This window comes from Erithacus rubecula (assembly GCF_903797595.1).
Source record: "Erithacus rubecula genome assembly, chromosome: 3".
NCBI classification, from domain to species: domain Eukaryota; kingdom Metazoa; phylum Chordata; class Aves; order Passeriformes; family Muscicapidae; genus Erithacus; species Erithacus rubecula.
In genome coordinates, this window is record NC_136689.1 from 30274782 (window position 1) to 30418960 (window position 144179).

General features: G+C 36.8%; 1 protein-coding gene across 1 annotated transcript; it reads right to left on the bottom strand.

The window, feature by feature from the left end:
* Positions 1–5625: 5625 nt before the first annotated feature.
* AHR (aryl hydrocarbon receptor) lies at positions 5626–67649 on the bottom strand. Its single transcript, XM_079302119.1, has 11 exons — positions 67135–67649; positions 59347–59534; positions 28700–28815; positions 25426–25515; positions 23526–23649; positions 19269–19399; positions 18293–18495; positions 16534–16643; positions 13844–13985; positions 11790–13056; positions 5626–8727 (listed from the first exon to the last, which is right to left on the bottom strand). Exons 1-11 carry the CDS (start codon positions 67188–67190, stop codon positions 8572–8574), a joined length of 2583 nt encoding a protein of 860 aa, XP_079158245.1. The 5' UTR covers positions 67191–67649; the 3' UTR covers positions 5626–8571.
* Positions 67650–144179: the final 76530 nt, after the last annotated feature.

Below are 144179 nucleotides of genomic sequence, written 5' to 3' on the forward strand. Positions count from 1 at the left end.
TCTCACTGCTGGCAGTGGCTTGATTTCTCCTGGGCAGGAGAACTGACTTGGAACTGCATGAAGATTGACAGACCAAAGTGTTGAGAAAGATTGCTTTGAGGGAAGACGTGACTCAGAGGCAACTGAAAAAGAGAGAGCAGAACTATTGCCATGTTCTCAACATGCAGGGAGCAGAGGAGGAAGAATGATGACAAGGGACAGTCCAAAAGACAGGTATTCTACTTGCCAAGTCTGCTGTAAGACTGATGGTCAAGACCTAAAAAAAAAAAAACAAAAAACCCAAAAAAAAACCCAAACCGAAAAAACTCAACAAAACTCAATCTCTCTGCTAAAGCAGAATAGAGGATAGATATGCAACAATCCCCTTTATGCTGAAGAGCAGGAAAAGCTGTTTAAGCTAACACATAAAAATATATATGTTAGTTATCTGTGTTATTTTCAGTGCTCTGAGCTGCTGTAGCAAGAACCATTCACCAACGTGCCACAAGTAAAGATAGCAGCTGCTAAAACAAGGAAGAGAGGGCAATGTTGCAAAGAATGGTAACAAAGTTTGAAAAAGCTACAAAAAGCAGATAAGCCACTTAGCAGCTGTTCAAACTGGGTCATGTTACCCAGTAGATTTTATCGATTGAGGGCTGCTGTTTAAGTGGTATCTCAAAGTGGACGAGAATTGACCTAACAGTTGCCACATAAGAGGAAAACAGATTCTAAAATAGTGTGGTATTTGCTTTAGGCATTAGGTGTTATAAATCATACTGTTTAACCGTCTTGCTGGAATTTTCTTTGTCATCCCCCCCTCCCCCTTAAATAACAATTGCTAGGTGATCTGTGTCTGATAGCATGGGAGTCAGTCATTTGGAATATGGAATAATTCAGATCAGTTATTCCAAGTTCTTGGGTGGAAGTTCAGCTGCTGCATTTGTTGCAAGGATCCACATTTGAATGCAGTCCTTCCTGCTGCCAGTTGAGCCCTGGCAGAAGGCTGATCCTAGAACCACAAGGCTGTTGCATAAGAGGGAGTCACCAGTCAGACAAGTTTGGTCTAGGAGCTTACAGTTGGCTCTGGGCCCTGAGGTGTGAGGAGCACTTAGCACTGTGGATCTCCCTGCAGCTCCTGTACAGAAGTTAAAAGTCATGGCAGCAGTTCTGAGCCATATTTGTCCTTTGTATATCCTATTAGGGACTTCAGCTACTGTGCAGTGCTGCTGCAGGAGTCTGGGTACCTTGTTCCCTGACGAAACAGGAGACTGCTCCAGCCATGAAGCAACTGTTCTTGCTCTACACACTCCCACAGGCTAAATTCTTCACCCTCCTTTGCTGTGTGTCCAAGTGATTTCAAGACACTCTTATGGGATACTTCAGCCCTTACTGCAGAAGCTACACAGTTGTCATTCAGAAGAAGCAGAGAAAAAAAACTACACCAACAATACCTAAACAATAAGCTCAAACTGGTCTCATTCCACTGATATCTATTGGAGCAGGTTCTGTAAGATTTATATGACCCCTGGAAGTGAGTAGGTAAGTGTGTTCATGAATGCAAAAATAACCTAGTTCTAAATATAAATAAAAGTAATGAAAAATGTTACAGTGGTAGATCAACTCAGATCTGGATCTTTTGCCACGTATTTCACTTTTGTCCAGATTCTAGCAATGGGCATGCTGACTTCAAAGCACTTTGAACTTCCACAAGTTTTGAAGTCACAGCTGAGTGAGAAAATCTTTCTCATCTGCAGCAAGAAACAGTTTAAATGCTGGGATTAGATATCTGCAAAAAAAAAAAAAAAAAAAAAAAAAAAAAAGGAAGGAATGGAACAAACTTGACAAAGTCACTTCACACAGTAATATTTAAGGGGGAAAGTCGGAGCTTAGAAGCATTTGATGAGGTTTATCTACATTCTTTAAACTGATCATGTCCACATTTTTTGCTGCTTAATAATAATATTCTTGGTCTAAAGGTCCTATGATTGCTATTTTACTTTGCAATATTAAAATTGAAATACAAAGTTAACAAAACTTTTCTTTGCCTGAGAACTTCCTTTTATTTATTTTAGTAAGAACTATTGAGGGACTGAAAAGCAGATTTGAGCCATAAAGCTAAGTACATAAAAGTTTATGTACTGACTATAAGTCTAGGTCTGAAGTTTAACTCAGATCCTTCTATATACTGAACGAGGTGTCACAGGCACTTATTAGCCTTTCAAGTTTTGATTAGATGCCAGTATAATTAAAACATTCTTTGGCACACGATCATGTGCCTTCATGATCACAGGCTGCTCTGTGTGCATGCATGTGCACGTTGCACAGCACTGCTACCACCACCCACCAGGGACTCACAAATGCTACACCATTTCATACAGTAATTTAGGTACTCCTGCAAATAAAGGACTGTTCTATTTTTTACAGCAATTGGCAGTACTGGGAATTCCTGACCAGCTCTTGGCATTGTATTTGGAGCTCCACCGGCAAAAAGTCATCCTACACTTACTCTACAGTTCTGTTTATAACTTGGAAGAGCAACTTGCACCTTCTGTAGAAAAATGTTTGACAGTTATGATCATGATGTTGATGAGAACTTTCAGTATTTGTGCTTGAAAAAACAACACAGCTAAAATCAAAGAGATAAACTCTCCAATGAGGCCATTTGTAACATTTCAGCTCAGAGATCCTTCATCTACTGCAGATGTAAAACCAAATACGAAGGTTACGCTGTTTTTTATTTTGTTTGCAGGCTTTTATGTCTAAACCTCCATCCAAAATTGATTACATTTCTCCCCTCAAGAGAAGGAAAAAGATGGTGATGAAGAGCTGAATGAATGTCCTAGTTGCTGAGCTATAGACCATCTTGGGAATCTCCTGAAGAATCCAATTGTCTTAATTGCATGTCCTAGGTCCTAGACCAAAGGATACATCCCTCTCTGTGTTATTAATGAACTACTTGTTCCAAATGGAATGACTTAAAAGCAGAGACTTTTTCATTTCAGAATATCTTATAAACCATTCTGGAGATGATTTCTTTAACATCCAAACTCCAAACAAAGTAGAGGATGGAGCTAACTTTCTTTGCTTGCACATTAGCTCCCTTTGACAGACTTTCTGGCTGCTTTCTCTTGGACAAAAGTTCACAGTGTGTTCTGAAAACACTTACTGGTTTGGGCCCCACAGAGATGCAGGCAACACCTGACATCTAACTTTGAGGTCTTGGTATCCAAGTAGCTTGGTATTGCGAGGATCTGAGCAGTTATGGAATAATTAAGGCAGTAAGGACTCTGAAGATTTAAATTTTGCCCTTTAAAAAAGCATGGACTATGATTTAGAAACTAGAAAATAATACAAAGACCTTCAAACATCTTTCAAGTCCACTGGGACTGAAACCATCCTTTACTGACAAGTATCACAAATTTATTTCATAGTTTCTTCTAACTTAGCTCTTAGTTTTACTAACAAGGATTCAAGTTCTTCTGGTTCAGACTATGTACCAACAGATGCCCACTACTCTGTGTTGTGGGAAGTCTGACTATCCATAACAAGCAAAAAGGAAAAAATTTGATCAAAATTTTTCCTTCTGTAAGAACAGGATGAACTTCTACATTTATTATTATTCCAGCAACATTCCAATTCCAAGGATTCCAATTAGTCCGAACATCCCTCGGGCATCCTCTACTGTTTTTATAATTTATTTTTTCACTAATGAAACTTCTCAAACTTATTTTCATAGATATCAGACATCCAGATGATTATGATCATATGCAGCCTTCAAAATGTGTTAAACTATCTGTTGAAGTTATTCATTTTGAAGTCAATTTAGTAATTAATGAAAGTTATAAGCAGTGTTGTTTATACTTTTATTTCCATCCAGGCCAGATTTGAGAAAAGAGCCAGTCAGCTTCAGCAAAATAATAAAAAAGTTTAAGGTTTAGGGACCTCTCCTTTTCTCAAAGATTGCCTACTTTGGAAACTAAGTGTATATAACTTTATTTAATACTAATAACATTGTGTGTTGGACATTGAATAAAAGGTGAGGTTATTAAGAAAAAACTTCATAATCTCATAAGACTGATCACATCTTTGATTTCACAGATTTGGGTGAATCTTTGAAAGTTTTTCACATAGTTATTGATGCCTTAATACTATAGTTCTTCACTTGTCAGGAAGACAAACTTCTAGAGATAAGAGGATTTGCAGAATGTGGGTTTACCAGAAAAATCAATGCATCAGAACTTGCTAGAGTGAAAGAATGGATGTCTCTCTGTAGACCTCAGATTCACTGATAAGCAATCAAAGTGAGCATTGCTTCCTGGAAGGAACAGGAATGAAATGGGTGAAACTGAACAGTGCCCCATGCTGGAGATTACTTGTTTAGATTGTGCAAATTATACAATGAGGGGAATTTAATTTTTAGTTTTAGATGTCAATTTATATTTTGGGTGTCTGAAGATGTTTTGGCCTTGTACTACTTAGTTAGAACTGCAAGATTCAGCTAGTAGGGAAGAATGACTGGGCAGAGAGGAAGGAAAGCAGGAAGATAATTTGCTAAATGAATCAATGACAGAATAAAAGTATTAGAAGTAGAATCAGGCCCTTACTCTGGATAGTAGAATTAACTCTACTTAAAAAGCCAGTTCTCAGATAAACAAAATCACCCAAGAATAAAACAGCTCTCAGTAAAAGCGTGTGAGTGGAAGAGACGGTTCCTCACCAGGAAAATCTCCAAAAGAACTATTTGGAAAAGCTTCCCTCTGACAAAGCCTTGAGTAAGATGATGACTTCTACCAGCAGATTGTCTGAGCTTTTGATGCAGTGCCCTACTGCTGGTTTGTTATCACCATAGTTGTTAACTTTCACACTGAATTAGAACAAAGAAAAAATTTCATAAATCATTAAGAAAATGGCTTTCTCCAGAACAAAGTATCTCCTTCCTTCAAATAAAACTGGACACTAAGCTCCTATACTTGTGGGAACAGGTCGATAGGTGGCTAGAAGGTGTACTTTTAACAAAAGCAACCGACTACAAACAAAAGGATAACCAGTGTTGCTTATATTATTGCTTGATTATTTCCAGATGTTACTTTATAGATTTTCAGTCTTGTTAAATTATACTTGTACCTTAGCATATCTTTTTGTGCAGTGCAAGAAGAGTAAACAATAGGACTGACATACAGGGTTCACAGCCTAGTATTGATTCCGGATAAGACATTTGTCTTAATACATTTTACAAGACAATGGTGTAGTTCCAGCCAATTAAATTATTGTCCATCATGTCACTAAACTGAAGAACTATTGTAAATTCAGTAACTGCATAGGGAATTACAGTGAAACATTTGATTTAGCGTTACAAACAATTTAAAGGATTATCATGCAAAGCCAACAGAGCACACAGGAACCAGTAATATTAGCAAATATTATTAGAAATAATCTAATTGTTTTCTTAACTTAATGTTGCTATGAACTAGCAATAAACAGTAAATACCAGTGTACTGTAAGTACCAGTGGCCAGCTCCAGATCACAAAAAAAGAACATGCTTCTTTTCAGCAGTATCAATGCAGAAGTCTCTTTCTGCCTCATTACTGTTCAACTGTGAATTTACTGTGACTAAGCAATGAATATAAGAGCCTTCCAACTACTAATTGTGGCTTGCTATTTACAAACTTTATTTATAAACTCATTTTCATGCAAGTATAAAATACTAATTCCATGGACAAATACACATTTGTTCACTACTCTAAATTATATACATTGTATTTGCATCTAATATTCAGAGAAGTGCAAAGTCCACAGTGACGTAAATAACAAGTTTTGTAAACTATTTTAGATGACAAGCTCTCAAAAGATATTAGTAACCATATGGTAACATATTTTTTGTATACTGCTGAAATCAAACATTTTTGTAGTAAAAGAACATACATTTCAGCTACATTCAAGTGAATATTTTATTACCATGTATTATGTCTTACAAACTTTAGTGGAGATGAGCAAGAGCGCTACAGAACCATACCTTAACACAAGAGGTGTACTGCATGGTATGTGCAGGCATAGCGAAGGAGAAGAACTGGAAAGGAAAACAAGGTAAGAAAACTTGTACAAAAATGGACAGTAATACTGACTAACACTGGGTTATAATCTTACTTATAACAGACCTGAAGGGCTAATAGAGATCCAATCCAGAAACACCTGTGCACTGTAGGTACAGTTTGGTGCAGATCAAGAGTGCACGAATACAGTCACCGTTGTACGCATAAGATAATGCACAAAATACGCTGATATGCATATAAACAGCTAACTTGTTTACATTAAGTAGGGCAGCACAGTTGTGGTACTGCATCCTTGGCACTTAGTGATAGGACAACATGTATTTGGTTTAACTAAATTAATAAACAGGATAGATAATGGTTTGTAAGATGGAACACATACATTATCCCTTTCAACCTTCTGGTTTTACAGCATTTTTCTAGTTTTCCAGTTCAAATGCAAACATGACAGACTAGCTAGATATGGAAGACATTTCAGATATTGGCTTCAATTAAAAAAAACAAACAGAATCAAGGATTAATTCTAATGACAGTAAGTGAATTCATTGCTATCGTCTGATGCTGAAAACAAAATCTGAAACATGGGGAGGGGAAAAGCGCGACCTTGTAATAAAACCCACAATGTCTTTATGGGCTTTTCCTGAATAGTAACCATTTCCTTAATGTCCCTTTCATATATGCTATTTTCACCTAGAAGAACTGCTGAACTATTAATCTGAAAAGTTGTGACTGAGTTAGAAGTTTGGCTTAATGTATCACATCACATAGAATGGAAGAAAATATGCTCTTCAAAGAAAGCATGTTTCAGCTATGAAAAGATTCCAATTTTAAGTGATTGTCCTTTATTAAACAATATTAACATCTGTCTGGAGGGAGCCAATTTACTTTTGCCTGTTCCAAACAAACTCGCTAAATTGCCATTTTACATTATATATAACAAATGTAATAAAATTGTTCTTAACACATAACGATGTAATACTTTAAAATTAACTGTTTAAAATATTTTACAAAGACATTTTATTATATATGAACTATACAACACACAAGAATATGAAATATCTTGAACATATACACATTTCTGTATTTTCACGTAGATTATTATTTTGCACCAAACATTGGTGTCTGCATTTTTACAGTCCTCAGATAAAAGTAAAACAAAACCCCAGAATGTTTAGTGGATATGTTTAGTTTGGGTTTTTTTCTGAAAATAAAACCAATTGCAAGGAGAACTTCTCTAATGATTTTTTTTTCTTTCCATGATTTTGTATTTTGCACATAGCTTTTCAAATGGATCAACATACACAAGAAGAATAGCCTCTGTTCTTTGCAGTGCAATTTGCCAGGGATAAAACTGAAACCAAACTGACCCTTTCCCCACTATTAACATTGAAAATTGCAGTAAAAATAATGTCAATGCCAATCACTATTGAGACTCCTTTACCCCTTTTATTGAAAATGCAATCCTTTTCAATATCCATTTAAATGAAAATATTTGCATAGAGCAGCCTTGTATTATTTCTAAAGAACATTATGAGCGTTTTAACACAAGATAAGGCACATGTTTTTCAGTATTAATAATCTAAAACTAATCCTGAGGATCTGCTCCTCCCACTCAGCAAAATCTGCTTTTTTAATATACCCTGTATTACCTGAAGAAAGCAGAAAAGCAGTATAGAATAAACTCAAATTCTTTAGCTGAACTAAATTCAGAATATTAACAACTCCTGATAATAGTGTAACAAATCCACAGATGAATTGTCACTCTCTAAACAAATAATTAGTAGAGGGAAAGAAAAGAAAAGACACAGCCAGTAGCACTGTTATATTAGCTAAAAGTTCATATACTATAGATGACATTTATAGTGAATTTTGCTAAAATAAGCTTCCATCAGAAACAAGGTAGTAAAATTGTGAGGCACTTAAGGTTGACATGAAAAGGAGGAATGCAAGGGGTCTGTTTCATAGAAAACCTGAAGTTGCATATCATATCCTTGTATTAAGCCTTCTATTAAAGTGCTAGAAATGGAGACTTAAAACAAAAGGATTCAAATACAAAATAAGTGATTACAGAGCTCAGTATGCATTAAAATTAAGTGCTTTTGATTCTCATGAATTTAGAGCTTTTTATTAGTTTTTAAAAAATAAAGTCTGGAAATTATCCACGTGTGAAATCACCTTTCTTGTGCCATCAATGCTATTTGTAAAGTGCCCAATTATTTTCTAAACAACAAAACCATTTGCCTTATCTTATGTTGTATAGCATGCCATAGTCTATAGTATGTGTGTAATCCATACTGCAAGGACTCAGGCAGCCTGATGGAAAACAGCACATGCATACTTTAGATTGGAAGATTTCATTCCACCTGCCATTCTAAATAGCCAGGTCTTGAATTACATATCCACCCGTATATAGTGCAACCAACCTCATATTCCCAAAATGTCATTAAGCTGTTACAGTCTGATGCTCAGAGAGAGACTTATCAAGCTTTTCCTCAGAGCAACCTGATGCCCAGACAAAATCACAGATGGAGCTCTAGATCTGAATCACATAAATCCACTAGATGCCAAATCTGAGAAGGATCTGGGCTCTTTTGGATGATGAAGAGGCTGAAGATGTGTGGCAGTCTGTGCATTACTGATCACATCTAACTGAGAGGGATATGATTCGTTTACATTTCCTCCATTGAAACCGTTTTGGAACTGGCAGGAAAAAAAGAGAATAATAAATAGTTAGTATAGGAAACCAATTTGTTTATAAGTATTTAAAAATCCTCCTAAAGACACATTGGATGAAATAATCTTAAAATACATTGATTAGCTTTCATTGTGTTTTTTTAATGATGAATAATGAGAATTTAATTTGCATTAAAAAGGGACTGAATCGTCAGTGAATCTTACCCATGTTGAAGTCAATATGAGCTCTGCTTCTGGCTAAGTGAAGAAATAACTCTATTATCTAAAATGCAATAGAGTTTCTATTTCTAGAAAGTACTGTCTGAGAGCTCCTAATTGTTACATCCAGCTGTTACATTTTAAAAGCAACCTATTTACATCTTTCCACGCCTGCAGTGGGATCCAGACATAACAGCTCCTCCAGGAATGCACACACAGTCCTATTCATAAGCTGAAGCACACTGTGTGCAATCCACTAGCTGAAATACTGCAGGGTGGGCTTTCTGACACTCTGCACATTGACAAGGCCAAGTAAGAGCAATGAATGGCTTTCATCAGCCTTAACATAATTGTTCATAGGATTATTTTAATCACATAATGTAATGCTTCCTGTCATGCTATGGACTTTATCTCCAAAATACTCCATTCGGTCATGCAAAGAAAATACAACAAAGTATTTCAAACATTTCCATCATCTCTTTGGGAGTAGCTTATATTGTAAGCATTCATTCTTTCAAGGTTTGTCTTTAAGAACGTGTTTCATACATTCATTCATCATTCATTTATCAAATTATGCTGGATATTAGTTCTTTTTCCCTTCTATGCAAACACTGAAATTTGACTAAGTGTGCACAATCCTTCTTTTTAACAAGACTATAGACATGTGAATTATGTTTTTAATCAAAGCTGACACACTAAGAGTATACACAAGGATTATTTCAGACAGAAACAGGTTATTTCAATATTCTTCATTAATAAGATGCTCACACTCATTAAATTTTTTAAAGAATGCTCCCAACATAGAATCAAGTACTTAGGAAGGTTTCTCCTGCTTAATAAGGGAATACTGATCCTAAGCAAGCAGCCAAACAATCACAGGCCTTTCTGCCCTTCTCCATCACTGAAAGTGATTTTAGAGTACACTGGCTATGCTCCTTCCACTGTTACAAGACAGGCAGAAAGTCAAGGCACGTGACCACAACAGACCCTTCTGACTTTCCAATTCCACAGGCTTTTCATGTAGAAATCCATGGGAGTTAGAAGTCTGGAAACATACCAATCATGGCTTGTATAGCAACATCTGCCCTCTCTTTGGGCTCTAAACACTGACAGGGATGTCAGTGTGCTAAAGCAGCCACCAAGACTGCCCTGCTTTGGTTTGGCTGTGTGACTGTGGCTCAGACAGCAGCATCCTACATGCTCAGTGACATGAGGCTTCTGCTTATGCAGTGCTACTCAGCCCCACACAGCACAGGAATACCCTAACAAGAGGGGCTGAATTTTCCTCTGAACAACTGCAGTAAAGATAACTTTTCACACAGTGCCTTTTGTTCATTTTTTAACAACATGCTAAATGTCCTATTATTATTGCAGCACAGCATTCTAGTATATATGAAGAAACAGACATAATTTCTTCACAGGTGCTGTCTAGTCAATAACTTTTTATAGATAGATGTGAAGAAAACACAAGGAAGAAAACTTAAAAAAAAGGAGTCATAACAAAAAATATTAAGGAAGTGTAACAACAAAATAATCTGCAAAATAAAATTAAACTAGCCATTAAAAATAAAGAAATGGAATTGCAAATACAATGGCTGTTTAAAACTGATGCATCACATTAGTACAGCTTTTTTGAGAAGAGTAATTCTTGTTATTATAAAGACAAAATTGGATGGCCCTGGAGCTGCTCTGGAACTCTATTAAGAAGCACACTGAAAGACTAAACACTGAGCACAGCCAGGCAATGCACAGCCAAGCTGAGTTCAAGCTTGCACAGTGCAGTTTCTCAAAGTTACTTCATGCAATTTCAACCCCATGCACTCAGGGAGAAGACATTCATCTTGCTGGACTGTACTATATTTTAGGTAAATTTCTGCAATTCTGCAATTACATTCTTTTCAGCAGTGAAGTAGTTTTAAAAAGGGAATGCTTTGTGCTTGCATTAAGCATGTAAAAAAATGGGTACGTTCTAATTGCATTCCTCACCTTTGTCTTGCATAGGTTAAATGCCAATTAATACTTTAATTCTGTAAATGCTTATGCATGTGCATAAGCATTTTCAGGATCAGTACTTGAGAACATTAACTCATTGAGATAAAAGAAAAAAAAATTGTGGCTCTGTACTTTCACAGCATTAACAGAAATAAACGGTACAACAGAAAGTACTTCAAACAGGTTATTCAAAATCAGGAACTAGTATTTGAATTTTATTTCTAAGTTAATTTTACCAGTGTTTACAACTGTAGTCTGTGCTAGAGCCAGGATCCTCTCTTCTATGGCTTTTATTGTGCCCTTGGTGAAAAAGGACCATTTTACTGTGAATATAACCTTTTTCCAACTCTTTTTGCTTCAGCAGTTAATTTAGACAGCAGCTTGAGGAACAAGCTCACTTTCACTTATAGCAATATACAAAAATTAGTGCGATAACATTGTGTATAGGAGTTAAATACTTCATATTTCAGGCCATTTTTATGATACTTTAATACTTTCACTAATCCTAAAATCATTGAGGACTCTAAATAGCTAGACAATGCTAACACTTCAAAAACATTTATTTTTTATCCTTACAACATATTTAATGGAAAGGAAACTCTACTCCTCTCAAAAAGGTATATTAGCAAATTCCAACAATTTAGTTCTTTCACACTTGATTAATACTGCCAAAGACAGTTATCAGACTGCAGGTGCACATATATATAAACTTGACCAAATACAACTCTCTCCACTCTAATGAACAAATAAAGCAAAGACATCCACACACTGCTAACCCATCCATTTCAAACTAAGCAATTCAGTCACCAGCAGCCACAGCAGTCACAATACAAACTCAATCCAAAATGCAAGCAGTGCAGCAATGCTGTTTACCATACCTTGTTCCCCAATGTTTGTTGTTGCTGATTTGTCATCACAGACTCATATTGCATTTGATCCACACAGCTGGGCTGTGCCTCCTGCGTGCACGGGTACATAGAAACAGCGCCTGCATAGCATGTTTGAGGAGTGAGCATAACTGACTCAGGGTTTATCCCACACTCCAGGTTTTCAGGGACTTGCTGCAAACAACTGAGAAAATCCTCAAAGTTGGAAGAAGCAGAGTAGGTCGATCCATCAAACCCTGCTGCAGGAAAATCCATTTGAGCAAAGTTAGAGAGCTGCGGCATCATCGCTGTGGGTTGCTTGTAAGGAACAAAGTCTTGCCTGCACTCATAAGGGGAAGAGTTAACTTCTGATTTGTAAGAGAACTCAGATGTGTTGGCATGCATGCCAGGGAACATGTATTGCTGGGGCTGCTGCTGCGAGCAGCTAAGAGGCATGCCAGAGCTCCAATTTGTGAACATCCCATTGACTTGCATATGTTTCATTTTTTGACAGAGCTGCTGTTGCTGCTGCTGTTGTTGCTGTTCCACAAGTTGTTTCTGGTGCTGATGAAGTTGATGTGGATCTAAGTCTTGCTGTATCATGCACCCTTCATTCTGGACCAAGGGCTGCTGCTGGTTACAGTCTGAATATAAGAAGTCAGATTTATTTAAGGAATCCTGAACGTAAGTCAGGATTTCGTCAGTTATGTTGATGTCCCCAATATCATCCACATCAGATAATTCAGTTTTAAAAAACTCCTCATCCTGCTGAATACACTTTAAATCTTCAAAGTCAATACCCAGATTTTTCATGATGCTGTACAAATCACTGGTTTTGTTATCCTGAAAGAGCGCTGCACTGTCTTCAGGAAGTGGAACAGTACTGTCCTGGGAACACTCCAGCAGCTCCCGTTTGAGAATGCTGTGATTTCCAGCAGGTAGGAGATTGTCTGTCCAGCCACTGCTAACACCACCCAGTTCATCCCTACTGTCTGCAAAGAAGTTCCGCTCAAAAGAAAGTTTATGTGATGCTGGAGGGCAGAGATAAACAGACTCGTCCTGCCTCAACATGACACCTAGGAGGGAGTTTGGATCCACAGAATCATCGTGCAGCGTTGCTTTGGCTCCTTTTCCCACTGTGCTTTTACTCTTCGGTTGAGAGGGGTCCATAAGGCTCGACATAGGGAAAGACACCTCATACAACACAGCCTCACCAGTGGCAAACATGAAGGGCAACTTCATGTTACGCTTCCGTAGATGTTCTGCCCCTTCTTCATCTCTGAAAATAAATCAGATATATAGCATGGTACTGCAGGACTAAACAGTTACTCTAATCTTTTTGTCCCCTGGAATTAACATAAAAAATGAACTATTTTATTTGTAGGCATTTTTCGAATTCCTACCTATTCCAGCTCAACTTGGCTGAGTTAAACCAAGAGGCAGATTATGAAATAAGGAGCTTATGACTGTAATGCCACATTTACATATTACATTTGTAATTAAATCTAGATAGCATACACCATTTTCTGTGCATTAGGGACTGAAATGAAAAGAAGTGGGCTTTGTTCCATGCATTAAGCTTTTCTTGGTATAGCAAGTAAATCAATACTCGAAGTATCTCTTTTTCTCCATTTTACAGACTATTATTTTACAAATTATTTAATCTATTTAACAAGGCTGAATTCCATATTACACAGAACTTAGTTCAGCACTAAAATTCAGGACTCAATTTCTTTGTTATTTGTTGTTCCTTCTATACAACTGCAGTTGGATTTCTCAGTTTCTGCTCAAGGGGATTGAATACGGTGGATGGAATAACTTCATGCTTCTGTTGCTGATCTTGTTCTTTATAAGAAATCAATGTCTAAAGTTTTATGCAAAAGGACTATGCCACAAGTTCTGAAATATCAGAATTATTTACATGTTTGTTAGCAAACTGAAAGAATTTTAGGAATTTGGAATGTAAAGGGTAATAATTTAAAAACAAAACTTCCTTTGTGAATATAAACAGCCTCAAACTAGTTTTCAGTTTTCGAAGCACACTACTGTATGAAATGATGACTTACGTAAGAGGTCTTTGCGTGGCAATGATGTAATCTGGTCTTCCATTTTTGTAGACAAGACGTGCATTTGCCTGTACCCAGGCCCATCGATTTTCTTTGGTTAGAAGCCTAAATACAGTCATTCCACTCTCACCTGTCTTCATCACTAAAAAGTAAGCATACTGTTTATTGTCCAGCAAACAAAATCATGAAAATCTGTATGCCATGAAAAGAATCCCATCTGCAGAGAAATTTTACAAATGTCTTGTCCTCAATCACCCCATTCAGTGTCTGCACTAATGTATTCCCAGTGAATCTGGATGACTGATCACTTCAAGATGTCTAATTCACTCATAAAATAGAAGTCAAAACTGCAAGCTATCTGCTACAGATTGGCAGCGTGCTAAATAGGACTTTGTCCATTATTTCTTCAATAACAGAAATTAATAAATACTAAAACACGTAAATGACAAAAGCCTATTTTCTCTTACCTTCAAAAACCAACTATAACAAATTAGAAAGCACATTAGTTCTGAATCCAAATCTTTCACATTTGGACTGGTTTATGCAGAGATACTTAAAAATCTTATGCTTCATTCCCACTACCAGTAACAATGTTTGATAAACGCATTCAATTTTCACAGTATATTTCTGTATTGGGTTTGTGTGGCCAGGTTTTGGTAGTGACAGAGAGGGCTACAGGAGTGGCTCCTGTGAGAAGCTGCTAGAAGCTCCCTCCACTTTCAGCAGAGAAAATCCCTGGAAGCTCCAAGGTAGACATGCTGCTGGACAAGACTGGAACAATTAGAAGTTGTGATAATGCCTCTGTTATAACATTTAAGAAAAAAAATAAAAATTGTGCAGATGTAATTGTGGCCAGAGTGGAGTGGGTTTAGAATAGGTGAGAGGAACAACTCTGCAGATAGATAGCAAGGTCAGTGAGGAAGTGGGGGCAGGAGGTGCCAGGGCCGAGATTCCCCTGTAACCCTTGGTGCAGACCATGGTGAAGCAGCAGAGCCCATGCAGAGCCATGGGGATGCAGAGATCCACCTGCAGTCCATGGAGGAGACTCATGCTGGAGCAGGTGGATGCCTTAGAGGAGGCTGTGAACCCAGTTCCAGTGCTGGAACAGGCTCTTGCAGAGACTTGCAGACCCATGGAGAGAGGAGCCCATGCTGGAGCAAGTTTCCTGGTGGAAAGTGCTTTTAAGGCCTTATTTTACTTCTCATTATCCTGCTCTGGTTTTGTTCATAATCAATTCATTTAATATGCCCAGATTAAGTCTGTTTTGCCCATGACAGTATTTGGTGAGTGATCTCTCCTGGTCCTTAACTCATGAACCATTAATTATATTTTCTCTATAGAGAGGCTTTGGTGGGTACCTAGCATGCAGCCATGGTCAAACCACTACACTCGTTTTGGTGCTAAAATCCAGGACCATGAGAATTTTGAGAAAAGGATAGTAGCTAGGAGAAGTGACAGGCAAAGCAAGTACTGAACAATGTTAGAGAGCAGAATTATCATGGGGAAGTTTTGTTGTCATTGTGGTGAAGGGACAGAGGTGAATTTTGTGCAAATTGTCCAATTTTGTTCTGTGTTGGGATGAAGTTATCTTGGTTTTTGTGTGGGGAGCTTTATTTTGACTGGTTTTGCTGTTCTAAGTGAGGCTTGTGTGATGAATGTGGATTTTAAAGATAACTGATAAATATGTGATTCACAGAGGCAAGGGGTGGAAGTAATACAATTGCTGAAAACCCTTGCATTTTTAGACATAAAAATTAAATAAAATGTATTAGAAATGGCTAAGAATCTAACCAAAAATTCTTGTTAAAAAACTTATTTTCTTCCTTTTAATCTTAGCAGCAAAATGCAGCAAAATTAGTTTTAAGACAAAGTTTCAAACCATTCCAGTTTCATCCCCTTCTACTCTGAAACCATCTCTTTGTTTTTTCTTTATGAAAAAACAAAACCACTGATAAGCAATAGCGAGTGAGCTACATGTGAAACAGAAAATGTGCTTAAATAGGTTGAGAAAAACCTGCTGAGGGGCATTATCTAATTATCCATGAGAGGATAAAAGAAAAAAAAAAAAGAACTTTTCAAGAAAAGTCAGTTGAAACGAAGTATCATAACATTCTGAAGATGATTCTGTAGGTTCTGAAGATAATTATGTTATAACTAACAACAAAAGTAAAAAGCAGAGTCCCCTAAATAGTTATACATCAGATAGATTAGACTTATTTCCTTATCACTATACTTCTCTTCATAACTGGTACTTAAACCAACTCAAGCTGCCAAGAATCAAACCCAGAACTGTTTGGACACTAGCATGTTAAATCAGAGATTAATTTCTGGTAAAAATCTTACACCAATAACAAAAGAAAATGCTTTATTTAACTTGCTAACAGGAAAGCTATATTTGGCCAAAGAAAGTTGTTGAAATAGCAGAAGCTGGGTTGAGCAGAGAAGGAAGTAAGAAGAGCAAGATGTGACAGAGACTGGAATATTTATCCTAAAAGGGTCTAAATAGGAATATTACACATTTCTTCAACCAATATAAGTTTTTAGAAGGACAGATAGAACATACTAAATGAACAGTGTTCATTTTATTAACAACTTCTGGTTTTGTTTTTTTCTGTAATTCATATTGCATTCATACTGAAAAAATACTCCATGCTTTGATTTTTCAGCCTTTCCTAGAGAAAGAAACTTACTTCGGATGTGATTTTCAGCACAGTAAAGCATATCAGCTGCATGAATAAACTGGTATCCTGTTCCTCTCATACACAGCTCTGCTTCAGTGTATCCCAGGACAATCTTTCCTCTGCAAGGTAAAACCAAAAAATTGCAACCCTGCTGATGAATCAGTTCACAGAATGAATGTCAAGGAAGTTAATTATGTCTAGAACATTTCAGATGCAAGTGCTAACCACAGTTTGTTGCTATATCAATTGTATGCGGAAGCAGAACAGCTCTAATAAAAATAGTCAACAAATCATAAAACTTTAACTAGTCTGCCAGGTTGCCTTCAGTGACTAGGACTGGGTTCACACAACCATTGGACCATAAAAAAAGTGGATGCCTACAGCCACTCTCAATTCCATACTCTGAACATATTCACTCCTAGCAGGCAGCTCCCATTAATTCCAAAAACAGACACTGTTTTCTTAGCCCTGTTTCTTATCACTTACCTGTAAGTGCTTGTGTGTAGAATTAAGTAGGGATTTACCTTCAGTTATCTAAAACTACTTTCCTAAATTACAATTTTTAATAGCTGAAAGTTGGAACCCAGATATATCTCAGAACTACATCCCTTTTGCTGTTGAGTGGTTTGAGACCCCTGTGTTTGCATTTAAACAAGATATGACTCAGAGGACCACTAGCAAGAGTCATGTTTGACCCTGGCAGCTAAAATTAGAGTACTTTACTAGAAGTTGGGGAGATGAAATACTTAACAGAATTCACGTGATCTCTATGTGATACATGATAAAAAGACATAGTCAAAAAGAGGCTTAAACAGGACCTGAAACAAAGAAATGGAGATTCAAAGACAAATGGTAAAATAAGGGGGAAATAGGGATGGGGGACAATATATATAAAACTAAGATATGACAAAAACTGAACATTTCAAGTGAATAAAAATATCAAACAGAGGAAAGAAACACTTGTGCTAATATTTTGTTAACTTTTACTTGTATCAGCTTAGAGAAATAAAGTATTTTGGTCTCTCAGTAGACAAAATACCAAGTAATTCAATTCTATCTTGCAAGAAGCATGGAAACCCATATGAGAGACTCCAATGAAAATGAAAGAATTGTCAGTCAACAATAGGAGGGAGAGGAGAAGGAAAGAAGCAAAATGCTTTTATTTTGGTAAAAAACCATCCTAATGGGCTTCTTGCTATGTTGATGCATAGTAATGTTATTTTGATCTAGTATTGCAGTAGTGTTTCCAAATTTTACATAGGGAAAAGAATGCTTTGGAAATGGGTAAAAGTCATAGTATAAAAAAGTATTTAATTTGTTTACTTTGAAGGAAAAAAAATTATATTGCATTTTACACCTATTTGAACTGATGAAGAAATGCAGAATGAAATTCAACACTTGTTCTAGCGTTTTTAAATCAAATTTCAAACCAGTTTAACATGAAGCTTTTCTTCTTCCCTACTTCATTAGTATGCTGTCTTTAGGTTTTTCTATTTTGCATTGGTTTTGTGGGTTTTTTCTTTGTTTTTCTAACAATTGAGAGTCAGAGAACTGTTGTAATTTCAAGGAAATAGACTATGGCAAACCCATTTCCCTTTACTTGATAGCAGGGCTGGAGAGAAAAACCTTAACAGCTTCTAAATAACTATCACTGAAGCAGTTTATAAGCCAAAAGAGAAATATGAAATGCTTAATATTTCAAACACATACTTGAAACCTATTTCATTGTCAAATTATTCAATAATTACACAGAATAATTTACACCTACTTTGCATCACAGCCTGTAGGTGTGAAGTCCAGTTTGTGTTTAGTTCTGAAGATGAAGTTTTTGGTTCGTATCTCAAGGATAGATGGTGGCTGCAGGGGAGTAGCTACTGCAAACAGTGCAAGCTGAGGAGACAAAGTGGCACCATCCTTCCCTTTCTTGTTTTGTCCATGGAGAAATTTCAATCTTCCTTGAAAATTCATAGCCTTAGGATGAGGAGAAAAAGTAATTTTTATATGCTGGAGATATTTAAAAGCAAGATATTTCTGGTATGATGCAAAACATGTACTTTTCATTTTTTCTTAAGATCCACCACATTCAAGCTTTATAGGTTGGCACACATGAAAGTTAGCTAACAAGTACAAAACACTGTTGTTATACCCCTGAGTGTGTCACTTCAATATCTACTAATAAACTTACTGAAAAGTTAATTAATGGGAAGATTATTCCACCAAAAAAAAAAAAAAAAACCCAAAACTGAGGCTCCTAATATTCTAATGAACATATATGCATATAATTATTTGCCTTGCAGATTTGTATGTTCAATTTTGCAATTGTGAAGAATTCTATTTTGTAAGGTATCACAAAGAGGGTTAACAAAAAATGCATTAAAAAGAGCAAGCAAAAACTTTTCCAAATAAGGAAAAACTATGGTCCTCTTAATTACCATAACACTGCATATCAAGATACTCAACTTGATACAAGAAAATACTCTTGTAATGCTTTTTGATCTACAAATCACACGACATTTTACAAAAGCAATTAGTTATTTGCATTTCATTGACCATGAGAAATGAGAGAACTTGCACCTGATAACATTTTAAATGGGGAGAAATTCAGTGTCCCTAACTGAAACACTATGGTTCAAACAGCTCAGATATCTTTGGAGACAACAAATAAAGTAAGTTGCTGCACCTCTTGTTAGGATAATACAGACTTTTAAGTCTATGTGGAAGTTTTTATGTAACTCCATACTCACCAGGAATCCAGATGAATTATCCAGGAGACATCGTAACCTGCAGATGAAATTCCTTTCCATAAAGGAAGAATTCTCTGGAGGAAGTTGGTCTGGGTTATAATAGGTTGCTGGCTGTGAAAAGCCATTATCTCCTGCAGGAAAGGATTATTTATAAGGATTATTTTTAGAAGAACACCTAGTGAAGGCTATCTATAACAAACAATCTTCCATTTCATAAACAAAGCGTTAGGTCACAACCTGAGCAAGAACAATGTAAACTGGAAACATCCTCAGAACCTATAATGATTGTAACACTGAGGTTAAGCATCAATTTTTCTGATGGGATTATGTTTTACAGGCTATGGTATTTGAAAACTGAATGTAATTTATTTTTAAGCGTTTTTTCCCTTTGGGGCTTTTGTTTGTTTGGGTTTTTAATTTATTCATTAGGTTTATCAACAGCCTAGATTCTGGACCAGTTGCAAAGAGCAGGAATCCATGTTCCTACAACATCAGGATCTGCAAAAAGGCACAGGAACTACAGGAACTGAATATTCAAAAACTCAGTAATGGTATCAAACTGTGAAACTTTCTTTCCAGACAGCCAGGTGAACGCAGTAGCAACAAATAAAAATCAGCAACTTTAGGAAACCACCACAAAAAAATCAGCATTTTTCTCCAACGAAGGTAAAATCACCCAACTAAATAGTGAAAATATTTCTGGGCTCTGCTGATCAAAACATCATAATTACATCTCCAGATATACCTGGAGTACTTGTGTTTTGGGGGTTTTTTGTTTTAAAAAATACTCAAACCCTGATTGTTAACTAGGATAACAACATGGTAACCTTCCACCTCATCAGGACAAGCATTTGCTGCTAAGTGGTATTTACAAAACATACTTAAACATTTGGAATATAAAGTAAAACTAGAAGGTAAATCAATTAACTTCTGATAGAACATGTATGCTTTACATGAGACTATATACACAAAGATACCAGAGCATGACTACTCACTGCACATTTAGCAAAGCAATCTTGTTTACAATATAAATTAAACAGTAATTCCCTGGAATTCATACATGCAGAAAATTGAAAAAAAAAATCCAGCTTAAAAAGACATTTTATAATAAAATAATCTTTAATTTTGAAAAACAATCAATGTACTCTTAGAGAACCGATCATCAAGTATGGACAAAATAATAATACACATTTTAAGAACCCATATTGACCTTTCAGACATGGAGACGAGGTCAGGGAGAGCATGTCACTTAATAACACACCACATTAGATTTTCTGGAATATAATTTTGACTCATGAACAGCTGGAAAAACTTACTGATAGGCTCAGAGGTTAGAACACTGGCAAAACAAACCCAGAGGTAAACAAATCATTACCAAAAGCCAGTTCAATTTCATCTCCTATGAATTCAAGGGACTTAATTGGAGCCAAATAAGATTGTTGATGTCTCACCCATAGGCCTTGCAAACTAAGGCCATCTAAATCCTGCAAGTATGCTGAGTTATCCAGCTTTTCAGATGAAATCAGGAGATACCTTTTCTCCCCTAAAAGAACTGCTATGCAAGGTAAATTTTCGCTGAATAAACTTTGAGGTATGGAGAAAAAGAAACCTTTTCCTGTCCTAGATGGTAGTGTGACAAAAAGGGATAATCTGAAATTACAGCCATCTAATGAACTGTATTGGCCAGCCACCATCAAGAGGAGATTCCACAGGCAGACAAACTCAGGTATGTGTAGAACAAGACAGTTACCATACAACTTTGAAATTAGAAAATAAGAAACTCCTACACTCATCATATGGATGGTTCTCAACGGACAAAGCAAACTTCCTTACTCTCTACTGCTTCAGAATTTTTTGCTATAAATTGCTTAATTGATGGTGAGAATTTTCAACACTTCTGAGAGGGGGCTTCTCTGAGAAGCTCTCTGAAGAAAGAGCATCAAAGAAACAGCTTGAAAATGCTAAATAATATTTCAAAAATGCCAGCTCTGACCAGGTGCAGATCTAGTAGCCAATAAGCACTGCTAGGGTTTCTGCTGGCATCCTTGGCACTGGTAGGTGTGCTCTGCAGCATTTCTGCCACAGGAGAAACTCTGTGTTATTCTTTTGGTAAATACAGAGCTGAAATTTGAAAGTTCAACAAGTCCAGCTGGATGCTGTGGAGCTTGTCAAGTTCCATAGTAAAATGCACAGCTCCCAAGAGTGAGCAAAGCCGTGGTGGAAGAAGTGGCTACTGCCAGGGGATGAACAGAACTCAAAACAGGAGGCAATGGGCTTCAAAACTGAACCTCCTACACTTGTGAAAACAACACTGCTGCACTTTTCCAGGCAGACAGAAGGCAGGAAGGTTTTACTGCCAGGATCTTGAAATGACTCACTGTAAGAAGGCAAAAAAATCTTACAGAGCATCTACAATCCCTAGAGCAAAACTACCAGTTAACACTGCAGGGGTTAGACCCCAAACCCTTCATGAAGCTCACACTGCATCTCATCAAAGCCATGGAGCAATGTCCAGAACATGCAGTGCATTAAGTGCTTGTATTTAAACTCAAGACCATATGGTTGAGCAACATGCAAGGTTCAAAAGATAATCTGGACTTAATGCCCCAAAGCAGATATTTGGGACTGAGAAATCAGAATTTTGCAAACTTCTCTGGGAACAAGAAAAGGACTGGGAGGCATGTCTGGGAAGCACAGTAATAGCTGAGGAAACCAGTGGTCTAGCAGCATACCAGAGTACTGAGTGAAAAATTACCAGTCCAGGCTAACTGAAGCAGAATCAGTTCCCAGACTCGGGATGGAATCTGTGCCTGAGCACAGTTGTATCTATAAATATCTACGTAATGCTAGCTGAATGTATTAAAACAGAAATGGATTAAATTAGCAAAAATGGAGGGATCCCTATGGTCATAGCATTATCCTTTGCTATAAATATGAATTCAGTTTAAAAATCCTCAACATCCAAACATTTTATCCTACATGAGGCTCAAAAGTCATCACTAAATCATAGAATGTGTTGGGATAGAAAGGACCTTGGAGATCACCTAATTCCAATCCCCCTGCCATGGACAGGGACGCCTTTCACTAGACCAGGTTGCTCAAAGCCCATTCACCTACGTCCTGAATATTTTCAGGAATGTAGCACAACTAGCAGCTTTTAGCAAGCTAGAAATACAAGATACAAAACAAAGAATTGTTTGTAATCCTGTTCAGCATTTCCTGTGGGTCAGTCAAATCTGAGACCAATCCAACCTGGTGTCATACTTTTCAAACAACCTTTTCTAAATTCATATGCACTTGCTTAAGGTCCATAGAGCACAATTTCATTCTAAAGCAAACAGGATGAAAATCTGGTTTCTGAGAACTGTACTCTTCACTGTACTGAACTCTATATCTAGAGATGATATAACAACGTTGACTGCTAAATGAAAAACTGAAATATACAGAGGTGCATTACAAACCAGTAACGTTTCTCTATCAAATCATGGCATTTCCATACTCTACTTTTCAAAAAATTAGGTTACTTTAAGGTTTATTTTAAAAATGGACTTTTTATGGATTAATAAACCCCCTATAATCAAGATATAGTAACAGAAGATTTTACCTACATGTTTAAACAACTGTTGTGCAAAGGGAGCATTAAAATGGAGCAGTTGTCCCAGTGGCTTTGTTGTCATTATGATATAGGCACAGGCTTCCTGTATTACACAAAACTACCTGCACTACATATCTTTGCTGTGATACACAGGCAATGTGTATCTAAGGCAATCCTTAGCTGTTTCTCAATATAGCAGCCCACTTAAATCTGCCAGTAATATGTGACAACTCTGCTCTAACTACTTGATCTTAAAGGCTCATTTATTTAATCTTTTATTTCTCTTCCCCTTTTATCTCCAAGAGAAGTAGTGGTCTATGTGGCAATGAAGGCATTATTCCTATAGTAACAGTAACTAATACATTCTTAGACTGATCACTGTAAGAAACATTGTCACTTATATTCCAAGTTAAAGTCTTCCATTTTAAAGTATAATTAGTATTTTAATGGTGCTGTGCTATGAATAATAGTGCTTATTTAAAGTGCAAAAAGTAGTAATTCTCACTATTGGCTAATATGTCCATAGAATTCAGATAAATTTGAACTATGCTATTTCTTCCTTTATTCGTCTAAAATTATCTAAACTTTTTTAGAGAGATAAATTTTAAAACCAAAAAACCAAAGAACTAATCCATCAAGCAAATAATAAATTCTGTTCTCACCTTGTACACTTGGTCCAGAATCTCCTGTCTGGGCAGGATTTAATGCCCAATGTAGCTGTCGTTGAAACTCAGGTCTGTCTTCTGTGTGAATCAACTCAAACACACTCTGGTGTATAATATCTGACTATGAACAAAAGGAGAAGGGTGTGAAAGAATGACAATAAAAAAATTATATGACAATATGATACAAGTTGTCTGATTGACAAGGTTGTTATGGATATAGCAAAATCCATTTTGCTCAGGGATAAATACACAATCACATGCAGGTGGCAAAGCTTCATGAAACAATTTTTAGCAGCACAAAGAGCAGTTCAGTTACACCCATGACTGTAAACATGGGAAACAATAAAAAATATTGCCATAGGAAAAAAAATTACATTATGTCAACTATTTCTTTACCTGCTTTTACCTAAGAAGACCTGGAAATGCTATGCTTAGGTTTTGTTTAAATTATTTCATTTTACATATTGGTAAATAAAGCATTTGACCCACTCTAGGTGGTACAGGAATACAAAAGAAGCTAAAGACCCTAAACCAAACCACTGCCAAAACTAAGGCAAGCAGATTATAAACAGTGGATTTCTTTGCCTGAAAGCTTTGTCACTTCCTAAGGATGCATTAAAACATGTAATTATTAAGCTCTTATTCCACTACCAGTTGTATGGTTAGGAATGTGATCTATATGGCAAAGGCTCAGGAGAAAGGATCAGTGCTTAAATGAATTTAAGGGGTGAAAAAAACACACAGATTATTGAAGAAAAGACTCAGTTGATTGAGAAGAGTTAAGATCTCTGGTTTTGGCATGCTTCAAAAACCCAGCCATTATATTAAGAGAAAATATCTAAATAAAACATAGATCTAACATAATTGAACTGGCAAAAGCAGAAGCCTAGGTCAAATTTTGCTACGAATAATTTCATAAAACAATGAGTATTTTCCAGCATAAATTGCTGAAATTATAATTTTTGCAACTTTAAGACTTTATTTCTATATCATGCACTTGATTTACTGACATTACTTTACGAATGTTATGCCAATTTGTTTTCCAAGCTTTTGTCTTTTTTCATTCTCCAACACTGAAGGAATGTGTAACCCCAGGAATAACAGTGGGGGCTTTTTGAAATATTTCCTTTTACACAAACTCTTCCCAATCTCTTGTCAGTTACCTGAAATTGAGGGCTGAGCAAGGTTTCTTGCTATTTTTAGACAGCAACTCAGTCTACAAATATGCAGTACCCATGGATATACATCAAGAACTATAACTATCATCATTCTATCATCTCCACATAAAGTAATCCCAGGAGTTTTCTGAAAAAGGCAGAATTTGCCTGCTATGCCTCAATCCTTAGTACTTTGGTACCTGGCTTTCAAGCCGAATGAAGTCAGCCATATGTGACCTGCACCATAAATAGTTAAAAAAACAAATGCTTGTCTTGAAATTAATAATTAAATAAATAAACATGAGCAAGAGAAAAAATTCTAAAAATACCAAAATTACTCACTTGTTATTTATAAATCTCAAGGCATATGGAAATAATTTTTCATGAAAGGTTCCTATTAAAATAATTACCTTCCCATTGAATTATGTCTCACTCAGCATCATAAACTGGGTAACACCACAGTATAAATTTCAAACAGTTGTTCCAGTAAAGAATAATTAAGTGTGAAAATTTCCTATCTTGCCTAATTCAACTTTGGAAATTATATTCCTGTTGTGCTTGGCCTGACATCCTGGCTATGTAAGCTGATAGCAAAGTTATATGGTTTCAAAGTAATTCAACTTAAAGTACCTAACTAAGATTTTTATTACTAAAAAGTTTTAAGACCCTAAATATGAACACTGATGTTCTCTGGAATTAAGCAAAACCTCTAAAAAATAGAAAAATAAATAAAAACTTACTTGTTGGAATCCCAAGTAGTCTTGGATAGTAGAAGAGACATAAAAAACCAGAGCATCTGCCGTAACAACTAACACAAATCCATTTAATGCCTGGGGAAGAAACACAGCAATTTGTCAGCTTCAGACAAAAAATTCCAGATAATTACTGTGGCTCTAGGTCTACCTATCCTGTACTCCCCCAATAAAATGTGAAGCATGCAAAAGCACATCATTATCTAACAGACAAATAGAGAGATTCCTCACTGCATCTCTCTACAGTATACGTGTTAAAATGAAGAAAACTGGACCTAACAAATAAAACAACAAAAAAAACAACTTCTTAAAAAAATTCAGTGGAGAAGTCAAACTGTTTTGATGACTTTTAAACACTCTTGATTGCAGGGATGAGGGACAGTAGTATGAAGAACTACATGTTCATTTAAAATCAACCACTGTTCACAATGCTTGTGTGTCTCAAACCTTGGACATCCCCAGCTGCCCACAGCACAAATGAGAGCCATGTCACAAATCCAGTCCCAAAACCCATTCTATTCATAGTGCAGACAGGCCACTGTGGACAGGAAATCAAGCTATCAAGATCCCCTATATAGTCCAAGAAAACATTTTATAGTTCACTTAAAATAGAAAACCTCTGCAGCAAGTAAACAGTGTTTTTGAAGAGATTTCCCCCTCTGTGGAGCAGCAGACCAGGCGGCTCCACACTCAAAGTCACGCAAAGGGCATTTATCTGAGCTCCCAATCAATACAGTCCATGGCAATTGTTGTGATAGCAAACAGCACATTTGTGACTTGGCAGCTCATCTGAAAGGTGCCGATTTACTTCGATGGATTTCAGTCAAGATTTAACAAAAGGCAGTCTCCAGGGGCTGGATTGAGTATATTGTGCCACTTAATTTCCTCAGCTGCATTCAAAGGCAAATTTGGCCAGCATACTCAAAACACTTTTTTAAAAAAACCTCTTCATTTATGCAGAATTATCGTACATAGGAAATTGATGTAAGTGCAAGGATATCCTATATCTTACCGCAACAAAGTAATAATATATAAATGAAATATCTGATTAAATGACTGCTCTTCAAATGCTGTGAACCACTCCAGTTTAATGTGTAGATATTATTTAATCTACTCTCATAAACAATTGTTAGCTCTACAAAACTCCTTAAAAGTTTAGTAAATTTTATGTTAACAAAAATGAGCTCAAAAAACCCCAATAATAATCTGAAATTAAATAGCATAGCCAATCCAAGAAAGCTCTTGTGGTTACACAGAATCCTTGGTTTTGATGAAGTTTGCAGTAATTTCACTGGAGCAGAATGCCGCAGTGGCAGGTGCTCGTGTCCTCTGCTGACCTGTTCTGCAGGGCATTTCACCTCAGCTGGTTGGTATGAAAAAAATCTGCAAGCTGCACAGCATCTAGCTTTGTCTCAAATGATAAAATTTGTTATTCTGGTCCATTTCATACAGGGCTACAAACATCTTCTGTACATGGATTCAATCACAGTTTGCCGTGGTCCTGGTACATGGCTCATCTCGAACCCAGATTGTTTCTGAGATAGCCATAGGCACTCTTTAAGCCAAAAATTCTGTAAAATGCATATATCTGGGTATACCAATAAGTGGGAAATGGGTTCTGATGGAGGTTTTTGCAAAATGAAATCCAAAAATAATTATGTCTTAAAAGACATACAGAAATTTCTCAGTGTGTTCATTATTCTGGAGAACTGAAGATGATATTTGTGCATCTAAAGATGCTCCTAATAAAAAGGTAATTCTAAAATTGTTCATTCATGGTGAGAATTCAATTTAAAAAATTTCTTACAGGTCATAATTTGTCTTCTTATCATAAACACAGATTATGTATTTAAAATAAGAATTTGAATTAAGCTAAATAATTTTAAAGAAAATGTAGCTTGATTTTAAGGAACGCACATTTGATCTCTACTTCCAAAAAAATATTGAATTTATAAGACAGTTTCTATGTTGGAAATAAAAGACAATTTCTGATGGTTAGGAAGCAAGCAAAAATCTGATAAACATATAAAAGACAAACAACAGGGTCTTTATATCACATTGAAAAAACCAAAATAGTAGGGAGATAATAAAAGGAAAATGTTCATCATCCGTTGTAATTTATTGACACCTGTGAAAGACTTCTAAGCATGAGTGGAAGACAAGGACTTTGTCAATATTTATAACTTACTGATTCCCACTATCTTCTAGAGAATTCCCAATTTCATCACACTCATGACCTGTTACATAACCTAAGAAAAACTCTATCTGCATATTCATTCTTATAAATTTTTTTATATATATAAAACATTTACAAAGCAAATTCTTTTAAGACATTCAGTTCATTTACTTCCCAAAAGAGGCAGAATTTTCAGTAAGAACTGCATCACCTATTTAATTTTCATACTGGAAAAGAGTTCCCTCATATAGCTTACCCTCAGAAGTCATAAAAACCCCTGTATTGCAGATTAAATAGATGCCTCCAATATAAATTATACATTTTAGCTTTTCAGGTTTTTTTTCTGTTTAAAAGAAAGCTGGCAGTAACTCCACAACAGTTCTTTGTCATATACTTTATTAAGGTTAGAATATGAAATGCATGCCCTAGTTTACATATCTGTAATTTCTTGAGTTTAATCTGAACTTGGTAGTATATAATTATCCATCTGCTTTGGCCCTCTAGGACATTAAAACAGGCTAAATAATATAAAAAAACCCCAAAAACAAAAACAAAAAAAAAACTACTACTCTAAAATTAATATTTTCCACTAGTTAATATAAAAGTTTTCAAAGTATTTTAAAATTTGTCCTGGATCTACACTATGTATGCTGAGTTCTTCCAAACCACTGAGAAAGCAAGATATTTCAGCAAGCCCTAAGTTTTTTAAGGAGAAATTGGTTTTTTTTCAGACAATTATCACCAAATTTACATTAAATTGATAACTTACCTTGCCCTTATAAAAGCTGTTCCTTTATATTAACATCTTTATTGACAACAGATGCAAAGAGATGGGAATAAATTACTTTAATAAATTACTTAGAAACAATGAAGAGAAGCCCATATTCTAACATCCACTCTAAGGTCCCTACTACCAAAGAAAATCCAAGAGCTGTTTAGTATTACCCTCAAGAAAATGAAAAAAGTTTGACAATAAGAAAACTTACTTTTTGTATCTCATCAGTGAGCATCTAGTATGCTAAACACAGATGGGTTTTTTTTTTTTTAATTTAAATCTTTGTACAATATGTCTATTGCAAAGAATACCTGCAATAGGAGTTCTCCTTCCAGAATCTGCATCCCTTCTCCAGACTTTCCTGTTCTAGAAGTTTCCTGAATGCCATTTCTTTCTGGTCTGGTAGAGTTAGAAGATTTTAATGCAACTAGAACAAAGAAAAGAAAAAGAAAATTGAGCAATCTTTGAAAGGTTCACTAGAAATTCAGGCAATTATCTACTACTTTGTGTAAGAAAATATTGTATTTAAATATACATATAAATATGCTTATATATACAATAAATTCAGTCCAATGTAAGATTTTTGTTTCTATGTTGAACTTTTTTCCTTACCTTTACAGTGAATCCCCCAATTTTGCCATCCTTCTCTTTTCTACATATAATACCTTCACAGCAAAATCAGTATTATTGCAATCAACCCAAGTCTCATTATTTTACATATTTTTTCCTTCTTTTCCTTCTCTTTACTACAAGATTCACTTCTAGTTTTTCACAGTTGTGACAAATAAAAGGCACTTATGTTTTCATAGGCCATTCTCCTATGATGATAGCAATTCTGTGTTAAAGTAGGTAAACACTTGCACTTTTTCTTATCCCACCTAATTTCAGACATCAGACTATGGTTCATCAGACATAAAGCTCCCTTTGGGAAAAGGAAAAAAAAAGAAACATGAACTCTAAATGCATGCTACATAGTAAAAAAGCCCAACAAAACAAAGAAAGGTATTTCAAACAAAAAGGTGTGGGCATTTTGTGTCATAGTTAAAATTTAACCTTTTAAACAACTAGGCACTCTTTCCAACTTCTGATAAAATACTGTAACAATGAGTCATCATTATTCAGATCACAAATGTATCTAATTGAAAGAAAAAAAATTACCCAATGACTAAGAAATGAAGAATCAGACCACATTGCTATGAAGTTCCTAAAAGCCATTCCCATCTCTACATCTTTTTAATATACAAGATACTGTCAAATAAAACTACATACTAAAAGATCATCCATAACTCAGAATACACCTACTTTTCACTGCTCCAAAAAAGAGGCGGGGGGGAAAAAAGGCTTCAAATCTGAAATTAGTCTGAGTAGGTCTGGAGTATCTAAACTGCATAAAATTACTTGAGCAATGCACCTTAAACCTTTACCATGAAACTAAAAGCCACCACCTCCCAATTCCAAAATTTCTATGCTGCAAAGCAATGGAAATTTATAATAGAATAAAATCTATAAAAACAACTGCTCTTCTGAAAAATTCAAATTTCTCAAAATGATGGGATATTCAGCCTAAATTTCAAATGATTTTTATACCTGCTGAAAACCTTTATTTTTCCACTGTTCAGAACTTTAGTAAGAATCCTGAAGAACTTCTGTTCACTCACTTTTAAATATATTAGATAATATTTTACACTACATATATTAACTGAAAGATAAATTATGCCTTTCACTTTTTTTTAAGCTATCATGGCAGCTAAGAACTTTCAAACGAGACAGTTTTCAATAAAATATACCTTAAAGGCACCACAGAGGAAAAACATGTTCTAAAGAATTCATCTAAAGGTTTGCTTTGAAATTAAAACCCTAATGCTGTTCTTCCTACAAGCTAGTCAAAATGTCCTGCAACAGGCCACACAGAGGTTCAGTTGCAAATTCATGTTAATAGGTTACATAGCAAATATTTTTTCTAGCATTGTTTCAAAAGGATATTTAGATTATTCACCAAACACCCCTGAAGCCAATAGGCAGTAAAAGAAAATGTTTTAAAATTTATATTGTATGATTATTGAAAAAGTCCACACTCAGCTGTGAAAGCTGCAAGAAAAGATGCCTAATCACCCTTGCCATTCTGCAAAATACTGTATGTCATTAAATACAAGTGGGATTTTCCTTTCATAATGTCTGATAGGATAAAGCACTGTCAGAGAGAAAATCTATCAGAGCTCCTGAGCTCAAAGGTAGCTGATGCATTGGTGGCTATATTCCTCCTAAACTTCAAGGTCTACAAGAGGTACATGTGAAGTTAAACATTTTCCTGAATTGGAATTTACACCTTTTACAGAAATCAGAATGTGAATGGAATCAAGCTGTTTACAACTAAGGCACATGGAAAATTGTCAACAACCTGGATTAGTAAAAATGGGAGATAATGTAGAAATTAGAGCTGTATATCCATAATTTTGTACACAACTCCTGGAAAAAAAAAAATAAAAGAAACTCAAATTTACCATGTTCTGACAGATAAATCACAGGCCTGTCAGTGCTTGCTACAAGTCACCCAAGTCCCTGGCACTGAGCAACCCCAGATAGCAGGATGCACATTTGTAATGTGTGCTTCTATGCTGTCAAATTGAAGCTAACCAGAAACAAGGACCCTTACAGACCACCTTGCTAAGAAGCAATTCTAAGCAGACTTAGCCACACAATGACATGGCCTCAGAAATACCAGCTAGAGATATAATAATAGCTAATGGAAAGGAGAACTAAATCTTAAAAAGCATAACTCATCCAAAAATAACATTACAGTCAACATCACCTAGCTTAAAATCAGCCATGTGTGTTCTGCTAGTTCTCATAGTCTATCTTACTTATCATCAGACAAAATAATTTCAAAATAAGTTCATTATTTATAGTCGTTGAATCTCTGAATTAAATACAATTCATTGTGGGCTATCCTCTTAATTTTCCTACACAGGGAATTAAAACATGAATACTCCCACAGATTAAAGAGGAAAAATCTGTACACATACTCTAGAATATATTCACTATTAAATTACTTCTCAATTTCCCATTAATAATTCTAAAGCATCAAAAATAAAGTAAATTTTCTTACACTTGTAAAAAATCCCCAAAACCAAATGAGGAAACAAAAAACTCCAAACCAAAAAACATCTGTTACACAATTTTAGCAGGAGGGTTGGATTGTAAGCACCTGCTTTCCAAGTAGGTTAATGATTGTCATTTAATCCTATGTCCAGCCATAAGCATCAATTCCATTGCCTAGACTTCCCTGATTTGAACTACAAGCTGAATCTCAAAGACAACTAGATAGTGACATTTAGACATAAAAAAGTAAAAATTATATATTCTGATACATTTGTTTTATGATTTTGAAATGCTTTAGCACCCAAGCCAGCAAATGTAAAAGACAGTTGTTTTTACATTACATCTACAAAGATAAATTAAATAACTATGGTTACATCAGTATTTACCAGCTTCTTATCTCTGCCTTGAACTGTTACATCCAGGTGATAGGAGACTTTTATGGAGATGTATTGTACTTTATTAGACTAACAGTATAGAGTGGGGGAAAAAATATTTGACATACATCTACTACTTCAGGTCTGAAACAGAATTCTAGCAATTGAGTTCTAAATACTGCCAAAAGTCATATTTCATTTTAAAACCATGTAAGTCTTCGTTAAAAAATTATTTTTAATATGTAAGGACAACAGATATTAGGCAATCTTCCTTCTTTCCAGGCACCAACAGTCAATAAAAGAAACTGCATGAGTTATAAGCAGCTTGCTGAATCAACTAATAATTCATGATAGATTAATTTCATTAATTATCTTCTGAGATGTTCAGATGGTAATCTGAGAAAAAATATTAAAAAAATAAGTCTATCCACCATTTCATTTAATCTCTATGCTATCTCATTTAATCTCTATCCTTCAAGAGAGACTCCAGTCCAAGATGAAAAAGGTCTTTTCACCTTCCAACACCTGATTTCTAGGGTTTACACTTGGTAGGTATGCTCCCCTGGAGCTTCAACCCACAACCAGCATCCTCTTCCTTCCAGGCTATCACTCCTGTTCTCACTAAGAATCTTTGCCATGACTTCCTCATTTGGCAGGCTGCTGTCTCAAGTCCCAGCTCCACTGTTTTATCCAATTCAGCTTGCAAAATCAGTGACCAGGCAGCCATCTGTAGCTGCCAGAGCACCCTCAACAGGAATCCTGTAAATGATGATTCCTTATTCTCTTTACCAGAAGTTACAACAGTAGAGCATCACAAAATTGTCACAAAGCAAGTTCAAACACACTCTAACTGATGCACTTGAGAGAGCCCTACCTGTACTAATTGTTGCAAAGTTCATAAAGTGGAGATACAGAGGTAATGTGCATATATATATATATGTATATATCTATGTATGTATATATATGTATATACATATACCTTCATCATAAGGTATGTATGTTAGCAACTATCTAGAAACGTTTCTGATGAGCATTCATGCAGAAGCCTGATTTAACACATACATACTTCAATTTGATGTTACTTTAAGGATGAAAAATAGATTGTTAAATTAAATACAAAGGGGTTCAAAAACTGTTCCACTTCCCCTATTCACGAAAGCAGTGACACACCTACAACACTTATACAAATATTCAAAAGAAATATCATAACAAGGGAATCTAATACAAAATGCCTTTAACCTCAATGTGACATATTTTATGCAATAATCAGTTTCCTGACCATAGAACAGAGAATCATCCATCAATGGGTATCACTGTCAATACTCAACTCAGCCAAACCAAGTTTATTATACTGCTTTCCTCAAATTTAGTAGTTTAGAAACCACTAAATTTGGAAAAAAATTAAATTTTATTTTCCAAGTCATGAGAAAGAGCAAAGTAAATGAGAAAAATAAATAAAAGGGGTTTTTTTCTGTGTTGAGTGCAAAAAGAAGTTTTTCTGACATAAATACACATTTGCTGGTGCTCAGCTGTCAAGTCTGGAGAGATGTTTTACCACTGAAACCTTAGCATTCACACACCAAATGTCTCTTATTATCAAAGGAGTGAAAAAAAATGTATGATTAAACTTTCCATCTCAAAATTCATCTAATCCAGCCACGTGTTATTGGAGTGCTGAATAAAACCATTTCAGCAACTGCTGGCTTAAAAGCTTCATGGAAACCATACCAAAGTATGATGTGTTTAGAACCTTTTCCTTTTCCTACCTTTTCTTCCCTAAAGAAAAAGCATAGCAAATTATTTTAAAGGTGTCAGAGTAGCTCACTATTGAGACGTGTAGAAAACAGAACATCAAGATGCCAAATTTTAAATCAGACCTTTTACATATTGAGATGCAACAAATTTCTTTGAATCAGATTTTAACTAATTTTTACTTTTAAGTGAATGATCTGTTCAAGCCTAAAACTGTATTGAAGTAACACTTGTCTAATACCACAAATATATCACTAGCACATCAGTCATGCAGCCCTGGAATTTAATCTTAAAGGGTTTCCCAGAACTGCTTTAAATCAAATCTTGGCACGGTTTCCAAAATCCGGCCAAACAGGTCAAAGTTTGCAGTCAAAGCCAATTGAGACCGTTTCATAACCTTTTCAGTAGATTTATAAATTCTACTTGTCTGTTCTAGATTACTGTACAAAAACAACAGATCTCTTGAGGGGGGGGTGGTCTTGCTCCAGCAACAAATGCTAAGCCTCAACACGAAGGTCACCAGTTAAAACAAGAAGGCACTACTGAGAAAACAGTAGTTTAATATTAAACTCTTGCCTAAATCATTAACATAAGCTAAACTGTTTACACTGGAGAAAGATCCATTTTAAGTGGGAGAAAGTATTATATATACACACACCCATGTATCTTCATGCAACTTTATCTATTTCCATTACTTAAGATTATATAAAAGATTTTGAAATCTCTGACACTGTCAAGGCAGAAATGTTTATGAAAGTTAAGTAACAAAAGGAAAAAATGCAATTATTTTTCTAGGAAGATAAAAGATGCATCGACTTCATATTTTGGAAATATACTTCTAGATAGCAAAAATGAAACATTTTAGTAATAAAACTTGTGAAGGATTGCTCTGTATTAGAGATACAAGAGAAAATAAATAAAATTCAGAATTATCATAACTAGTTCTAAAGCTGTAGTTATGTTACATGAGGCAAGACTGACTCCTGTGTAGGCTGCACTTAGAAAAAAAACACATTACATATTGGGGAGAAAAGGTTTTCACAGTGTTCTGCATCCTTAAATTTTCCATTTCCTACCTTTTCATTTATGATTCTGAATAATTGTCAAAATAGATTTACAATGGGTCCTCTTCCTTACATGTCTGAAGATGAAATAATTTAAGAGTAGTCTTCCTGGTAAACTGTATTATAAAGTACAGTACAGCTTCTAAATTGCAGTAAACTGTAGATGGATGGAGCAATGTATAACAATGTGTGTTCTCCATTAGTACTGAAACAGTAAATGTAATGCAATGTAAATAAATGTAAATACATTAATAAAAATGAAAAAAAATACATCACTTTCCTGATGTGCAGAGCAACATCAGAAGATTTCAGAGCAATATCAGAAGAAAACACCTTACAAAAGTAGCCATGGAAGTCAAATAACCAGATTTTGTAAATATAAGCAAAATTAGGATGAAATTTTGCATTTGTGACAAGTAACAAAGGATACATTTTTCCACTTTAAGCATCAAGGAATACATCTAATTATGAAAATACTGGAACTGCTTTTGAATAATATTTTTTAAAGCAGAAAAATTACCATTAAAACATACCAGGAGCTGCCTTTACTTTCCATAAGAAAACCAAATATACTTTAAGAACCACTAACAACCAACCTTCAGCCTCAGAAGATGTGGTACATTGATTCATAAGCATATCTTCAGCTTATCACAAGAGGATAAATCATACCACAATTAATATTTTTTAAAGCAATGTTAGTAGGTTATGGTTGGTGAAAGAAGAAAAAAATGAGACTGAGAAGGAATAAAATATTTACCAGAGTAAGTTCTAAGAAGAGAGAGAAAAGAGAAAAAAAAAAAAAAAAAAAAACAAAAGAAAAAAAAAACCAACCCTGAAAAATTATTTCCACTATTTAAAAAAGGAGAACAGAATGAGGGTAAGTGGTCAGGTTCTGGCCATTTCCTGGGCTTTTTTGAGTCAATAACATAACTGCTGTACAGATATAGATTGCTCACTGATGTTACAAATCTCTAGAAATCAAATATTTCCAGGTGTACAACCAGAGCCCAGCAGTACCACAGACCTGCACAGGATGCACAAGTTCTGTGCATGTGCACCCCTCCATTTCCAGTCTTTCAGTATTTTTTTTTTTAGCTCAAATTCAAACCAAATAAAATACTCATCAGCTATACAAACACAGCAGAGAGAGTACAAGTCTACCCATCTGCAAGGATGTTCAAGTATAAAAAATTTTATTTAAGGGAGGAAGAAATGTAGGACTTGCCCAAAAATGCTTAGGCTAAGAACAGGAAAAGGAAACTTTCATCTCCAAAGCAGATGATTCCAAAGATTAAAAGTGCCTTAATACCAAATGTTTCAAGAGAAACATTAGGGTTTCTATTGAAACATTAGTGAAAATGTTTTAATAGAACCTGTAGTGGCTGCCACCAAAGCACTTACTACAGCCATACATTTGCTAGACTATGAGGAAATATTCATATTTTTGGCACAATCAAGATAAAAAAAATTCACCATTAAGGGTCTACTAAGAATTCTACTAGAACATTTCAGAGACCATGGATAAAAACAGACCTACAAACCAAAAATAAACCAGTAAATATTCTGTCTGGACTGAAATTACTCAAGGCACAGCTTCAGAACTTCCCAAGGGCCCCGCTGTACTTACACTTCAGACATGTCTTCATACATATTTTACACTCAACAAGAGAAAAGCACAGAAGTGGTACACATTACTTGAACTGCTGCAGGAGTCCAAAATAGTCTCTTCATTGCAATCAATATATAACAAATATACGTGAGGATAAAAGCAGCACACAACATTTTCCTCAATACCAAGTACCATGATTTTTGAACGTGTGATATTTCACATTCACCTAACAAAACCCATCTAAGTTTAAAATGACCTTGTGTTTCCCCTACTATAAAAAAAATGTCCAAAGTGAAAAATACTATTTTTCATTTGTGTGTGATCAAATAATATGCTTAAATAATTTAGCATGAAAGCTATTTTTGGCATAAGGAAGTCTGTTGCTTGCCCTTTCAAACTTGACATGTCTGGAGTTCAGATCAGTTCTACTTGGTTTCCAGGTCTACAGCAAGGATACATTTCCAATGTTCAGAGCTATAAATCATAAAACTGACAAAAACTTGGCGGGAGTATCACCTTTTATTCTACCTAAACTTCAATCAAATTTCATTGGCCAAGACTCAAAGGGAGCCACAAATTTGCCAGAAATTACATTTCTGAATCACAAGATTACTTATAAGATAGTAAATGCGTACACTCATTTGCTCTACTGGGGAGGAAAAAAGAAATAATCTTTTCTCTAAATCTAATTTTGCTGCTTGGTAAAATTTACCAGCACTAACAACAAACAAAAGCAGGAACAAACAACAGCTTTTGTTGATAAACCACCATATCTTAGAAATACTGCAGCATAGTACTTTAATTCCCCTTACTTTATGATATTCTATATTTGAACATATTATTTGAGCATCTTCTAAACAACAAGATTTTCATTTAAATTTGTGATTTTTTTTTCATTTAAATAGTGATTAAACTACATATATATAAAAAAAAAAATATACAAGTCCATATCAGCTACTTCTCAAAATAACTTGAAGATACAGTGAACTAGAAAGTTGGAAACTTATTTGCTCTTTTACAAGTTGCATGTTTAGTGGACCACAGCTTAAATCCTAAAACTCATTTATAATAAACCAAGCAGATGCATTTTAATAGTTGATTGTTCTGAAAAGTTACCGTTCTGCTAAATTAATGAGTACATGTGAAAATACTTAGTAGGAGGAAGAAAATCATATATTCTTTCTTTTGAGCACCTGAAACATAGGAAAGTCTGTATGAAACATCTTTAACTCATCCTGGCAGTATTTTTATACTGGCTAAAAGCCTCTTAGAAGAAATGAACCCTAACCTTAGTCTCCTATGGAAACTGAATAGGTAACAGCAGGTAACCAGGACAGGAATTAGATCTTACCTAATGAGTTTATGATGGGCTAAATGTATAGCAACTTCCTGAGCCAGAATTTGGACAAGATACTGGGTCTCCACTGTTATTTTGGTGAAATATCCAAAACTGCATGGTTAAATATGCTAAAAGAACAATGCTCTAACTGCAATAGCCTGCAAAAGTGGCAGATGTCTCTTCCCCGTGGCTTCAGTCATGGCAGCAATTTAAAACAGCAGAACTCTGCATCCAAAAATGAGGAAGGCAATAAAGAGTGCACAACCTATGGCTTAGGTATATTTTTTATTTTTCACACAGCAACAGGCACTATTATACCTTTCAAGTAACTACAGGATTATAAGATACACTACAGTGTATATGTGGGGCAGGCTTGTTGGTCACCAGGCAAGAAAGAGAAAGACTGAGAGGCTGGATACAATGAGGAAGTTATCAAAAATATGCCTAAAAGTTGAGAGGAGGAATGGTTTTGTGGTTCTGACATCATCTTCCTGTGCATTATGGTGGAAATCATACAGGCACTGTACACTTCATTTCCTTAACCATGAAACCAGAACAGGAGCACTTCAGCTCCACCAGCAGTGCAAGGATAAATGCAGTAAAGATTTGGAAGTTCAGATTCTCTAATTGAGAGAGATTTCAGTGCTCCATATGAAAATCACATTAGATTACACAAAGCTTAAAGCTTATAAATGCACAGTATTTCAATATCATCTTTTCTGACAATTTTGGTGTGCTATGTTTAAAAAGTTTATGAATTATAGACCCATGAACGATTATAGTCTCCATATAACAAACAAAAATTTCAATGGCTTCCTATATAGAAAGGAGAAAAAGAGAAAAAAGTCAGACTGGATTTTATCCCAGAGACTTTTATTGAAAACTGTGCCTAGGAGGTTGCACAGGACAGAGATCTGTATTTCTGATCTAGCATCAGAAAACAGAAATAGCAACAGCAAGCGTTATGTAACTTATGTTGCTAAGGGTTAGGCTGTGACGCAAAGGAAAACTATATTTTATTCATTACAACCCCAAGGAGGAGGGAAAGAGAAAGCCAAGGAATGCTGCAAAGAAGGGGAACTGGAGCACACAGACAAACTCTGGCAGAAGAGGACTTGGGGTAACAGGAACCTCTACCTCTGTCATCTGCTCTCCCCCACAGGGGCTCCTTGCTAGTCCGTCCATAAGTAAACCTGATAGAAGTGGTCTGATAAAAGCACAGACAAAGCATGGGTGTAAGTTTGCAAAGCTTATTCCAGTAATTCTAGCATGACAGGATTTTATATAATAAGTTTTTAAAATATTTAAAACTTTAAATATTAAAAAACACCCTAGACACAACAAGTATTAACAAAAACTTACAGAACAACTCATTTACTCATCTTTCAGAAACAACTGCTTAGTTGAGTCAGACATGAAGTTTCAACATGAACATTAAACTTAAAGCAAAATGGTATTTTCATTAATATGCTACCTACCAGTTCTCATAGACAGATCCTTTTCTTCAATACCATAAAATATTTTAAAATATTTTATGTTTTTAAGATTCTAAAATTAATATATAAAGTTTTACTTATTATTTTAAAAAATCACTCCAGTTAAGGTTCTATTCCCAATAGTTCTAAATACAGAAATAATAGGCTCCTTTCATAGAAAAAGCTTTTCAGTAAACCAAAAGGTACACAAAATTTTCCTAATATATTTTAATGCTTCCATTCTACTTTTAGTAAACTTCTTCAGAAATCAAGACAGATACTTAAATGCTATTCATTAAACATCACCACTTAATTGACTCAGAGATTCACATAAGCACAGAAAGCTCCTGCCTTGATGAGTTTGCCCTGGAGGGCAACCACACACACAAAGAAAGATGAGTGATAGAATAGTACCAAGATTTAAATTTCTCACTGCAGTTTTATGCTCTAGAAGAGCTATGTGGCAGAATGTTTTTTGGCTGGGGAGAGGAGAGATTGGGGGTGTTGAGAGTTTAGGGATTTTGTTTGTTTTCTGTTTGTGTTGTGGGGAAGGTTTTTGTGTTTTGAAACTGTCCAGAAACACAAAGATTGCTCTGGGAATCTAGCAGCAAAAGGGACTTCTCTGGAGCTGTGACAGCACCTGGCCAAGGAGCTCATAGTGTGTTGCTGCAGTGTCTGCTATCTCTGAAGTTGACAATACTGCAGAACAATTTAAAAGGGATTTCCATCTGCTTCCACATAACTTGGTTCCACAGCTTTACAGTAAACATGAGATTTTGCTAGATGCTCAGAAAGAACAGCCCCTTTCACTGACTCTTCATTTAACATGCATTCCTTTCTTGTTTGGGAATTCCATAAATTCTTATTTCTAAAGAAATTACAACATTGGAAAGGCTGTATGTAAGTAATTACTATTTCCTCACAAAATGCTTTTTGAAGCATGTTCACCTTTCACTGCACCTGAAATGTCATTAAAAAGCTAAGCTGGAAGATGCAGTGCCTTAAAGGGGACAAAACAACATTTTCAGACAATAACTGCTGTTACATCACCTCACCACAGTAAATATTTAGTTAAATCTCAACAATATTTAGTTCTTCCTGTTTTTTAAAATTTTTTCTTCCCCTCACTGACATTCTAGTAAGGCTTATTTTGCTTATTTTATTAGAAATCCTCAAATTACCAGTGACCATTTGATCATGTCCAGCTTGATAACATTGCCCATTAACCTCTCCCTTTTTGGCATTACCCTACTTGGTATATTCACAGACAGCAATAATAACCCCTAACCTGCATTCTGCCATGCTAAACATGACAAATGCAGTCATCTCCTGTAATATGCACTCTCTAGGGCTTCTTTGTTCTTGTTCCTGGGATATTTGTAAGTGCCTAACTTGATTTGACAAACTGAGTGACATCTCTCATATCTTCTGGAGAATCTCAGCTGTTTTAAACTGCTTGATAAATGGAGTAATCCTGCTCTACAGGAATGCACTCCTCAATACTACCTCAAAAGAGAATCTATCAAAATCTTTGGAAGGGAGGAAAAAAAGACAGCTAAGTCAAACTTAATAAAAAGCCTTCCACATCACTTGTTTTAGTCCCACCAGAAAAAGCTGAATTGAGAACGACTACAAGTTTACAAAAAATACTTATGAGTATTTATTAATTGTAGCTACTGAAGTGAAAAACATTCTTAACATTTTAGTTTAGCCAGTTACTGTCTGGCTCCCAGCCTTCTGAAAGCAGTTATGTAACAGGAAACATTGTTTTAAAGTGGACAATTGCGAGAGAGATGGATGTGGCTGTAGGCCAGAGTACTGCAGAAGGCCAGATCCATACAAAGGACCTGATACATGAAATTTGGGGTTCTATATCCAACACACTATGGAGAAAACTCTTAATTTAAATACCACATGTACTTCAGTTTCCCCAGTTCCACTGTAAGCCCCACCATTCACAGATGCTGTACCTCCCTCTGCATGGGTAAGAACAGCTTGGTACTTACTTCACCCTGACCCTAAGCATGGGCAGAAACTGGATTTCTCCTGACTCTTCCCCCATATGGCATAAATTCAGGTTCCTCTGACAGCTGGGAGCCACTGAAGAAAATTACATATCTCTTTTTTTCAGTAGCAGGATATAAAGCAGGTTTTATTCACTCCTCTGCCACAAGTAGTTCCCACTCCTTCCTTTTCCAGTGCAGAAAAGTCTGGAAGCTGGGGGTACAGATAATATCTACTCTTCCTGTTGAAAAATATCTCCAATATAGAAAAGAATAATTAAAATAAAATTTTATCAAGTCTGAAAGATCCAATCAGAAACGTGTTCCATATGGGACACTGACCTAAAAAAGACAAGGTCAGGCCCTGACCTAGTCCCCATTGAAAAGGGACCACTTTGTTATGGGATGAGTGTTTCATGAGAAATGCATAATCTAGTCCAGAAAATTCAGTTTTCAAAAGACTTTAGATTTTGCAAAGTAATAAACAAAAATCAGAAGTTACGTAAAGGGAGCATACTGAATTAATCCTGACAGAACATTTTTTATGTTGTAAAAAGTGTTTTTTATAGGTAAGACTACATCATCAGTAAGGCTATCTGCCCACAGAGTGGACACTGCAATACAGAATTGGCAATCACTGATATTGGCCTCCACAAAAAAACAGAAACAAGATTAGAGCCAAAATTTGATTGCAGTTTTATTTATAATAGAAGGAATAATGTGCACATATTTTCTTGTGAACACCTGCATGATATTAAATCTGTTTTTACAGTTACACAGACTATTCATGTTCTTACCAAGATAAATGTACTTTGCTTCAAAATTTCAGTTAGAAGTTTGTGCCATGCCTTTATCAAGCATATTCAGATTCATATTAGAGTAAGCACAAATCAAGTCATATTTTAATGGTGCCATCTGTCATATTTTTTGTATTCTGCTGCCAAAGCAGTGAAAGATCAAATGAAATAAAATCTAAACATGAGGTTTCATTTACCCTGCCACAAGAAATAATTTTCAAGGTGGCAAAGACAGATCTGTTTGATAATTATGTATTTTCTGCTAAACTGTTCCATATGCTTAGAATATTTGGAATTTTGCCAAGAAGAAAAATCACTTCTCATAGTTGAGCAGTTCCTCCCCAAAATACACATCAAGTTATCCTTATGCAGTCGATTCGTAGAAAAAAAAAAAACCAAACTTTTTCTTTCACTATGTTCATCAGAGAAAAAAATCCAACAGTTACAGAAATATGTGCATTTAGCTTAACAATTTGAAATGTAAACTAAAATAGAGCAAAAGTACTTTGAATAAGCTAGTGACAATTTCACTCAATTGACTCCATCTGCACTACTAAACCATTGGAATTATTAGGAATGACACTTACAAATATGTTCCTTTGACAACTGTCACTAATGGCAAGATATATTAGTATATAAAATAATCCAGTTGCAACTATTCACCATATTTGTTTAATCTTTTAATAGAATTTAAGTTTTGCTTCCATATTTAAGACATTTACTTTAGTCCCTAAAATGAATCCATCAAATTACAGATTAGCTTTGATAAACCAGAAAGAGAATCTATTATTAGTTTTAATATGTTCGTGAGGGAGTTGCATATAGGACAGATGAAAAGATGACACAGAGCTCTCTGCAGGATTCAGATGGTGACTGTTAGTGAGATGAACCTCACTTCCTTCCTGCAGCCCACTCTTTGTGCTGAACTCACCAGAAGTGTTTTAATTTAAGCTTATAAATTATGGCATATTCTGATAATAACTTTTTATTTCAAATATACTGCTGTTATGAATTGTTTTGTAGAAATAAGTCCAGATTGATTCCAGGCACAACTTCATACTAATTTCCCTGACCTTATAGTGCAAAAGAAGGAAGAGCAACATGAGAATTTTTGGCAAAAGCTATACACATCCCCCTTACTGCCTTGAACTTCACAATTTTTTAACACTACTGCCAATCATAATTTAAGGATTTAATTTTGCCATTATGTTTAATACTTCACAAATTTATAAAAGTATGTAGAAGTATGTTTCCATTTCTATGCAGTTTTCATCTCTGTTGGAGAAGAGCTTGCATACAAACACATTCTGGATATAGTTTATTAATTCTGCAGCTCAGTTTCAGATATCCACATTCTGAATGAATATAAACTTGAATGATCCTCATCCTTGTAGCAAAACATAAGTAATAAGATGACAAGAAATGAAATGTTTTGAAGAACAGAAGAGTTTCATTTAGAAAGGTGAGACAGCCCTCAAACACTCCCCCCCAGCTTGCTTTCCAACCTGAGAGCAGACACAGTTCACTCCCCAGCTTGGGTAGTTTAGCAGGGAACATATTTGCCTTTAAGTTATGACAGCTCTCAGCATACAGTGCTCAGGTAAAACAATCCCAGTGATTCTTCTTCAACACAGTGAGTAGTAAATCACAAGATTTACCATCATTCAGCTTCAGCCATTATTATCTTTTCACTACAAGTTTTAATATTCCATAACCAGTTCTAAACTCTCCCTGACCCAAACATTCAACTAAAACCAGGCTGTGCAAGGCTATTGGAAAAATTCATGACTTATTTTATTTTACCAGTTTAGGAAAAGTGAAATGAATCTATACTGTTTCAGCTTTGTGGTATATATACTATAATAATATTTAATAAATATAATTACCATATTAATGATGAAGACTGTACTAATGTATGAGCAGATGAAGGTACTGACCTGTACAAAGATAAAATAACAGGTGGGATAGACATGGTCTGTTTTGCACAAAGGATATACACAACTTCTGAGATTTAATTGATCTTGTTCAGTCTCATCAAAAGACACACAAAATTGCCAAGCATTCTTTCTTCAGGACAGCTTGGCTTTGCAGGGAAGATAAAAAGTCAATACTTCAATGAGCTGTCCTAGTCCACTTTTAGCTCTAGCAACAAAAGAAGTTATTAAAAAAGTAGTATGTAATGTATCAGGTTTATTTTCCTGCTCTTCACGCAAGCTGTGAAAACTATTGATACTTGTCTCTCTCCTCAAACATAGCTGGCATAATTTATGGGTGATTTAAAAATAAACTATATGTAATTCAGTAATGTATTTCTCATGAAAGGAACTATGGGTGTTTAGTCTAGTTAGTACTGTAGTAATTTACAGTTTTTTGCTTTTATGTACCAAATGGCATTTCCATCCTTAGATCCTAGTGCCAACAAAAATCTGCTATTTCATTCCAAACATTTAGCAGTATTACATTTTGCATACATAAATATATAACTGCCAGCCTTGCAGAATAAATTCAAGTAACAAATACTTTACATCCAATCTGGAATCAACTCGCTCTGCAGGCAAAACAGCAAAAGCTTCTGCTACAAGCAATTCATCTGCTCTTAAAATAAACAAAAGAATCAGAACTGATTGCAACTTTCACTGTTGCATGGCGTAAAAATACAAAAATAATCAGCTTTCATAAAATAATTTATTATTAGCATGTCTTAGTTCCATTTATCTTATGCATGGAACTTTATTATACAGAAACTTTAAGTGGGGCAACAATCTTTAAATTTGAGTAACATGAAGTCCTTTATCACATTCAGAAAGTAGACAGCAATATCTATTTTAAGAGATGTACACAGAAAAGGTGATGCTGCAGCAATGTTATATTTGAAATTACTGCACCAGCTAACCAGGCTGAGATTCATTTTTGAGTCACTAGAGTTACAATTATCATTTAAGTGTAAATTGCTTAAGGCTATTATCAATGTCTTAAGAAGAAGAGAATTCAGTGGCCTTAATATAATCTAAATGAAGTAGATATGCCATTAGATGGATTTTTCTTTTTTTAATTTCTGAGGTTGTTTTTACAAAAGTAAGTGGCATTTTGGGAAACTAGTTAGTGCTTTGGCTCCAACTGATTACAATGATTAATATCAGATGGAAAATCATTGAAAAAAGGAAAAGCTATTGAAACATAGAACTGATTCCCTAAGCATCTCAGATGCTGCCACATGCAGTAGATCCTGTTAAGATTTAAGTTTCTAATTAGGGGAGATTAAATCATCCGGTGTTATATCTTGGAAAGTGATAACCTTGACTACACATCTTCCAGAGACCTTTCCACAGACCTATAAGCCTGAAGTGTATCTGGGCACACTAAATTGTATGTTTCACATTTTAGAAGTTCCTTGAATGCCAAGTTCAAATTTTGGAGCGAAGAAGGTTCTCAATAGCACCTACGGGTTCTTACATCAGAGAAGACAAATAGAAAGGAGAAAATTTGGTCATGACATAGAAAAGTCAGTAAACACCTCTATAAAGGCAGGAATTCCCACCAGGGAGTCCTAGAAGGATCCTTGTAAGGATCACATAGCTGAGCAGACAGTGCCATCATGGAACCACGAGTCAGAATATCTGAAAATGTCTGAAATGTGTGTTCTCACTTCTGTACCTTCATAAAAAAAAGAGAGAAATTGAAGCAATTTCTCCAAAAGTCTCTTACACTTAAGGTGTCTCTACTTGGAAATTTACTTTAATATGTCTACAGAGTGGGGTTAGCTATTGCAGACAAAAAATCTTCAGAATACTTGAAAGATATCTCAAGTATGAAAATATTTATATGTAGTGTAAATTCCTGTGTTTTATTTTTATCTAGAATGAAAACATGACCCACTTTATGAAGACAAGTAACTGTGGGCTTGGAGGCCATTACCAAATCCAAAGGGAGACAAATCTTTTCCTGTATGATTTCACCCAGATAAGAGTTTTAAACAGCACATGGCTTTGAACAGCACTGAAAGAGCCTGCACAAGTCATTTTCTCCCACATGGGTTTAAAACAGTAGTGTTTTCTGAGCAGTTATAACCATCTAATAGTGCATCATCTGAATCAGCCCCCTTCCACTTGATACTGCCTTCCCTCCCCATTCATTTATGTTCTTTAATCAGACAAATCCTCTCCAAGAGATTAAAAAATAATTTACATATGGGTTTCCTGGGAGGGAAGAGGCAAAAATTAACATGGCTATATTTTTTCTAGGACACTTAGGAGCTTAAACTGGGAAAATAAGGCAAAGGGTTAAAACTGAAAGACAGTCTCAGCTTTTAGGTTAGTCTGACCAGCTTAGTCACTAACAGCCAGGTATCCTCAGTTAGAGGAAGTCACAAAAGGACAGCAGATAGTTTTCTGTCTCTTAATGGAGAGAGACACTATTTGAAGAGCAGGAGTGGGAGCCCTTCCAAAAACCTGTCGTTGTATAATATGAGTGAGATGTAGTGGCTCACTTGAGCCATAGTATGCCAGAGAGAAGATGCATTTCACAGCTTTAGCTGCCCCTCAGCACTGCTACTTGATCCCATGAATGGGAATGTAAGCAAATATGTGTACAAGAAACACATACAAACAGGACTGGCATGGATGTTACAGGTGACATAAAAGGATAGCAAAGTAATTTGAAGTTGCAAAGCACGGAATGAAAACATTTGCTAAGGTTACTCTCAAACACAGCCATGGTTTCTTGATTTTGTGCAAGTTTTTTGTTGCATTCTTCTGTTTTGGTCTAATTCAGATGGATTCAAATCCTGCAATAAACAAGCTTATAAGCCTGGACCAGTATTCTTCCACACAACAGGTAGAACCTAATTCTGTTATTAGTATCTCTAATGTTTTTTCTCTTTAGTTACAAGAGGCATTGTAAAACACATTGTATGTTTTTACATTGTTAGCAATCCAACCCTTTGTCTGAAATTTTTTTCCTATATAGTTTATAGCATTTATTATAATATTCCACTGTTTTCCAGGCTTCCTTATTGCTTAATGTAAAATTGTCCTCTTTGTTATTTTAATCATACTTTTAAACTTCTCATTTGTGCACACTGATTTTATAGCTTTCTCTCTTTTATGAGATGTGGTTCTTATTTAATTCTCTGATATGCATCCGTATGATTTTGCAAATGCTCTCTATTTTCATCCAGTCTTCCATGCAATTCCATTTTTTACACTCTATATTTTACTGGGAAAGCAATTCGGGAAGAGGTCAAAAATACAATTGATCCATATCATGCATTCATGATTTCCTGAAAGTTTGCCACAACTTTTGATTGTAACATATTCTAAATCACACATTATGATGAGCAGGCAGCTTGGAACCATTTGATGAAAGGTGACCTGCTTGCACACACTGGCCCAGAATTTTTTTTTTGTCTACAATCAAGCCTTTTTATTACTTTCAAAAGTTAGCCTAATTACTCGACCTGTCCAGCAAAACCAGATTTTCTTTTCTAAGCCTATTCTCATTTCAGCAAGCACTTTTAATTAAGCAAAACTTGTGTTTGAGAAGGAAACCACCTAGCACAGCATAATACTCAAAAGTCCATACAGTCATCTTTTTTTAAAGATTTTCATCAATCCATATTCCTTTTTGTATCACTAATGTGAAAACATTAAATCAGCAACAGAAACACCCAAACTTATCTGTAACTGAAACTACCTAGCGAACTTTCCTTCCAATAGGGCTTCAGAGAAACAAATGTCTATTTTGCTCTTGAATTCTGAAGTGAGTTGAATATGTAAGCAGTGGCTTTAAAATTATTTCAAAATATACAAATCAGACTGCAATTGTAAATTTTGTTGACAACGTTCTGCTGAACTACTCCCAATTCAGCTCAAACATGCAAATCTCATACCTAAACTGCAAATGAGCAGTTTAGCCTCAAAAACATTCTTGGTGAAGATATCTTGACTTTTGAGGTACTAGAAATGTCATGTCTCAAAGATCACATTCTAGTGCTAGACCCACTAAAATGGAAAAGCCAGCATGAACATCAGTAGTTTGATGTCTGAGTTCCTAATGTCCTTTTTTCCTCCCACTCAGATAAATGTACAAAATGCTGGCTAAATCTCACTCAAGTCACAGCCCCTACTGTCTATAAAACTTATTACTAACAAACAGTAAATCTGCATCAGGAACTACAGAAAAATTATGAATTAAAAAAGCCTGCTGCATGCTTAGAGCAAAATGCTTTGCAAAATATTAGTTGTACAGTAATTGAACCCTTTTCCCTACAATATCACACCCATGTAGAACATGTTTCTTTTAAAAGCATTAACAGTAACTATGACATTCTTAAATTTTGGCTGAAGCAATAACATTGAAGCAACACACTTACTGGTTAAAAACTTTTTACAGAATTTAGATTATACTAGATTTACCAAACATATATAACATACTTTGTTTTAAAACATCCACCTAACCCAAGAATTTGAAGTTTAATCAGGTTGTGCATGGGATGATGTCCCTCAGCTTTCACAGCATACTTTCTTTTGAGCCATTCCCAAAATACAGCTCAGCAAGCCCTAAACTGCTTGTTGAACTAGATTGGTGTTTCTTTGAAGACCATTGAAATATTAAAATAAATAAAATATCTGCTGTTAAAAATCTGAATTGCTCACAACACTAATTAAAACCAACCCAAGCTCTGCTACACAAATCAGCTGAACTCAGGTTTTATATGTTTTTAGCCTTTTAAATGTCGGTTTTTGAAGAAAGAGTTAATGTCATTATTAAGTGTGGAATGTTAAGTGTTTATGCAGTACATTCCCTTAAATGGGGGACATATTCTCAGTTGCTACAAAGTGGTACTTAACCCTGTTTTCTTAAGTAGAAGGTAAAACCAACAACCACATTGTATATTTTTTTCCTTAAGTGACTGATACTGAACTTATTTCACAGCATAATTGATCAGTCCAGAAACACCACACTAAGTCAACATGCACTACAAAAATGAGAGTTCAGTCATAGCTTTTGGAAGACTCAAGTCTTTGCTCACATAAACAGTTGCACTTCCAATACCAGATGTTCCCAAACCATGCTATGCATTAGGAGCCACTGCTCCTGATCTGGGTGTGAGAATGAAGACCAAATAAAAAAGAAGACAAAAATAAAAATGGAATCGTAAGTAGCTGCAACCACTATGCAATAAATGCTCTTTCCCTTAAAGCCTAAAAGCATGTGTGTGCATCTTGCTGAAAATACCCCCATAAGGCTCCCAGATTTCAGAGAAGGCAAAAGGAAGGCAAAGTGAGATTTATATAGGAGCTGAAAGGCAGTTTGCAATTTCTGAGAGCAAGAAGTGGGCAGAAGGTTACAGGACCTTGCAAGTACAGGATCTGGAATAAACTATTATGTCTTTGTCAGAGAGGGTCAAATGTGGGTGGGAATTTCTAAGCTTCTAATGCATCTGTGGTAGTACTCCTCAACTTAAAATAGAGTTAAGAAAAAAAACAAAGCTCAAGAAGGACTGCATATGACATATGTATAATGCAGCAGAACTGCAATAAGTGTGCAGTGCTCTTATGGTCAGCCAGCTGTACCCAGTCATCTGATACAATTTTGGTTCAGATTTTTTTTAAAACACACATAAGGAATAAAACTTCACTATTGCTTTTATCTTGTACTTAAAAACAGAAGTAAATCTCGGGAAACGTACAATTGTTCATATTTGTAATCTCTCACTTGGGCTTTGAAGCTTAACAACCACATACCAAACTGTATACTGCTTGTGGTTTCGAGACTTAGAGGCAATGAACTCTTGTCCCCTAACTATCACAGAGATGACAGTCACCTGCTGAATCAACAAAACCATATCCTGGCATACACACATTTCTTCTGAGCTATTTCCCATTCAGTTGCTTCTCTTGGTACATCTTCTTTGCTTCTTCAGGAAAAAAGGGTCATCAAGAGGTGCATGCTGGTAAATTGTAACTTATCATCAGACCTATTAATGTGATACTTCTTTAGCCACAAAAAGGGGAGGAAAAAGGTCTTCCTAATTTTTTTCAGGTATGATAAATCGAAGAAGAAAGTGAAGTAATTTAAGTCCTTGTGTAATAAGATCTTTGGGAAGTTGAACCTAGATTAACAGTTTCCTACTTTGGAGCCTTTCGTTTCCTAAAATCAGAGTTTTTTCTTCCTATAACAATTTTTCAATATGTTAGAACAAAGCAAAAGCTAATTAAATATTACATATTGTTTAAACTCTATTTGTTAGGCTTTTGATTTGTAGAAAAGACAGGTTAATAGCAACAAGAAAATGACAGCTAATACCATAGGATATTTTTTTAATAAATCACTAATTCTGAAATGGTTAAACTATTTGCTGAAGAAAAGAATCACATTGAAACAACTTCTCCTTTTAATACATCAGTATTAATTTTTATTATAAAGCCTAGGAATCAAAAGTGGATTTTAAATTCCCTTTACAGTTCTCAGTTGTTTTCTTATCCATCCATTCCATTAGGGAATTCACTGCATGCAGACTTGGACCTGGTACTCAAACACGTACATGAACTCACATTCTCTTTTTTTTTTTTTCCTACTGAACAATGACTTAACTTTATCTTCATTGAATGATGGCTCAACAGCAACATCATAGGATTTCTGCCTGGGGGATTTATCTACCATTTTAACTGAAAAAAACAAACTCTCAATTATATTCCATACATGAAAGAGGACAGCTTATTCTACTAGTAAAAGGCAATGTTGAGTTTTACAACTACTGCATTAAAGTGGAAGTGGGTTTGGAAGGCTTCTTTACAGGACCATTCAATTTCAACTCTTGCTATATAAAAATATTAATAAATAAGTGCTTTCTAACAGAAATATCTCTTCTTCAAATTGAGATAAGAAAACACACATTTCACCAAAAGAGATGAAGCTGTATTTTTATACCAGTTAATAACTTCTCAGTAATTTAGCAGAAGGCTTTCTGAAATGACTGAATTATAGCAAGGGAATCAAGTGGGCTTTTGGAGTATTGCTTCCTTTCCAGACCAAGACTGTCTTTTCTCTATTTGGGATATGGAAGTTACTCTCAGTCTTTTTCACTGCCAGAGCCCATGGGCTTATCTCAATAAAAGCTACATGCATGTCCTCAGTCTGAAAGATGATTCCTTCCTTGTCCCTGCAGAAACTTCTAGAGACCCCCTGAACTTCACAGGCTGCCATTTACAGTGAGACCTTGGTTGTACAAAACAGGGGGAAGTGAAATGGATAGCTTGGACAGAACTGGAGAGATTCTCTGAAGAGATGTTAACTCACAAGTTTGGTGATACAGAAATAGCATCGAAGACCCCATAAAAGTCAAGGGAAACAATATTAGCTGCTCTCCTGCTGTAAATAAAACCAGGTGCTATTCATAAAAGGCAGTCTGTTTGCCTCTAGCCTATAGGTGAGACAAGTATTATCACAGGATAAAAGTTGAGGAACAATTTCTTCACTTAACTAAGGCAGTAGCTTTTCCACAGCCATGTTACAAGAAGCACTGAGGGGCTCAGTGTAGCTGATGCTCCTAATGCCAAAGGTAATTAATTGCAAGGGTTCCTGCACAGGGCTTACAGTCAGCTAATATAGACCAAAACAAACAGAGGGAAGGGGGCACTTCAGAAACACACAGACTAACACACTCCCAAAAGCTCTAAGCCACGGCACTCAAACCCTTCCTGCAGGAGATCCTGGACTTTTACCTTCAAATGATGATGGGTTGCATGAAGAGGGGGAATTATTTTTTCCCTTCTACATTACTAGGTAGAGCTCATTAGCATTTATGCCACCTGATAACATGCTGACCAAGAATGTATATTAGCATTGTTATCCTTCTGAAGGATCAACTACAAACCACTCAATTAAGTAACTGATCATCAGACCTATTAATAGACTTCGCCTGTCTGCAAAGTTCCCATTAACTAGGTCAAGAAAGCATATTAATAAAAGCCTTCAGTATAAATGTGCTGTATGAGTTTTGTTCTAGGCATGTCTCTTATTGTTTAGTAAAAGTAAATCAAACAACAAATGGTATAAGCAAGGAAGAAACTGGGGGCTAACCTTATTTTTTCCTCCAAATAAGTAAAATCTACATCTACAGCATATTTAAAAATATGGCATAAAGAAAATAATCAATAAAGGAAATATATCATCCTTCAGCTTTGTAGCTCAGATGGAGACATCAAGAGGAAAAAGGGAATTGACTCCCAAAACTAGTATCTTCTGGTGGCCCACTGGAACTGTACTGCTGAAGATGTGACAACAGAATTTGATGAGGAAGTCAGACTATTTGACCAGTCAGGCAGTGGAGTTACTCCAGTAATCCCTACTTCATGCAATCAGTTAGAATTTGTCTTGGAGGGGCCAAGTATGTATATATTTCAGCTTATTAGATGTTATACCATGCCATGAATAAAGTGTGCAGTACTGTGCAATTCAAAAGGCACATGGGTTGAATTTCAAGAGGCAATTATTCAGTGGAAAAAAAATGAGCATCTCTGTTCAATTAAAAACAGAGTTTAGCATGCATCACTAAGGGCAACTAATTCCTATTTGTAGGTCCCCTTTAATGCTCGCAGCTGGCAGGCAGCAAACCTACATTTTCTTAAGGCAGTTTCAGATAACTATTAATTCTAGTTCTTACAGTTTACTTCATTTAATTTTCTAGAATAACCATGTTAAGTTTTATCATTAACATAACACCTTGTTAAACATACAGACTGGACACAGCCCTGATGTGTAGGAACTCCCTACAAAGGAGACTTTTCCCAGGAAACATTTATCAATACATTACCTGAAACTTTGAAGAGCGCATTTGAAGTAATTTTTTTAACCTCTTTTTGAAGAGGTAACTAATAAATTAAACAATTACAATGATCAAGCTCTGGTAAATGCAATTAGCTTCTAGTTACCTAGCTGGATCTCCAAGACAATTCACAAAGCAATCATTCTTTAAGTAAGTAGTTTATCAAAGTATGTACACAGCAGAAGCTGTTCTAACCGAGGTGAAGTTTTTGTTTATTCAGGAAAAACAAACAGTGTTATAACTGGCTAGAACTGAAAACATCTACAGAGTTCAATCACACATGCCTTATTTCCTGTTTGACTTTATCTGTATTCTGATAAGGAAAAACTAGGGCATTTCTCCCATTGGCAAGCAGACAGAGGAGGAAAACTGCTGAGTCACAAACAGCACAGACAGCAGCAAAAACTATTCCAGTATTAGTGGATTATTTGTACACATTTTTAATGTGTACTCATACTGAAGCCTTAAATAACTAGGACATATTTCTAAGGTCATAGTCAAGCAAACCATCCTTCTACAAATTCAGATGGATGATTCATGAAGCCCATGGGAGACAGATGTTGAGAGCCGAGTGCAATCTCTAGTTTTAATTCTCCACTCAAACTGCCATTAGAGGAGGGAGCAATAGTTGTGGTAATTTGTATAACAAAAACAAAAAGCTCCAAATTGTATTATCTTCAGGTGCTACATACAGGAATAGCATTATCAAAGATTACAAGACTTGGAATACACAAGACCAGAAGCAGTGGTATTTCCTGAAGCTAGACTTTTTATCTTGCTACCTGTTCTAGGTTTGAATGTCATATAACAGTCTCAATCTCCAGAACACTGATGTTGGAACAGGATAAATTATATTTTAGGCTCTGATCTTGCAAACAAGAGCCAGGAATCCAGAGCAAAGCCAGAACAGTATAAATGAATCTCTCTATCAACAAGGCCTACAGAGAAAAAACAAATGCTCTGCATACTGGGACAGAGTTTTTCAAGAAATTTTACAAGAGCTTTTTGGAACATAAGAGGCTTCTACACTGACTTTTCACATGCCTTTGATTAAATAATGTACATAAGGCAGAGAGGAAGAGATAACCTTTCATTTCTCTTCCTTGCAAAGGGAGTTCTAACAATGATTAACATCAATCACCGAAATACCAGAATGCAACAGGAAAAGAAAATCCAAAGAACACATTAACTGTTAGTGTTTGTACCTGGTTTTTCCTCCTATACTACAAATACATAAACATTAAGTTCTTATTTTGTTATATAAACTGCATTTTCAATTTTAGATGTTTGGTTTGGGTTATATTAAATTGCATCAATCCATGGGGGTATAGAGCTGCCCAGCTGCATCAGATGCTTAGTGACACAGCACTCCAAAAAATAAAAGCTAAGATTGTAAAAACATACACATTTTGAGATTTAGAGTGATGTCACAGCTACATGGCTCTAATCATCATTTTTGAAGACCAGAATTTAGGGCTGCAAAGCTTAAATCCCTACTTATCGTCTGTTACGTAAAATACAGGCTAAAATAGTCTGCAGCAGACAGTCCCAAATGGTCAGTGTGAATCTCAGGGGATTGGGGGCAAGGGGGGAGGTTTGGAGAAAAACAAAAAAACAAACAAAAAAAAAAAAAGAGAGAGATAAGCAGTGAAGGAACAAGCATTCAAATAACTTGAATGGTATAGCAGTCTGATACTGAAATAATTAAACAATTCCAAGGTTTGCACTTTGCATTAATTATGGATTTGGGCTGGGGGAAGACAGTACAAAAGGAAACAGAGTTGGTTTGTTTGGGTTGCGGTTTTTTGCCCCCAACTATTTTCTTTCCTTCAACTCCCAGACAAGATTCAAAGAATTTAATTCCAAACTGTGAAAATTAATTCATGTGCATGGTATAAAATACCAGATACAGAAAAGGTAATTAGAGAACATCCAAACTATGGGGTGTTTTCTACCTTGGGTGTAGAAAAACAGCTCAAGGCAGTCATGAATCAAGTATTACTAGCCAGGCCCACTAGAAGCTGCTGGCAACAACAAATTTCTATGCAGCATTGAAATAAACAAAAGCAATAAGTGAAGCCACTGCTCTGCAGGGCTTTAGCTTTTCCAGGTGTAGAGGTCAAGTATCTATGTGTGAAGCAAAAGGAGCAGGGAAATGAGGTAACATGAAAGGGACATGACGTTTTCAAAAAATGAGGAAACCTTCATGAGACAGGCACAGCAAGCAAAGATGGTAACTGTCTAAAATAAAAGCAAGTCAGCACAGAGCTACTACTGCTACTGTATTATCCTGCTCTTACTGGGCTGTGTTTTAATAACTTTTATACTTTCAGGTTTCTGTTCCAGATTGCCACCTGACACTTGGCAGAAAGGCAATCTGTATCTGCTAGACTGGAAATATGGTGCTGCCCTTCTCAGCGGGACAGAATAAATACATTGTCTTCTACTTTGCCTGTCATTCCCATTTCTGCATCTTAGCCATACTCTCCAGAACAGGAACCACATGCAGTCTATTCTCTCCAGCACACAGTATGATAGAACAGTGGGCATGACAGGAAAAATACATTATCAAAAAAATATATTTTATGTGATGACAATGGCTGCACTGCAAATTTAAGCCATACGATGCCAAGGAATGTGTGTTAATTATATTACAAAGTTAAAGAATAAAGGCAATGCAAACTTAGTGGAAAAAAAAATCTTAATTATTTTGTTATTGCTCTGCTTGCCAGAATCACTAGCATCCCACATAAGAAACCAATTCTAAACTAATTTTGAGCGGAAACTTTCTTCTATAAATGCAGAATACTGCCCAATAAGCAAGAGGGGGAAAAAGCCCACATACTTTAAACCACAGGAATTCTTAGTGAAATGGATGAAAGGACAATTAATAAGCAACATGTTGAATTTTGTTTCTAATGTATTGATACACACACATAGCACAGCTACTTCATTTTATATTCTACAAGCCTCTCCTTTATTCTCAGTACACCTTTAAAAAGAAAAACCATGCCTCTAACGTTAAAAAAAGTGATCAGTCATACAAACTCTACTTTTAACCCTTTAATCTGTTTCACCAAAATCCCAAGAAGAACAATTAAGAATGCTTTACCACAGTACAGTATTTAAGTGATTATCAATTCATCATATAAAGCTAGAGGCAAAAGGGCTTTTTCCTTCAGTATGCATGGGGAACACAGGCTATGCCTAAATGATTGTCCAGTTGTGCTCCAGATGCTGAGCTCACACTAACCTGCATCCACACAAAGAGCTGTTGTCCCACATTCTACTTTATATTTTTCACTGCTGAATGCACACACGCATGGGCACTTAACAGCAAAATGAACTGAAATAATAGCAAGCAGGACAACACACAGTCTTTGCTGATTGTCAGCAGACACCTGCCTGATTCATCCTAGTCTCTTAAAAATAAAAAGCTTGCCTTAAGCCACTTTCAGAAAGTATCTTACATGCACAAAATAAACACTCCAGCTGTGATTTAAGCCAACCTGCTTGACTTTGAGGACTGCTAATCCACTTCAGTACAGCAGATTTAAAGTGCACAGCTGAAAAGTGACACCACCCTAAAACACTTTTTAGCTTTGAATCGCCACACAAGACTTTATACAGAAACAGACTTGAGACTCACTATTTTAATCCACTTCTACAATTTCCTTCTTGAGTCAAGGTCAAATCTGTACATATAAAAGTATGCCAGAGTGCCTGACATGAGCATACAGAAAGCCTGTTGACATAATGTGGACCTGAGACTGACCAGATCACACTAAACTATAGTGTATGTTTAAGGTCATTTAGCAGCACAGTAACCTCATTTAAAAAAAAAAATACAAATCAACTGCTTAACAGAATACAATCACTAACATCAAGATCCTTTGAGGCTGTGGAAGAGTAAAATGCATACAGCTATTTCTCACAATCTGAAATATGGCAAGCATGCAGAGGTCTACCATATTTTAGTAGACACTACAGAAAAAACTCACTTGTCTCTGGCTCCAGAGAACATTCTGTACCACTCCACCATCTTAATAACTAGGGTCAAGTGAAGGTGTTCTTTGTGGTGTTCTTTTATTATGCATATATATGTATATATATGTAAATACACACACATTCATACACATAAAATAGATACATACACATACATATAAAATATATATACACACATAGATATATATGTATACACACACACTTAGCTTTTAAGTAACACCAAAAAACCATTTAAGTGAGACACATTTATTCAAATTCATGTAACTTTTTGAGATCTCTTACAAACATTTCTTTTTCTTCCCCCAGACTTCCGCCTTCAGAACACAGCCATTCACTCTAGATTATTTAAACTTGGAAAAATGCAAGTGTTTTCTTTGAAAAAAATATCCATTGTTACAGCAAAAACTCGGGTTTCCTTTCAAGCACGATCATATGATTGCGCGTTTATATTTTACTTTCCGCAGGAATTTACACACCCCCCATTTGCATCCTGTTATTCATTCGGCGTTTCCCTTTACTTCAGCATGCTGTGTTAATAAAGTGGAGCCTTGGCTCGGTCTAGGCACTCAAGGTGACAATCAGTGCTCCCTCTTAGATTTATTCCACAGGGTTTTCTGCATATATCCAACTACACAAAACACTCATTCTGAAAAGCACTGCATAGACAGAGCATGAAAATCAAACTTAAGGCTTTGGGGGTTTTTTTTGCTAATTCTGTTCTTCAAAGTACTAATTTTCCTTTTGGAAGGTGAATTTTACTGAAATACATTCCATGTTATTTAAGACAACTAAAATAGTATAAAGATCTCATTTTCACTCTTCTGTCTGTCAATCAGATGCTAGTCTTTAAATACCTTCAGATGGAGACTGATACTAACCTGATTTGTAATCCTACAACACAAAGGCCTGAAAAGAAGTAGCAAAAATACCTTTTCTGCTCATAGAGCCTATTAAAGACAACTTGTACTGAAGGTATCAATTCTTTTTTTTCCCTGTAGAGAAATCATAGTCTTAAACTTTATTTCAGGACCTTCAACTGCAAACTGAGGGGAAGAGGCAGGAAGAATAAAAATCAAGCAGTTCATTGCAGGAGAAGTTGAGATGAGAAATTAAGATTTGCTATTATCACTCCATCCCAAGTAAGACAAAAACTTGCAATCTTGGAATTATTTCAGAAAACATAATTAAAACAAAAGACATTTAATTTAGGCTAGAACTTCAATTCACCAAGAGAACACAGACAAGCAAAATAATTTCTTTTAGAGCATTCTACCTGAGATAACACTTTGCAAAGATTTTCATGAAACGAAGGTGCCAAGAGAATTCTCATTTGATGGGAGGAAATATTTGCACTTGCAAAAAGCACTGCTGGAAATATTTGGCCAACTCTAGTCTTAGAGCTTAGACTTCACACTAAGAATTGTCCTGAACAAGCACAGAAATCAAGACACTGATATATTCTTCAAGCCATAAAACAGAGTAGAAATTCATAAGCACTAATAAACCAAAGCCAGTTGACACAAAAAATGAAAATAAACACTCTGTATTCCTGCAGGAAAAAGTGGAACTATTTTAGACAGGTTTCTTGAATCCTTTCATCCGTGTTTTGGAGGCTGTGACAAACTTAAACTGATGAGGACAGAGGTTATTTTAATGTTGAAGAAAGTTTAAAAACAACTTGAAATTTGTATTAACTCCACTGCAATCAAGATTCTTTAGCTACAGCTGATTAATAAGATTTCATCTTCAATATAATAACTGTAAAATCTCAGTGATTGATAAAAGCAATAGACAATTCATTAAATAGAAACTCCTTGCCTTATTCCTGCAATGAACAGGATCAGACTATTCCTACCTTAGAAGAAACTGGCAGGAAGCCAGCCAGTGCATCTCACTTTACAGAGCAGCTCAGGTAGAGAAGGAGAGAGAGGGACAGGACTCCTTGGTCAGCTGGGAGGTGACCAAGGACACTCTTGTGACCCCATGACTACTCTGAGTGCTGCTGTACTACCCTTGCCAGGACTGGGGTCAGCACACACCTGCCCACGTAAGTGGAGAACCTTAGCTGTCGTTTTAATGCCTCACGTCCTGCATTAATCAGGGTTTGGACATAGGAAAGATTTTGTCTCTATTCTTTACAAGTCACCTTTGTAATAAACTGTAGGAAGGGGCACTATCAATTACTTCATATCAAAGCAAAGTAATTTTTGATGCATCATTAAGCAAAATACAGCTGGATGGAAGTCATATGACATATTTTGAAACAGTAATAGTTTTACTAAGGCAATTTTCAGAGGGGGAAAAGAGAAATCTCTTGGGTATCTTTGACAGTCCGATGAAAAGGATTGGAGGACTCATTAAGGGCAGTATTACTTCCAAATGCAAAGCTTTGGATGACTGGTGACCTAAGTGAAATGTAAGTAGTTACATTTGGTTTCAAGAAAGTGGAAAGCTTACTTTACACAGTTACATTGTATATATTCACAAAACTGGCGGTTCCATTAAAACACAGATAAATGTAACAGTTTTAAGTACTTAAACAGCTGAAATCAACACACAGTATAAACTGAATTTTACGAGCAGTTCAAACCCAAATAAATTCCCAATGCTTACCATCAAAAAAACTTTTAGCTCTCAGGTAACTGACGCTAAGCCTAAGCACAGACAGCTTATCCAATTTGGCGATGACATCTTGGGGGAAAGGCAGCAGGCTGGCCAAGCGGTCCAGCTCGGCGTTCAGGCGGTCCCTGTGCCTCTTGGATGGATTGGACTTGGCTCCTTCAGCTGGGGACGGCTTCACGCTGTGGCAGAAAAGCAAACACACTGTAAATGCCAGCTCCTTCCCAAAATGAAGGCAAATATTTGCCATGCCTAGCATGTATTGTCTCAAATAACAACCAAAATGTTTTCCCAAGTGACTTCGTTTCCCATTGGGAAAAAAAAACCCCAACATCTAAAATGGCCTAATCTCCCCTCCAACACACACTTTGTTAAATGAAGCAGTTTGAGCTACAATATCTATCTGAACTTTCTAATGAACATTTGAAACTTCTGAGATTCAGCAATTTTTACAAAAAGTTTCCTATGTTTTCAGTCAAATGTCACTTGAATTCTTCCAAATGTTAGTATTCCAAATACGCCAATAACTTTTAGTAATATTTGTGTACAAAAAAAAAAAAAAAAGTAAAGAAAGTACACGTTTTCACTTCAATAATAATTTTTCACAGATGTCCTTAATTTCTATCACTTTGGAATAGGCTAGTATTAATTGAATACAATGAAAATTTCTAGAAACTTGCTAGGCATGCAAAACTGTACTGAAAACCATGAGATATAGCTCAGTCAGCATGTAAAATCATTGCAAGAAACACTACGAACTCATCCTTTAAGTCATCTCTCAGCTGAAGGCATTTCATTTGAGTACAGCATGGCAAAAGCATGCCTTTGTACTGTACAAAGAACAATTTAAAAAGCTTTGTGTTATGAATTACATAATGAAGTTTTTGTAAACTTGCTTTTTTCCATTCATATCCACCCCGAGCTCCAATTCCAGATATTTGGATACTCAGCCCTTCCCAGATACACAAGAGTCTGGGAAAAGGTTTAAACCCCTACTCAGTTAAATTATAACTAGTCATTACAAGCCAATACTGAAACCAAATAATTTATCTGCTTAAGCCATAGTACATTTTATGTTCTTTATTAAAGAGTTTTCTAATTAAAGAATGACTCATTGTCACTTTCCAGTTCTGCAGTTCTACGTGAAATCTACAGCAGTTATCAATTTGTGCAGCTCTCACAGAAATGTTGGTTCTGCAATATGCATCACTCAAAAATATTGAGCAGAAAGACATTCAGCAGCTAATTTCTCCAGTATTTCATTTAGTCTGCTCCCAACTGTCATCCTTGTATCAATTATATGATGAGCAATTGCAAAAGTTCCGACAGTTATTTTTGCCACTGCTTAAAGTAAACCATACAGAAAAGTAATTTCATCTTGTGTTTTCAGTCAAATGAGTACTGATAGAGTTGACTTATTTTTAGCTTGTTTTCACTTTATGTTTCAATTACACCTCTTGTCAGTTTCAATCCAAGCCCTTCTTTTTACAGCCATTGCTTGCCCAATTGCCACTTGTCAAAAACTTGCACTTAAGCCTGGCTGCCTGCTCTCCAGCACTACAACTGCCCTTTTCCACATTAAAGGAGCCTTATGTGGAGCCTGGAAATGTAAAAATGCCATTATGCAAAATGCTGATAACAGATAAATACAATGTATCAGGAGAAATTACTTCCCTGGTGAATAAAGTTAAAACTTGTTTTAAACTTGCTGCAGAGTAAATATTGTGAATTAGTAGTGCTTTAGCCTAAAAACATTTGAAAAGTAAGAAAAACAGTTGAAGAATTAGGAAAATTCTCTCTCTTGGAAAAAAACATAGGCTCATCATTGATGGCAATGGATGTCTATTTGGTTAGATGTGTGCTTCGGTCACAAATCATGACTTTGATACCAGCAGTTCACCACATTCCCAAGTGAAAACTAAACTTTAAATAATTTAGCAAGGTTTTCTTCATATTCTCTTATGCTGGCATAAAAGTAACTTTTACAAGCCATATGATTAGCAAAACTTAAATACAGTCCTGAAAAAATAAAATCGTCAAGGATTAGCAACAACATTAAAAGGTATTTCTTAAAATTTTTATGTATTAAACTGTTTCTAAATGTAGAAACAAAATAATGAATTTCAAACATTAAGCAGGTAACAGTTGTATAACAACCAGTGAACAGCTAACTACTATCAAATCATAGTGGTCTTCTTCTGAAAAGCAGAGGACCCCATAGAAACTATTTAACACACACAAGCTTTATAAAATAAATCAGCACTAAGTAACAGGCTTTTTTATCTTAACAACTGTCCCCTGCTTTGCTTTAAAATTGCATATTGACCAAGTAGTTGAAACTATGTTCAACTTGCATTCATCTCATCAGATTGTCAGTTACATGTGATTGTTTTTCTGCTTTATATTTACTCTCCAAAGATTTCTCTTACTTTTAACTATCTCAAAGCATTTCTGAATACTAAGTTACCAGTTTTTGCATCATAAATCTTGCCGTATTCTCTCCCCCAAATCAAACACCGATTATCCCTAATTTTCCCCTTTGTCACCCAACTAAAATTCATTATATAAAAATGGATTCTTCAGTGATGAAGGGAATAAGGGCAGAAGTGCCAGGGGCATAAACAACAACTCAATCATTTTCCATCCACTTACATAAACCCTCGATGCTAAAGACAGCCCAGTCTCAACACAGAAAATTATCTTCAAGGCAAATTATGTGTTATGTCAAGATTAAATCCATGCAAGTGCTTTATTTAAAGGGAAAAGAAAAAAAAAAAAAAAAAGAGAAAGAAAAAAAAAGGGAACGTATTTAAGCTGATCTTTTCAATCTTAATCTTCTACCTTTCTTAGGAAATCTGAATTCTCTAATCAAAGGCCAGAGGTCTCTGTACACTCGGTGTCTCTAGACTTATCTACAACCCTTGTTACCCAACAACTGCAAGACAAGCAAGAACACAATTTTTGATTTAACAATTTTAAAGGATTTGCCATCACAAAAACAGCTGACTGTTGTTTTCACAGGTCTGCTACAGCGTACTTAATCAGAAGTTTTCACTACACATGCTGATCAATGCACCTTCACAAACATTAACCCCAAATTTTTAAAAACTGCACAATTCCCTGAGCCTTAATTATTAGCAAAAGGTAAATTAAGTTTCAATATTTACATACTCATTTGTATTATTTTAGTGTGAAATTTTAGCAGTTTCTGAGAAAATGCAAAGGGAACACAAGTTTATTTTATTCATAACAACATAAAACACTGGGGAAAAAAGTAGAAAACCCAACAACCAAGCAATGAAAAGTATACCTTAGTAACAAGACTGGAGTGTGAAATGAAATCAGACAATAAAAGAATAATCGAGAAGAACACTAGAGATAGAGCCGTGTTTAAAAAACAGCTAATTTGTTTAAAACCCCTAATTATTAGTTCATCAGTACTATCTTATTGCATAGGAACATAGGACATGAGGAAAAATGTACAAGTCTAACTAATGGATTTAATCTTCTCATTTTTGAATATTTTTCACCTCATATTAAATATGCAATAATTATCTTTTTCTTATGCATCGGATTGCACTCAGTCAAGGCCAGGTATACAAAATCAGTTATGACACTAAACAAGTAATAAAGTCCTAAAAAAAAATAAAATCTTTACTTTAGCAACCAAAAAAATACTTCTCAGCATTTATTTTCCACACTGAATTTACAATTACAGAAAATTCAGCTGATGATTTCTTTGGAAATAACACGTATGAATTACAGATCATCAACCTCTTAAAGTCATTGTCAAGCAATCTTGAAGGTGCAGAGACCCCTTCCAGTGGCTCTCTCAGCAGAGAATGAAACCAGTCAAGATTCAAACTGCTGAAGGGATAAAGTTGTTTTACTAAAAAACCCTCCATCAGTGACATGCTACTCATCTGATGCTCGGCTACTGTTTGTCATCCAGTAGTAAATAGTTCAGGTTGGTTTGGTGCATGAAGGATTCAACCAGAGTGATAGAAACATCCAGAACACCAATCAAGGATGAAAGTTTGACACTCAGTTTTAACATATTTCACAACTTTCTAAGATGACAAGCCAACATTTATTGGAAAAAGGAAACAAAAAATTATGTTCCTGTCTACTGACTATGTTACTTATATATGCATACCTCCATTTGCTGCAGATTCTCTTTTTAGAAAGTATTATTTTGCAAGAAACATCAACCAAAACCAACCAATTAAAAAAACATAATAAAATAAGTGACTTTTAAGAAGCAGTCCATGTAACACAAAGCTACCCCAAGACTGACAAATATATTTGTAAGAAGTTTACTTTATGTAAGACAACAGTCTTACTGCCTCCACTTCAAATAAGAGGTGCAAACTGCTTTGTAGCAGATAAAGCTTCACACAAAGGAATATTTCAATGATTATTTTTCTTTTCTGATAAACTTCCTTTTTGAAAGCTTATTCTGGCACTTTTTATTTGTTTGCCTTGAATGGAAACATAAATAGTTCCAATTTTTTAAATAGTCTCTGCTCTGCTTTCTAACATTACTAGGACTACTCATCACTAAAGATCAGTCAAAACTCTGGAGTACTTAATGTGACAAATACATTTAAGATGACAAAGAAGAAAACCCTATTGTATTTTTTTTTAAATTTAGTCTACAACATAAACAAATTATTATGCTTTTTTTCTCTGCATAGCACAAAACATTTAGAACTCCACACCCCATTCCTTGTCTATTACATTTATCCAGTTATACAAAACAATTCCTATCCAAATACTGAATAAAAGAAAAACAAACCAAATCAGCAGTAGTAGGCAGAAAGACATAAAAACTGCAAGTTGGAGCTGTAGTTATGTAATACCTCTCATCTCACGTTAGAATCTATCTGCAGTAAATCCCCCTTCCATTAAACTTGCATTTTTTTCCCCTCCAACTACAATGCTACTTTATCAGTTTCCTTAAGAATCACTCGAAAAAAAGAAGTTGCAGGCTTGGGGAAAAAGACAAAAGCAGAAAGCAGGGGCCACACATTGGTCCCCAAGCCTCAGTGGGGAGTGAAACATCCCCCAGCCTTGCTGCCACCAGGGGGACTCACAGGGTTTAAACCTCAGAGAGGGAGGAAATTGAAAGACTCCAAGGTATTGAGAAAGTGATTTCTGTAGTATATTACCAGCAATTGCAGTGCAAATGTTTAGCATCTTTTTTTCTCTTCCCTTACATGACAAGAAAATAAGATGAATTTCAGGAACAATTACCTATTATGTTCCCCTGCAATTGCTTTGCTTTTTCAGCTGCAATACTGTAACTCCCAGCTGAATCAAAAAAGCACATTTCAACACTTGGCACACTCAGACAACAGCCTGTAATTCCCTCTCAAATTCAGTTCTTTACAGAGCACATAGTAAAAAGGGCAAGTAGTAAGGAGGAAGTTTCTTAAATTGTTCTAGAGTTATGACCATGGCTTTCATGAGTTATTTGTACCTGAAACAAGAAGTATTTCTTCTGTTTTATTTTTTTCCCATGGCAACTATGGCATTATATTTAGACTTTCTTCCATTTCTATAGGCTGTCTACAAAGATTACTAATCATTATGCTCCATTAAGAGGTACACGTATATGGCAAACAAAACAACAGAGCTATCAACAGATATAATCTCTTCTACAAAAGATACTAGTTCCAGTAATGCATCACCTCTACCTTTTCTTCTTTTTCTTTTTTTTTTTTTTCTGAATAATTGTGAATTCTACTGAGGGGAGAAAAAATTGAATTCAAACAATTTAAAATGACAGTAGTGCCAAACCTTTATTAGCCAGTACCAAGCACATCTTTCCTCTCTGCTGCAATCAGTTCAAGTTTATTGCCTGTCTCACTTTTTTTGGCCTAAAGGTGCGGTCTGTAAGTGGTTATGTGAGAAATCAGAGCCCTATGACCTACTAGCAATGTTCTCCAATGCTGGCTCTACAGAAGCAGCAACCAGAGAGAATAAAGTATTTTGAGACAGACCAAAACACATGAACATGGTAAACGTGTTAAAAGCAAGATAAACATCATACATAAAAATAATTTCCAGTAACCCTAGCAAGGTGGGTTAATAATCAGCCTCCACTTCAATTGCAGGTGAACAAACTGTTTCAATATCAATACTTTTATTCTGAGAAGAAACTTCTCCCTCTGATCCTAAGGCAAAGTCCCTCAATAGATAAATAGTTCCCATTAGTAATAAACCTTCAAGTTCAACTAATCACAGCAGTTCAGACAACTTACGTAACAAGAAGATACAGGGAAAAGGATTACTGACATAGACACTACAGTAAGGTAAAACAAAAAGGTCTCACATCCTCTAGCCAAAGCTAACCAAAATTTAATAATAAGCTAAATATCCAGTGAACTTACCAGCAAGGCAGAACACCTCACCCTTTCACAATCAGAACCACTTGCCTTTAGCTATTAGTAGGCTACAAATGCCACCAATACATTTCATTTCCTCATGAGGAAACACAGATTTTATTCTTAAAAATAAAAATCTACAGTGTGAATTTAATTAAGTACCTCTATATTTTTATTTGGAAATGAATGATCAAAAAGCAGGCACTGGTCTTTTTCTAATTAATGCATTTTCTAATAGGGGAGTTTTATATATATATATACACATATATATAAACATATATGTGTATATATATACACACATACCCACATTTTTAGACATTTTTTTTTTTAATTTGTGGGGTAAAAATCCCAAGCTACATTCATTCTAACAACTCTAACCACAAAGAAGCAAGTAGTCAATCTAATTCCCTTCACCCCAAGACCAAGTTGTCTGCTGTAAATCTAAAAACACATAATTCACAATACGATTTCATCAAATATTTTTCATTCTCTCCTTTAATGCTTTTTTAGCCCTTGTAGTTATTTTACATCTACAGAAGTAGCCCACAGAAAATGCACGGGGATTTTTGAGCTTTACTTATTTTTCTTGCAACTCAGTAGTTTACCTTTGCTACTTTTCATGACCTATAGATTCTCGAGTTTCAGTTGAAAGTGCAAGTTAAGCATCTCATCTAGCCCAAAAATTCCCCTCTCATGAGAGCAACGCTTTAGTGTAGCATATAAAACCTAGGATGCAAACCTAAAACAGGTGCATCATTCAAAATTACTTTGGCACTAAGCTGCTCCCAAGTTTCAAACATATAAATTAATAAACAAAAAGCCACCATATAGCCAGGGTTTCTTGGGTTTTTTTTTTTTTTTCCCCTTTCGACTGGTCTACAGCACTTGGGCTTCTTTGGCTCCGCGCAAACAAACGCATCCCATGCGGTACCGGAGGATTCAAGAGGAGGTTCAAGCCGGGGGGTTCAGGCCCTGAACGGTTCCCACCGGCCAAGCGTTTCCCTATTCCAGCCCCGCGCTCCCGCAGACACCTGAGCGGAGCGGAGCGCGGCACCCCCAGCGCGGCGGGGCGAGCGCAGCCCCGTCACCTCAGATGCCTCCCAATCTAGGTCAGCCGGCTGCGCCGCGCTGCCGGCACCGCTCCCTCCTTCCACCGACCCTCCGCGCCCCGACACTCCCTTCTTTCCTTTGGGGGTGGGTGGGGGGAAAAGCCCTAGAAGCAGCAGGAATCCCGCCGGCACCCCGAAGCAGCGGCACTCCCGGCTGCGCTCCGCCGCCCCAGCCGGGCCCCCGCGGCGCGGCGCGGTGCGCGGCAGGACGGCGCGCCCCCGGGAGCCCGCCGCTCGCTCTCCCCTCCGTGCCTCGCCCCCCGCCCGCCCGCGGCGCCGCTTACATTTTCTGCACAGGTTTCCGCCGCTTGCGACTGGCGTAGGTGACATTGGGGTTCATCCTGCCGCGGGCGCCGCCGGCCGGGGGCCGCCGCCCCTCCCGCCCGCCTCGCCCCGGCTGCCGGGAGCGGGCGAGCCCCACCGGCGCCGCAGCTCTCGCCTCGCTCCGCCCGCGGCCCCGCTCCCGCTGCCCGCGGCCGCCCGGAGCTCCTCGCTCGCTCGCAGTGGCGGCGGCGCCTTCCCCGGGCGGGCGAGGACGGGAGGCGGAGGCGCTGCGGGGCGGGTTCCCAGGTGATCGGCGGCGGCTACACCCACTCGCCGCCCCCGGAGGGCACAGGTATGGGGGCGGTCGGGGCTTTCCAGCGCCGCGTCTCCCCGCCGAGGCGACGCCGTCTCCCCGTCGGCTCCTCTGCGGCGGTGGGAGGGTGCGCGGCGGGCTCTGCACCCCGGCGCGGCCGCCGTCTGCTGGCCGAGCGCCTGTCAGAGTGCGCGGCGCCGGGACCGCCCCGCAGCGCCCGGCCCGGCCCCGCGCCCGCTCCCGGCCGCGGCCCGCCCCGCCCGGCTGACAGCCGCACCGCCCCTCGCCGGGCAGGCCCCTCGCGGCGGCGGGCGGAGGGAGCCGGGCCGGCCGCGCCGCCATGTTGGGAAGGTCACGCCGGGAGAGGGAGGACGGGCACGGCGGGAGCGCTCCGGGATGGGCACGGGCACGGGATGGGGATGGGGATGGGGATGGGGAGACGGAAAAACCCCGACCCTCTGGTGCCCGGGGTGTGATGCGAGCGGGGCTCCGCGGCCAGTGAGAAGGAAGGTCAGCTCCGAGCGCTCATGTAGCCCGAATAGCAGAAAACAATCGTAAGGAGGAAAAAAAGAATCACGGCGTTCAGGTTGAAAGATAAATGACACCAGCTCAGTGGCACAGTGAGGTCCGTGTCTGTCACTCCCCCTCCCCGGTTCCCCCCGCTGACACCGTCACAGCCGCAGGTCTCCCCAGCAGAAGAACCCAAAATAGCGCGCAACTGCCCAAAATAGGGGGTTATTGGGGGAGAAGCGGAAAGGCACCGGGCTCCACCGAGGACAAGGACAGCAGGACACCTGGGGACAGAGCGGGAATCACTGGGGCAAGGTTGCCGCTCGCCAAGCACCGGCAGGACCGGCGGGTCTCAGTGACCGAGGTCGCGGCTCCTGTCTCATTAGTGATGAATCTCTCAGATATTGCGCTGACGTTTTCGGCTAAACACTTGTTTCAAATGAAAGGAGCTGCATGGGAAAGTTACTGCCCCAATACTGACTAGTAAAACCTTCCGAGGGGAGCCCCGGTGCTGCTGTGACCCGCCGTCGCTTCCCCCGCCCGTTCTCTCCCTTCGGTCCCTTTCGCCGCCGCTGCCGCAAGCATCAGAGCTCTTCCCTCTCCTGAAATAACCGCAATAAATTTTGTCTCAGCGCTAAACTTGAGAGCCCGGGATCGCCCTGTGTAAACACGGGTTGTTCGCGGTCACGGCTGAGACGAGAGTCTGGAAGAGCAGCACCCTTTCCCCCTTTCCGACGGACCCGCTCCCCATGGGGACGACCCTGCCCCGACCGCAGCTGCAGGCTCGGCCCCGGCCCCGCGGTGCGGTCCCCCCGGGCAGTGTGTCCGTGGCAGTGTGTCCGGGACACTGTGGCCAGTGGCAGTGTGTCCGTGGCAGTGTGTCCGTGGCAGTGTGTCCGTGGCAGTATGGCCAGTGACAGTGTGTCCGTGACAGTGTGGCCAGTGACAGTGTGTCCGTGACACTGTGGCCAGTGACAGTGTGTCCGTGGCAGTGTGTCCGTGGCAGTGTGTCGTGGCAGTGTGTCCGTGGCAGTATGGCCAGTGACAGTGTGGCCAGTGGCAGTATGGCCAGTGACAGTATGGCCAGTGACAGTGTGGCCGTGGCAGTGTGTCCGTGGCAGTGTGGTCGGGGCACTGTGGCCGTGGTGCTGCTCTGGCTCGCCCCTTCCTTGGCTGCTTGCTGGAGCCCCGGGTTCACGGGCGTTCCTGCTCCGCCCTGCCGACAGAGGAGTCAGCGCTGGTCCCGGTGTTTCCGCACGCTTTCGGTCCCGCGGGATCCCTTCGGGTCGGGCCGTGCCCCTCCGGGTCCCTCCGCTGTCCTTAGCCGAGGCCAAGTTACTGGAGCCACAATAGGCAGATAAAGTTAATTTGACTAAACCTTAACGATGCTAGGTGGACTTGTCAAATGCCAGGGGTTTGTCAAATGATGTTTTGAAAAATTAACTCTTCAGAATACAACAGTTTTGAAGATATATAGTGGGAGGACCCTGCATCTTATGAGGTCAATGCTTTGCAGTCACAGTCCTGCCAACTTTCTTATCTAACATTTTTGCAGAGGATGCCAACTTTTTGGTAGTTTTTTTCCTCTGTCTCTTTCCTCCTCACTCTCATCTCTCTTCATAAGATCATACCAGCAACCTAGAAAAAAACAAGTGGATAATACTGTATGTGTCTTACTTCCTTCTCTTTCCCTGCCCCATTCTTCTTTTAATTTTATTGCTGAAACTGGAAATTCATGGACTTTCTTCGCTCCAAACATATCCATCTATGGAAGCACTCAGTTTCTTCCAGCCTAAACTTCCCAGTGCCTTTCTCTTTTCAGCCAAAGTCTCTTCCTATTCACTGGTTTCTTTCTCTGTCAGCACAAGTGGGCTGTGATCACTCCATACAACATAAATTGCTGCTCTGCTTTCATTCTTCTTTTCACTTACATTATCTTCACGTTGAAAGGTTGCAGTCATTGTTCATGACTCCTCTTCTAATTTTTAATTTAATTTTTTATTTATTCACTTTGAGATTGAACAAAGACTTCTTATTCTCTTCTGGCCTCTAGGTCACAACTCTTCCTTGATCACTTGTGCTAGCTAGGTAGCAGATAGACATCTGTACTTATGCTGTTTTATTTGCTAGCTCCAAATCTACTAGGGGTTACATGAGGAAGGAAGTAGCCTCCCATGATAGACTTCATCTCCCAATTCCCTTCTGAGGCCATGGGAATTGCATAGCACTAGCAAGGTACTGTGGTTAAGTTAGCCCCCTAATTCAGAAATAGAGAGTAAGGTAAATTCATGCTGCTAGGCAGAAGTTGCATCTTCTGTATATTTGTAATCCAATCCACTGCCTGCTGTTAGAAATCCACTCAGAAATGTCATATTTGCTGTTAAACAGGCAGCCACCTGTTTAACAGCAAGTATGAAACTTCAGATGTTCAGCACACAGAGAATTGCAGAATGCATGGAGAATGTCCTTATACGTCACTGGGGCCTTTTAGGCAGTTAACTAAAGAATTCCAAAACTTACCCACAGCTTTTGCAAATCAGTTCTCATCTGATATTCTTACTGTCTCTTTGCCTAATGCACTGTCTCAGTATTTTCTATTTGATAATTTGGGTACAGTAGGGATGTTGCCTTATACTGCGTGTAAAACAAGGAAAACTGTACAACCATTATTCAGCAATCTTAGAATCTCCTTCACTCCTTTTTGTTGAACTTTTTATTATTTTCCTTTTTTGAACTAATTATTGTCATGTTTAACAGCATATTTGTACTTGCAGAGGATGACTGTTGTTAATGTTATGTGGACAATTTAAAAATGTTTCATTCCTGTGGAGATCACTTTCTTATATATAGGACTCTCATCTCTTCTCATTTTATCTTTATGCTACTATCCAGGTGTTGTATTGTGTCTAAACTAAAGAACACCTCTTCCTGGAATAAATTCTCTCAAACTAGTAGCAATCATTTTTCTCCTCATAATCAAATCCAACAATTTTGCACTTGGAGATATGAACTATGGTGCCAATCAGTAACTAAATTTTTAAGAAAAATATGTTTGTGCTTCTAGTGAACTGTGCCTTTCCCCATCTCCAGCATATGTGAGGTACAATATCCAGTATTCCTTGCCTTCATTCTATGAAACTTCCAGAGCTCTCACCTGTCAGCAGTCACACCTGTTGCCCTAACTCCAAAATGAGCTGTATAGTTTTATTCCACACAATTCCACATTCTGCCAGATTTCTGCATCTCCTGCCCTGAACAGTTAGTTCCCTCCTAAGCTCCTAAGCTCCATCTCCTAGCCCCTCACTCATTTCATAACCTAGGGACTATTTGGAAGACTTCTACTAAACAGACAGAAATTCCTGAGAGAGCTGGAGATTCACAGGGTCGCTATGAGACCAACAAAAACCTTGTCATTTGGGAGGAATTTATAAGAATTATAAACACTCCTTTTTATCTTAGGGCCATCTCTGACTCATTTCTAGCTTTTATCCTACTCTTTCTGTCCGTGGCCAAAATTTTACTTCCGTCAGCTTAATTCTGTGTGCTGACTTGTTCTAGCTGTTTGCAGTGTAAATAACACAGAAGAAATCTAGGCTGGCTATCTGTGATTTCTCCTTCCCTGGAGACATGGAAAGAAGATTGGGATTTAAAACTGTGATTTATGCATCTCAGGTTTTATGGCTGTAGAACTATTGCTGATTTTGCTGCTGTTTTCTGTGTTCTGCTAAGAAGGAATATCTATGGCAACTCAGCAGAGTCTCTTCCTGCTCATTTCAGGGAAGTAATCATCTGTGGAAAATGAATGGGAGTTAGTGAATTTCCTATATATGGATTCTTTGTTGACTGGAAGGGTCGTACAAACATATCACTGTTGGAAACAAGGATTGTTGGGGGATATTCTACCCCACTTTTTAAAACTTAAGCAGAAGTAGTTATGTAGAGAACAAAGAAAGACAGTAATGGGACTAATATTACAGAAGCCTCATTTGCTGGTACAAATGAACTGTCTAGAGTTTTAATGGGAAGATGGGATTGACAATAAACTTCCCCTTCCCTCACCCTGCTATTTACATTTTTGTCAGCATAGGACAGAACCACCACATTTTTTTTTCTTTTCTCCCATCCAGACACCTGCCTCTCCACTCCCACTGCTCTTGCACATGCTTCAGATGTGTTAGTATTTAAAATCACACCCAGTTTCTATTGAATATTTAATTTGGGGAGCATTTCCAGAAGTTGAAAAGCCATATCAAGGATGGAAAAAATGAAACGTAATTAGAAGCAAGTAGAATATAATCCTCACATAGTGGCTCCTGCTGATAGGTCTTGGTTAATAATGGTGTTTTAATTATTTTAAATTCATTGACTTGCACTAACCCAATGTAATCTATACTCTTAATTGCTCCTACACAGCCCCCAAAAATTCTTGAGTAGATGAAAAACACATTTGAAAACTGTGTTCAAGATTTTTCAACTAGGGAAAAGTTTGGGAAATTACTAAATGTTGTCTGTAAGGCAGGAACATGATTTTGCTCAGATCCCATGATATATAAACCAAAAAGCATATTTTACCTCTAAGAACAGGGATAAAGGAGTGATATCATTACATATTAAGTATAAAAATCTGTACATTGCTTACTATTCTAAGGTTTTTTCTTGTATGCAGAAACAAGTGGAAAAGAGAAAATCTATACAGAAACTGCCTCTTCATTTTAATCTGAAACTAAAAAGTTCTGAAGAGCTGTACAGATATAACAAGCAACTTAAATGAAAGTTTCTGGCCTAAAACATTCATCAGTCCTTTTTTTCCCATAAGCATTGAAAGTAAGTGTTATGTTATGTTATAGCTAAAATAGTCTTCAATATTATGCCCAAGGACTTTTGTCCTGAAAATTATAGAGCCACTCATTTGAATTCAACATAATCCACTCCCAGTCAAGTACTCTAAGACATAAAGTAATCAGTGATAACAAGTCATCTCTTCCCAATGGCAAGTCAGGATGACTCAAGAGAACCTCTTAACCAAGACACCAGTATGACTGACAGCCACCCCTTCTCCTCCCCTCCTTCCTTGTTGATGGAGTAAGTTTATGTTTGTTACATGGGTATACAAAGAGCTACGTCTGCAGCTACAAATCTAGAAAAATACTGGTTTTGCATATATTGTATTACATTTCCTGCAGGATCAACAAATGCATTATGTTCCCAGGATCCTTCCCTGCCTCTGAGGCTCACTGGCACAAAAGGAATTGGATCCAGACTGTTATATTTTCTTAGTTTCCAAATTAAGATGGTTGCAGGCAAACTGCAAATGACCACTGACCTGTGCTAGCCCCTGAGCTACTCCTGGGAATCATGTGGGAACATGCTGAAGCTGTCTAAAGGCTGATTTTAGCTATTTAAATCTACCAGTAGTTGTTTTAACATCCTGGAATTCCACAGCACTTGTTAAATTTACTAATACAGATTTAACCTCAGAAAATATTTGTGATGCTTTTGGCCATAAATGTTTCAAATAGCCTACAATCACTAGGATGCAGAAGCAGGAAAGTTCTGGTCACAACAATAAATCACCATGACAATCAGCAAATGTGGGCAGCATATGATCCAGATGCACCACAAATGCAATCTTGTTGCACCAAGACCTGTTTTCTTATAGACAAAACAAACACATAAAGAGCTGATCATTTTACTTCTGCTTTAAAAACACTACTGCATTCTATTTATTAGCAGGGCTTTGTTGCTAAATTGGCTTATAATTTTAACAAAATCTGTGGTTTGAGAGGTCTTGAAATAAGATTACAATTATGATGGTTGACTCAGTAGGCTGCAAATTCTCTTTCTGCTCTCATTAAGAGGAAAGGGTATACACAAAGTATGACTAATGAGTAAAAAAATTATCTAAATTAGACATGACAATACTGTTTCTGTGCCAGATTAATTTCTGTGAAAAGAAACTTGAGCTAATTTTAATAAATAAATTTAGGTGTCATGCATTTTAATTCAACGTTATAAAACCTTACCATGATTAAGATGAACTAGAGGTATTGTATTGATGGCAATTGTATTATTTCTCATCCTAGTGGGACTTCCTATTGAATCTAGTGGGTATACAAATAGAAGAATAATACAAAAAATAGCAATAGATACACAGATATCTAAATGACAAAGATCAAGGCTAAAACTAATATGAGATCTGTATAATTACACAGAGAGATTTCCACAAACATAATGTATGATTAATAATAGATAAAACAAACAAGAAAGCCCAAACAGTGATTTTAATACCTGTGCAGGAAATAGCCTTTTTGAGAATAAAATTGTGGTCTGTGTTAGTTTCATTCACATTATTTTCATTGACATGATACAATGAAGTAATTCCTTGAATCCATAGTTCTCCAAAGCATAGTGAGCTGAATCTGTGTCATTCCTAACAGCTAACTGCCCTACTCATCATTTACTGCCTTCTGTCACAAGGAAACTGCAGCCTCCTCAGGTAGTGTGCTCAGGGCTTACTCCTAGAGCCTTTTTCTCATTGAGCAACTGTACTTTTATAGGCTTTTTAATTTAGACATCTAACATACTTTCCCATCCAGAGTGACTGCAATTTTCTGTCATTCCAGCTATGTTTTGGTTTTTTTTTAATTTCATCTCTGGCTGAGCCTCCTGAGGAAGTGAAGAGAGAAGACAATGCATCTGCTAGGGCAGGAAAGTAGGGAAACATCTGCCTTTGAAGAATTAGAGCCAGCATGGATCCTGAGAGCTGCCACATTGCATAGAACAAACAATAAGACTGGAGAAAGGGTAACAGGAGCAGGTATCTTTTCAGTGGGAAAAACTTGAATGTTTTTATTCTGCAAATAGCAATCATGGCTTGTTATTTCATCTCAGCATTAATGGAGAACATGCATGTACTGAAAACTGCCCACAAACCATTTGATGTATTGTTTGCTTTATCCTTTCTATTTTTTTCCACATTTATCCTGTTAAGTGTCCTGACCAGACTGTGTTTACATGTATCCCTAAGCAAGCCACAACTGTTGCTAGCTACATATCCTCTTTAAAGTCTCATTATCTCTGGTTCTCTGAATTCTGTCTGGCTCACAGACTGACTTTTAGTATTTAACACTTGCTTGTAATGAGTCTTCTCAAAGCCTTCTAATCAGTGTGCCCTGCATGCAAGATAAATTTTTAGCTCCTCTTTGTAGTGAACTGCATGTTAATTTCCCCAACTAGCTATCTAGCATCTGCTTCAGAGTAGAGCCTTGAGTGTTGTCTGAAAAGTGAGATTTTAACAATCTCAGCTATGTAGAAGCCGTCTCTTAATTTTTTTAAATGTTATACACATGCAAAAGAACAACAAACCAATGTCTAGTGTGTTCTTTTGTCGTTCACAGTGTCCTTAAAATATTTTTCTGTTTACAATAATAAAGATACTGACTAATGAAGATACTAGATTAGAAAACTATCTGTTCAGTGGGGAAAAAAAACAAACAAACTGTTCTATTTCTTCTAAGGAATGCTGCCTCATTTATAATTTGTATTTTGGATTATATATATATATATGTATATAACAATGTAAATAAATGACAAAATACTGGAGTGGATAAGGGATATCATGGGCATGCTTTGCAATAAAAACTTTTAAAAAGAAGTGCTTGTTTTTAGTGTATGTCTTTAATCTTCTAAAAATGCTAGATTAAACCATCTTTAAAACCAGCAAGTTAGCAGGTTTTTTTATGTCAGTTTTCATGGCAATTCTGATAATCTCAGCACAATAATGTCAGAACTGTTTCTTCAGAGTTTTGCACAAATATTCTTATTATTCAGGCACTACAACAGATTGCGTCAGCAAGATACCATGAAACTTTAGAAGCTCACAATTTTCCCTAAATAGTCAATGGGTCTATTTTCTAAACTATCTACCAGAGATTAAAAGTTGCTCATTTCAGAGGTATAAAATACTGCTTGTTATTTCTGAGAGTGTAAATCAGAGCCAGTTCACAGCTTCTTTCATAAGGAAGACCTAAAAAAAGGGATGTCCTAGAGGCAGCAAAATTCCTGCAAACATTACTTTTACATTATTTTTTGCAGGATTCCTTTTATAGGAATTCCCTGAATCCACACTTAGTAAGTTTTAATCTGAGCTCTTTCAGTTTACAAAGTTAAGGGTGAGGTTTTCCTAGTAATGTGCAGCATGATAGATGATCCTTCAAAAGTAGTTGATAGTCTTTTCATGGAACATATGACAATATTTTGAACTAGAGTGGGACTTGAAAAAAAAACAAGCAATAACCACAGAAATTGGGTGAGGTGATGTCCTCTATGTTAAGAAAGACAAGCAGCTGCATGTTGGTCTATCTGAACCTTTCAGCTGGCCTTCAGGCTTGCCTTAAGGTGGCCCATGGTCTGCATAATGTCTCAAGGTCAGTGTGATGCACTTTAAGTGAGTTTCCAAAGATGAAAAAAGTAATTCCTGTATTTGTTTCTACCTCAAGCCTAAAAGAATCAAGAGTTACAACTGAATATTACTTCAGTTATTGAAGTTATCTTATTGAATGAAATGCAACAACTCTGTTAAATCTTCTATTTTCTGTTTTGTTTGCTCGTTTCCTGGTAAACATTCCTACCATACTTACTAAAATACAAATAGTTATAATAATATGAAGTGAATTGAATCTATGTTGCATTCAGTTCCCTAATTCTATCAGGTCAGGGAATCAGGGAAAGCATTTTGCATGCTAAATAATAAGACAGCACTGTGTTGTTCTTGGTATGTTTATTCATTCCTTATCTGATAGAAGTAATTAAGCATCTCTATGCAATTTTGATGTTTAATAAAAAAATTCTTGGGACAATTTATCAGAGTCACAGAATGTTTAAGTCTTACTTTCTAAAAGTGGGATTCCTACAGTACTTTTCTAGAAATGCAGCCAGAATAGAACAGGAAGATAAAACTGATGAAAAGCAAAGAGCAAATAAGGAAATTCAGAAATAACAAGACAATAGTTAAAAGAGGTGGTTACTGAAGAGAAAACTAACAATGGATATGGTTCAACTTGAGACCAAGAAGAAGACATTGAAAAAAAATCTGAAATAATAGACCAAAGAGAAAATCATTGAGTTCCACTCGTAGCTCATAGAAGCATGGAAGTAATTAACTTGTAATAGATCATTTAGAAAAGTCACCGTAGGAGCTAATCATCAATTAGCTGCTACATTAAAAAGAATTTTCATAGAGCTTTTAAGCCAGTAGTTATGGTGGCAGAGAATCATACAAGGAATTCTACAAATTTAACAGAGTACATATTTCTGAACAGCAGTATCTGGGTCATTGACATCATCCAAACTCTATTTAATTCCCTAGGTATGTTGCTTTTCACACTAATGTTCTAGAATTAGCCAGTCCAAAAAAATGGACAAAGAAAGGGAATGATATGGAAATAGTCTTCAGCTTGTCCCCATAGAATCTTCTTGTGTCTTTTGACTCCCAGAGCATATTGTGAATTTGCAATCACTCTTCCTCAGTGAAGCCCTCAGGGAAAAGCACACACAGGGAAACCTCCAGCTCCCCCATCACACAATCCTTCTGCAATAAACTGAAAAAATAAAGCTTTTCTAAAAGCAGACCTGAAAACAAATTTTCTTCAGGATATTAGTCTTCCTGTCAGAACCTCTCCCTGTAACAATTGTTTCAGCAATCCATGTGCCAGAATGTTATGGCTAGATAATATTTGTTAAAAACGTTTTGCTAGCCTTGTATAAAATATTTATGTTATTCCCATAATATTCTCAATAAGTAGTGAATATATATTTTGTGGTCTCCCTTGTTTCAGGCCTAAATTTGAACCAAAGTAATGAAAACATTTATAATAAACAGAATGAGACACTTATCTTGATCAGGGAAGAACCTGGTAGATACCTCTGTGTGTTTTTCCCTTGTTTTCCTTCCCTTTGTAATTATACATATGGAAGAAATACAGCTCAGTGGGTTTTTTTGCCCTTCATCTCATATTTTTCTGTTGTAGGCAGAGCAGAATAAAGAAAACTGCCAGTTTAGGATTTTACACCTAAAATAGTGCAGTTCCTGTTGATTGGAAATATGAGTACCTTAAAATCATGGCTGCAGGTCACTTGAACTGCATTTATAAAATGAAAATAACAAGAATTTCAGATATGTTTATGCCATTTTACACCTGATGTGATTATTGATGCACTGACTTTGCTGAGTTTGTTCCCTTAATACCTATGTACATTCTATCCACAAGCAGCTAAATAGTCACTGTCCTAACATATTTCACACAGGATGATGAATGGCATTAAAGATGAAGATTACGCTCTAGATTTTTGAGGCTTGTGGTGTCTAGAACCACCTCCTGTGATCCTCTCCAAGCTTATTAGACTTGCATTTTATATACATATGTAAATGCACACACACACACACATGCACATATATATCAAACTATCATACAGTGATTTTTATGTGCTTAACATAGAGTCAGATAAAACAATAATTTTTTACACCAAGCTATATGACCCAGAGCAGAATTTTACATTAATTAATTAATGCTTCTGATTTAAGCCACAGTGTGTCATGGAGGAGGGGAAGGAAATAGTACAATATCCTTTTTGCTGATGAGTTAATATTATTAAAATAGGGTTTTCATGGAGATTCTTGGTATTCACATGCTGTGAGAACATCCAGTGTTGGTAATATTTGATACATTATTTTCATTTATTTGTGTTTTTTTCACATTGATAATATATTTGCAATGTCTCCAAACAGCAGACATAATATGTGTTTTCTGAAATACTTTATAAAAGTGACATAATTACATAACTTACAGAATATGCTGTGGATAGTACTGCATATTCTAAGTCACCTGTGTTTTCTTTATGAAATAAAATATTATTTTTTAATAGCTAGGTCATTTCCATCTATAAAAAGCACAGAAATCAGTGTTTTGTCTGATAGTATTTTCCAATCCCTTCAATCTATTTAGCTTAACAGATGTACCAAGGCACACAGATGGAAACAACTCAATCTTTTTCAGGCTTGATGCTCAAGAAAATAATCAGGACAGCGAGCTGGTGGCACTATGCCTTGTCTTCTTTGTAACTGAAACTATTGCAATGGTGATACGGGAAAACAAGTATTCTTTTTTAGAAAACTATGGATTTGGTGTTGGTTATCTAATATCCAACCTATATCATCTCCAGAAATCACTCCAGTTCAAAAGAAGTGGCTGTCCTATTCCACTCTGAGCATTGTGCTGCTTCTGTTGCAATTCATGGCTCATCCAAAGTGCAGGTGCTGTTAGATCCTGAGCCTGGGTGCAGGCAGTGGCTGCATTCTGTGGTGGAATAAGGTGAGCTGCAATATTTTTCTCTCATCCTCTATCTTTATTTTTTGTATTCCAGTTTACACTGGAAGACAAAACAACAGTAGGGAGGAGAGTCAGTGTGTGCTGTACACCAGGGTATTTGACCTGCAGGATCAGTTACAAACTGCTCAGGATTGTTAGTCTAAATGCAGTCCAGGAAGAGATAATAATGAATATAAATTCAATACAAGATAACCATTGAATGTTACATTTTGCAATTTCATTATACTTTTGTACAGAATTATAGGATTCAGCATAAATCTCTGATGGTGCTCCTTGGTTTGATGAGCAGCCACCTGTACTGCCAGATGTGCAGATCCTCAGGCCTTTCTGCCTTTCAAGTCAGTGTTCTGCAATCTAGTCACTCCAACCAGCAGCCAGGTAGCAAATATTCAGCATGGTTCACTCAGGAATTTCAGCTGGGATTTGGACCCTACAGGACTTTCCGTGGGGGAGCTTGTCACAGCGTGTTTGTGCTGACACAGGGTTTTAGAAACAGAGTAATTTATATTACCTTTTGCAAGGTAAAAAGCCTTTGGGAAAAGTAATAAATAAATAAATCCTCTTTGTGAGCAAATCCCTCCACTGAAAAGAAAACAAACAAAAAATCATCCTATTGTTTTGACCTTATATCAATGGCACATTTTTGATAGCTTCTTCTTTCTTTTAAAGCTTTCAGCTCTTTTCAGGACTCTTAATATTTGTGGTTTCCCCCAATTGAGGAGTACTCGTTTATCTATGTTTTACTCCTGTCAAGCATCCTTATCCAAACCTTCAATATTCAAACACTTTTCTCTATATCTTTGAAGAGATAGAGGGAATTTGTACCAGTATCATTATTGTACCTTTCTATCTCACTTTTTAAAGTCTTCCTTTATTGCTTTCTTTTATCTAATGCCTTGTTGTTGAGCAGACAGGCAATAACACAAAGCCAAACACATTAGTCACTGAAAGTACCTCCCTCACCCTTCACCAGAATCTGTTTTGTTTCTTCTGCAGCTGTATCTTACACAGAGACACATTCATGAAATCGCACACAACTGTGATTATTTTGAAGGCACAGAGAAAATAAGCTACAGGAGAAAAACAAGCAAAAAATCCAGAAGTAGAAATATTCTCTTTAATTGCTTTCGTACTGAAATGAAATCACATTCTCCAAGAAAATGCTCAGGATGTCTAAACAGAATACTTGGGAAATGATATGAGATGTAATGAAAACAAGTACTTTTTTATTAATAGTTTTTCTGAATATGCTTACCTGCAGTTTTACCTACAGTGACACTTACTGTGTTAATAGACAAACACAGAGGCTGAAATTAGTAGATATAAATCACTCTGTCTTGTAAATACAATGGAAAATTGCAGGTTTGGTATGTAAGTTGAGACTTTTATTTTTCAAGAGGTGAAGAAGAAAGGTGGGAGGTAAAAAGAAAAATTATTTATTTGGATTGAACATAAACAGCAATAATTCAGACTTGTTAAAAAAATTAACACTTCCACATCTCCAAGTTTATTATACAAAGGAAAATTCCTTCATTTGAGCATGGGTTAAGGTTTCCAGCCTTTGGAGCAAACACTTTAAAAACTCTGCAATCTTTTTTTCCTTTTTTCAATGTCAACTGAAGCAAAGTCAGGATTAGTGCAGAGTGGATTTTCTGAAATAAGTGAATCTCATACATAAATAAACTGCTTGGATCCAGCTCTATTTAAAATGGTTATAAATTTGCTTTTTGCCATGGGTTTATGCAGTACCAGGCACAATGACTACAACACAGTTCAGGCTCAGATATTGAGTGGAATCTCAGGCACATTTCCCATGTGTTATTTATTCCACATGAAGCTATCCAGATGAAATACATATAAATCAGTTTATATTAAAATTATCCTAAGAACCTGGGCCTGAAAAGTCAGAATTAAATTGAACATTGTTCCTGAAATCTAACAGTTATGGAATACCATACATTCCTTAATATACCATATTACAAGTACAAACACAATTAGCAATGATACAGATAATAAAAATATCAAAACCCAGTAGCAATATATTAATACCCAGTTACCAAATTTCTTCTGAAGAGCTGCTGTTACTGCCTGGAAAACAATACAGAACAGAAGAGTTCCCAGGGAAGTGTTGCTAAGGAATCATTGCCCTTACATATTTATATCTCAAGTAAGCATATGGAAAACAACAGCACTAATTTTAAAAACTATTAAGCAAGTCCTGAAGCATAAGCATAGTGCATAAACCCTGCTTATGCAAAACCCCAAGTCATGCCTGTTTTCTTTAATTCCATATTTTTATCCTGGATTTAAACAAAGTCCACATTCTCTCTCAGCTCTCCAAATAAAACCTCCAGGAATCACCAGGTGCTTCAAGTTCAACACAGGCAACAAGAAAGAAGGAGGATGTAAGGCTGTAGGGTTGTTGCAATCAACCACAATAGGAAATTCATATCTATCATTTCAAGCACAGTAGCAAGCATTTAAAAACTTCTCTAACAGTAAGCTAAGATTCTAAAATCCATATCACTTTAGTCTTAAGGGAAGTTCTGATGGCTCTGGCTCTGCAAGCAGCACTGCTATTAACAGCTGTTTATTCTCCTCAGTTTGTGAAGAAGGAAAGAGATCATTATTAATGCCAAAGTGAATTCTTTCTATGTATGGTACAACCAACTAGTAACAAAATAAAAAGATACAAAAATGAAGACAGAGAAAAGTCCTAAAATATAGTGTCTAGGTAATGTTATCCTCCTGGAATCAGGCTATATGGTGGGAATGGACCTATAAATATTAATAGAGATCAATAAAGCAATAGGTAGTATTAAATAAATACAGTATGACATCAATAAATTGAAAAGAATAGCCTGGAAACACACAAACTGTTTCCAAAATCAAGGAGAACTGATCTAAAGCTTGGAGGCAATGAAGTCAAAGAAAGGTTAATCTGATCATGCAGCAATCCTTATGACCTCTTTATGTTGATAGGATCATTCCTCTTAAGCGGAATTAAAACTTATGGAGGAATAAATATACTAAACTGTGCTGAGATGGAAACGATTATCAAATTATATATTGCTGAAAATAGCTGTGTTGTGAAGGCTGCCCAAGAGACATCACTGCATCACTACCTGCTTCTGAAGGCAAGGTGCTGATTTTAAATAACCTGCTTCTGCAGGAATCTGTTAATTTGTCCAGTGTTACTTCATTACTTCATCAGTCCTCTCTTCTCCAGCAGTTAGCAGACCACCATGAGGCACTTAGGTTTTGCATGTACTTCAACTAAAAATAATGCTAATGAAATATCAACCAACTTCCATTCATGACAGATCTAATTTTGACAGACTGAAATTAATAAATATTTTTTTGGTTTTATTTTGTATCACAGTTTCTATGCAGACTTGAATTTTCAATAAAAATTTAAACTAAGATGCCTATCATTTAACATTTTGAAAGGAATCCAACAAATACAGAATTTCTGATACAGATTGTGAACACAATATTTTGTGTAGTGTGTATAAACACTGAAATAAGGTTAAAAAGCTCAATCAGCTTTCATACTTTGAAACATCTGGAAGTCAAAAGACATTTTTAGAGGAACAGCAAATGAACTGAATAAAAGGGAAAAATAGATTTAATGAAAATGCTTAAGAAAATACTTTGATTGCAAAGTATTACTGTTAATGACATTCACTTCAAGCTTTTATCTCATTGCAATTGCATCTTCCTTTGGACACAAGTAATCAAATTGTATCAGTATAATTTAATTCTTTTGGGTTTAATAAGCTTAATGCTTTATATAGCAGTGCTAAACCCAACAACTGTACAGAGTCCTGAAAGAGCAAGGAGCAGTTCCTCATTGTATAAACCATCGTACACAATTACAATTAATTTGTTCAGACAAAGCCAAAAAACACTGCAAGAAAGACTGCAGAGGAGGCAGCACCTGGCACAGCACAACACTATTTCTGCAAGAGAATTTTCCAGCCACTAAAAATGTATTTGCATAGCAAATGGAGACTTCTTTTTCCTTCATTTTGTAAGACTCCACATTGTGACAGAGTATGCACTGCACTCTACACACACTAAATGCTCAGATGCAGTTTCAGAAATATGTTAAGGAAAATGAGCTATCAATTGCTTGAATATAACTACCCTCAAATATTTTCTTATTCTTTTTCCAGCTGTGAAAATTTCTGAGTAATAATGCTTTCTGGGAGCAAGATGAGGAAGGAAGACACCTTATATCATAGACTCTTTTTACCCTAATGCTGTAGGCCAGGTCTGTAGTTGGTATGTGGCATATAAAAAGACAAAGTATCAGTAGGACTGATTTTTTTTTTTTTAAACCTGAGGTGACTTCTGAGTATATAGACAAATCCCCTATGGACAAGCAGGCAACCTTCTATTTAGAAATTCAGAAAAATATTTTACTTAAAATATAGTTTTAAAGTTTTGTTTGACCATGAGGATCAATATTTGAATTGATATCATACATATACGTTAGCTATTCATTTTGGAGTATAGCTACTATTATTAAGATACATTCATAATATCTTTTATATTCAAATTTCTTTTCCTAAATTGCTTTCCAAAATTTCCTCAAACTGGGAGTCCCCTCTCCTTGACTACTATAAAACATAAGTTCTGGCAGAACTATTTAAAATATCAATTAAAAAAACTTGCTTCTTATTCTAAGTGTAAACACAGTATTCGGATTATTAGAAATAAAATTGCAATATGTATTCCAGTTCATCCTCTATGGCATTTGCTGTTGGTTTTTATTTTAATTTAAAAATTCCTTCAAAATCAAAGCAAAACAAACAAAAAAGCCCCCAAACAAACAAAAAAATCTTGCTTTCTTAGTCCTATACAAGAGAAAATACCAGAACAAACCTCAGCATTTCAGTACTTGGTGTCATGATGTATTAATATTATTTTGTGTGTGTGTGAATTATTTTGCAGCAATGTGAAACTCATTTGCATGTTTGTCATGGTTATGCAACTTACTTAACTCACATTTGAAAAATACATGCCACTCATACTGAATCCAGTTTTGGGGAAAAATTCTGGATTCCCACAACTCCCAAAAGAAGGAACCTATGGAGACCTTTTGATTTGCCTAGGTGATATGACCAACTTCAACCACTTCTCATCTCCAAGCAAGACATCAGTTGTTTCAGTTGTTTTTGAACACTAAATTTAATATACAGGAAATACTGAGCTTCAAGGTGCTTCCAGGAAGAGGTGCAGAGAAATGGATCCCTCTTTGCATTGTACACTTGGGGAGGTACTGAATGAAAGCATGAACCAAAATACAGTGCTAAGACCACTCTAAGGGTGTAAGGATAATGTCATGCATAATGGTGTCAGTTCTCCTGAATAAGGTAAAAGAAGGAATAAGGTAAAAGAAGCATCATAATGAAAATTGCTTCTTCTTCAAAGAGGCACTGTCCCACTTTAGTAGTCATGATAATACCCCTGTATTTCATGTACATAGATTTTCATGTCAAACAAATGCTTCTGATTATTCTAAGATTTCAGTTTTCTTAACTGTTTTACTCAGCAAAGAGTGGAAATTTTTTTTTTAATTGGGACTATAAATAGTCATTTCTCTATTCAATTTGACACGTATGTTCATTCTATCATTTTTACCAAAACAAGGGAAACCAAACAAAGATTTGGGGAAAAAAATAAAAAGAGGAAGAATAGTGAGGTAAAGTGTTTCCTGGACTTCGTCAGACTTCTTTATTCTCAGAATTTCTTCATCTTTTTCACACAAGAATCTACTCAGAAACACACTGACAGTGCTGACAAGTCCACTCAGTTCAGGTTTACTTCCCTTTTCCCTTAAACATAATAAAAATGGTATGAAGAATAATAAAGATGTTGCCACCTACTAGGTTCACAAGAAATGGAACCAATATTTAGTGTGTGAACAAATAAAAATTTGACAGTGCACTTTTAAATTATTGCTGTAGTTTTTTTCTTAACTGAAAAGATCTGTATTATTGCTTCACAAGTGATCCATGAAGGCCAATAAAAAAAAAAAAAAAAATTTGGAGCAGCAAGATAAAAAAGCTATTTAGAAAGATGGGCAAAGATGGAAAATTAAGACCCAAACCTGAGACTCAAACACTTTCAGGATTTGCGCACATTCAAATCCAGACATGAAAAAATCTATATATCTACTGGCTCTGACCTAAAAACTCATACCAAAAATCCTGGTGAGCTTTTTGGCTAAAGCCTGTCTGTATTTAATAATCTTTATTATTGGCTTGAAAATCTAAATATTTAACCTTTTTTGTTTGCAGGAGATCTTTCTAAATTTGTGAATGAAAACATTACCTCCATTAAGGAATACTGATACATACTGACCTCCAAGGAAAAAGAAGAAACATTTTAAAAAAAACCAACATCTGATATGGACCTACACTCTTAGATGGGGGTAGATTTCAAAATGCTCTCAGGAGTTTCTCCAGCAGATTAAATGCCTTAATGAGAATGTCATTTATCTTGTCTGTCGTGCCTGCTAACATGTAAGACAGAAAACATTATTTCTTTAGCCACCACCCAAGAACATTCTGTATTTTCACAAGAAAAAATACAAAAAAGAGGTAAATTCTCATATTCTCATCTGTATCTAAAACAGTTGGATGTAGTTGACCTGCAGGGCTGGAATGGAGAAGACTGAACACCTGTAACCATCCTCTAAACTCTGAGGAAGCTGGATCCTAAAGAGTCAGCATGTAAACTAAAGGAGCTTTATTTGATCATTTTATGTAGAAATAGCAAGGGCTGGTTATTGATTAGATTATCCACCTTTATGTTAAAGCATTGCATCAGATAAAAAGTAGGATATCTATGTTAACTCAAAATAAATTTACAGCAGGAGGAGTCTCCTGTAAAATGAATTGAAATGCAGACAGGAAATGAACAGTAGTAATTTTGTCAGCTTCTACCTTGATCCTTATTTTAGGGATTATTCAGTGATTTACTCAACACAGGTATATATGTACATCACCTATGGGATTTATATATGGGCTTTTCACTAAATGAATCCAGTCAAATATTATATTCTGGCCTTTATTCCATCCTTCTGTGTTGTTCCTGTGACTGGAAAAAGGCAGGGATGGCCAGCTCCCCAGCATCCTGCTCTAATCATCATTTCTCAAGGGAAAGCAACTCCTTGCAAATCAGAAGTATTCACTCCTCAGGTGCTTTCCCACAAAATCCTTCAGATGGGAGGCTTAAAATAAGCCCTTAAAGGGATCAGATTGTGCTCCTGGGGAGTAGTTGCTTTTGTGTTCTCTTCTTTTTCTGAGAAAAGGATCAGCAAAACATCTGCTGTAGGATATAAAGTAGTTAGAAAAAAGAGGCTTTTATAAGCCTAAATTAAAATAAAGGGGATGAATCCTAGAAAATTGATAGGAGGTATTAATATACTACTTGAATGCAGTTTTGTTGAACTACCAAAGACACTTCCATCATATCTACCACTGTTACATACAAAAATATAATAAATTGTACCTTACTGCAAAAAAGACCATAAAATTTCTCTCATTTACAGTTGTTTGAGATACCTTAAATCTTCCTTCTTATGTAGCTCTTGAGAGACCAGAATAAACATAGAGTGCTATGGAATAAGATCACCCATGATCATGTAATTGAAGGCAGTATCATAATAAATATATAAATGCAGCAAAACACTACTGATATATTTTCCTGCACTATAGAGTTTGTCCTCTAGACTCAGTAGTGTGTAGCATTTTACACTAAGCAGTCCTATCTTCACATTTTTAATTTCCATGACTTATAACATGTAGGACAGCCCTTAAGATGTCCTTGACTTGTAAGACACCTTGGCTGTGGAGAAAATTTGAAACTGTGCTGTAGTTTTATACATTTTGATATAAAATATTAATAGGTTTAATAGGGTAGCCAAGAAGGTAATTTCCATGAACTATACCTACAGTATTATATTGGCTTAAATAATTTCTGAGAAAAAAAAAAAAAGAACCTTACTTAGGATGTAAAAGAAGCAATTGCAATGTAGGTCTCAAAGATTATGAAAGCCACACTCGAGCTCTGCAGCAAGTTCTGGCTTTCACAATTACCTACTGCTGCTAAGGTTTGGTTGCTCAGCCTTAGAAATTCCAGGAAAAATATGTGAGAAAGGGATTGAGATTTTTTTAAAAGTTTTATGACAGTAGTCACTGATGCCTGGAGTGTTTCCAGTAACAACTACCCTGAGGTAACAGCACAATCAGCAGTTATGAAGTAAAAAATTAGAAATTAGTTTGGCATAGAAATCAGTAATTTTGAGGAAAGGAGCCAACTGAAGAGTACTTCATGCATCTGGCATCTGGTGAATAGCTGCTCTGTACAGCATAGAAGGATATTGTAGGAAAAGATTTAAAACAAACTGGAAACAAGTAGCTTAAAACAAGCCTTCTGGGGACTGAGAAAGATTCTCTGTTGATAGCAATATGGAAAAGATAAAATATGAGGCTTCTGGGAAAAGGGTGAACTACAAAATAGGCATGACTTGTAATATGACTGAAGTGTATATGACAGAATATAACCCTAAGTATCCCTTTCCAAAACCTTAGTTTGCAGATAAGCTAAAAGCACTTTTCTCTTAGAAATGAAAACAACTGAGATTATTAATATATAATTAATTACATGACAAGCAAAATAAATGTTCTTTTCAAATGTCAAGAAATGCTAATATTAATCTGTAAGTTCTTAAAATAGGCTATTTTCAGTGTGAGTGGGAAACATGGAACTGGGATCTACAATAACAAAGCAAGTCTGAATAATGATTTAACACAGGGCTTTGTCTAGTGTTAGATGAAAGAAGGCTGTGAATAAACTAATATTCTTTAAGCCCTAATGGGATTAAGGCAGCAACATGATGCAATTTGATTATTCTTTCCAATAAGAAGCTGAAAGCATTTGGCTTTCACTGCCATAATAGAATCACTCTTTTCAAAGCATTTTTAATTTTGATGGGATATCCAATATAACATTATGTGGATCAGCTTAAAGGCAATTATATTTGATTATTTTCCTCTCTTTGTTTATTATGTTCCTACTGATATTTTAAATGAAAATATCTCTGCAATTCTAAGACAAATATTCAAAAGCTGTAATTAACAAACTCTAGATATGTGCAATATCTAAATATATGCAAATACAAGAAAGGTCTTGAGCCAAATCTGAGCCTGATGAGTAAATTATTCCAACAACCATTATTTAAGTATCATCAGAAATGCCAGGAGCAAATTCTAAATTGGAAACATGACTTTATATTTTCCCAGCTGCAGGCAATGACAATTTTCACAGCCTGACCTGCTTGTAATAGTACACTCTTAAATCTCTGTTAGAGATCCTTTGACCTCAGGCAAGTGACAAGGCCACAATTCCCTTTTGTAACTCCTGTGGCCACATTGGGTTTGGGTTGCTTCTGCCACCACACTCTAAGAGGTGATGCACTTACCAAATGAGTCTGCAAGGCTCCTTTGGCCTTTAGCAGCAGCAAGTTCTTTACCCTCTTTTATTCCAGGCCTTTCTTCAGCTCAGCCTCTGATTTTGGTCTTTTAACTATATGATCACCCACTTTCTGGAGCTGATCATGAAAATGTCTGCTTCACTCCTCAGTGGGCTCTGAGCATTAGCACATCAACATTGCCCTGCATGTTTGCACTGGGTAGGTGTTAATGCTCATCTCAGAAGTCCACCTATCTGTCAAAAAGACAAGGTGTTATTTCTATTTTTTCAGATCACAAGTCAGTGGCTTTCACATACACAAGAAGCAAAAAAATCAAAACAGAATGTCAATGTGGGAGACAATCTTATTCAGTCATTCCCCGAATCCACAACTTCTGTACAGGTTGAAGGAACTCAAAGGTCTCTCTCAAGTGCAAACATTTTCTAGTGGCAAAGAAATAAGGAATTTTGCCTTGGGACATGGCAGTATAAAGGGCCAGGTCAAAAGATTCAGAGAGCAGAGCTTTTTGCTACTTTCAAGTTGTCAGGTTTAGTTTGTGCTAAAAGGCACTATGGTCCCCGGTGAAAGGTAAGAAGCTGCTTAAACCTCACAGAGAAAAGAAACCACCCTTCACTGAGGTTCGTGAGACATTTCCTGCAGTCAGAATCCTTCATAGTGCAGAGACCTTGTTTACGTGCCCCAGCTCCCAGGGAAGCTCCTTGTGCTGGGGACTCCATTGGCTTCCAGGGGTGGAAGGTTCTGACCAAGTGCTGCGTGAGTTGTTCCTTCACCTCTCCAATTACTCCCAGTTTTACCAGACTTGATAAATAAGAGCAGCATTTGGTTCTAAAGTTTCCTTCTTTAAAATAATGTTTTAAAAATAATTTGGGGGGGCAGGGTGGTTTTTATTAGTACTTTAAAATTTATACTTGAGTGGACATAGTGAGCAGAAAATGCTAATCTTTTAAGGCAGATTTTAATTCAGTGACACATTGACACTAAGGTCTGCTATACTGTAGCAAAGCCCTTTTGTTTTAGTGTTGACATTTCAACCTGATATTCTTGGTGGGCTCCAAAACATCTCTAAAAGTGTGGCTGACACCACCCCTGCTCCTTTCCTTTTTATACTCACCTGCCACTGCACAGTGTGAATTTGGCTGGATAAATTTCAGACCAAAGCAGCCTAGTAATGCTCTAAGTGTTGTTCTTGTGTTCTACTAATCCCTCTGATTTAGACAGGTTGTTCTCTTACCATTTTTGGCAGAGTTAAATACTGAAGTACATCAGCCCAGGAGTGAAAATTTCTGCCATTTCTTGACATTTATGCCACAGAGATATTAAACCACTTGATAGACAAGACCTTTCTATATTTGTTAATCAGATAAAACAACGGAAATCCAACCACAACTGGAGTCCTGTTTTTATTTCAATACCAGGTGTTCACTGATACAATCAAATAGTGAAATATCTATCTGTAACTACATTAATTGTTTCTGAATGTGACAAAATCTTGTGTAATTTCTAGTCTCACTATATTTTTCTGTACTCCTCTGTTTAAGAGGCTTTTTTTCTCCACACAGAGACAATAATGAATCACATTTCCTTCATAACTAGGCTATATCTACCAAAAAAAAAAAAGGAAAAATATTTTAAAATTGAATAACTGGAGTATTAGCCATTATGTTGCCAGCAAATGCATACCATGCAGTTGATTGCTTACCTGTGGTGGGATGGGAAGGAGAACCAGAAAAAAGGGAATACCTGTGGGTTGAGATAAGAACAGCTTAATAATTGAAATTAAATAGAATATTGCAATAATAGTCATGGAAAGGGAGTTAACAATTAAAGAGAGAGAAATAAGACCCAAGGAAGATAAGTGATGCACAATACAATTGCTCACCAGTTGCTGATCAATACCCAGCTCATCCCTGAGCAGCTATGATCCCCTCTGAGCCAACTCTCCGAGTTTATGTACTGGAATGATGTTGTCTGGTAGAGAACATCCCTTTGGCTGGTTCCAGGCAGCTGTCCTGGCTGTGGTACTTCCCAGCCCAAGGCACTGAAAGGCTTTGGCTAAGAATAAGCTCTGTTTGCAGCAACTGAATGTGAGTGGGTTGTCTACACTATCCTCATTCTGAATAAAAGAAGCACAACACAGTAGAACCAGTTACTCAGAAGAAAATTAACTCTACCCCAGCTGAAACCAGGACTAGTTTGTCCAAAAATGAAAACAGAGAAACATGACTTCTCAAAATGTCACCAGGGACAAAAATTCCATGAAGGGCTTTGAACCAGGTCGTAGTTTCATATAAACACAGTATATGCTGTGCTGATCAGACTGTCAGCTCCCTGTCCAAGGGAGCTTCCCTCTTAAGAGCATCTGATCACTTCCATGAAAGAGCAATCCATTAGGGTGAGAGGAACATATGATTGTCAAGATTAGCTCAGCTTATTAAAATGTCAGAGAATAGGGGAACACCCATATTCACTCTATGACTGCTTTCTTCAAGTTATGTCAAATCAAAAGTATTCTTTTAGTGCTGGCTAATATCAAGAAAACATATAGGATACACCTATAAGTTGTGCAAAATTGAGCTACATTTCTAACTGTAAAAAAAAGAAAGAAATCCAAAGAATAGTATTAAGAGAAAATCATGGTATAACACCACTGAAAAAAGTTATAATCAATGATGAAACTGTATTTCTTAGAATTGCAGCTGACTTCAGTCTTTGACTACCATGCTGCTTATCAAACATAGTGCATATTTCTGCTTTTCATAGTAGGAAGCAGCCAAAGGAAAAGAATCAGTCTAGAAGGAGATAAAACATCTGTTACATTAACTACTTATCTATGGGAATACATTTTCACATGATTTAAAGAACCAGACAGGGTATATGTGCATGTTTTAATATGCCATATCCTCTACAATCTAGAATTAATTTAGTTTTAATAATTAAAATTATTAAGAAATTAATTTGAGCTCTTCTATGGACAAATGAGCATACTATATGTAGCATTGATTTTAAAAACTTGTTTAAATGATTAGAGGACAGTTTTCAGACACTTCATTCTTCTCTCTCTTCTTGTTAAAGAAGTGTAACTTTTTCCCATGTTTCAAAGCATTATCATGATAGTGGGGAAAATTTATTTTCAGTTGTGGTTTATATGAGATATTTAGCATGGAGAGCATGTACGCCTGAGGCATTCAGGGTGGGAGGGATTGTGAAGACCTGTGAAACTTCTGTTAAATGTGTGAGGCTGAAGAAATAGGAAAAAGAGAAGACTGAGTATGAAATTAACTATGTAAGTTGACTGGATGAGTACTTATTTATCTAGAGTGATGTATGTGACAAATATTGCATCATTATCCCTTTGTCTTGATACTTGCAGTGGAGTTGCTTGAGATGCCTAACAAAGCAGATGAAATGCTGGCCTTAGAGTCTGCTGAGCAATAGTTATACACAGAAAATTTATAATGTTCTAGGAACTAGCACACTACTTATTTTTTTTCTGAGAATTCACACAAGCTTGATCATATGAAGGGTTTGAGGGGGGCCCCTTCTGGAAGTTGTCCCCAGTTAAGAAAAGGAGTAGAGAAGCATAGGGATGCAAAAGTGTGGATTTCCAGTCTAGATATATGAAATCTATTTGGAATCTTGAGAGATGCCACCAGTAGTAGGTAGCTCATGTCAATGAGTACTCATGATGTAACTTAATAGACAGTTCCCACTTCAGCCTGATAATCTGCAAATGGATAAAAAAACCTCTCTGCTCTTAGAACTTAAAACTTAATTTCCAGTTGGACAAGTGTTTCTTGGTATTATAATGAAGCTTTGCTCTATGTAACAGAAATTACTATATTTAATAGAATATCAATTTTGATAACAAAAAGTTAAATTATATAAATAGTTTTCTGTACAATGAGAATAATCTTTATGCATATTAGAATAATCTAATATGTATCTACAACCTGGAAGTGTGCAAATCACATACATATAAATATCATATGACACCTTTCTTTCTAAATAGAAAGAATACTTGATCATGTTATTAGGAGACAATGTGCCAAGAGTGCAACTGTGAGAATAGTGTTGTTACTTGTCTTGTGACAAGTCTGTTCTTACTGGAGTAGGTTGTAAAGAAGGTTTATTTCATCCACACACCACAAACTATGTACATTTCACCAGATGTTTTCTCACAGCAGAAATTTTGGAAACAAAAAGTCAGTCTTCCTAACCACAAGATATGAATCACACTACCGTAGCATGGAAACCAAGATGATGCACATTCAGAAATAACAAATGAAATCAAAGATAGCAGTCTATTGTGATAGCTATAATTCTTAAGAATTTCTGAAAACCCTGTTTGCTTTACGAACAAATTAAATTCTATAGTTTACTTATGAATAACACAGATTAAGCTCTTCTGTCTCTGAGTAGTTTTTGTTTACATTTAGTCTCATATTCTAAATTGTTTTTCACTGAGTTTTATGGACATGAGAGGCACTTATATTTTACAAGAATTAAAAGAGTAGAATTGATTTTCATTTCTTGAATCCTTTCATCAGTTTTCTTTTTTTTGCCATACCATGCTCTAAATTCTCATTCTTTCCTTCCTGCAGAGCTTGATTTTATTCTGACCCTCAGGTATCTCTGAATTAAAAAAAAAAAAAAAATTAAAAAAATTGAAGTTTCTGGGCATCTTTACTTTTACATAAGGTTTGTTGCATACCAGCTGCCACTTCTGTAAATGGATGTAACCTTGCAGGGAGAGTCTGACCCAGGTCTAACCCAGCTGTGCCTGGTCTACACTAGGATACAAACAGCAAATGCAGCCCCAGTATCACTGCAGTGTGGTTTGCTGGAGAGATGCTGGATCAGCCTTTGCTGTGCTGGAGCATGTGGCTTTCCCAGCAGCTGCAGAGCTGGTCCCAGTACAGGGCTCTGCTGGGGGCACTGCACCTCACTCAAAAGTTCTCCACTTCCTTTGTTCTTGCACTGTGTCCAGCACTTCCCCTTCTTCCCTTTGCCAGTATGCTTGTCCTGCTGTCCCTGAACACACAGTACTTTTTCTCAATACTCCTACCAGTTACTCAATATTAGCATTGCTTTCATGTCATCATACAGTCTGTGTTGTAATCATGGCATAGATGGGTGAGGAGAGAGGAGAGAGACAAGACACTCAAAGAGATCAGTCTCAGACATAGAGCAAGTTTGGTGTGCCTTGTCTTCATGAAGGAGTTGTAAATCTGACCTACTTGGGGTTATCATCTTACCTCCCACAGGCAGCTTATCTTTAACACGTCTGAATGTCCTACATTTGTATAAGGCTGGAAAAGAGAGATCAGCCTGTCACAAAAAGTAAATGTATAAATACAACCCCCCCCCAAAATATGCATTTTGTTAGCAGTCAGAAAAGATTCATGCAAATAAAATTCATTCATCCTACCAGAATTATTAGAAAAAGCTCTGCTCTGGATCTCTAGTTGGATCCAGTTTGATCTGTAGATTTTATCACATCACAAATTTTGAGATTTTGGTCTGTGAAGTAGAGGGCAGTTTGGCAGAATGAAAAATTATGTTTACCCCCCTTTTCCCAGCTCTTCATAAGCAACTATGAATTATCCTGCATTTAAAGACTCTGAATTATATAATAAGCATGTAAGTATTTAACAAAATACTAATTGAAATTTTAAAAATTTAATTAATACTAATATCCTTTATTGTTCTACCATTCTGCAGGGCAGAAACCATGCAAATAAATAAAACTGAATGCAACAGAACTCTGCCTTCAGCTGAAGTTGAGATTATTAATGCATGCAGACAGGTCCAATACTGTTGTGGTTTCACATCAGTTTCTTCTGTTTTACTTCCAGATTTTTGAGAGCTTCCCTTAGGTAAGGAAGACATCTGTTTATATCTGAAAACAATAGATATGCTCAAGCTGGAATGTGGAGGAGGTTTCTCTTCACAAAACAAGCACAGCACTCTCCTGGCAGGCTTGCCACAGGGCACAACATAACTAAGAATATGAACTGCTCCACTTACCATCTCTATACAAACACAAGGTTTTTCTCCAAACATGCCCTTGATGATACCAGAGATTGTATCTGAAGCTAACACTGGAATATTCCCATTTATTTCCTGACATTGGGATAAACCTATCCATCTAACTCACAAAAGTGGGTTACTTCCTGCATAGTATCATTCAAATTATTACACTGCAAAAACTCAATAATAATAAGGAGGCAATGTGCTGTATCAGTAATAAACTTATGCATGAACAGAGCAAAATACTGTCCAACCTACAGTAAGAAATCTTTTGTCCTCATTTTTCATGAAATTAGTGTCTAGCCTTAAATGTCTAAAATTATTCATGCAATTAAAGATGTAATCCATAGAAATAAAATCAGGTCTACATTAATGTTTTCTTTAAATTTGACTAAGCTTTAAAGAATCGCTCATAAAAAGTTACATTTACACTACTAGTATGAGATCAGTTAGAGATAATGCCTTGGCAATATTTCCTTCAAGCTATGGTGAGAATAGAAAAACACATTTCTAGTGCATCCATTAAGTTAACATATTCTATAATTAATAAAGAAACATGAGTCACTTTCTGGGAACAACATTAAAGAAACTTCGGGACATAGTATTTGAAGAAAGAGAATTCGGGAAGTCCTGTGATAGTGTGGAACTGCATTTCTTAATCATCCAGGAAAGTGATTTTAAGGGGAAGGGAATTGGTGATTTCTTTTAGTAAGAATGAATCATAGAGGTGCTGGAATCTGGCAATCAAAATGAAACCTCACCAAATTATACAAGTGACTAGCAATATAGTTCTGAGACATAAGGAAACCACAGGTTTCTGGCAAGTGCTTTCTTAAGAAAACTTGGAGCAGCTGGAGAAGGTATAAAGCACAGAGCAATTAGACTGTTTCATCTTTTTTACCTTTGAATCCTTAACAGTTTAGCAGATGATTATGTTAAGGAAACTACTATTTTTCTATTCACGCATGTTTAAATGCATATTGACATATATTTACATGCTTTTACATATACTTTCCTTTAAGATTTTTCAACACAGTTATTGAGAAACCAACAGTGAATAGAAGTCATTTTAATTCATATGTTTATTTCAGATGCAGCTTCAGTATAAGATTGAGGTAGAGGTCCCTGCTTCCAGGAATGGTTTTGGTTTTTTTTCAGTGATGATCTAATATGAATGCATGCATCAAGGTGATTTAATATAAATGCATACATGGCATTTTAGTTTAGGAGGTGTATTGTTTCTGGCTGGGAAGGAGTTAATTTTCCCCCAGCAGCCCTCACAGTGCTGTGCTGTGCACATTGAGGGCTGGAAAGGTGTTGATAACACACCAGTGTTGGCACTAGAGCTGAGAAGAACTCGCACAGCATCAGCTCTGTCCAACATTCCCCCTCACCAGCAGGTTGGTGCTGGGCAACATCTTGGGAGACAATATGGCCAGGGCAGCTGACCCAAGCTGCCAAGGGATTCTCCATGATATTCCACACCATGTGTATTCTCAGCAATAGAAGCTAAAAGAAAGGAGGGGGTGAGAGAGTGGGGTCAGGGGTGATCTCTTATTTATGTAATTTTTCTTCTGGAGCAACTACTACGTCTCCTGAAGCCTTCCTGGGAAGTTGCAAGACATCCACTTCTGGATGGAAAGCAGAGAATAAAATATTTTTGTTTCCTGTGCTTTTGCATGTATGACCTTGCTTTTGCTTTATTAAATTGCCCTTATTTTGACCCATGAGTTTTTTCCAGCTTATTTTCTCCCTGCTCTGTCCAAATGAGGAGGGGGGGTGATAGAGTAGGTTCAATTCTCTCCAGTTTGAAGAGTCCTGTACTACCCACTTTCTATGGCAGTGTCAACCTTCACTGGACTTAACTTCATATCACACTTCTCAGATTTTCCTGCAAGACTTTGAAAAAGTAGCTCTTTCCAGGACATCCACTGTGAGCAAATGTTCTCAAATTCTGGAAATGCTGGTCAGAGGGGGAAAGATCTGACAGCTCTGAAACTTTTAATCTACAAATATTGTATTCAAAGTCTGGCAGTCCCTGAAATGGATGAATTAAAATTAAAATAATCAGATCTTCTTTTCAGCATCATTCAGACAGATTCTGCTGTACTTTATTATGAACTGATAAGAAAGCTAGTCCTGCTTGTATTGAGGAAGAGGAACTAGATCTCATGCCAGAATTTCACACTTCTCTAATTTACTTCAAAAGAAAGGAAAAGCAGATTAATATGTTCCTTTCCTTCTTCTCCAGCTAAATTACAATTCTTCCCTGAGAATTGTTAATTTATCATAAAATTAATAGTAACAATAACACATTCAATAAATAGTACTTTTTATTAATAAAAGCTGAAGAATTTTATAAAGTAGAAACTTCAAAGGTAAATGGAAAAGAATGCATAACTTATCTTCTCATCTTCCTTTTCCATTCTGTTTTTTTAAAGTCTTTTTTTCCTGAAATTGTTATCTGTCTCTGTCTTCAGATTCCAACTCTCTTACACAAAAGCTCTTACTAAGCCTTTTTTTTTAACTCTAGTAATATTTTTTCTACCCTCTAGCAGAAAGATGAAAGGCAGGTAATTTGTCTGCAAAGTCTCCAGACTGATGAGAAGCAAGAAACTCTGTGCACAGAGGAAGTTCTAACAGTACTAAAGAAAAGATCCCAGCAAAGTGTTTCTCAGGGACACAATTATTATTTGAAACAACTCATTTATCGGGGCATACATTTTTATATTGGAATGAGAAAGTAACAATCTGTATTTTGCATTAAAGATTAATTTTTCCACTGAAGGCCAACCAAAAAAAAAAAAAAAAAAATTGGTTGGAAGTAAGAACCAAGAAATTATAATCACATCTTTACAATCTTCCAGAATAGTAGTACTCAATTATCATCTTTAAGAGGAAGTTTATGAGTATGCTTTGTTTTAGCTATTTATTAACTATATTCTCCTTAATATTTGAAACATTTGTTTTCAAAGAGGGAAAAATTTGCTTTCTGAGAGCTAGGCACATCGATACAGTGTTTTGTTGAGCCTTTTACAAAGTTTGAGGTGCAAGGTGCAATAGATACATCCGTGCTTTTGTCTTTTGATAGAGTTTCAACCCAAAATGTGGAAATAACTGAAGTCAGACTGCTCCTGGAGGTCAAGTAGATAAGTCCTGACATGACCAAAAGAAACAGACAACCCAAATTACTTTCAAGAATAATGCATTTTATCTAAAATGAGTAGTTCACCTGCTTCTTTTCTTTCCGTTGTTTTAAGACTGACTCTTCATTTGAAAAGAAGTTTTCTTTCCTGATGGGGAAATATAAAGAATGGGAACTGATATCAAAAGACAACAAGCTTTACAAATGTATCCTAGAGACAAGTACACAGTGTCTGGGGGGGAAATAAAAAAAAATAAAATAAAAAAAAAAAATTTAAAATGAAAAGGAAAAATAAGAATAGGTTATTTACAAACTTTTTAAATTTTCATCAATCTCTCCAATCTCTCCATAAGAGTTGACATTAATGCCTCCCATAACAAATCCCCAAATCCCTCAAACTTAAGAAAAATTCTTTTCAGTTCCTCTGTATTCTTTCATCTCTCAGAAGAGAAGCTGAAGTATAACACAACAGGTAGCTAAAGAGAAAACTAGCAGAAACTAAAGTTTACCATTTCATTGTGCAAACCAGTCTGAGACTTTCAGTGAAGCTCCTGGCAAAGCCCAGGATGTTTCCACTGGCAGTTGAGTGCAGGCATTGACTAGGACCAACTACTGCAATCATTTTTTTGCCTTTGTGTTCTTTTACTACAGTGACCAGCAGTCAATGCAGGTAATTGTGTTCCCACTAAACCCTTTTCAAATATTAATTAATGGCCTAAATAATTCTGCTTATTCTGCATCACATAATTGCAGGAAATGTCATTCCCCCTCCTCTTTTTTTTCCAATCAGTAATTTTTTTTAAAACGTTTGCATTCCAGACAACATAACATTTGCACAGTATAATCAACAGGTGACTTCTTAGGGATCTCCTCCATGCCCTACCACAGCTGTCCTTCCAGCCAAATCTTCTTCTCCAGTGTCTATTCTTTCATTCTAACCTCCCACTGCTGCCAGTATGCTCTACCATTTTCCAAAGGCTCAGTGGAGTATTATGGAAGTGTGGTTCAAGGCCTATTTACCACATAATACTAATGTTTATTAGCTATAAATCCTGTGGCAGGTATGTGAAATACAGTTGTGTCAGGCACCACAACTTTTCAAAAATAAAGATTATTCAAAAAGTATGGGCAAAATATATTTTCTTCATTCTTTCTTCATTAAACAGTAAAAAAATTAAGATAAGGCAGATGATGTCTTCTTTGTTTTATTACAAGTGGTATGAAACAGCTCTTGCTCCCCCAAATCTACTATCATCAAGCATTTAAAAGATGAGAGTAAATGCTCACAAGTGCAATGTATCATTGACAGAATTCCACCAGGTCTCTTTTCTTTATGTATGTCACAGTCTGAAGGCTCCTGAAAACACCTCTATTGCCTCTGCTCTTTATCAGTGCTGGTGTAAATACCCTGCATGTCTATCTCTCATCTGGTCATTAACTATAGTAATTAAAACAGTTTCAAAAAAGAGTATTTAAGGATCATTCTGTAAAACATGTAACTCCATGGTTTCAGATGAGGGCTCTTAGTTTGAAAGCTTGCACATCAATCTTGAAGGAAAGTAGAAAGAATAAGAGGGAAGAAGGTGAGTTTCTCTACCATCAAGTCATAGTATTTTTCAACCCAAAAGCACTCTCTGAATGGTCTACTTCAATAAGCCATATAATACTAGCAGCAAGCTAAGAGTCTGCATAGGGTTTTGTGAAAATTCATGCAGTGAGATGATCACATGCATTATAACACATTGCTGACTCATTGCTAGTGCAAGAGAAAATAGTTTGCCCTCAGGGACAATAATAGCTTATCTCATTTGCAAAGATAAAAAAGAATAACCATGAAGTCATAGCAAATTATCTCCACCTGTGACACTGGGGAAATTCTGAGGTGGAGCTGGCCAGGTGAAACTGTAGAGGTGGAAACTAAAATAAAAACATCTGTCTGGAAAAGTTTGTGCATTGAGACACAGAACTTTATTTGAAGAAGATAAACAAAAGGGCAATGTTCAGTTATTATTTCTGTAAAGGAATATAATGAGTTGAATAACCAACAGTGTATTTTGTAGCTGGAGGGAAGAGTGGGAGTATGTGTGGGGAGAGGAGAAGACAAAAAGACATCTACTGCCTGAGTCTGTCATCTATGAGAAACAAGAAGTTCCTTTCATGAATTAAGTTTCTCTTCTTAATAACTTCCTAAACTCCCAAGGTATACTTTTTATTTTGCTCCTTAACTAAGGAAGTAGAAGCCAAAAAAATTGAGAAAAATAATTGCTCAACCTCACAAAGAAGAGGCTAAGTCTGGTTTAGAGAGGGGTCACATTAGTCTGTGAAAGCAGAAACTTGGTACTTGTGAAATTTAAATGTCAGTATAAGCATTTGCTATATTTGAAAATATGTAGACGCTGTATACTTGTGTTTGGGTTTGTTTATCAAAACTTCCAGGATTTTTCTCACCCTTGGTCTGCAGCCAGTGCAACTTTACTTCAGTGTGTGCTGAGGCAACCGTGGCTCCCCAACTTGGCTCAGATGGACTGCAAGCATGTTGAGATAGACAGTGTCAATCACTCACTGACTGTGTGCAACTTCAGGAATTATCTTGGTGAAGAATCACTCTTCTAACTCACAGCCTAAGTTTAGTTCTGCCTTCTGTGCTAAGTTTATCTGTGGTGGAGGGGACTCCACCAAAAAAGATCCTTCATTTCCTCTACAGTCGCTAGATAGAAGGATAAATATTTGGAGACTGGGAGAAGAAAATCCAGTCCATTTACCATAGATGATTTCCATCTCTTTGGATGCACAGCCAATTTATAAAGTCTTCTGCAGTTAATTTTGGACAGAAATCTAGCTCTTGTACTGAGGGTATAAGGGAGTGAAAAAATATTAGAAAAATCAATCTTCTCATAGATCAACAGATCTAGCTTTCTTCTGACAAACCTGTCTTCTAATATGGCTCTGTAAATGTGAAATAGTTATTAGACCTCAAATACTTTGGATCATCTGAGGTACTGCTACTGATAAAAATAAAGACAGAGCATAAACAGGCATTAATTTTTTTACTAGGATTCTTCTCTGTGAAGATTTAGTAGGTAATGGTAGCACATGGAAGAATTACACACATTTGGGAGAACTAAGCACAGCAGTCCATGAAAAGCACCCAGTGAATCTGCATTGATGTAATCTCTAGAGTGGCTGAAGCCTATAAGAAATGTAAAGCTATGCTGAATAGCTAGGAGTATATATTAGGAACCAGGGAAAATACACTCAATTGACTAAAGCCTTTCTTACTCAATCTTTGAGTCAACACAACTGCATTTATGTCAATCATTTTAAGCACAGAGATGTCTGGCCCTTCACCAATAAGTGTGGGCTTCTGTTTTCCAAATGTTTATGGAGGATTTATTAAAAATCTGATATTACAAAAATCAAGAACCTTGTATCAAGTCAAGCTTAGGGTCAATCTTGGTTTAATTGGGCCACTAGTTTCACATATTCTTATGTTAAAATTTCCTAATTGTTGCTAACAACACCATGAACTGGCATTATGTGGATTACATTGTGCTTTTGACTGTACAATCTCAACATTCATGTACATATTTGCAGGTGGGAAAAATCTGGAAGTTTTGGATTCCAATTTTCCCCTCTGCAGGAAGATTTATTGAGCACTATTCAATGTAATAGGTACCAAAGAGGAAGCTACTTAGGTCCATTAAAGACATGAAAAACTCTGATTTACTTAAAAACTTTCATTTCCAAGTTGGCAGGATATATGCACAATTTCATGAGACAGGAAGAGAGTAGTAGTAAAGAACACTGTGTCCTTGCTTTGAAACTTTTGCTAGAAGCTGTTTTATGACTTAATTCAACTTAGAAATAAAAGGGTATGGAGTGACCCAACAAGATCTTTCACAGTTGAGTGTGCTTCTATAATTTAAAACATGCAGCAGAAAATGCAAAAATTAAGAAAAGTAGTGGCAGTGTTAATCCCAAGAAAATAGTTTACACATTAACTTAAACCAACTCTTTATTCTTCCTTAAGATGGCAGCCAGAACCAGTTTTGAATTTATTAATTTTGTTTTAACAGAGACAAACATTTCACAAAGTATTTGTTAGAGCATAGATAATTTTAAAAATTATAAATCAGTCCAATATGCAGCACAGCACTTCTCTTCTGAGGAATTTCTCTCAGTAGAAATGCAAACATTAATTCAGACCATGTAATGTGAGTCAATAAAGCCACACTCCATCACAGCCATTACACAGTCACTTTGTCATTGCCCTACACAACCCTAACTGTTTTTTCCTTCAGCATTTTCTTGGTGTAACTCCAGAGGACTACAAGCTCAGGAGTGTTAAATGTATGCAACAATCATCACAGAGACCTGGCTAGATTGCTAATTCAATGCAATCATTTAACAGCAGAAATCTAAACGACAGCAAACATAATTGTCCATAAATATAAATGCTGCTGTACATACGTGCATCTAGAAATGCCCAGATGGCAAACCAGCAGTATCAATTTCTTCACTTGCTTTACCAAAATTTGCTCAGGCTCTCCCTGGTCCTGCCTGATCAAGGCATGCAGTTTGTCATATAGAACAGAATAAACAAAGCAAATGGAGAGTAAAGCTTTTGGTCTCTGTCTGGTTCTGTCTGGTGGGACAAGGCACCAGAACCTGGACCTAGTCCTTTTCACTGAACTCCTACAGGAATTCTAAATCAATGTAGAATTAAATTTATGTGTACCTTTACAGCAAATATTTCAATTCATGTGATTCAATTAATGTGACAATCTGAACTCTGATATTGTTTTGAAAACTTCTGTTTAAAAAAATTTCAGTGCTGTTACTGATGATAATGAACCCATATATGTACATGTATACATACACATATTCTAACTAGACAATTTCATTTTTCCCTCCAACAGCCTAGTACTTCCTACTTTAAATTGTGGCATCATGTTTTAAATTTGAGGGAGCTCTTAGTTTGTCAGATTAGCATATCTTATCACTTTATTTTTATTTGCTATCAAAATGCATATATTTATTCACAGTAAAAGCTGCTGTAGTTCATTTTCCAGCACCGCATGTAGTACAGTGTGTGCTTAAAGCGAGTGAGTTCTTGTAAATTTTGTGAGAGAAATCCAGAACTCCCTGAACTCTGCTGAACTTAGTGGTTTTGCTGCTGGCCATGAAGATGGTGTCCTTCTACCCTCATCCTCTCTTGTTCTCCAAAGAACCTGAACAGTCATTAACTCTGACATTAGCCAAAAGAAACAATAAATGTTGGTTGTTAAAATTTCCTGTTTTCATGGTCTTAGGAAGTCTAATGGCAATCAGACCCTTACCACACACTTGTGAATGCTGTGAAGTGTTCTCCTTCATCCATCATTTAAAAACTGTAATCACTTAGAGTATGTAAATAAAAGCCAAAAAACCAGAAGCATAACTCTATTAGTGATTCACTGGTGATTCAGAGTGTCTCATTTATTCCCTATTTCTCACCAAGGGAACTTGACAACCACTTCCTATCACATCATTGTTACAACCATGAACACCGAGCCACAATATTGTTTTGTTGCCATTTATGGTTGCTAAATGCCAGTTTCTAAAAAAAAAAAAAAACTTGCAAAAAATAGGTTTTCTTAATATCTTCATTAGGTTCTATGGCTTAAACCTATCAGTGGCCAGCTAGAAAGCACAGAGCAAGAGAAAGATAAGATCTGCAGATCTGCAGCTTCCAATCTGTCTTCTGTGATACTTCAAAAAAAACCAAAACAATTGGTTCATCTCAGTCAGTTGAACCTTGGTACACTCTGAATCTTGAATTGCGTAAGGAGGTTTATGGGGTGTTGCTGAAATATTTTCTTGACTTCTGAAACTATCTCAATAAGAAATAAGCTAGAATTGGAGATACTTGAAAGTGTTTTCTGGTTTGTAAAAATATTTTGTTGGTTTGCTTTTTGAATTTTTGTGGCTTTGGTTTGGGTTGTTTTTTGGTTTTTTTCTTTGTATATTTAATGTATTTTACATTAAAAATAGATCAAATCAATCTTTTTCAATATTTTCAATGAACTGCAAACTTCCCTTATCTTACTCACTGGCAGTGAGACTGGCATCCTTGTCACCAGATATGTCTGCTCTGAGGATAGGAAATGAAGCGACATCCAACACATTTTAACAGAAAATTTTCAGGCTTGAACAATAGACCTCCAAAGATAACAACTTGCTGAAGATTTTATGTCCTGGTATTTAAAGATAATTCATACTTGTCCTATATTTTCTGACTTTAAATCTGTTTATCTGAAATTTAAGGCACTTTTTTTCAGTCCCTTGCAACCTCAGTAGAAACACTTTACAAAGTCCCACATATACTTTAGACCAATCTGTGGAATCACTTGGTGATCTCCACCACCTTCTTCAGACTGCTTTCTTTCTACCACTATAGAAGAAGAAAGTTTGAATAATATCAGTTTTCTTAATAAACAATTAAATAATGGTATTAAATTATATCATAAACAATAAAAATTTTAGAATACAATATTTTAACTATCACAGTATTTACCTTATCATAGTATTGCAGGGGTTCTTTGAAAGTTTGCCTTTCAGAATTCCTGTTCTCACTGGGACCTAGGCTTTATAAATTGCTGAATAGATCTGCATTGGGATAATGTCCTTGTCACACAGAGAAAGTTCATCTCTTTTGGTATCAACATAGAATGAATCCAATAAAAGCATGGAAGGAAGAGAAAGCTCCACACCCTGCTAGGAAGGGTACTTATTCCAAATTAAGAGTCCAGAAATTTTGCAGTGAAAGTCCACTTTTTAAAATTCAAAGTGACCTGAGACAAAAACTTTTGTTTCAAGCCTATAAGAAAAGTAATCAAAATCTGCATTTTCAAGCATAAATCATATTCCCCATGTTAATCTGTGGCCAGTGGCATCCTTTCACTAGAAATTCATCTTCTCAATATTTTTTTTAATTTCTCTTTGCCAGACCAAAAGTTTTTGGGTTTTACTACACTGTGTTTTGGCAGAAAGTTTTGGCAAACGTGGTCCAGTGTTAAGCATGGTGGCCTTGGTCCACAGAAGCACTTGCATTCTTAACTCTAAACAAAGGCTTAAATCTTATTATTTCATCTATTTGAAATTATGTAGTGTTCCTTTAACATCAGAGGTGTAACAAGATAGGAACCTAATAAGAATATATTCTAAGGCAAACATGTTATGATTCAAAATAACCATGTTTTAGCAACTCATTAAAGTTACAGTGTTTTGGCTTAATTTGTCAAAAACTGCTAGAAAATAACTGGAAAAAATATTTTTTGAACTTTCTATCTATAGTTTGCCTAACTCTTTAAGAATTAAAAGTTAAAACTTCCTTCAATTACTATCAAAACTGAGCACCTTTGGAAAGAATATCTCTGCAGTACAAAAGTATGGAGATGGAATATAACTCCATTTGATATGTTTTTTAAATTGTACAGTGTTATATGCTTATATGTTATCTTTTTAATACTATGCAGAGTATTTTTAATATTTTACAGTATTGTATGTTTTCACATTGTGAAAACTAAATATATTTAGCCATATCAGTATTTAGAAAACTTATTTGCATTTTAATAAGAATCTGTACACTTCTGTAACTGTTAGATATATGAAAATAAAAATATGAGGGCCATGTGAAGGCCAGAGATGTTTATTTCTGTCTCACCAAAGCTGTGCAAATAAAAGTTATTTTTAGTCACATACATGTCTTTATACACATCTATACATGGAAATAGAAGAGGTTACAACAAAGTGTTTCAAGGCTACTTTTGCTTCCATTGTTTCTCACCTGAGAAAATAAGTATCTCCTACATTTTTTGGAGTTTAAGTACACTTGACATAAAAAGCCATATTATCATGAGTAATAAAGTCATAGGTAAGAAGATAATAAGACAATAACCAAGAGGAGAGAGATAACAAACAAGAAAATTTCCTTGTTGTTCAATGCCCTGCAGTATGAGAAAAAATAGATGACCAGTTTATTGTGCTCTTCAGGGCACAATGTAGTCTATTTCTGGGGCCAGAAAACTTTTACTGACTTTTTCATGGAACACATGGCTGGCTAGGACAGTGATGGAAGCTGGAGTCCAGTTCCAAGGTGCCTCACTCCCCACAGTTCGTATTTCCACACCCTGCTGCACTCTGGGGTATACCTCAACCTGTCAGGAAGTGAGGCAGAGAGAGGTGATTTGCCCATCCCCAGAGCAGATTAAAGTGTCTGTGGCCAGGTGAGTGGCTCTCAGCCAGTTTTTGGCTGCCCCATCCAGGAGCCTGGGGCCTCGGCCGGTGGGTGCTGGCAGCCAGGGGAGAGCGTGCGACACACTGGCAGTGCCTTGGTGTGAGGCACCAGGCTGGAACACACTCATGAGTCTTTAGTGCCTTGGAGAGAAACACAGGAAGGAAATACAGACTTCAAAGGCTCATTATATTGACCAAAAAGGAATCTAATTATAACTGAGAATGTGGCCAGCAGGGTCAGTGGTCCAGCTGGAAGCCAAGCTCTGTTTGCTCCATATTAAAGGTCCCTTGAAGTTCCTGTTGTGCCCAATGTCAAGCATATTTTTTAGCAAAATTTTAGCGAGTTCACATGAAATCAGCAATAAAAATCTTATTGACTTCAGTGAGACCAGAATTTGACTGTAATCCACAATCTGAGAACATTTCTCACAGTAGAAAAGGGTTTAATTTGGTATCAGGTTACTTGCAAACTTTTCTCATTGATGTTCCTAAGGAAGGTATTTGTACCCACAAAAAATAAAGGATAATATTGGGTCTAGTACTTCAGAGAGAATAGATTACACTCTTTTAAGTCTTCTCAATAATATTTTCATGCCCAGAAGGGAGGCTGAGCAGCATCACTCTTGTGAAACTTTCTTTCAGTTACCACTAGAAAGAATGCCTTGGGGTTTTTTCCACTTTCAAAGCATCAGGTTTTGTAAGCTCAATTTAAAACCATGATAGAATGTACTTCTTTTAGGCTGACTAAGGCAAAAAGATTTCTGTGTTAGGGAGGATTTATAGATTCAGTGTTACAATGTGACATTTGTTTTAAAGCAGCGAAATGATCAACTGTTTAAGAGGTTTTAACCATGTGATTGTTATGTGTCATCATTATACTGTAATATCCTTCTCCATATCTAAACTTTTTGGGGCTCAGGGTGAGTGAAGAATACAAAAATTTTGGTAGTTTTTCTGTTCTATAGAAATAGAAATATGTCTCAAGTGGCTGCACTTGAGACATATCAGTCCTTCACATGAATTTCCTCTTGAAAGAAGAGATCTGTCTTTGATCCCTTGGCATCTTCCCAAATCCTCATTTTTGGAAACATTTACTCTTAGATTCTCATGTAGACCTATCAGTTCAATAGCAATCAGCATCACCCTTGGAAAGAGAAGGGCTGATGCTCCTCTGCATGCCAGCTGCAGTCTTCAGGTGCCTGGAACTAGGTCAGGGATTTGGTATGCCTGAAAAGTGATCTGGTGAGTGCCAAGACAGAACAAATCCAGCAGCCTGCACTGTGGCTGGGTGAAAGCAGCTGTACAGCTGCAGTAGCTGGTAGCAGAGCTGGTGTTCACATATCTAGGGTGGCCTTTGAACTTTTGTAGTATATTCTGATGTCCAGGCTGCCACCTGGCCAGAAAACCTCAGCAGGGCCAGTTTGTCTGGATTCCTGTGTGGACAGCCATCTACCCCAGCCTGGAACCAAACAATACTGCTGTAGAAGGCATTCATGTTTCTACCTGCTACAGATCTCCACTTTTACGCATATCAGGAATATTTGCTAGCTTTGAAATGTTTCAGACAATGGTGAATAACACCATTTTATTTCCCTGATCTATTTTCACCTCAAAAGGAAAAGGAAAACAAAGCGATAGCCAGATGTCTTCAGGGTTTCCCAGGTAAAATTATGTTGTGTTGTTCATTGTTATGTAATCACAGTTGAAATTAATTTTTTCCTTCTGTTACTGAATTCATGCTTTGAACTCCAAGTGTTGGTATGCATTTAAGTCAGAAAAATATCAAAAGTTCAGTGCTCAAAGGCATGTCTCCCTTTTTAGGCAGTGCTCAGGTCTTGAACTTTGGAAGAAAAAAAAAAATCTCTGTTTTTCTAATACTGCTGTGATTACATCTGCAGCTGTCAGGAGATCTATATCCAATATCCCAAAAGGCATTTTGAGATGAGTAAGTTTAAATTTTTAGTGGGCAAGAAATAGCTTAGTATGTTTTGTTAATTCCAGTAAACCTCCATACACTTTCTCCTTTTCTCTTACATTACCAAAAAGAATGCCAGCTCTGTCTAAAGACATAATTTCTATCACAGTGTATGAGCTCTTGTTATGGAACTTTGTGTGGAATGTTTGCTTTTTTTTGGTACTTCTTTACTGTCTTATGCCAGAGGTCACCAAAATTAGTAAAAAACAATCATTAATGCAGCAAGTACTGGAATAAAGAAATGTTTAAGGACTGTTTTTATTAATACTAAATAATTAAAAAAAATAAAAGGAAAAAATTTGCTTAATGTTTTGATTCAAGAGTTATTTTCTTCTGGATGTGGCTGAAATCACTGCTTTTGTAAAAATATAAAACAACATCTACTTTTTTCTGTATACACTCCTACTCATTCTGGAAGACAGCTATAGGCAGCCATGGCTTTGCTTTCAAATCATGCTTTTCTCCATTTTTTCTGACCTATTTTTATAAAAAGAAGTGTTATCAAGGACTTTTCAGCTACCACAAGGGCTGAGTACATGAATGTTGTACTTTATCTGAAAAAGGACTCTTCCAAGAATAAAAATTCTCAGCACTATAATAGTAAGGAGTGGGTTAAATAATTCTGAGATTAAAGTGCTGTTCACAGAGGGTCACTATCAAGCATTTTGCAGGCATTTATTTTTTCCTGATGTCACCCCTCTCTATGTTAAACTAATAAAATGCCTATTTGGTGTTGATACATGATCTCAGTGTAATGTAGCTTACAGGTCAGCTGCCTTGACTGCTAACAGAATTGTGTGAATGTGGCTTGGCCACATGCAGTCGCTATTGAATGATTGGATATTCTGAGTGTTGGATCTGATTGATTCCTTTTAACAGAAACCTTTATAAGGTAAACCTTCAGTTATAAACCTTAGAAAAAAAATAAGGGTTTTTCAGCAGTGAAATTTCCCACCAGTAAGATTACTATCTTTGCAGAAATATTTAGATTTTTTATTTCATTTTTTATTTTGGTAGGATATCTTTAAGTGCAATAAACTTACATTCATCTTTTAAAAATATGTGAAATTGTACCTTTAGTTGCTTTTTAAATTTCAATCATATTTGAAAAACCTAAAGATTGTTCTAACACAAATAAAACACAGAATTGAAATGCACATGTAATCACTATTTCTTAAAGGTCTCAAAGAAATATTTTGTTTGGGTTGTGAGAAATAGAAGTGGATACAATCCACCCTGACTTGTAGCAAAAAATAAAAGGGAATTTTGTCACCAGCTAACACAAGAGTCATGGCACCGCTTTTCTTAAATTAATGGATCTATATTGAATGTCAAGACCAAGAGAATAAGAAAGGTTGTTAAGGCTTGCTGGTGCTAAAGGATTTCAAGAAAATGTACCATCAAACACAGCTTTAAGGTGTCCTTTGTAAAAGAGCATTAACTTCTTTCAGCTAACTCTGTAATCAAAATAAACTTTTCAACTAATATATCAGAGCTTTAAAGAAATCTCACTGAATTGTGCAGAAATATCCCTTTGAGCATTGGTGTTGGTTATGACCATGGATGTTGGAGCTACCTTGAGCAGCCCTAGTCAGAGAATGGCTTTGCCTCTCCATCCTAAACCTGCACCCACCAGGCAGCCCCAGAAATCACAGCCCACTGAAGCTCTCTAATACTATTTTGCATGATGCTTTCAAGAACAAATTGAAGGTGTGGAACTGCAGTTGTAGTGAAATCTTCAGTGTACACTGGGATACTTCCTTCCCACATGGCAGACCATTTTCACTCTTGTATCCATATTAAGAATGCATTATTTTTTGTTCTTAAAATAATGGCTTCCCTAAAAAAAGGTAAATGAGCAAATCGTTCTACAATGACTGACCTACATCAGGCAATACAAATAAGATATTTTAACTTCAAAGACCTAATGTCCTTTTTAAACTGATATGCTAAAGAAATTAGATTTATACATATCTCATGTTCCTCAGTCTTCTAACTGAATTAGTAATTGAGAACAATCTTCTCATTTCACTCAAGTGAAACTATAATGGGTAGCACTGTCCTAGTGTACAGCTGTATTTAGGTTAGGTAGTGGCTGAATATTTTTTTATGGTAACTAAATCCCTATAGCCAGCAGACATTACTGTGAGATTTAAGAAAGATTAAACTTCTAGAATACTGCCAAAAGCAATAATTAAAGTAACAAGGATCTGCTTATATAAACAACTGTCATTTTATTTTAACTGGGACTTTTGCCTTTTCGTAGTGTCAAACAGAATTATCTTCCAGGGACATTACTTTCAAGATGCTCCCTTTAGTGACTCTACCTTTAATGAGAGAAAAGGTGTCTTGTTAGAAAAACACATCATTTGCATACTCTGCCTATACTAAGAGGAAAGTATAAACTCTTGAGAATTAATTACTGAGTTAATGATAAATCAAGTTTTGAACTAATTCACCATGAAGCAAAAGGCTTTTGATGTAATGAAAACACTGAAAACATAAGAAGTAAAAGGAATTTTTATAATGGCAATGAAAATAGCAAGCTGAGAAAGAGCAAGAAAAAGCAGTAAGTGTAACCTCTACTGCAGCTCTCTGTATCCTGAGCACTCAGGGCACCAAAACTCTTGTCCTGTAAGAAGTTGTAAGTCATCCAGTCACTGTTGCTTTTAACTTTCATTGACAACTGCTCATTTCTCCATGATTAATCTCTTTGTGGCTTCTCTAGAGACTTCATTATGACATATTATGGGGCTGCTGATGGTGGGCCCCTTGTGCTTCTTTTTCTCCAATTTGGAGCCCTCAATCCTGTCTGTATCTTCCTAAAAGTTACCATGAGCTCCTATCCAAGTGCTCCATGGGCAGGGCTCCCAGTTTTATGAACTTATTGGTACTAATAGGAATTCTAGGATGTGGCCCATGACCTGTTACTTTTAACATGTGCTTCATTTATGTCTCTACTTTTTATTATATTATTTTGGCAGAAAAAGAAGGAAAAATTTGGGTCAGTCTGCTGAAAATCCATTCTTAGTCACTGGAAAATCCAACACTTAATTTTTGTTTTCCTCCAAGTCCTGTTTGAAGGACAATGGTTTTAACTCTATTTTCCTATCCTTTAAGTAAATTAAAAACATTATATTAAAAACAATGCCAGCAATGTTTTCCCTAATAAACAGATAGGCCTACAGAGTTTATTTGTGTAATTAAAGGCAGACAGGTCTTTAAAGCCTGACAATTTCCACAGAGTCTGAGAGTCTCTCATTGAATTAAGATGAAGAAGTAGATACATTTGCTGAGGACCTGCCCTTAAAACTCAGTGCCAAGTTTCTAGGTAAGTCTAAAAAGACTTTTTAAAGTCCCTCCAAGTCTCAGAATGTACATTATCCCAAGCCACTTTAAATCTGATTGATTTAGTTAAAATTCTGGCTGCTGAAAATCACACTCTGAGAAACTAGAAGAGAAAGGTATACAGGAAGAACTACCATCAGAAGAGTGTAAGAAATTTATAATTAAAGCAACCACCAACTACTTTACACAGATTGTATTCTGGTATCTTGCTAGTGAAATTAGCAACATTATAGACACTGACATCACAAATGCTTTTACACCTCAGAGAGATTTACAAATGCAAAACACGCAGAACAAGGAATATAAGATACTCTTTTGTATATACTTGCAGAGAGTTGATTGCCCTTCTTATTTTACAACCAATTATCCATAGCATAATGGCTGATAATTGACCCCAGATATAGTGGTCATGAGTATTGCCTCTCCTCCTGAATTCTGTGCCCAATCTGACACAAGGATGTCCTCCTGTCAGAAATGGAGACTTGAAGGCTGGTCTCTCAACAGAGAGGGTATGAGGATTGGGCTATACTTGGAGCTTTGTTGATTCTGGCAAGCAGTGACCACATCTGTCTGTCACCAGTTCTCACAGTTCTACAAGTATGCAGAATTGGGCAGAGCAGATAAGTTTATTTGAGAGGGCATTTCTGTGGGTAAGGATGACAGCTCAGCAGTGTTGATGTAGTGTAGCATTAATGGTGCTTTTGTCTCCTTTCAGTACTCCTCTGTGACTAGGGCTTCTGACTCTGCTACTCCCATTCTTATTTGTCTACCCTTCAAAAGCTTTATATCACTAAATTCAATGTTTAATCTTTATTTTCCATGTACACCATTCCAGACAGTTTGAGCACCGTTAGCTTGGGCTATGTCTTACGCAAACTAATTTTCTAAAAATTAGGTATCTGTGGAAAAAAGGTCATCAAATCCAGGGTGTAATTAACCATGGTGAATACACTGAATGATTTGTGACAGCTGGAACTCTGAGAAGTTTTCTGAAGAAAAGTCAGGGTAGGGAATCTACTATCAGCTGTTAAGTTCTTCCTACCATATTTGTTGTTGGCATAGAAGAAAGAGGATTATAAACAGGGAAGAATTTTCTGGGTTACAGACAGAGCTGTTACTGTAACAGAGTTTTGTTGTTCCCTGGAGCATGTTTAGAATCTCTTAGGACAAAGGAGAAACATTGCATTTCTATAGCTCGTTGCCTCATCTTTTTTTGAAAATATTGAAAAAAAAAATTAACTCTGCAGACACTGACTGCCTCTTAGTACTGCTTTTTCAGATTTAAAGACAACTGAAGGCCCACCCTCCTTGCAAACACAAGCAGATACTTTCAGCAATATGTTTTTGGTAAAGGGATTGCAGCACACAATAGTGTTCATTTAGGACTCACTAGACAGAAATCTTGGGTAAAGGATGGATAATTTCTCCAGTGCCCTGACACTCTGGGGCAGTCAATGCACACAAGCATGCAGCAGTTCTGCCCCTGTGATCTCAATAAATAACCTCTCAGAGAGTTATGCTGTGCAGCTGGAGGTCGAGTGCTCTAGGAGGAGCAGTTCTTGCTGACAAGTGGAAATGACCACACTTCTATTCCAAATCTCACTTAACCAAACTGGAAAAATGCCACAATCATGTCATAGCATGAGGCATTGGGTACTGGTGATTCTGTCACAGTAGGAATGCTAAAGGAACTTATTCAGACCAGCAAAACATCACAACTGCAGGATGTAACAAATTCTCTGGGATCAGGAAGAATCATCAAGCCTGTGGTCTGCTGATCCAGGAATTTTGTTGCCAGAATCCCTGCAGACTGACTGCAGAAGACTGACAAAATTCTACCATTTCAGCCTCAGCAGGTAAACATTTATTATGTATTCCCTGAACCTAGAGGTGTTACATTCCCAAGGGACATTCATATTTTGATTTATGAAAATGCCATGTTTTTATATAAAGACAAAAGTTTAGCCATACAGATGGCAGTCCTGCTGGTCTGCACAGTTCTCACCCTCATTTGTAGGGATCTCACAGATTAACAGCTGCAGTAATTCCTCACAAAATACCAAACTGAAAAGTACTGTGAACTAAAATCATCAGAGGATTCAAAACACAGGCAAAGCCCAGTGAGTGAGCCAAAGGAGGGGCAGGTTAGAATTACAGAAAGCGCCAGAGGGACATGTTTCCATTTCATGTTGAGCAGTCTTTATACCAGGAACTTGTGGTACTTCTTTATCCAGAAGATTTTATAACTGTGGAAACTGTCAGACTAGCTTAGTGTAGGTTTCTCTTTGCTTGATGTTATTCATGCTAATTTCTTGCACAATATGTGGAGCACCTTGTGGCAGAATGGATCTCTCTTTATAGCACGTTTTAGTCATAGAATTCTTGAAGTGCATGTAGACTATTACCAGTGAAAGATAATGTGGAAGTCACCTGGCTTGACCACTTCGAGTTCCACTTTGATAAATTTGATTTAGAAGCAGCTTGTTCATCTCAACAACATCTTCTGTTTTGTAGATTTCTGAAAGAGAAGATAAACTGAAAATGCTGGAATGGGGAAAACAAAACAAAACAAAATACAAAAACCCCACATAACACTAGGATATTCAATTTTAAAAAGAAATAAATAAAACTCCATGCTCCAGTTCTGAATCTTTCAAGTTTTTCCAGTTTCAGTATTAAAAAATAGAGTTTTGAGTTTTCTTAGTTATAATGCTAATGGAAAATGCAGATCATTCCATTAAGGTGTCAAAGAAGCTTTTTTGATACATCTCTTTAAAAAGCTATTTTTCCACTTTCAGAGTACCCAAGTTATGTTTTTTTTAAAGCAAACTTCATTTCCATTCAAATCAGAACACTTCTCCAGCCTTTTGATTTTTCTTGATGTAAGCAGCAGTTGTCCTTAAACCATACTATACTTGCAGAAGGCAAATGAAAAAGTCTATATATATAAATCCTACACAAAGACTGAAATGTTTACCTCTTAGTGCCCTTCACTCTTTCATGTAATCACCAAACTCTGGTAGACATGTCTAGAGAAACTGATATCATCTAAATGTGAAACAAACTTAAAATAATTACAGTAATGTAATCACTTAAGTATACCTTATTTATCAGCACCATTTAGAACTTGATAAAATTATGTGAATGAATGCTGACCCCCCTCACTTTCTTATGATTTATGTAATAAAAGGAAATTCTGGTAGGAGAGGACACAGAGGACTTGGTGAATGACAGAGTGCCTTTGTTGGCCACTCCAGACTGTAGCTGTCTATATCTATATCACCATGAGGGAAAACAAAAGCTTTCTAAAGTAAAATTGCAAGCTTTTTTGAAATCTGGAGCCATTTCATACTTCCATTTGACAGAAGTGAATCAGTCCTGGGCATGTAAATATGCCCAAATTTACTTTAATCTTAAATTGCAGTAATACATTTATATGGTCAAGGAGTAAGGAGTGCAAGCAGTATATTTTAGGATTAGGAACTTTGTTTTCACAGCAGTTTCAGAGCACTTTTTAATAATTTGGAAGAATATTTCTAGTGCTAGCTATATCTGGCACCATGGTACTGCCAGGTCTCATATTTCAAGTATTTCATGGTTGCCAAACACATGTGCAATCTAAGGATGCCAGCAAGGGATCTAAGGATAATTTCTTTTTTTTTCTCATTCATGGGGTTTTTTTTCCCCCCCTAATCCCCAGGATCCAAACATTATAATCTTTAATTTGGGGTTTTTAATATGTTTGCATTGAGTTGGAATATGTAATACTTTCTTTTAAATGCTCAACCTGTTTTCACTAATATAATAAAGCCCATTCTTTGTGCATAGAGAATGCACAATTTACACAAGCTAAACCAGAAGTTTGCATAAATGTCATGAAAATTTATTCTAATTTTACAAATATGTAATGTAAGCACTGTTTATATTGTGCTTAAGGTAACACAATATAAAAGGGAAAAGTAACTCAGTCGTCACATTTGAACCAATGTAGGGTGAGGAGAAAGGAGTGCAGAGCATTTGCAGAAAGATTTTCATCAGGACCAATTTGTTTAGCAAAAGGAATAGTTGCAAAATACTCATAGAGAGCCAAGCCAAGGGTTCCTTTCCTTGTCTTAATTGGGGGAGCTAAGATAGAGGCCAAGTGTGCCTTGAGTTTTCCTTAATGTGTGACAGCTGCCATGAAAAGAAGTTTGAATGAAAACACCAAATATTGGCTGCACCAATTTCAGTGGAAGCTTCACCAAGATTTAAGTCTGTAAAAAGGCTCCAGTTTGGACTCTGAAAAAGAGACATTGTAGGAAAAAAAATGAGGAAATTTGAGCAACTGCAAGCTCAGTATCCTGGGCTGGAACTAATATTTAATGAAGAGGCGAAATATGAAAATAATGAGGTATAGAAGAGAAAATTATGCCATTTAAATACAAGATACCTTAGGGATATACTAGCTATTAAATGAAGATGAACAGCTCTCTATCTGTACTGGACTTGAAACTAACCAGGGTTTAGAGGAATCTGTTTAAAACCTCATGTTTAACTGCTGATCCATGGCTTACTCCACAACATAGATGCCTAATGAACAGATAGCTACTTTGGACTATAGACATATAAACATATTTAAATCATTTGTTAAGAAAAATAAAATTTAATTTAAAAGGTGAAGAGACAAATTCTGTTCTTAGTTACATGCGCATAATTTCAAATTCATGTACTTGCATGCCAGCTGAGAGCAGATGCAGCGAGAAAAACAGATTTGGGCAGAATTTGATCAGCCCCCCTCAGCAGACTCTTGGATTTACAAACTCTGGTTTTGTGTTTCTTTCATTGATATCCACCTGCACATTCAATGCATTATGGCTCAAACATGAACGTTATTAATTAATTTTTGCTTCATTAATCACTACTTTTAATGCTGAGTCATTCTGGATCAAATGGAGAAGGATTAAAGGACCTCTAAATCACAGTGGGTCAATTGCTCCTGTGATCTGTACTAGCTGAAATAAAATTATTTCTCCAGACATGCACAATGCAGAACATGTTGTTGCAAACCATGGGTCAAGTAAGCAACATGTTGGCCCTTTATTAAGAAATCCTTCCAATCTCTCTTACTTCTGGGTAGGGAAGTTACTTCCAAGTAGGGAGGTATGCTGGTTACTTCCAGGTAGGGATGTTACTTCTGGGTTTCCGTGTCATGTATTGGTGCAGAAGGATTGATCGCTTGCCTATCAAGGCTGTTGTGTTTGCTTTCCCCCGCAGAATTCTGCAGCCATAGTGTTTAGGAATGTTCACATCAAAATGAATTTTACCAGAAATTAGATCCCATTCTTGTACACAGGGGAAGTTTCATCTAACCCTGGAAGCTTCAAGTTCTGAACTGTTTGCTCAAAAACACTGGAATATTTTAGAACCTAGATTATTATTTCTCCCTATAAATCAAAAATAATATTTTTGCACCTCATGCCTACGTTTATTCTTAACAAAAGAGGAATAACTTCAAAGGTATTTGTGGGAGGGAGTGTTCTCTTTTCTTAGTTTTAAGTGATTTTGGCCTGAATCAGATGTTTTAAAAGATACATATCAAAAAAGAAAACACTTGGAAGGATGTACTTTCAATAAATCTGTATCATGCCTGACTGCTCATTATCTTCTTCTTTCTTGATATTATGACCAGGTTAACAGTCCTTCAGTGAGAAGCAATATTATCTATATATTAGAAAAGGGTGTTGGAAATTCAAAGCTCTCAGCTCATTTTTCAGTGGATTAGCATTCCTGTGGCAGGTTCAAAAATAATTAAGGAGGGGAAAAAACCTATAAATGTATACCTAAACTTATGACCCAAATCCAGGTCAGATATACTTTTGGTATGCAGATCTGGCATGCCATTCTGAGATTCTTTCTCTTTCAACCTCTGCTAAAGACACCACATGTTCCTACACGGTCTGGATTAGAAAGCTTTTATAGAGAATGTGTCGTTCAGTTTTGCCAATTTGCCAATCACGGTACAGGACAGTGCCCACCAGATCTTTGAATCTGAGGCTTCTCCCTTTCTTACTCTCCTGAGTAATGTCAATTGCTGAGAGAGGGAATGCAAAAGCAAGAGAAAGAGAGAAATTTCCCGTTTACAACACAATAAATCTTCTTCTATTATAAATATTCTGATTTCCACTAACCAATCTAACACGAGATACAAATTCTATGGCATTTACATACAGCCTAGCAGAATCATTACATTACCATAGTGTGTTATACTTTAACCTCTAAAAACTACTCTTTGGACCCTAGCAGGGTCTTCTCTGACCTTTGGACCAGCTCTCCAGCAGAAGACATTATTCTATTAAGAGGGGATTACTTTTAGCTGGCCATCCTGTTGTCTTCTAGTTATTTATTATCTGAGGTTTGGTATTTCAATCTCGCTTATGGTTTCTATATTTGCAAAATCTATGCAATCATATTTGTAAGGTTTTCCTGGTTCATCCTTCCCAACAATTTGCTATTGATCACGACCAGAAAGAGCATGCTGAGCTGCAAAAGCCTTGGATCTGGCCTCTTATGGTTGTTCTTCTGTTCTAAGACATCATTCATTGATATTGGCATGAGCTGTTTTTAAAGATAGAATAACAGCACTTAATGGGCTTGTAGAAATACTTCAAGTTGCAGATATTAATTAATTTATCTACTATTATGCTCAGACACCATAGAAAGTTCCCTTAAAGATACCATTCTTTCAGACTCTTTGTTCCATGAGACTGATTATCACAAGGTAAATACCTCAGAGAATAAACACCCAAAAGCATCCTCAGTGTTAGCAAGTTGCCTGTAAAACACAGAAACAATTATGCAGGGGGTTATGATTCAGAGCCACTGATTCCATTGTAACAATGTGTCCTTTATCATTTCAACATAGATCGTAGTCCCATGCCAGGACAAATGGCCAAAAATGATCAGGAAAATACCCAAGCAGGCATTAGGAGTAACAACATTAAAGCACATTCAGAGGGTATGTAATGGTTACTCACACCCATTTCTGTGTTGTAGGGGACTCAGTGACCTCTTTCAGGACATTTCAAGTCCTCCTGACTAGGCTGAGTCTATTTGCTGAACTTTAGTATCTTGTAGCTCTGACTAATTATTTTTGTTTCATTTTAAAAAAAGCATTTACTCCAGTAGATATCTGTGTGATATCAGCAGTGCTATTTCTTCCTGTACTTACCAAGATTCTAGGTATGAATTTGACATTTTTGGTCTTGTGGCAACCTCAGCTCAGCAATGTGCTCAGAAGCCACAATCTCTCAACAGTGTGAGACTTTGGCAGTGAATAGCTGCAGACAAATGCAAGTGCAATCATGTGAAAAATGAAGAGCTCTTTCAGCAGGGTACGTGTCTTCAGAAGAAGGAATTACTTATTTCTGCGTCCTTTTCACCTCCTAAGCAGAGTTCCTTGCAGAACTCATTGTATCCCCACCACCAGGAAGATATGCATGCTATTTACTGTAATTACTCATGAGGTTTCCTCCTTATCTGCCTTCTCCATTGAATGTAATTAGCCAGTAATAATTTCTGAATAATAACTGCTTACTAATATAATAAGAAATACCAGGGATGGAATTTTCAAAGCAGAGTGAGGAAGTCAACTCCCATTGAGGGTTATGTTTTTAAAGAGAAGAGTTCACACGCAATTGCTTTTATGGAGTATTACTCACTAATTAGCAGCAAACTGCATAGCAGATCCCATAATTAATGGAACTGGCTGGTAGCTGAAGCACAATTTTCATGAGAGTAATAGATTATTAATCTTAAGGGAGAAAATTACTTCCTTTGTTTCTTTTTTTTTTTTTTTTTTTGTTAACCAAGAATCAGATGATTGGAGAAAAAAAAAATCTATTTCTAACTGCAATTTTAGTTGGCATTTTGCTCTACTGAAAACTTAATTTGAGCAGGGGAACTGTTAGACTCTCCCTGGTTAATTTCTTCCATAGGGTGTTAAAGTGGGCTTTCAAAAGGTTAAACAATAATGCAAAGACTGAGTCCTCAGTTTCACAGATCTGGTAGGATCAGACATCAAAGCTCATTCACATCCTCCAACTAGTCCTAGTAAGGACTTGGTAAACATCAAGGCTTCATGTCTTTAAACACAGGCATAGGACATCATTTCAGACATACCTGTGTGTCTAATGCATCAGCCCAGGGCTTAAAAAATGACAAAGGACAACCTGGGAGACATTCCAGCCTTCAGGAAAAAATGGGATACGCTGGATATTTTCAGATGGCATCAGATATCCACTAATCTCATCTGAAAAAATTGCAAGAGAAAATAGCTTCTCATTTTAGTGAGATGAGAAGGTAGACTTTGCTTAGAAACCTGAAATCTCAAGTCAGAAAACAAAAATAACTTTCTGGCCTGTGCTACTTTTGGTTTAGTCATTTCTGAATATTTGCTGAAGGTGCTTGAATATTCTGTCTTCCAAAAAAGTTCAAAATATCTGTGTAAGTTTCATTGAAGTAATCAAATTATTCAACTGAAATTCTCCTCAATTCCTCTCATGCTTGATCTAAAACGGCACAGCAGAATTCAGACACCTTTAAGCCAACGTACTTCTGATTTCAGTTGGAGTAAAATCTGCACCACTTTGAATTGTATTCCACTTCTCATAGGCTTCAGATAGCATATGAGAAATGGAAATTGGCCATGCCAACTCCTTGTCCATCTCATTTAATTTGGTAAGAATGCATCTCCATGCCTTTTCAAACACTGGTGTTTATGAGTTTCCATAAATTTATTTGTTACACAAATTGATGATCAAGCTATTTCACTTCATTTTAAAGAAAAAAAAATATTTTATTTAAGATAGCCACCCTAATTACTCCACGTATCTTCAGTCTACTAATACAGATCTGTTCATAAAAAAAATAACTGACTACAGCTCTGGTTAAAGAAGTGTAAAAATGTGTCTCAATTCTCACTTCTTGAGAATTCCCTTCAGAACAATTCAAATGTTGGGAACTAGTTCCCTCAATAAGCTTGCTTTAAAAAGCTCCAGAAGTTTTTGCAAGGAGTCAATAATTATACAGACAATAGGAAACCCCCCCTTTTTTTTTTTTTAATCCATGCAGCAAACAAATGTCTTGAAAAGGTGGTGCTGAGTACTTTGTAGAAGGTTCTATCCAAAAATCTTACCTCCCTCTGAAGAGATAGGCTTTTGCAAGAAACCTCTGCTATGAATTTTTCGTGCCTAAATTGTGGACTGCTAACTGAAACTCTTGATTACTTTATTTTGCCAACAGCAAAGTCCTTGAACACAGATAATTGCTGTATTGCAAGAGCTGTAGTCATGCTTACACACCTGCACACCTTGATATGAGCAATGCTTTTAGGACATGACTTAAAAATACTTCCATGACAACAGAACTTCAGCATTTGTTTACTGTCTGGTTGTTCTCTCCATCATTTAAAGTTTCCCAACAAGCCTGGCCTGAAAAGGACTTTATTCCAGAGGGAAGAGTGGGAAAAAGTTGATGATGAATAACTACATTGTTTAGAATCTGACATTCCCAAACAAATAAAGTCTTCAGGAAAAGACATAGCAAATATTCAAGTTTTCAGTGTCTTTACAACATCATTGAAGTGATATGTAATATCAAAAGAAACTGCTTTCGGTAAATTGGCAATGGCACCCAGTAAAACTTATATAACTGTCTGGGATCAGAAGAATACTTGTTTGAATGCCAGTGCTTTCCCAGATTGTGTCAGACACTCCTTTCATAATTGTAAAAAAAAAAAAAATCCCAGAGCCTTTCCCATCAACTGAAAATAAGCTGATATTCTTAATCTTTTCATTAATACTAAATAACAGGGAGCTACAGAGAAGAGTAGCTGAACTTAGTGTTATCTGTTGAATGAGTCTGCTGTTCCATTTCCAGAGCTTAACAAGATCACAAAGTAGAATCTGAAACAAGGAGGAGCCCAGCATGTCAAGAGTCATCTATGGTACAATTAATTTCATGCAATCCTTTCAACAGTTATGCTGCTAAAGACAGCCAGCCATGTTGTATTTTAAAAGGGCTATTTTTGTAGAACAATGTTGCCCAAAGCATTTCCTGTTCTTATCACTCCTACAGCAGTGTCTGGAGTCCATTACCAGTAGCTCCTACTTTCAATAGTCAATCTTTTTGCTCATTCATGTTTTCTCCCTTTCCCCACCAATTTGCCTTTGGAATGATCTAATAATATATCACTGTTGCACTGATTCACTTAGGAAACAGAGACCTATTCACATCTCAAACAAAATTGTTGAACAGAAGGCAAATTCTTAGACCACCCACCCACCAAAGTCTTCTGCACCTTGTATGTCTATAAAAATTCAAAATCTTGAAAGAATTAATTTGTATTTTATTATTCAATGTTTGTCAAGTAAGTAATTAAGTAGTCATGTTGAGAACTCAGACTATTCATGTTTTTTGTTTCTCTTTTATTGAAAAGTATATACTAAGAACATTTGGTAACAATTTTGTGTGCATTTGTTCTATGTTGATGGTCCTTATGTGATGGTTGTTATGGGCTTGTGGAATTTTCTTGCTTAAATATATTATCAAAAGAATAAAACAATACAAGTGTAACACATTTTGGAAGCTTCAAGGATAAAGCTAAATTTATAGAAAATGTCTTGAATGTGTAGATGAGGGTAAACTAATGGAAAGGACTCTATGGTGTGATAGAAGTGAGTTTATAAGCCAGGATGTCTCTTTCAAGACCAAATTCTTAGAGTCCTTTTGATAGGACAGCTGATAAGCTGGAGTCCTGAAACGGTTATGGAAAACCTGGTGCAAAATGGGGGGAAAAAATGTTTATCTTGGAAACTGAAGTTCAGGAAGTAGTGCAAGCACATCTATCTTAGAGCACAAAACAAGTCCTTTAGAGAGAAACCCTGCCTTCACTGAGGTTATATTTCAGGGTAGTTGTATTCACACAGGTTCCATGAGGTATATAATTTTCATGACAAAACCAAGAGAGAGGGATAGTTTTCTTAGTTACTTGATCAAAATTAACAGCCATGGGAGAATGTGCATCTCTGGATTTACAGATTTCTAGTTCATCCAGTGACCCAGACAGCTTCACCTCCACTGTCTGGTCGCCACACATTTACCCCATGTCAGCATCTGGAGGAGCAATTGCACCAGACCCTGTGCCACCCCATTCCAACAAGCTAAAGTAGGAGCAAGCAAATTTTTTTTTTTTTTTTTTTTTTTTGGCAGTGGCATTTTCTGATGGTTTAATGAGATTAAACTAAATGGAGTGCAAAGGCTGTTAGGGACAAACAGAAACGTCTGGATGAAAGTAGAGTGGCAACCATCATTGGATTAAAAAAAATAATGCAGCATGTAATTCAAGTCTGATATGTGGAAACTTGATCTAAGATTTTGAATTTATTATTGAGGAAAAAAATGTAAAAAACCTTACACAGTGTAAAAATTAGAACTTTTAAGACCTTGGTGTTATTAAGACTCACACACAGGCTTATGTGTCTCTTTGTATTGGAAGTGAAACTCCCAGGAGGGTATTGCCTGATAAATCCTGCCTTAAAAGCCAGATATAACACATAAGAACATGTGAATTAGTAGGATATATTTCTAAGTGATGATCAAAGAGTGGGTAAAAACCAGCTCATTATCTAATTTTGAGGACTTAAATTTTACAGCAAAAGACTTTTTAAATGTTGCCAATAATTGAAAACAAAGGAAAAACTCATAAATGAATGGAAGTCATGCATGCACAAGGTGCACAGTTTTTAGGAGTGGTCTTGTGTGTATCAGTTACTGCAGGGTTAAGAACACAGCAATTGCATCCTAAAATAATTTAGCTAAATGCATGTTTTTTCAGTAATGGGCAAGCTGTTACTGGAAGTAGGCATAAATGTACCACTATTTGTATGCATTATAAAATCTAGAGAAGTGCTGCTTTCAGGAATTCCCCAACACTGGCTCTGCAATCTTAACCTCTGAGTCAGATTTTGACTTCTTTTGTATTCATTCAGCACTTGATTAAAACGAGTCAACTGAACAGAAAGGCATGATTTTTACTGTGCAGGATTGCAGGGAGGCTTTATTCTGCCTGTTTGCAAGGCAGAGAGGTCACACAGTAGCTGCTTCTCTCAGCTGCTTCAGCCTCACTGTGACTACCTGGAAGCTGAGTGCTTTGCCACACCTTCAGCACACACGGAGAGGAACCTGGGAGAAACAAAAGGCAAGACAAGATGCCCAAGTTAAGAAGCTGTTTTTCACAAGACTGTATTATCAAAGGGTAGGGCCCAAGGGCACAGCCCTCCCTTTGCCTCCCCATACATCATAGCCTAACACTCACCGTGCCAGCCAAAAAATAAATGAACCTTCCTCCTTCGTGCCAGTTCAGTTTCAGTCTGCTCCTGGATCTACTTTAGCATGTGGCCCTACACATGCTGATGTTGACACAAGGTGGGGAGAGGTGCAGAGGAGCAGGAGGGCAGGATTGCCTTTTCCAGGAACATTTTATTGGACGTCCAAGTTTTAATCACACCGATTTTCCTGTGTGAACAAGTCTTGGCCCAGAATTTCCTCTCCTCCTGGCTATTGTCATTGAACAACCCAGTCACACAAGTGAGAAAAGGATTAGGTGTACCTAATCTGTGTCCACTCACAGCAGTGGAAAAATCTGTATCTATTTTATTAGAGAATTATGAATATTTATATTGCCATAGACTAGTGTAGCTAAATCACAATACAGCATTTCTATTTTTTGTGCCAACATATTAGCATATGTCAGACTTGCACCCAAGTAAGTATATGTCAAGAAATTGGGGTTTTGTGCTATTTTTTACTTCAAAGCAGTGGTTGCCAAATATCTTACAAGAAAAATTATTTCTTAGCAAAAGGAGTTTGACATTTTTTCAGAGCTTATTCCAAAACAAATTCTTAACACTGAGACCACTGAAAGACTGAAAAAAAAAGCTAAAAAACATGGTCTTAGATGCTTCAAAGCAATCTAGACTTAAATTGCAATAGCCTGAAACAACTCTGCTGCTCTCAGTGTGACAAGAATTATGTCGTGCATATTCAGACATGTTGCAGGACATGCACATTATGAGACAGTATTTAAACCACTGCTTTGAATTCTTAAGGATGCCTGACATAAAGTGTATCCATCAACTTTTGCCCAAACCAAGGGGTTTTTTACACAGTTTGTATCCTATACCACTAATAAACTACGTATCATGAAAATCTTCCAGGTTTTGAACCTCAACAAACTTTGTCGTGAATGAGGCAGTAGTTATGGGTTTGTAATAGAAGCCTAAACAAAAAAAAAATTTTGGCCTTCTTTCTCTCCACAATTTTTGATCCCTGTCCGGTTAAAAACTTATTTTCAGTCAAATTCCTATTTCTACTTGCTTGTCACTTTCTCTGGATTATCAATACATAGCCGTGAACCCATATACTGGGCTCATCACATTGATGATTTTTGAATGCCAAGGTTTTTGAAAATCTTAAAAGAAAACCAGTCTGCTATCAGATTTAGGCATGAATTCATCTTTTGCTGCATATCGTCATTTCAATTTGCAACATTTTGAGAATTACTCAGGACATGTTCATAGTATATAGTAATTTCTTCTATGTATCTGGTTTCAAGTGAATACATTTTTTCCCTATGAGCCATTCCATTAGTTCATAGCCCAGACTACTGACCATGTGAGGTGACTAATAGAAAAGGCAAACTTGAGTTTCAGTAAACCAATACAGTAAGTACAGAGGAAAAATACCTACTGGCAGAGGTCTCGTATTTGGAAGTTGATTTTCCCATTTTTGTTTGGAACAGTGTTGGAAATGAGCTTCAAAGTAGCAAGACAAGTACAAAATGTTGAAAAGCATTAGTTTATACAGCAATTCTTACTGGGCTTTGCCCTTCAGTCATGCCTCTGAGAAAACAAATTGAATTTCCTGATTTCAAATGGCAAACTCTGCTATTACATACTTTGTGATTTCAAAGAGCATCTGTCATCACAAAAAGACAAATACATTTCTTAGAGAAACATCTGGTGCTTTTTTAAACAAGCCTCAGGCCAGGTCTGCGCAATGAATGAAATATGTACTATAGATAGAGTGTTATTTAGTGTTGCTTTTCATTTAATCAACTGTGTGTGGAATGTTTGTATTGTCTTAACTATCTCTAAAATATTGGCTCTCTTACCACTTCAGGCAATTGTTGCCTTTTTAAAACCAAATGCAAAATTATGCTTTGAGTCTACCAAAAAAGAGCAGTAAAGCTACTCCACTTGGTTTCCTAGTTCCTTGCAGGATATCTGTGGGAAAAGCAGATGTTCACACACCTCTAAGAAGGCAAGTGGTTAGTCTTTGTGCATAAAAAAAAAAAAAAAAAAAAAAAAAAAAAAAAAAAAAAAAAAAGTCTGTTCTTTTGACTGTTTGAATTTACAATAGAGAAATTATTGTACACCCAATCTCACCCTTCAGCTGAGCTAATATCAAAAATCGGTAGTGTAGCTCAGAAAAGAATCCAGAGGAGCTAATCAGCATAGTAGTACTCTTGAAGATCCCATTTCTCAGATTTTTATTGCTTTCTTGGGCATTTTTTGCTGTGATGGCATTAAATCAGCTACTAGCATGTTTATTGCCTTCTGTTGAGGTATCACAAACTCATTTGTAACATTTCTCTGATGTGGAAATTCAGGGCAGCGATGGCTGGGCAGAGTTCTTTGATTTCTCTCTCTGGTTAGGTTGTGTCATGTCTTATGACTGACCATGCCTTTCACAGGTAGTGCATAAGTGGAGGGAATGGCTGGGGACAATGCCATACATATAAGAAGGATGATGGGACACTGATTTCAATATAAAAGGAGGGAAGGGAAGGGAAGGGAAGGGAAGGGAAGGGAAGGGAAGGGAAGGGAAGGGAAGGGAAGGGAAGGGAAGGGAAGGGAAGGGAGGGAAGGGAAGGGAAGGGAAGGGAAGGGAAGGGAAGGGAAGGGAAGGGAAGGGAAGGGAAGGGAAGGGAAGGGAAGGGAAGGGAAGGGAAGGGAAGGGAAGGGAAGGGAAGGGAAGGGAAGGGAAGGGAAGGGAAGGGAAGGGAAGGGAAGGGAAGGGAAGGGAAGGGAAGGGAAGGGAAGGGAAGGAAGGGAAGGGAAGGGAAGGGAAGGGAAGGGAAGGGAAGGGAAGGGAAGGGAAGGGAAGGGAAGGGAAGGGAAGGGAAGGGAAGGGAAGGGAAGGGAAGGGAAGGGAAGGGAAGGGAAGGGAAGGGAAGGGAAGGGACAGCACTTCTCACTTTTTTTTAATTGCAATGGCTGTGTGCTGATTTTGATTTGCAACATTTCCCCTGCTGTTCTGTTATTCAACCCTGATTCAAAAAAATTTAAAGACTAGCTTCTAAATGTGATGCATGCCTTGCTATGTATCTCTTTGGACTCACACTACTCCAGAATGGCACACATTCATGAGCATATATTGCCAATCCTTTTACTTTGCCCTTCTTTCACTGTAGAGAAAAGAACAGCATTTCATCTGTATACTCTACATTCACATCCTGCTTTTAGGTGGATGGTTCAGCAGTCAAAAATGCAACCAGCACCCTAATGTAAATATACTACATACACTTAGAGGACAAGGAACCAAAATAGCTAGTATGCATAAATAGATAAGTCATAAAGCAGTAAGAAAACACTGAAAGGCAGAATATAGCTTAGTGTATGTCTGCATTCAAAACAAAACAAAACAAAACAAAACAAAACAAAACAAAAAGGACAAACAAGACCTCAGAATGCATAAACAAATAATTGGAACTCAGCTACAAAGATCTATTGCTAGGCAATGTAATTTTCTTCCCATTGAAGTGTCTTTTGCAATACTGTCTGCAAATTAAATCTTCTAAGTCAATCCTTGTTCTCATTAAGGATGAGTGTCAACTAAGAAAGTAATTTTGGAGTGCATGAGAACTATCATGCTTAAAAGCATAAAGTATTCTCAGACTAACAGGAGTCAGTAAGAAATTTACACAGATGGAAAATTATTCCTAATAAGCTCCTGAACAGTTTTGTCCATATTCCTCTGAGGCAAGTAAAAAGTGCAACTGTTGGGCTGAAGATAGGTTGTACAGAATAGTTACATAAGAATATATATGTGAAGCTTAAGAGCTTTTTATCCTCTGCAAGCAGGAAAAAAAAATGCAGAAGACATATATTTCTTTTGTGCTAAATTCTTTGAGTTAGTGTAGCATTTTTGAAAGCAAAATAATCCTTTAGAAGCATGATGGCAGCCTGGCTAGCAGTATTGTATAGCACACACATTCAACAGGCAGCTCAAATTACAAAGGGTTTTTCCATTGTCCAAGCCAATGATCACAAATTGTTTGTACCAATGCCAAGTTTTGCACTGACAGATTTGGGTGGGCATTACTGGCAGTGAGCTACAGAGCTTTTTAAAGAAAATTTGGCAACAGATGCTGAAAAGATGCCATCATTCATCCAAGCTCCTCCATTTCAAATCTTATTTCCATTAGTCCAGGAATGTTTTCTAACATGTCTTATATGAAACAATAACTTTTGCTTTCTAAAATCATGTGAATGTTTGAAGATCATAGAATCATAAAATCATTTAGGCTGGAAAGGATCTCTAATACCATTAAGTCCAGCTATGAACCCAGCATTGCCAATGTGCCACATCTATACTTTATCTCCAGAGACAGTAACTCAACCACTTCCCTTGGGCAGTCTGTTCCAGTGCCTGATAACCCTTTCTGCAAAGAAATTTCTCCTGATATCCAATCTAAACCATCCCTGGTGCAACTTGAGACCACTCCCTCTTGTCCTGTCACTGCTTACCTGGCAGGAGAGACTCACCCTCACCTCTCTGGAACCTCCTTTCAGGCAGTCATAGAAAGTTATAATATGTCCCCTAGCCTAAGCAGCTTCAGACTTGTGCTCTAGAACCTTCACCAGCTTTGTTGTATTTCTCTGGACTTGGTTTAGAACCTCAAAAACAATAGAAAAAAAAATATAGTGGAAATTTTGTGCTGCTGCCCAGAGGATGGTGGGTGAAGCAGCACAATAGAGTGACAGTGAGTCAATCACACAGTCAGTTGGCTGAGAGGAATACTCATAATACTAGATACTCCTTTCTCAGAGGAGTAAGGAACATCATTCTACCCAGTAGTCTTGGTATAAAATTAATTTATGGTCAAAAAAATATTCTGTCAAATACTAAATATGTGAGCATAGATTAGCCCTCTACTCAAGTTTGGATTCTGGTTCAGCCATAGTACAGACAAACTCAGTTACACAAAGGAAATAGCAAAATTATTTAATTTCCTTGATGTTGTCCCCATAATAAAAAATAAAGTTATAGAATTGAAACTAAAGGTTAAGTGGGCAATTATCAGCCGAATAGTGATGGCTGCATCATGTGAATACAAACAAACGTGATGGGGAAGGATATAAAATACACAGACCCACAATTATTTTGCATTAAACTGATGTAAAGGTGAGAAATATCAGAAAGCAGAGAAAAATAACTCCAATCTTGTTGTATAAAATATCCCACAGGTGTGTAGTTCTAGACATAAAAACCACATGAGTATATTTGCATTTATGCAGAGTTCTTTGAACACAGAATATTATCTGATTTCTCTACTATTTCCACAGAGGTTACACAGAGGGGCAGAAGAGACAAAATAACATCCCAAGGTAGGCAGGGATGCACTTTCATGTAATGAGGGAGATTGCATCAGTCTGAATAAGACTTTCCACTTGTAACGGATTCAGACTGATTTAAAACTGGATAAAACCCATTCTTCTCAAACAGCTTCCTTTTGTGGCATGTTCCCATGTGTCAGAAATGAATTATAGCTGATGTCCATGAAGCCCCTGATTGTAGGAGCCAGCAGCTTCTCCTGGGTGGCTCAGACTGGGGGATTTGGTGCTTTTCAGCTTTTGTGCTGTGTCTCAGGGGATGACACCAGAGGTGTGGAGCTGGGCTTTAAGAGGGCATCACTGCCCCCCTCACCCTCTACAGAATTCAGGATTGCTGTGCCACTCTGCAAGCAGCCTGGGGAAATTTATTTATGCTGATTTGTTTATTAATACTTTATTTGCTCTAGCTTACCCTTGGACGGTTGCAATATTTTGTTCACAGAAAAAGAAAGATGAAAAAAGATGAAAAAGTAGGAAATGCTGCAATTAAACCTTTCTTAACGCTGGGAAAGGAGCTTCATGTGGTAAAAACCAGTAAGTCAATGAGATGGTCCTCAGAGGCAGAGAGCTGTAGTGCCAAAGAATCTTAAGAGTAAAAAAATTTGTGGTGTGATTTTCAGCAAAGAAGGGAGATGTGAGGAGATTAAAGGAATCAAACTAAGACAGGAATGTTTTCTCATACTAAGGTTTGGGAATTTTCTTAACATTTAATTTCCTCATTCCTTACTACTGCCAGAGTGTGGGCTTGCACAGTTTTATGCAGCTCAATGACTAATACTTGGTAGGTATGTTGAAAGATATTTCTTTTGTCATTTTAACCGGAAATTGACCTCATGAGAGCATTCTCCATAATGCCTATCCATAAAAATGAGAAGTTATGGACATGTTGCAACAAAACGTGATGGATACTGGAAAAATTGCTAATGTGAGAAAATAAAAAAAATATGCTCATGGACATTTTGTGCTTATTTATAACTATAACAACTTAAATAAATTAAAAATTATCAGCTGTATTTTCCTTCAGGTCCAAGTCTCTATTTTGAAAAAACTGTTTCATTATTTAAACTGTTGGATTACTGCTTGCATTTAAGAATATTTCCTGTAAGACCATTGAATCAAGTAAAATGTATTTCTATCAGGTCTTACAGAAAACTCAATGTTTTTGTTAGAAACCTTCCTGATAGAAAAATACTTTTTCAGGAACTCTTAGTATTCAATGAAAAGAAAATCTATGATAAAAAGGACTAACCTTTCCCAGTTTACAAGAGCATGAATATTCAAAGAAACTATCAGTCCTTTTCTAAAAGACATATTAAGAAGTCACTTGTAAAGAATGATTTACTAATTGAAATAAAACCTCAGGCTAAACAAAGGTGACAAAATATCTCAAATCTGAAATTTACATTAAATTAATCCACTTTTGAAATCTGCTGTTTGACTGTTTATATTAATCTGTTTTAGCTTGATAAGATCAACAGTTTAATTAATGTAATTATGGAAAGAGACATACAACACACAGAGATGATGCACAAAAGCAAGTTAATTCTAAAAAAGTAAATTACTTTATTGCTTTCATGTCCTTTCATGAGCATATACTTCCAGATGGGAAAACAAATGTTTTCAGGAAAGCAGGACAAAGCAAATTAAGGAACATACCTGAAACACATTAATAAAGGATATAGGTAAGTTACTAACTTAAGTTTTATCATTAGTCAAAAAGTAGAAAATAAAGGGTGTATAACAAAATCCTCAAACATTCTTGCAAACTAAGAAACCACACATACAACACAAAGCCAAATGCTTCCTTTGCTGTATACTGTGGCAGAGACAGTCAGCAAGTACCATTTCTGTCCTTTTATTTATGCTGCTATGCAAACATCATTATCCCCACTGTAAACCTGGGGAAATGAAGCACAGTGTGGTGGGGATGGGAAGATCAGTGAGCCAAGTTTTCCTTCCTTCAGGTTTCAGCTCTGGGACTCTTTTCTGGCGGGCTGGACTCGGGGTACCATGGGCTGGAGGCAGCCTCAGCACTGACAGTGGGACAGTAACTGAGGCACATCACCTCCCAAGCTCCTGCTGATGCCACTCCTGAGGATAGCTGTGCTCCTGAGCATCTGCTGTTCTCCTAGAATCTCAGTTTCAAATCACAGTGCATGACTTTGGTTACATCTCTCTTTTTTCTCCATCCCACATAAACTTCCATTGATCTCAAACAGTCTAACTGTCAAAACTGTCTTCTGCCATATAAGCAGATTTGATTCTCCTTCTAGTCCATCAGTTTTTATTCTTGCAAAAGATTTAAATCCTTTCATCCCTTTTGAAAATGACTGACTTAGTCAGTTTTTGACCTTTTGATCTAGTCATAAATTTTCAATATTTTTTTTAATATATGTACGTAGTTGGTGGAATAATTTTTCCCAACTTTATTTTGCTAACCATTCATGACTGAAGCTCCCTCTTGCTTTAGCAGATATCTTGCAAAGTCCTGATCAACTCACAGATGTCTCTTAGCACAATGAAAAAGTTCACAATTTTATCATGGAATCTTTCACAAAGAAACGTCCATTAAATTAATGAAGAAAACAGAAATAATTTACAGTGCATATACTCTTATTTAATATCTACTACTGCTATTAGTTATTATGGAAAGTAATTGTTCCCAGCACATAAGTATTATTAAGTGGTGCATCAGGTATAATGTTTATAGGTAATATATATTTAATGGAACAAAAAAAAAAAAAAAAAAGCCTTTAGATGACAGTTTGGAAACTTATAAATTCTCATGTAAAAGATTAAAGCCTGCTTTTTTTTTATCCTGTTATATCAGGTAGATCTGATTTTCCATACTTGGTTCTCTTAACACAAACATGTTAAAGACATCAAACCATATGAGAAATCTCAGCTCTTTTTACTTAAATTCAGTTTTAGCACAAAGTTCTGCCTGGGAAACTTTCACTTTTTGTTTTTTATTTTTCAAAATTTAACAATGTGTAACTATGTAAAAAAAAAATCAAACCTCAGAACACTTTAGAACTGTAAAATGTATCAGATACTTTTTGCAATAGTGCTTATATAGTTTGTAAAATTGAAGTGTGCCACAGTTATCTGGTCATTTGTTTCAAGAATAACAGAGGAAATAGATTTAGTTAGCAGAGTTGTTTTGTCCTCTGTACTCTACCCAAAAGACCCCTTTTAATCAGATCAGAATATGTTATCATGATCATCAAATCTTGTCTCTTCCACAGCCCTTTTGCCACATTTTAGCTTTGGTCCTTCAAAATCCCAGAGCTACTTAGAAAGACACAGGTTACAGAATTTATTCCAAAGATCCATATCATAGAATCGAAGAATGGTGTGAGTTTATGATGGATCTCGAAGACCATCTAGTTCCCAGCCCCTCAGCATAGGCAGGGACACTTTCAAGTGTGCTCAGAGCCCTGTCCAGCCTGGCCTAGAACACTGCCAGGGATGGGGCACCCACAGCTTCTCTGGGCAACCTGTTCCACTGCCTCACCACCTCACAATAAAGATTCTTTTACTTTAATCTAAACCTACTCTCAATTTGAAGCCATTCACACTTTTCCTGTCATTACAAGTCCTTTTAGATAGCCTTTTGCCATCTTTACTGTATGTTTCAGGTACTGGAAGGCCACAATTAGGTCACCCCAAAGCCTTCTCTTCCCCAGGCTGAATGGAGAACAGAGGTTCTCAATCCCTTTCAGCTTGTGTCCCTCCTCTGGACTCACTCCAACATGTCCCTGTCCTGTGCTGGGACCCCAGAGCTGATGCAGCCCTGCAGGTGGGGTCTCACCAGAGCAGAGCAGAGGGGCAGAATCCCCTCCCTCCCCTGCTGCCCACACTGCTCTGGATGCAGCCCAGGATATGTTTGTCTTTCTGGGTAAATGGGGCACATTGCTGGGTCATGTCCAGCCTCTCACCCACCAGCACACCCGAATCCTTCTGGGCAGGGCTGCTTTTCATCCATTCATCCCCCTAGCCTGTGTTACTACCAGAGGCTGCAGTGCAAACAAGTGCAGCACCTTGCATTTGGTCTTGTTAAACCACATAAAATTCCAGTGTGCCCACTTCTCAAAACTGGTCCTTCTCTGGGTCCTTCTCTAGGTCCTTCTGGATGACATCCCATCCTTCAGGTGTGTCAATAGCACCTCTCAGTTTGGTGTCATCTGCTGATTTGCTGAGGCTGCACTTGATTCCTCTGTCTATGCCATCATGGAAGATAACACTGGTCCCAGTACACACTCTTGAGGGGACACCACTCATCACTGATGCCCACTGACACTCTGAGTCATTGATCATTACTCTCTGGATGTCACCATTCAACAAATTCCTAATCCACCTCATGTATATAAACAAGCCTGAGGGAAAGGCAGAATGCAGATATTAATTTACAAATGTGAGGGTTTTTTGTTTTCTTTGTGAAGCTGGACTCCAGAGGCTCTGCTGACCTACAGATGAGGAACAGCAAAGAGTAAACTAAAGCCTGTGAACAAAGGGGTCATCAGCTGGTCATCGATGATAAGATCTCCTAATTCATATGGGGGAAGAAATCTAACAAAACTTCCGGTGACTAAATGAAAAAAGAAGTTTCTGTAGCAGCAGATGAAGTTTTGGCAGGATATCAGACAAATCATTCTGTATGAAATCATGTGTGTTTAAGGTATTTCAACCAGTGGATTTATAGAAAGATGAAGTTCCAAGACACACAAAGCATGACACAGAGATGTTCTTGACAATATCAGCATGTTAACACTTTTATCAGCTGCTACTGCCACTGCCATGCACATTATCCTGCTATTCTCTCACTTAGGGACAGGCAAGAATTTTAGTCTTTTATCGGCACACTTTGAGGTTTTATACCTTGGAAGCTTCATATTGTGTTTTAAATATAGAACCAATGCCACTACAAACTGAAAAAAAATAGTGTTTTCTAATCTCTTCAGATAACCCAGTTGAGTCCCTAAATGTAATTAATTAATCAAATTTAAAAATGGTTTATGTCAAACTGTGGGGTCTAGAGGTAAAAATTTAAACATCACCAGATAGGTTTTCCAGCTACTCCCACATGTTGCAGTGATATTTATGCAGTTACTTATTTTTTCCAAGCCATGACTCCCTGCTCTTGGCCATAAATTGTGGCAATCACAGAGATTTTATACAGTAAGTCACTGTCCAAAGGACTGGAAAATACAAAAGAAAAGAAAGGACAGAAATTTCAGGGAAAGTTCACATTCCTTGTTACAGTTGGCATTGAATATTACAGATAATGTCAATGTGCAGGACTTCAGAAATATCATCTAGGATATGCCTCATGTTCTGTAGCAGGGTCTAGACTAATGCCACAGGACAAAACCGATAAGGTCTTATGAAATGTCACTTCACACTGAATTTTATTTACTGTTGTTGACAATTATGCATGTAAAAATAAGCAATTTAGACAATAAGGATTTCTAAAGACGTGTCATATGTTCATGGTTAAATATGCTAAATGTCACATTAAAGCTGACATGGCTATGGCTCAGGGCAAAAACACTGTCAAGTTTCCTATGATCCAGATGTGGTATATGTCATCAAACCGATTGTTTCTGTTTGACTGTGGTTTATAGTGCATAATATTGCTTATCAAATATCCTGACAAAGTGCTGCTTGCCATGAGAAAAATTTTCATCTCTTTTTTGGCATTCTGTTGTAGTTAACTCTTGTTATAGTTGCTGACAGACGTTGCAGATATGTTTCAGTTAGTGCTAGCTCCTCTTTCATTTAATATGTATAGATATGTACATAAATTTATATATGTGTGTGGGAAAGCTAGAAGTAAATAAACCAGAATATTATTAAATTCTTGTGGAGGCATATTTCTAGTAGGAAATTATGGCTCTACACTATAGCAGGCAGACTTGTGATTGTGTGGGAAAGTTAAAATTTCCTTGTTGAAGTCATATTAGACTGTTCATGGATCAGCTGCAAGTGCTCTTTTGATGACATTTTCACCCTAGGTATTAGCTTTGTCCTTTTATTAGGAGATAAAATCAATGCCTTTAAGAAACAAGTTTAAAGCAGCTTCAGTAGCAGTTGACTCGGCAGGCTACCTCTGAAGCAAAAAATTTTGAGTGGTAATTTATAATATTTTAATTATCTTTAATACGTAGACTTTTAACACAGCTGGACACATATTGCATTTTTACTGAGAATCTGTACTTGCTGGCAGATAGTTTTTTTGTTTTTTATTTTTTTGCCAGACAGATTTCTATCATCACTCATAACTTTTTTACACTAAGTGGGATATTTATAAACACAAGTATGAGTTTGCAGCATAAATTATCACCAGCTAAACCCTCTAGGAGTCATTCCAGTTCATCCTGAAAGTAAGCATCTTTCATGATTTGACTGTAGCTCTAAAAATTAATTATAAAAATATCAAAAAAACTTGATATGGACTAGAGAAAGCCTTTGAGCAATAGTTGGTGTTACTTCCAGAGAAAACCAATGAAGTATTTCTGGTTTCCACAGAAAGAAGCTGATATGATTTTTGACTAGATTCAGAATGATTATTTTCTTGTTTCAGATAATTTCTAATTATGGCACTTCAAAGAGAGAACAGAGCCACGTGTCTGCCACTTTTTTGTCAGAGTGGGGAGGCCTTTTCACTCATTTGGGGGAAGAGTAGAGGTTTTACTCTCTGTCACTGCTGTAAGGACTCTGAGGTAGCTTTATGGGTATTTTATACCCTTTCATTGTTGTGTTAGATTGAGCCACAGTTTATTCCCTCCTGCCTAGGACAAAGAGAAGACTACCAAGTGACATAACTAGAACTCATTAAGAAAGATTTGAAGAAGACATTTGGTAAAAGAGAACTGCTTCCTGTTATCATGACCACTCCAACCATAATTTCTTTCACTAAAACAGAAATGGATCCTGAAAAATGTCAAAATGAATGCTCTACAATTACAAGAGGAAATGTTGACATTAAACACCTTTTTGCCTAAGTAGGAGATAATTACCCATATTGCACACTGTAATGGAAACTATCTTTTACTTCTTTACTGACTTCCCTTGCCTCCACCACATGAGGAACTTCAAATTTTGGAGCATCTGTTCCAAACTCTTACCAAAACAAAAGTCCAGTGGCCTTTTGTAAAACTGATTTTCCATCCTCAATATATCAAGCATCAGGCAGGCAACTGGGAGCAGTAGGTTAGTTCAGGCTTCTCTCTTCAACTGACAAAATGGAAAGGGGAAGAACAAGCCCTGTTTAATCCTCTGAGGAGTGTATTTAGAGCTCAGACATTGCCTTGAAGGGCTGTGAGCACAGAAGAAGGACATTACTATCAGTTTGAGGCACACAAAGAGCTGGTGTCACAAGCCTCACAGCTTTCAGTGCTAGGTAAGCATTACAGTAGAGTGACTAATGTCTCCACATGGATATGAGGGAATGGAGATGATACTTGTGTATTTTTGTGCCATTATAATCAGACACAAATTGACAGCATGTAGAAAAAAAAGTGGGTTTATTCATGTCTTGGATACTTGTGACACAAATAATTTCTCATAGGAGAATAAACTGAAAAAAGAATAACTACTCAAAGTTAGTATCTGGGTGTTGCTTGTAACTCTGTGGCCAAAACCTGCACATCTCCAGCATATTCCCTGCCAGATCTATAATGAGTAATGCATTTGTTCCATTCAGTTTAGGCCTCTCAGCAGCTCCATATCTCTGCAGAACTGTAAAGATAAGTAGATGGGAGGAAGCTTCTCCATTCAGAACATTCATCCTACATTCATTCTACCATTAGCATCCCCCAAATGAGGCTGGCAAAAGAGGTACAGCCCCACACATTTTTAGCACATCACCAAGTTTTAATACACAGAGTGTGCAAGTCCAAATACATGTTTTGGAATTGCATGTGAAGAAGTCTCATACACCTTTTTATATTCTCTGAGACAGTGGAAGATACAGAGTCATTCTTATATTATGTTTCTTCTTTGAAGTACAGCTTGAGACACAGATCTAAAGGCATAAGAAGGCACTGAAATAAGGCATTGGAATAAGATGACTATGTCAATAATAAGTCTGGAAACTGGTTTTCTGACAAAATGAGCAAGGCTTTAAAGTTAGGCCATTGCCATTTATTTCATGTGAATTATATGATTCTACATGAGGTTAGGATTTGGCACTTCTGGGGCTGAAATTCATGAGTAAATCTAACGGAGGACTGTATAATAAAAATGAAACATGATGATCTACTTTTGTATAGCTTCTCCAACTCTGCAAAAATTGGTTCAGCTGCCATCACTATATGATTTCTTTTGCATTGTGCAAAAATTACAAAAAAGGTTAGCTGGTTTTGATAAAATAGAATCTGCCTCCTACAGGGAAATTAAATTATAATTGACAGCTAAGAAGTATTCACATGACAAAAGAAAACAAGAATCAAAGCAAGTTGTAGGATTCCAGATCTTTTCTGACAGCATTTTTGTCTGATTCATACCAAGCAGAAGTTGAAACTTTATCTTTTTTTTCTGAACTGCTACTATAACCCGTCTCCACATAGACTGCTTCAACCCATGGTGCCTGTTCCCTCTTGATCCAAGCATCTGAGCCTGTTCTTATGCCAACTGGCAGATTCTTTTTCTACTTTTGATCTCTGAGCATGGTCAAGCTAAGGCCAGATGTGTGGATTCAGTCCCTAATGAGACCTTGTTTCTTGTGACTTGGTGTTCCCAGTTGTTCCTGACATAGATAAAATCAATGTGTCTTCACAAGTCTTTGTCAGATTTTAATTACAAAGTCAGCAATATTTGCCATGATGATAACTAAGAAGTCTTAGAAGACAGAAGAGGAGGTAGAGCACTGGCAGAGAATAGATCTAATGGATATTAACACATTAAGGGCAAGAAGCAGCAAATGTATACAACCAAGTTCCATCTGTGCAGTGTCTGGCCAGACAGAGCATTGCCAAGACATATATATATATATATATATATTTCTTATTTGTTGCTAGTGCTGAAATCTGGGTTACCGAGTCAAGCAATGCATAAATGGAGTGAGAAAATTCTCATTAAAAAAAAAAGATCATTCTGTAGACAGAAAAGAGTAAAACCAAGGGACAAAGCTGAAGATATATGCTCAAAGGAAATCATCAATGTGAAAGCTGTCAGAAATCAAAGGGGTTTTTTCTGTCTATTGTTTAGGGGTTTTTTTACAGAATAAAACTGTTCAGTTCTGCAGATCTAATCTGAAGTGTGCTGATATCAGTTGAATAATAACCATTAAGTTTGTTCTTGAAAAGAGACATTTTGATTTTGGTTCTGATTAGATCATTTCTTCTTCCATTTTCACAGACTGTGCTGTGTTTGAAACAAAGCTGGCTGAGAGGTCTTCTATAAAGTGTTGCTGCTAGAAAATGCCATTTCTTCTAAATCAGCTCCTTTTCTGAGAATGAGCAAGCTTCAACTTGACACTAGGCTCTTGGCTATACTATTCTTGAAGGCATTTCATGTTTTATTAATAGTAATTCATGCAGACTGGGGAGAGAGCACTGATTGGAGCAATTGCCTTATATTCACCTCCCTGATCTGCTGCTGTCAGCACGGAGGTGAATGCTCTGACTGGCAATACTGGGAAGGGCTCCCTCCATCTCTGCCACAGAATAAACATCCTCTCACTATTTTTCTAAAAATCTTTGAAAAGTCCTGTTGGTAGCCCACAGTTTGTATGTCTCTTCTAGTTACAGTCTCTCTCAGATGAAAACCAAAAGATTCTTTCCATGCTGCCTGAACTCTCCCTTGCTGGCAGTCTGCTCTCCGCAGCACATTTGCAAGATTTGCTTCTATCCCTTCAAGTTCCCATTGCTTTCAATAGCTAGTTGTGAGATTGCCACATTTTTATGCTTTTGAAAGTCTCCAAGTGTGGCTTCCACTCCAAACCCTACTCTTGATATATGTTTTCAGATGAGTTAGCACATACAAATAAATGGCAGTACATAAATCATGCCTAATAATCTGAACCAATGATTAAATGTGTATTTTCTGTCTTTCAGTCACTATCATGCTAATGCAGTGTTCTGGCTGACCAAGCACTTTGATTTTGCTGTCTGTGCAATTTAAGCATAAGTCAAAAGCTGACTATGGGATAGAAGCTCAAAAGGATTCTCTCTAAACCTTATGTATAATAAAATTGAAAAAAAAAAAAAAAAGAAAAAAAATCAATACACCAAAAGTTAATATATTCAAGCTGAAATTCTCATGCCACTTCCTCAACTGTTTTCTTAAATATGCCCAAGATTCTGCACATTTTGAATGGCTTCCAGTCTGAAGTATAAACTAGGAAAAATAATTACAGGTTTTAACAAGAACTGTTAGACAGCCCTGTGCACTCTCTTCATCTTGATGTTAAGCATGGGTCTCAGCTTCCTCTGAATGCAGCTGGCAAGTAACATAAAAAAAAACTGGTTCATGCCAATTCCATTTCTATTCAGTTTTTATTCAGTCCTCTTTTCCCATAAAAATATATAGGTAGGGTATTTGAACCTCTTCTGATAGCACCAGGTCATCTGTCTGGGTTGCATCAATGCTTTTAGATTTTATACAGAAGTTTTAACCCATTTATTCTTTTTGTAGTGCAGCAAAGACTAGATGGTGTTTTATGGCTTGTAACATAAGCCACAGCAGCTGATTTTTTTTGACTGTATGATGTTTTTCACACTTTTTGAACTAGCTGTAAGAGCAAGAAATTATAGAGTTCAGGAATAATGGCTTTAAGAACTTTGCACCAAACAGCTCTTGCTTTATTCTAGTATTTCCTCCCTGTTCACATATTTATGTGCTCTTAATCTATGGACTCTCAAGAAAATGTTTTTTGTGGAAAAGATTTCCTAGCAATGACTGTGGGCTACACAACAAGAGCCTTTTTTGAACTGTCTTGAATGGGGGGAAGTAAGAGAAATGTGTGTAATTTTGCATAATTACACATAATAAAATCAAGTAATTTGAAGGTAGGGCAATGTGGGTTTTGACCCTTTGATTAATACATAATAGATCTTTATATTTCTTGCTGGCTGCTAAATATAATCTAAATGCACTGGTATGTTTTTTTCTCTTTGTTATTTTTTTTCTTAAGAGAAATGAAGTGGTCAAAACCACAACAAACCATACAAAACCCCAGTAGGGAGGCCAGTTCTTCAGAAAAAACAACAATTGCAGAGCAGATAGCAAAATATGCAACTAATTCTGGAAATTTCAGCAACTCACCCACCTATGGGGCCCTTCCAGGAGGAATCAGGTTTTGCTCCTCAGATAGTACAGGGGTCCTTTCATTTTGATTGACCTTGGCGAATGACCTCATCATCCCCTGTTTTGTTATTCAGGATTTCTTCCATGTTTTACAAATAGGTGATAGCTATCAGGTTATACACCATAAAAGCCTCAAGTAATTGCTGCTTATAAACCAGAAATACAAATACAAATGAAATCTAAATCAAACAAATACAAGTGAAAGGAAATATTGGTTCTGCAGTCATTTTTGGTAAGCAATTCATAAGTCTGCTGCATGAAAGAAAGCCATGATTTCCTTCTCTTCCCCAGCATTTGTTCTAGCCACAAAAGGTTTTTAAAGGTCAAGTGGCCTCATTTCTTTTATAACATCTATGTGGATCTCAGGCTGGGGATTGAGAGATTCCAAAAAATTTTTGGATTAGGTATGAGGAGTGGAATTTCACCTCTCAGTTCTGGAAGTAGAAATAAAGCTGAAATTGAATACCAGAGGAATGGGGGACATCCAACACAATGGAGGGTGGTGTCACCATCTTTAGCCTGGAAGCCAGGCCAGCAGGCTGAGCTGTGAAGATTGTTGTATCCTCTGTAAGTGATAGAGCTTTCCTTGGGATGAGCTGTTAATTGTCAGGTTTATGGCATAGCAGTCTGTATGTCATTTACTGGCACAGGGAAAGAGACATTCTCTGTGCACCTACAGGCTGCAATGTGACCTTTAGAACAGCTGTGCCAATGTCCTACTGAGTTGGTGGCTATTAGGCTTAGGAAGTTCAAATGATGAGTGTGTGAAACACAAGCCTTTGGGAAACCTTGCCACAGATCCTCTGTGTGGAGAACTGGGATCATGCTTCATGGTTCCAGCTCATTGTTGTCTGTTCATCAACATGAGGAACTGCCACCCATCTCATGCATTTAACTGCAGAAAACCCTGTCCCCTCCCCATTGAGCTATGGCCCTGGGCTCTGCAGGAGACACAGTTATGAGGAAAGGCTGCCTAATACCTGCAGCCTAACTTTAGGACTAGTATTAAAACTAGTATCCAACTTTGGTAAGAAAAAAAAAAACTATCCAGCCATTTTTATTGAGAAATCAGCCAGTAAAGCAATCTGTCTGATCCTGAAAGATGTATATTGACCCCACTCCCTTCCTCCTATCTATTCTCTATTCTTCTCATAGCCACTGTCATGTCATATTTTCCAGGTACCTGTCCCAGATTACAGGTATGCTTCAGTGACTCTGGACTAGCCTACAAGAATTGGCAGTGCTGTATACAACCAGCTCCCCCCTGGCTACCCACCAGCTCTCTGTAGCCTCTCTAAATGCCAGCCAGCAGCCTCAAGATGTTTGGCCGTGCAGCCAGGCTGAGCCAAAATCTTGCTCCCATATTACCTGCTGAAAACTCTAAGCTTGGCTGTAGGCATCCACAACTGTAGGAAGATTTCCTCTGTCATAATATTTAGACAACATAAAAACAACGAAATTGGGACCCACCAGACACCAGGCAGAGTGTGCCCGCTCTGACAACTGCAGATCAAGGTCGCTGCTAAATGAGGCATGGTCTGTGTTTCCAACGTGGTGCAGAGCCAGCCAGGGAGGCAGGAAAAGCCACAGAGAGAAAACAAAGCCTTTTTAGTTAACTCAAATCAAAACAGAAAGCCAGGCTGTGAGGTCTGTGTCTTTCTCATTACTCCCTAATATACAACATCATAATGGATAGAAAGGAAGTACCAGATTGAATATGTTAAGAGAAGGAGACTAAATTGTAAATGGTCATTGCACAGCCTGTTCAAAGCAAGGAGGTCATGCTTTTTACCCCCTCTAAAGTATACAGAATTCCAAGCAGGTAAATTGATCTAAGCTGGCTCAAAGCAGAGTGGAAAACAGGGTTTATTTTTAGATTTTAGTCCCTTTTTTTCCTGATTCTATGACATCATTTTCTCTCTGTGTTTTTTTTCTTTTGTGTTTATTGGTTGGAAAGGGAAAATTGACAGATAAAGAAGCTGTGGAGTCTTTGTGTTTTAAATTTTCAGAGTTTCCAATGCAAACAAAACCCCAGCATGTTATTTCAGGAAAGGCATTTGCAGTGAATTTCCATAACTTAATTTTATACTGTTGCATACTTCTGTGTGTCTGATTTTCCTTTAGAAAAATAAAACTAGCAAAATAAGAGTTTGGGTCCCTGAGTGAATTCCAATTGAAAGAGTTCCATTGATCTGTTATGTGCTATACTGATGAATGCAAATCTGACCAGTTTACAAAAATAGCTTTCTCTTCTCAATTCCATTGAAAACTCCAAGTTATGATTTCTTTCATTTTGAAAGAAAAAAATGTAACTTTTTTTACTGCTTATTGTTGGTTTGGACTGGATTATTATTGGTTTATCTGGATTTTATAAGCAAACAGGACAGACAGACTGAGTCTTTTTTCTACAGGTATGAGGTTGCCAAGATATCACGATGTTAGTGACTTCATTTTCCCAACACTCTATGGAATATAGACATCTCTTTAAATTGTAAAATAGGAAACTGGATTTTAAAGATGTCACACGAATTTTTGAGCCAAATTAACACACAGTATGATTTCTAAAATTGCTGACAAAGATTGTTTGGGTTAATGAGTAGCACTGATAATCTAATCTATGTTGTTTCAAGGGAGTACTCAAAATTAATATTTATATTTAAAAGCTGAGACCATTTGTGCTACATTCTGTAAGTGCTTTGGCCTGTCTGTCGGACTTGTGCTATAACTTCTGTAATACCTTCACTTGTTTTTTTGTATTTCAAATGCTTATTTCTAATACACAGTTACCAGACACCTCCCTCCAAAACAGTGTAACAAATACTGACCTAATTTTACTTACAAACATTAATTGTGTGTGACAGCAGCAGAAAAAAGACACAGTCCTGAAGAAACTACAGTTGCTTAACTATGGCTGCTTCAGCTTTTTCCCCTAATTCAGTCTTCCTTCTTTAAAGTTGGAAAGAGGTCTGCATGAGCATCATAGAAGTAGCTGTAAAACTGATTTCTGGCAATGAAAGAGAGTAACTACAGTGTTAATAGGAAGACACTTGAAGGGTTTCCAAGCTTTGGTACGTTTTTTCCTGCTTTTAGATTTTTATCTGAAGCCTATATGCACAGAGTAGCCCAGCTGGCTTTTCAGCCTGAAGGATGGTAAAGAAGGCTCAGATGCCTATATAACATCTGTTTAGTTCTTTTGAAGTCTCTAATACAGTGTATCGTTCCTCAGATTGCCACCTGTATGACTCAGTGGATCTAAATGGTGGCAAGTGAGTATCAAGAGCAAAATTCAGCAAGCTGCAACACCAGCAAGTTGGGCAGCTCTTGGGAAATATAATATATGTGTACCTCTTTGACCTCTGAACAGATCCAGGGCAAAAAGCACCCCTCCCCAGAATCAGTGTTTGCTCTTGCCCTGTCTGAGTGTCCAGGCTTGGTCCATGGTGGGAGCCTGCACTGGGAGATGTGTGCCCCAGGGTCTTACACTGGAGACTCAGGTAGACAAATATCAAAGAAGTGCTTGCTCACAGCAAGCCAGGATCACCACG

What these genes read in the sequence shown, in the direction of transcription:
- AHR (XM_079302119.1), bottom strand. Translation starts at nt 67,190, where the DNA reads ATGAACCCCAATGTCACCTACGCCAGTCGCAAGCGGCGGAAACCTGTG. An exon ending in ACTACTTGGGATTCCAACAA is followed by an intron (nt 23,650 to 25,425) that starts GTAAGTTTTTAT and finishes TTTTGTTCATAG; the next exon opens with TCAGATATTATACACCAGAG. An exon ending in TGCTGAAAATCACATCCGAA is followed by an intron (nt 13,986 to 16,533) that starts GTAAGTTTCTTT and finishes CTTACTTTTTAG; the next exon opens with TGATGAAGACAGGTGAGAGT.